This window comes from Ictalurus punctatus, chromosome 12 (assembly GCF_001660625.3).
Source record: "Ictalurus punctatus breed USDA103 chromosome 12, Coco_2.0, whole genome shotgun sequence".
In the NCBI taxonomy this organism is placed as follows: Eukaryota; Metazoa; Chordata; class Actinopteri; order Siluriformes; family Ictaluridae; genus Ictalurus; species Ictalurus punctatus.
Window position 1 is genome coordinate 7444580 of NC_030427.2, and position 119755 is coordinate 7564334.

The window sequence follows — 119755 nt, forward strand, 5'->3', positions numbered from 1 at the left end:
ACGGTCACCGACAGCAATGAACGCAACCAGCACAGTAATACAAGATTTATCAAAAACATATACGAGCTGGGATAAAATAAACAAGTGCTGCCTGCTGATACTGTTAGAGTATGATCTGTGTGATTCCATTCACAAAATGTCCACTGAATTGCTTTCCTATTCGCACTGTACATACAAATTTGGTCAGTTAAAGAGGTGTGTGTGTGTGTGTGTGGGGCACATACGAGTTATTGGTCCTTCTGCCAGTGCCTATTAGGTGGCATGAGTCTCAGGGCTTGTTCCCCTTCAGAATTAATCATTGGAGGTTAATTTGAGCCTTAGACAAGTTGCTGTTAATTTAGTGCGCAAGGGACACGAAGGAGTGAAAAGCTGAGGGCCTGGACGATCCCCCCGGGGCCCATTTATCTGTCAGGGACGACGGCTGGCCTTGATTACTATTTGCAAAAAAAAAAAAAATCATTAGAGTTAAGGCAATTGTCAGATCTCCCTCTCACTCACACTTTGGTCATCTTGTTTCTTTCCACACCTTTTTACCTCATATTTCTCATGATGAATTCAGTGCACATGCATTCAAGTCTTTGTAGTAGCCGACATATTTAGTGCACTTGATCCGTGTGTGTGTGTGTGTGTGTGTGTGTGTCAGTGATGTACTCATAAGAGCTTATCTAGCCCACTGAGGCTCGCTTATGCCCAGTAACTCTGCTCCTATAAATCTTTATTTTACTCTTCCCACTTGGGAGAAGTAGAGCGAGTGTGTGAGTTTAATAAAGAATATTTTGTTGGAGAAGTTCAAACTATGAATCACTGCAGAAATACAGACTGTATGTGCCTCTCTTTTGTACATTTTTTACAGTATTTATGGGTATATATATATATATATATATATATATATATATATATATATATATATATATATATATATATAAAATAAGTAGACTACACACTCAAACACATACAACAGCAATGTATTTATATAATTTATATATATATATATATATATATATATATATATATATATATATATATATATATATATATATATATATATATATAGTATGTGTTTGAGTTTGTAGTCTACTTATTAGAGTGTAGCTCATGGCTCTGGCTATTTATTCAGTGCCGTCCATGAAGTCTGAATCTGAACCAGTTTGATTGGAAAACATGAGTAAATAATTAAACACACCCTGGTTGATATTTTGCGACTTGCCTGAAATGAAATAAGCTGCGTTTCTTAACGGTTTGTGGCGCTTCTGAACCCCATCATTTACCCTCAGGCCAATGCAGATCCACAAATCATTTCATTTGTCATATTTTAGAAACTAAATTTTAAAAAAAATTAAATAAATAAATTAAAAATTCTAAAATGAAAAATTAAAATGACATTTATTTTGCATTTTTATAATTGTAATCATTTGGAACGGTCTGTTTTCATTTCCTTTTTATGCAAATATTCTTTTATTCTTTGTGTTTTATTTCATACAAAGCAGTAGTGCAGATAGGTCTAGTTTTTTTATTTTTTATTTTAATTTATTTTTTTTAATGAAATAAGTACAACATAAATTTATTTGTATAATGATTTGGTCTCTGATTTTGGCTGTGTGTGAAACGAGCTAGGCTTCACACACACACACACACACACACACACACACACACACGCACCGCCCCTCTTTATGAGATATGAATAAATAATACATATAAAATAAACAAAAGTGCATTGCATTTCTACTGCAGCGCGTCAGGAGTGTAACAGTGTATAATAATAATAATAATAATAATAATTATAATAAAAATAATAATAATAATAATAACAATAATAATCGTCATCATCTTCCCCATTATTATCATCATTATTATATATGTTATTATTATTATTGTTGTTGTTTTGTTGTTGTTGTTATTATTATTATTATTATTATTATTATTATTGTTATTATTGTATGGTCGTTTACACGGCAGTAAAACAAAAACCCACCACGTACAAGTATTTCACAATCACGGTCCACTTTAATTCACACAATCTCAACTCAATAAACTCTTCGCATGTTAGTAACTCTTTGCACAATATCAAATAAATTAGCAGCGTGCCCCCAGGAAGTAAACAACAACAAAAACAAACAAACAACAAAAAAACAAACTCAAAATGAAGAGAAGTGATTATTAATCAAGACAAATAAAAACACGTATTAACAGAACAGACCATCACCTCGAAGGCATGACTGTTGTTTAATTTTCTCAGTGCTTCAGCAGAGCCAGAAAAGTGCTCCGTTTAATAGATCACCTCATCTCTGTTAAAAAAAAAAAGAAAAGAAAAAGAACGCAAACACACACACACACACACACACACACACACACACACACACACACACACACTGAACACTACAGAAAAACAAAACGAAAGAGAACTTCACATTCTTTGAAATCTACAGGGAATTAGTTTATTCATCATTTGGTCCACAGCAGCTCTCTCTCTCTCTCTCTCTCTCTCTCACACTCTCTCTCTCTCTCACTCTCTCGGTGTGTGTGTTTGTGTGTGCGCGTGCCAGTTACCAGAACTTGGGCTGCGTCCCAAACCGCGTTACACTGTATGTCAAAACAGCACACTAGCTATAGTAATACTTCTGGAGACGCGCTGTCGCATTATTCAGCACAAAAGTCTGCAGTTTCCTGCGTAACCGGAAAGTCCGTTCAAACAAACCGACACTGCTTCCTCCTCGAGGATGAACGCAGATATCCGCGTGGAAATGTACTATATTCATATTTCACATGTGGCTTTTTTTTTTGTAAACGAGTCACTCGCGTTAAGTGAAGTTTGTGTTTTGGTCCAAAAGCCCAGCGCATATCAGGGTCTGGCTTGCTCCAGCTGCTGATGCTGGCTCCGGATGGCGAAGCGACTCACGTGCACGGGAATGGGAACCACTATTTTGGGGTTTCGGGACGGCTCGCCCGCCTTCGTGTTCACGTTCCCCGCCTTGACGCGCTTCCACTTCGCTCTGCGGTTCTGAAACCAGATTTTCACCTGCACCTCGCTGAGTTTCAAGGCGTGCGCGATCTGCGAGCGCTCTGTCAGAGACAGGTACTTCTTGCAGTGGAACTCTTTCTCCAGCTCCAGCAGCTGCTCGCTGGTGAACGCCGTCCGCCGCCTCCGGTTTTTCCCCCCCGAGGCGCCGCTCCCGGAGCGCGCGCTCTCCTCCAGGCCTGCACTCACCTCGCCGTCCTCTTTGGCACACAGCGGGTTGGACGCAGAGGGCATGTTGTCATCCGAGCTGTAGTCGAGGTCGCTGTCCATGGAGAAGCTCTCGTCCTTCCTCGTGCACTCGTCTTCCTTGGGATCGTCTTTGCCGTGACTTCGTACTGTGGGGGTGGGAAAATTCATCTGAATCGCACTTGCTCTTATACAGATTACGAGTTTTAATATCATAAAATCATTTAAAATCACGTAAACGTGCTCAAACTGTTTACATGCTGCTGCAGCGTGCTCACTGTTTAGTGTAGCCGCTTTTACGCACAATTACGCATGGAGTCGGTTTTTGGAGAGGCACTAAACACAGGGTAATCAGAGCTGACGCGCGCGATTAAAACTAAACGAGATTCCGTAGAAGAACCTTTTTTTCCCATCTGTTTGGTCCCTAAAAGAGTTCTTCTATTTGTGCCACTATGGGGGACTCATAACCACACCATGTAGAACAGAAGAGGCTTTGGGTAGACCTTTAAAAAAATATATTTATTATTATTATTATTATTATTATTATTATTATTATTATTATTATATTATTATTATTAATAATAATTATAATATTAATATATTAATAAATAAATTACTAACCTTGTATTATTATATTAATATTATAATAATAATAATTTAGAAGTCGGGAACCATTAGCCATGCATAGAAATGTGTTTGTTTGGATCCTAATGGAACCATTTAATTGATGGCGCTTTAAGGATTTTTGCTGTTGCCAAAAAATATGCACGTAATTATTTACACCGTGTGGAAGATTCTCGTTAATTAACTGTGGCACCAACAAAACAGTTAAAGAACCATTTACAAGGTTCTTAATGGACCTGCATTTTAAATGCGTTTTATGCACATACATTTAATAATTATAATAATAATAATAATAATAATAATAATAATAATAAACGAACGAATTACACCTTTCACATTAGTCCTGTACTGTGTGTATACCCGCTGTTGTAAATGTGTAGGCATTATATTGCCAGGAGTGGAGTGTCCTCTGAACTTTACCTACATGTTTAAATGATGCTTCCATCTTCACAGAAACCCTGAAACAGCACCGGCTCTTTCTCCATCCCTCAATTAAACTGGGCTAAATTAAGGAAGTCATGTGCGGTTCGCCTGCAGGCACTGCGCGCTGAAGGCCCTTAATCCACACCTGATAAGTGGCTTTCGTTCCAGCGCACTTTCCTGAGCCACGCACATATAACACTGTCTCTCCCGAGGCCGTTAAATCGTTATTTTTGTCATTAACAAATCGAGTGACATTTTACAAGACAGCAGTCCTTCTTTCATCTCTAGCGCACAAGCTCATCTCTCGGAATGAAGCACTCGCTCCTTTGATTCATTCCCACGCATTACTGTCATCCAGACAGCATCCACAGGAACATCACGCATTATCACTCCAGCGCCAAAGGAGTCATTTACAAAGTTTCCTAAATGCTTAGTCCAGGCGTCCTTCAATAAAATTAGGTGCATAACTATGCCTGGTATTTTCATAATAATAATAATAATAATAATAATAATAATAATAATAATAATAGTAATAATAATAATAATAATAATAATAATAATAATAATAATAATACGCGTACAGAAATACAGCTTGTGCTATGTTGTGCTTTTGCTTGTTGCTGACATCTTTCTAGTGTGTACCTTTATACCTTATAAAGACACTCACTAAAAAGACCTCATCTTAAACTTATCTGTGGACACAGTGCTAATTAAAGGTAGAAATGATGATGTGAGCTGGATAGTACTCACATCAGTGACCGTTTGGTTCCTGTATTTCTGAACACCAAACAGGCTTTCATAATTTAAACACTCAAACCTCGGAACGCTTCGTGCATGCGCATGGGATAAACATGATGCTAGGTTTGCCCGTACTAGGCTACAGAACAGTCTACAGCTCTCTCATGTACATTTCAGAGTTCTCAGTGCTAACCTGTAGCGGACTGCAGAGGCTCATCGTGGAAGGGCAGAAGCGCAGCGGCGTCTTTGGTCAGGAAACTTTTGCCGTCTTCTGCGTCCAGTCGGATCTCATGGGATTTGTCAAAGGCCGCGTGCAGCGCCTGCGTGCCGAACTTCCGGGCCGCTTCCGGGTGCTGGGGAAGGCTGGCCATGAGCGTGGAGGTGAGCGCCATGCCCTGCGCCAAACTGGAGCAGAAAGCGCCCGGTATTGCGGCCGGTAAAGCGGCGAGCTGATGATGAGGAGGCGCCTGATTCAGACCAGGAGGAGGTGGAGGAGGAGGAGGAGGAGGAAGCACCACAGAGCGGTAGGGCATGAACATGGGGTAGCCAGTGTACACGAAGTGTCCCGGACTGGGCTGCTGGGAGCCGCCGATGAGCGAGTCGATGCTGAAGGCAGTGGTGTTTCCCACCGGACGCTGCATCATCGCGAAGGACGACCCGAATGCCGCACTCATAAGCTCGTCTATCAGGGACACACTGCACAGTTAGAAAAGTTTACTCTGGCGCACAGTTAGAGGCTGTCCTCTCAACTTTCATTCGCGTCAAATCCAAAAACTTACAATCCCGACAAAATGCACGCGCGCGCGTGTGTATGTGTGTTTGTGTGTGCGTGTATGTGTGCGCGCGCGCGTGTGTGAAGCAGGTGAGAGCCAAAAAGCACAGAGGAAGAAGGTTCCTGTGTCCTCCGCAGTTGCTGAGATGAGCAGCGGCCACACACACACACCCACACACACACGCGCGCGCGCGCACACACACACACACACACACACACACGCCGCTGGTAATCCTGCGATACACACTGTCCTTTTCCTGAGTGAAATCACTGCGCCTGCGTTTAAGGTCGTTTCTCCACGCAAAGACCCGAACAGTAGCTAATATTAAAAAAGTCAGTTTGCGCAACAAACAAACAAACAAACAAACAAAACAAAAACATGCGTATCTTGGCATGCACCAGGATAGCGTTGGTCGTATGTTCGTTGTTGTGACTTCTTCCTCCACCTCACCTTCTGTAATCAGCTGCTGATGTGTGAGAGTTTTTGAATTGCGCTCCTTCGGTTAAAGCGCCCCGAACGCGCGCCAAGACCACGCCCATAAACTGACCTGCCATTCCTATTGGTCCATCTGAGCGCGTTGACACGGAGCTTCATTAACGCGTCGCCTCACGCCGGATTGAGTAGAGTATAAAAGTGTTCATGTAACCCATCAGCGCCGAGCACCACACCTGTGCAGTACTGCTTTAACCCCTCAGTCCAACTGCCAAATAATGACCTATACTGCAACCCTGCTCATGTTCTCTGATCCTTCCGTAATGACAGCTAGAGGAGCTCCTATAGATTTATGCATGCACACTGGAGTTTACTAATATGTAAGCTTCAATAAAACATCAAAAGTAAACATAAATAGCAAATATAGAATATTTTGCTGATCAGTTGCATATATCAGATTCTAGCAGATAGCTTTGAGTTCAGCTCTCAGTGAATCATCCTGCCCTATGCACACACACACACAAACACACACACACACACACACACACACACACACACACACAACCCTAATCAGTAAGCATAAGAAAACCCTTTTGGCTGTTTTTATTTATTTATATATATTTATAATTTTTAAAATAAAACTCAAATGTCCACCATAAGATACTCCTGTACCCATGGGGACATTTTATCCCAATCGAGATATAAAACATTAAAACTTTCAGAAAAAAAAATGACTAAACTTTGCCTTTCCTTGTTAGTGGGCTGGTGTTCTCACACTGTACACTATATAGTGTATCTTTAAAGCATTAGGTACAGTTTTGTACCCTTTTTTTCTGAGAGTACACACACACACACACACACACACTCACAGCAGCAGCAGCAGTGCGTGGCTCAATATGTCAAACTGAAACACAATGTTATGCTTGAGAAACTGTATGATTATGTGACATCCTTTTCAGTAAAAGACAGCGTAGCATGAATGTGAGATACATATTTGCTTCATCACCTCGTGGCTACAAGTCTACTTCAAATGCATCTAGACTAGGAAATATTCTGAAGACAATTCTACTTCACCGGAAAAGACCTATTGTACTCATACAGTATGTTTAATAGAAAATAGACTTAAATGACACAAAGTCACAAAATAACTTAATGCAGCAAATTTCTGTGTAAACTAAACCTAGGCCTAGAAATAATTGTTAATAAAAATGTTTGGTTATATTCTTCAGCATACGTGGAATACATAATCTTTTCATACAAAGCTAATATGTATGTACCGCTATATGTGTGTTATACAGTTTGGGGAATTTAATGACGCATTTGATCTCAAAGATCCGTGCCCCCCCGTATTTATTTATTTATTTATTTTTATTATAATCATCTGCTTCACTCAGATCATTAAAATCCATCTCAGCCTTTTTTTTTTTTTATTCATAGCTCAAATTATTCTTAATCTTTGGGGACCTTTTCTGCACCACCCTAAAACCATGACCTCTGCTCTGCCGCCCCTAAATCCCCCCCCCCCGCCCGATCCAAATCAAGGACTCAAGGACACCCCCTTCCCTGCACAGGGTCACAGGGACACGGTCTCATTAAAGCAAGCCTGAGCCACAACTGCAATGCAGACATTAAATAGCAGTATTTTTCAATTAGCACTGACAAATTCAATCAAAATTCCATAGATTAGAACGAAATGAGGCATGGGTCATTTACAAGGGTATTTAATTGCACAGCCATTAGACAAATAGTACAGCAGTCAGTGTCTCATTATCAATCATGTGGAGGCATCAATAGAAAAAGGAGAGAGAATTGCGGAGGGGGGGGTATGTATGAGCGTATGGGGTGGGGCGGTTGTGGGGGGTTACACTCTCTAATATGCTGCCATAGCGCCAGCACTGGAGACCAGTTAATAAATACCCCCCTTTGTACTTATAAATTATCCAGTTTAATTAACAACATGGATTATGATTGGAATATGATTTAATTAAACCTCTGCTGCATGGTGGTGTGTGGGGTCATCCATTATGTGGGAGTAAGGGAAGCGTTACCGCAGGCTAAATTAAGGAAGGGCCCTAGAGACACTGACTGGCCTTAAGACCTTCAGCACGGGGACAATAAAGTGCAACAGTGGTGATAATGGTTGCAGAATATCAACGCTCAAACTAGCACACCTTTATTCACGATGCATGAGCTGTAGTATATCACACGCTGGGACATATGGCACTTGTGCTGAAATGCCCCAGCATTTGGAAGTGGTTTACTCACTGGGCAAACCAATTAAAAGGCTCTTATTGCTGCTGGACGCAGTTTTGCTGGGAAATGGATTCGGAAACGTTGCCTGAAGCATTTGACCATTCAACATTATTTAGTTACCATGTCTCAGGCTCAACCTTTTCATCAAGACCCAAATGTCAGCTATAATTTATTCGGCACAGTTCGCCTCTCCCAACGAAAACATGACTCGCTGTTTCCTTCACTCCTGATTCAGACGTATTAGGAAAGGCCACAGGCGCGACCACTTTTCTGCAGTATACACGTTTAATCCTCTCCGATTGTTTCAGAGACAGCTATTAAAAATCCCTGGCCTTCTGGCCTTCGATTCTAGATCATCTGATCTAAATGAAATTGATTTATTAAGCTTTAAACTGTCCCAGGATACTGTGAGATCAAGCCTGGTGAATTTGTTCCTCCTAAGGTGCAGGAATAAGTAGAGGGCTTATTGATCCTCTTCTCCAGTCAAGTGGTGCTCATGATCTCTCATATAAGTCAATATTCACAGAGGCAGTGGAAACACTGCATTTTCACACCGGGTCTGTGGGCTAGGTTTATAGGGACTATATCTACTATATAGAGTTTATCTGGCAAAGCTAAAACACATCACTAAGCATATTATACTGTATCAGCTTTGACCGACTGCTGTCTCATCAAATAAGCTGTCACGTTCCAGCTTATCTGAGCTAACCGAATTCTTGCTTATATATATATATATATATATATATATATATATATATATATATATATATATATATATATATATATATATATATATATATATATAAAAGCTTCTGAAAGCTTCTTTTTCTGTTGTTCTGTTTAGCTTGGATTTACTACACATACTGTCCTCTGTATACACTTTGCTTTGCTCCCCCCCCCCTCATTTTTTTCTTGCCTATATTTGCTCTTTATTGTACAGATCTCATATAATCTATATAATCTTCCATATAATCTAACATATAATCTACTTTTGTTTGAATGCCCTTGCAGAAACATCACATACAGTACTACATGTTGTTCCCATGTGATTATTTGAGTAATATGTGATCACATGTGCAAGTGCATTTGAATATGTACATATGTGTGTTCATGTGAAAAATTAGGTCTTTTTTAAAAAAAAAAACCAAACAAACAAAAAAACAACAACCAATCCTCACATGTGTAAGTAAACGAATTACATGTCATATGTGAAAATAAGGAAATCATGGGGATACACATACACTATATGTGAAAAGTCAACATGTGAATGTTTAAAAAAAACAAAACAAAAAACATTACACGTGAGTGCGCGGTGGTTTAGTGGTTAGTACGTTTGCATCATACCTCCAGGGTTGGGGCTCGATTCCCGCTGCTGCCCTGTATGTGAGGAGTCTGTATGTTCTCCCCGTGCTGCGGGGGTTTCCTCCGGGTACTCCGGTTTCCTCCCCCAGTCCACAGACATACAGGGTAGGGTGATTGGCGTGTCCGAAGTGTCCGTAGTGTATGAATGGGTGTGTGTGAACATCTATGTGAGACTTTTCTCTAAGGGTGAGAATACAATGTAAAAAAAAAAAATCCACTTGCCTTCACTCCTGCTGTAAACCAAACTACCAGGATTTTTATTTAGAGAGCATGAAGTGGTTTGAGCATATGCTTTAAGGCTACTCTGCCACCCCCTCCATTAGGCCAATTGCCTTTTTGAGGCAGATATTTGTATCACTGGACGCATTTTCATCGGCAGTCACGCTTAGTAAAATAGTTCCTGAGCGCTGCAGTAATCATCGCATTTGCTGTTTCATTTGTAACGCGCCGCGCATTAAACGGTTCACACCATGACACGACGCCATGGCCCAATTCATCTTGCTTTATTAAAGAGAGGAAATGAGGTGAGGCATCAGTGAGTCGAGCCCCGGGGGCACATTTTCAAGACAGATGAACGACGGGGGGCAAACATGGCGCTGGCGCAAAATTTGTGCAGAGGAGTTAGTCGATGGAGCTCTGCAGCCACAACATGTCTGAAATATCACTGTTTCTGTCATTTATTATATTAAAAATGTAGATTGGCATTTATATGCATTAGACATAACATTTTTGTAACAGCGCAGGCATCCAAAGACAGAATTCGCCTAATTAAATACCAACTGAGTCTATCTATGTGGCATTCAGTAACAGTTTTTGTGGTTTGCAAGATGTCCAGCAGGACTGCATTGAGGTTCGGCTTCATTCACAAACTGACCACTTGTGACAGTTTCTTTGTTTCTTCTGAAAAGATTAAACCGGTGGTTTGGTGGAACTCTACATCAAAACATCATATACTGTCTATAGTTTATAGCACATTTTTGGTAGGTATTATTATTATTATTATTATTATTATTATTATTATTATTATGGATAAGTTTCAATCTGGCAGATTCAGAACCGGAGCAAACTGAGCGTCCTTTACATACGAGTCCAGTTGTCTAGTATAGAGCATATTTGTATTGTAAAAACTTGACGTGTTTTAAATTCCTCAGGTGTTCTCCACAAGGCAATTTCAGGACACATGCTTTAACTACAAGCCAGGTTAGGGTTCAAAAACAGGCTAAACAGATACAAATCATAATCTTTGAAAGCACCCGTCCACTTCAGACGCCAAATGTACATACAACTCAAACCTTAAAAAATCCAGCTGTCCTGCGCACACCTAATTAGAGGCTATAGTTATTTTAAACCGTCTAGCAGTCGCTCTGTAACACACCTCGATCCCAGCACTGCTCAAAGCACTTTCTGTAACCAGAGAACCCTTCCAGTGTGAAACGGCAGCCTCTATTTAACAAACTTAATCCAGTGATTCACATATTATAATGTACCGCATTATTTGTTCATTGGAACCATGTAGGGTTTAATTCCTGATCTTCTCACTCACAGAACCCAAATCTTCTTAACCGCATCTTTATTCGTTTTAATAGATAAATTGACAGTATTTATGTTTTTATGGGGGGGTTAAATTAAAACGTTTCAAATGAAATGACCAGTCATTTAAGCTCATAATTATAACTACAACTTTCATAGAGCTTGACGGTGATCTCAAACTCTGTAAGGTCATTTAAAATACAGAACGAAACAACAACGAAATGGATTGCATAGCTATGCTTTATGTTCCCCACCATGGCTCTTGAATATGGTCCAGTAGAAGAAAAAAAACAACTCCGCTGCTACTTGAATGAATTGGTTACTATTGGATGTTACGGAATTTCCACCATCGCAGCACCACTCAAACCCGGGGCCAGGTTTTGGTTATTGTCCGTCACGTCTCCCTTTGATCATTTTTTGGGCCTAACATGACAGAAATGAAGACAATTTAGCATGAGACACTCATGAGTTTAAAAGTCCAGACTATCAGCGTCGAGTCTGCCCTCATCGTGGTCTCACACATGGTGGCCATATTAGATTTGATGCAAATTCACCCCAGGCTACCCTCACATGTCTCAAAAGACAATTATTTAATAATTACATGCTTAATTACTGGTACAGGCGAGAGGACTAAAATAGAGTGGAAGTCTTATGATACTAAAATTGGGTTAGTTCCTTGTTCATTGCCCTGGTTTCCTCTGTGGAAACATCATGCTAACTACTTTGTTTGCCCAGACATTTTTCTATCTAATCTATAGGGAGACTTCTAAACACAAGTCAGATGAATGCTGGTACTCACGAAAGGTTACTGCATTAGCTATTATTAAAAAAAAAAAAAAAAAAAATCAGACCAAAGTGGAATAGGCTGGTAAAACCATGTAGACCTAGCCCTATTAGAAATTCCAAGAAGTGTTTTTTTTTTTAACTTGGTGTAATTTCGAAGACTTTGACACATTACTTATGGAGCCATTATTAGATAACAGAGCAACCTGAACTCTACCACTTAGTTCAGCCTCATCATGTCGCATCAGAGGTGATAATAAAGAATGAAAAACACCAGGTCAATTATGACCAGCTTGTCAACTGAAAGACTTAAAGAGTGAGAGAGACAGGTGAACAGGTAGACAGAGAATCAAAGGAAAGTAAAATGGAGGAGTGCGAGTGATTAGTGAGAGAGTGTCAGCAGCAGGGTTCATCCTGAAGAAGCAGACGTTTGATAAAGTGTTGTGTGTCTCGGCTTTGCAGTGGATTCAACATTATTACGGCGAGAGGGCGACAGTATGCTCAGCCTTCCCGAGGCCTAATGAGTTCTGTCTCCTCATTCTTCATACACTAATTAGTCCTACATGGGCCCGATACACTCCGCCTGCTCACCACAGCCACGCCAGCCTGCAGAGAGAGCAGATGCCTATACAGAACTGTGGCTGTAGCAAAGCTTTTATTTTAGCTCAGTGATGAGATGTGAAATGTGTTAGGTGGTGTTGGGTCCTAGTTCACCTTTATCGAGACCAAGTCCTTAACCAGTCGCGTCCAAACCGGGCCGGGTTGGACTCAAGTCCAAGTCCTTAACGGCCGAGTCCGAGTCGAGTCTGGCCGAGTCCAGAAAGAAATCAAATTGTAAAAAGATTTGAGATTGAGATTTTAAACTCAACACTGGGCTGGTAAATGAATATTTTAACCTTCACAAACCAGTGACAACATAAATGTAACAAAAAATACCACTATTACATCTTGCCATTGCCATTTAATATTTTTATCTCATGTCGTCAGCACCTCCACTAGATTCCTATCAAAAAATGGTTTCAAAGAAAAACAGGGATGTAGAGGTATATGTAAGACTTTTATTATATTACAAGTGTATGAAAGTACAAATGAACCTGTTTTGTTATTGTATCGCACTACATTGTGTCCTCCAGTTCGAGTTGACATTTCAGTGATTTGATGCCTCTCCCCCACAGTTATATAGACTGAGAGAGAGAGTACAGAGTAGAGTTACATTTAGCAGCAGGTCATAACAACAAGCTTCAACAAGCTTATTACTGCTTTTAATCCGTCTATGAATGACAACAAACTCATTTCTGAGCACTGTTCTTGTTTTAGGAATTAAAATGAAAAACAGAAATCCCTATCAGCAGGGATGATTTGATATTTATGATATTTACTACATTTCACATATTACGTGAAATTCAAGACTGGAGTCACCGAGTGCTAATGTTTAGGTCGGGGTGATACGACTGCAATCTTATTTCACGGTAACGATACGTTTACTCAGGTCGGTCTATCAGTAGTGTTCAAGTAAGAAATACTACAGAAATTGAATGAAGCAATTAAATGTGAAATAAAATAGACTTCACTGTGTGACATATACAGTGATTCTTAGTAAATTTACTGACGTTATTCAGTCAAATGAGTGAGTGAGTGAGTGATTTTCTCTGTTATTTGATGAACATTAATGACACAGACAGCAGCAGGTTTATTAGACTGTTGTCACTTTAAGACTCAATGCACAGATCTAATATACTGTATTGACACACCTCCGATTTTCCCCCAGATGTTTACATTTACTTAAGACACAACCGACTGTTGGCATGACTACTCGGCCAGACCTGCATTTTAAATTCGGTACTCGCTTTGTGTGCGCTCGCTTCAGGTGGTCAGGTAGAGAGACATGCAATAATTTCTTGCTATCTTAATTTTATGTTCTTATTTATTTTGTATCTTTCTTTTCAAGCTCGAGAACAAATTTACCCTAACGCGTGACAAGTCCGAGTTTGTTCATAATTCGACTCGAGTCCAAGTCCGTGATTGAGTACCCCGACTCTAGTCCAGCACAATGTCTATTGTAACTAAGACTAGTGATCTCACTTCTATAATGTCAAACTATTCTTCAGAGAGCTTAGGAGAATCTATGGTATTCTGTATTATTAGTCATCAAGCGATGGATCCTCCTAAATGATGTCACCTTTTACATTCTACTCGTGGCTGTGTCGGAGAGCAAAATTCAAAAAAGTAGTCCTTTGGAGTTCAATGGGAAGCTACATGTGTTCTCAAAGGGTTCTTCTTGGAACTTTGTTTTTTTTTTTTTTTTTTAAAAAAACCCCAGTGTCACATGGTTCTACATAGTGGCTTTAACAGCTTTAACAGAGTCCCCCAAGGTCATATGCACATGTGTTTATGTGTGTATGAAAGTGAGCTCAGAACTATGATGCTAGTCTATACTGGAGCATAAAATACCATTCACATTCCAAACAAACAGTAGATTTAAATTTTTTTTTTTTTATAGCAGTATGGTTCAGAACAAAACATTGTCAGACGCTTTTATCAAAAGCAGTCCTTTCATTTGTGAAAGGATTTGATGCAAGCACAGGGCTGAGCAGTTTTGCTCAAGGGCACAACAGTTGCTCTTTGGCAACCCTGGGATTTGAGTTCATAATTTGTCATAGCTTAGAACCCTAACCAATGAGGTATCACAGACCCTGTGGACCCTCTTTATGAATTAGGTGACCTTGAACAGTTTCAGACTGTAATGAGAACAGTTGTACATGTGGAAATATAGAAGTACTACCAGGAATACTTTATTAGTCTAAACATATAATTAAATTGGGAGGCTGGGTGGTGCACTGAGTAACGTTATTACCTCACAGCTTCAGGGTCTCTAGTTCGGTCCTGAGCTCAGGCTATGGTATGTCTGGAGTTTTACATGCTCTCTTGTGTCTGTCGGGGTTTCCTTCAGGTTCTCTGGTTTTAGCTCACCTCCCAAAAACATGGCAGTATGTGGATATGCTTAATGGCATGTAGGTAGAGTTGAGTGTGTGAGTGTGTTTGCGTATGACTTTGATGGAACACCATGTAAAACCCTATAACGGAGCAAAAAAAAAAAACATTTCCAAGTAGAATTTATTTAGAAAGCAAAGGAACCCTTAAGGAACCCTTTGTCTAGAAAATAATTCAAAAGACAAGATAGCTAACTTATATAAACTTCTACGCAGTACTAACCCAACAACCTGCGTCTTTCATCTCATTTTACTCTAATGATGAGGGCTTTTCCTGCTTGGACTGGTTCGAGGGGAACCCATGCTAAAATAAGAGCTATGTGGATGATCACTTGCACTTCTGGTTTTCAAGGGCCATAAAACATGCTCACTGAGGTTGTCCCTCCCCAGCCCTAAAAGTCAGCGCCAGTCTGTGATTTCCCAGATTCCCCTGCTGGAGTGACTGACCCGTGCAGGGTGTGTTTGGCAGTGGTGTAATCGAGAAGGAGCACACCTGGCCTTTAATGAACAGCTCACCTGGTTCGTCGTCCCAGCGTGTATATTAACTCTACCTGTCCCCTTCACTCTCACTGTAGGCACTTTTAGTGAGCTGTTCAAAGGAGCTATAAAGATGTAACAGGTTCGCACTCCTTCCCACATAACTTTTCTAAGGGTTGCTAATTATCGCCAGTGGCCACTCTGTAAGTACGCTGCGGTTCACTAACTTGTCCTACCATTCTTGACAAGATATTGTGCATTTTGCAAAGAGGTCCATAATGTCATGGAAATAAGGAATCCATTTCATTTTATATACCCAGTGCTGGATTGTTATTACTGGATTACTGTATGTGTAGCATTTCACAGGTTCTCTCTGTATCCGAGTGGGTTTCCTCTAAGTTCTCCAGCTGCCTCACACATTTTAAAAACACTGGCTATACTAGATTGCCCCTAGATGTGAACGAGTGTGCGAATATACACGCTGCCCTGGTGTCCATACGCCATCGACAGCATATTCAAGTCGAGTCAAGTCACGTGGGTTTTTATTCTCATTCCTCTATATAGCTCGTATACATTCCCACCTTGTGCTAAGTGTTCCTAGGATAAAATACAGACAGTGATTTGACGCTTCTTTCTGGTCAGTTATTTCGTGTATAACGAACGAGAAGGACTGAAAGTTACAGGGACATGGACACGGAGACTAATGTTGTATACGTTAGAGACATGCTGCTTACTTGTCGTTAGCTACCAGAGGAGGTTATTGCTATTTCCTGTGAATTTAGTTAACCAGACCCTCCTTCGGTCAAATTTCCACATTAGGCACAAAATGAGCACATGTTCACTATTACCCGTTTCCCAAATTTTCCTTCTTACAAGAGCCATACAAACTTCCAGCTATGAGTCATACTGCTGCAATGAATGACCTCTCCCTCTCACTCAATCACTTTCAGTAGCTACTTATCCCAGTCAGGGTTACGATGGCTCTGGAGCCTATCCCCGGGTGTGAGGCGGGAACGCACTTTTGACAGGATGCCAGTGCGATGAATGATGGAGCGTTCAATTTATTCTTGTTGACAAGTCACCAACTGATGTAACCTTGATATTCAGGTAGGTTTAAGAACACATTTTCAGCACATGGCTTATCGGAGAGCAAATGTGCCCAGTCTAAGATGACGTACACAAGAACGCAAAAACAAATAAGACGTTTTGAGGGAACACTCCGAGTCGTTAAACCCTGGTGTCACAGGACTGGATTCTGCCTCACTGGTACCTTTACCTTTGAATAAATGAATCAATGCAAACATGCTTTACTTCAAACCTTAACGACCAGTAACGACTGTTGTGTTATAAATTTATGATAAACGTGCTGTTCAGGTTGCCTGCAGGATCGAACCCATGCTGTGCAGTGATATGAAGATTCTTTCAGTTTGTTAAATACCAGAATCTGATTAATCACACGTAATTTTATGTGCTACAAAACTCAGACTAATTAATGAATAATTAGCAAATGATAGAGAATTTCTAGAAATCATGCGTATTAGCATAACATTAATTGCTTTGTTTTATAATACCCAGCTGGCTAATTGTTCGGTAATTGGAGCATTCAAAATGACATTTTTGGGAGCTAGAACGTGGCATTGCACAGAAGAGCGGAGGTCATCCACTGATATAACTGTTTCGAACAGTTGAGCAGTCTGTGTGCTCGTCCACACAGACAGATGTAGTCTGATGTGACAGGTCGTTTTTCCCAGGGACCTCCTGCCAAAGCTCACTTTTACGATCTCCATTAAATGAGAGAAAACATTTTAATTGGGCATGCCTCACTCCTCACCCTAAGGGTCAGTTTTAGGGACTGAGGTTTGGTAAGGTCACATGACAGAGAGGAGTGTGAAGATCTGGATGCATCACCATAAACAGTCGTGACTAGCTGCGGGGAAAGCACCGGCCCTGAAGCCTTGGAAAATAAACTAACCGAGACACGATGGTTAAAAAGCTCCTTGAAATGATGTTCTTTGTTTTAGCACCGCGTCATCCTCTCCATGAAAAGATGCACGTGACTAATCCGATTAGAATAATGTTTAATTAGAGTCACTCCTGAAGGGAAGATGTGTGCAGGGTTATGGAATTACCTACGAGAACAGTGAGCAGTCAAAAGGGGCGAGTTAATTAAAAATGAAGTGTGAAAAAATTCATTCTTATGACTGAGTAATGTCGGCAGCAGATACGGCCACTGTGCACTGGACTGCATGCTTCATTCCTGAAAGGTACACAATAGATGGCCTTTATAAGTGAGTGCACTTTAGCAGATGTGCTTTAACATTTGAATTAGAAAAGATGTAAAAAAAAAAATATTCTCACTTATCATAGCGTGATACTTAGCTTCAGGGCTTTCAGGACGAGAACACACACACACATCCACACACACCCTCCTGAATAATTCAATTAGATGTGAGTCGAAGCTGGAAGGAGCACAGAGTCTTGAGTGTGTTTGTCATGCTCTATAAACCCACCTGGCGCAGAAAAACGAGGGAAGCGGGTAACATGGAAGGATCAAGAGATGGATAAGAAAAAAAGACTGAGAGAAGAGAAGCGGATGAGTGGGTTTAATATGAGAACATTCAAATCTAGGCTGGAACGCCATTAGGAAGAGGAGAAGAGTGGAAGAGAGTAGGAAGAGGAAGTGGGTCAGCTGCACGGTGGAACAGACTGGCACATGAACACCGGGCACGGAATGATCCTGTCAGTTGGGCCGAGACGTTGCAGCACAGTCATGCTGGCACCCACGGGCATGGCGGCCCATTACACAGGCTAATTAGCAACTCCATGGCTGAGGAGCTAAATGAGACTGCTCAGGAGAGACACTGCCACAACACAACACATGTCTTTAATATGATCCGTCTCGCCATCATTATTTTCAGCTGCAAATGTAATAAAATTAAGATCTCCCGAATCTTTTAATCCGTCTTTAGACAAGCGAATCCCAAGACTATAATCTAGAGGGTCTTCAGGGGTGCTGGCAATATTACCTGTGCACATTATCAATACCACGTGCGTTGAAGACTGAAGTGGTGTGTCAAGCATATGACCCACGGGCCAGGGCCAGCCTGATAAAGGTTCTAATCCGGTTCACCGAATGAATTTATAATCTGTGTCTGAAATTAAAATTGTCCAGTGGACTGTAATTGAATTGAAAAGGGTGAGATGGGAAAAAATCAGTTCCAGGTCGTAACACTAGAAAATGTCGGAAAGATAAATGTAGATAAATGAACAGAATAGCAACAAGAGAAGAGTTGTTGATGTGTTATTTGTCACTTAACTGATTTGTTTTTTGATCTGGCCAGGGTGACACTGGATTTAGCAAACTAAAAGCTGAAGATTCCACTGTTAATGAGTAGAATGAGTACTTAACAGCAATTTCAGCGATACATTAGTCAACGTATTAGTGAGATCAAATTAAAATATTTATTCATGTGACATTAAGCTACAAGCACGGAAGTAAATGAAATAAACATTATCGGTGTGAAGGAAATAATACAGCAGAAAGAATGATGAGAAAGCCTGCTCCTGCCCTCCGGTGGCCAGAAGAGGACTTGCAGTTCCCCTCAAAGATTTTGTTCAAGTGTCTTCAGGTTTTTACATTAAATCATGAAATATAATAGTACAATATAAATAAATATACTAATAAAATGTAAAGTTGTTCTAAGAAAGGAACTGAAGACTTGTAATAAAATGTAAATTTTCTGATATCATGAAAAACAAAAACACCCCCCCCCCCCCCCACACACACAAAACTACAGTTCTTAGTGAAACAGCAAAACATTCACTTCTTTTTCTTTTTCCCCTTCGCCTCTGCTGCCATTTTTAAACCCTTTCCGTGTTTCTTCTTTCCTTTTTTCAGCTCTGCCGCTTCTTGAAATGCCTTTCCTGCCCGTGCTCGCCTCTTGCCCATTGGAGTCCTGCTGTACCAACTCTGCCAGCATACACATTCAACACATGGATTATTCAGTTTATTATTTATTTTTTCAACGCTTAATGTCAAAATTATTTACCTGTATTGTAATAGCTGGGTCTGGAGATCTAGAAACTGGGTTTATGTGCAATCTAATGCAATTCGGTATCAGAATATCTGATATATATATATATAAAGAAATAATCTCTCAAAAGTCAGGTTTGCATTATGTTGATCTGCAGGTTGAAATGGAACACGTCACGCGCCGTTACAGGAATATAATCAACATCAGGGGGGGTCTGATGCCTCTTTACCACTACAAAGTTGATTATTTTTCCATAACAGCACATATTAAAGTGTTTTATTCTGGTTACACCACAGCAATTTGCCAACAATTATTTTTGTTTAAGGAACAACAGATCAAAATGTTATCCTTTTATTGCTGCATTTTCCCTCTTGATTTTCTTCCTAATTTAGTCCAACTCCCTCCCACCAGCCTGCTCTCCCCTATCGAATGACAGCGACCAGCTGGGGAAGACGAAGGCTATCACATGCTTTCTCTGTGACATGTACAGCACATCATTTCGAAGTGATGCGCATTCTGCATCACAGGACTGCACGCATGACCTCACAGACGCCCACAATTAACGAGTGTCACTCTGATTGACAGGGGAGAGAGAGTGTGCCCCTCCCAGTCAGAGATCATGATCAGTTATTGTACTCTTGTACTGCTGGCCACGGATGGTTGTGGCATCGCTGGGATTCAAACTTGAGATCTCTGGATAATAGGATGAACTCTGTCCTGTTGTGCCACTTGGTAACCCCTACAGTTGCATTTAATATTGCGGAATGGCTGCAAAACAAATAGAATTAGTTTCTATTATCACTTACCTTTGTTATAATATATAAACCTGTGGATTGCCTTACTGCCAGAACTAGTGCCAGAGCTAGACAATTCATCAATATGCCTTGGGTTCGATAAATGCTGACTGTGTAGGCAAACTCCCCCTTAGTGAAAGACACTAGCCTTGGCTAAGTGATATACTTTATTTACTTGTATTTCTTGGACTTAAGACTTGTCTCAGCATGTCACACTGTTCGCCACTGACCTTAAAGGCCTCTTCCTCCTCTTTGTAGATGGGGTCTTGTCTGGCAAGAGGAGGAATAAACTCCATCGCAGTGAGGGGTTTCTTGGTTTGCCGACTGAGGCGTTGAGTGGTCAGGACACTCCGTATAGCCTGCAGGATGTGACCCTGAGTGTAGCCGTCTGTAACTTTAGCCAAAGAGCTGAGGTCCAGAGAGGGGTTGAGCTGAACACCTCGCACCATGAGCAGCTCTTTCCATAGAGCTACACACACACACACACACACACACACACACACACACACACACACACACACACACACACACTACAATCTAGTTAATCAGCCTACACTCAGGGAATGAACTAAATCCTCATGTATCCACTGTTCCACTGTTAACATTGACTCAGACTGTTGCTTTTTTCATACAGCAGTGAAATGTTCAATATTATTTTACAATACTTTATATACCTTCCCACTTTAATAGGAACACCTGTACACTGATCATTCATGCATTCCAGTTATCCAATCATGTGGCAGCAGCACAATGCATAAAATCATGCAGATTCAGGTCAAGAGCTTCAGTTAATCTTACATCAAACATCAAAAAAAAAAAAAAAAAAAAAAAAAAAAAAAAATTGATGTCATGACTCATAACCATAGCACGGTAGTTGGTGCCAGATGGGCCGGGCTGAGCATTTCAGAAACTGCTGATCTCTTAGGAATTTCACACACACAAAAGTCTGTAGAGTTTACATAGAATAGTGCAACAAGAACAAGAACAAGAACAATAACAACAACAACAACATCACAATGAATAGTGGCTCTGCTGAGAGGTCAGAGTAGAACAGCCAGACTGGTTCAAGCTGACAGGAAGGAAATAGTAATTCAAATAACCACTCTTAACAAACATGCTGAACAGAAAAGCATGTTAGAATGCACATCGTGTTGAACCATGATGGGGGTGGGGTATAACAGCAGAAGACTACACTAGATTCCACTCCTGCCAGCCAAGAACAGTGGGCACTCACCAAACAGGCTTACCAAAAGTGCACCAGGTGACATTCCTGCAAACTTTAACTGCTCTTAACTCACCAGATATTCTCGAAATGACATAAAAATAACCTCTGTAATAAGAGCATCAAAGATTTTTTGATCATGAGAAAAACTGAACCATACCCAGTGTTGGAAAAAAAGAAATGTCTGCTCTAATTTTAGTTCCGAAAAAATCCATATAAATCCCTGAACCATAAAAAGTGAGACTGCAGTAGATACATGTAAACACCATTTGTAAAAACAAACAAACAAACAAAACGTATTTATAAAGAACAAAAATGTCCTTTTCTACCATTATAATATAACACGGGTCATGATGAAAGTGTCTTTTTTCCTGTTGTCTCGCAAAGGTGTTTTCAGAAAAATATAAGTGAGTAATAAAGCTCATCCTTACTAATCAGGTTTTTACATTTTTAAAAATTAATTAATTAATTAATTAATCTTTGTGGCATTTTTTATTTTTTAAATTTTTTTTTAGTAAATGACAGGTTTTTAGAACAGAGACAATAGATAAGATAAACACACACACACACACACACACACACACACACACACACACACACACACACACACACACACTACTAGGGTAGGTTGTGATACTTACTCAGTCTTGAAGCATAGTCTGGTCTGGGAATCAGGATGATCTTTTTGTAAACTTTACACAGTGCTTTGAGATCTGCATCGAAAGGTCTGCGAGATGTCCCGACCAGCAGCACACGATCCTCTGCTTTAATGGACTTGACCACTTTTGGCAGATCTTTCTTCAGTCTTTTGGGTTCCATCTTCAGCAGTAAAATATAATCAATAGAGAAGTAGATGGAGAATCTGCGCAACGTATCATTTGACAGACACAAGAGGGCAGTATAGGCTAATTGACTCAGTCAGCGTGGGAAATCTTGATTGTTGACATGACTCCATAATGGATTACTGAAGTTATCTCACATCACTGGGACACCTGTTTTCTTTTGTTTTGTTCAGTTATTGTGTGCATGAATGTCTCTGCGGGTGTTTGTGCACTTGTAAAAATACAGCCCAGTTGGCAGGCATACCTCTTTCTCTAGATTTGGCACTTTTTTGTAGAATGTTTTCTCAGCATCTCCAATCCAAATGACAGAGGGCTGCAGCTGGCGAGCCACCTGGCAAAACATGATAATAAACACGCACACGCTCAGCAACCCGGATACCCAGAGCAGAGACAACAGCAACTTTAATCACCAGCGTTCTCACAAACACCATCACTAGGTAACTGCACTCATTGCATTTTGCTAATGACAATTACCCCACACATTAGATGTCCTGTGTTTTTACTCTGTGTGTGTGTGTGTGTGTGTGTGTGTGTGTGTGTGTGTGTGTGTGTGTGTATGTACAGATGCATCTTGAAGATAAGGCCTAAGTAGTGAGGATAGCATCTGATAGGAAGGTGGTCCATTCGTTTCATAATGGCAGAGTAAGCAGGAAATTGTGATAGGACACAATTCTCCTCCCAGCATGCATTAGGAGAGGTGCTGATAGAAATGTGTGCGCACAATGCAAACAGGTCCTTAATGTGGTTTATCTGCAAATCCAGCTGTACCTGACTCGAACTGCTCTAGCCGCACAAAGTTTGTCTTTCCTCCTGCTCCTTCTCAACACAACCCTCTAAACCCTTCATATAAAATACACTATTAAAGATCATTAAACATCTGCACAGTTTATGAGCAAGCACAAAAAGGCAACACGGGGACAGATTCTCTCAGCTTTCAGTTCCTCGTTAAAAACCCACGTCTGTTTATGTTTATATTTTTGGGGAAATGTCAAACGTGAAGACGTCAAGTACTGTAAGTTTGTGGCTTCTGTGACACAGTAAGCAACCTGTTTGGATGTGCGTGCCATGGTGGGCTTCAGAGGCGGAATAGAAAACAGAGCTAGCAAAGCCTGACCTTTCGGCTCACTATGACTTTGACTTGTTTGGCCAAATGCGTTTGAGAATGTAGCAGTCAATGAGGAAAAATAAAAACGCATGTTTAGGAGAGTTCAGAGTCACTAGAGATAACTGGTCAAACAAAATCACCTAAGCTTGACAGACTGCACATACAATCACATACAATTCTTTTCAGACGACATCATATGAGGACAAGAATAGAAATTTCAAGACAAGAAAAGCTCTTATGCAGTTGACCATTTCTGTGATTAAGCCTGCACAGGAGACTTTGAAAGGGTGAATCCCACAGCAGCCATTTTTGCTAAATAACAGTGACTTCAAAGGGCACGTTATTGAAAAAAAAAAAAAAAAAAAAGGCATGCAGGCCAAGTTCAATCCATCTCGAATCTGACTGATTAATCAGAAGGCGTTGATTATTTTTCTATAATAGTAGCTCTGATATATATGTATATATACATTTATATATATAATAGTAGCTCATTCTAATATATTATCATTTCTATAGCAACCGCTCTTCAGCGGGACATAAGCACGTAAGCAGACACTCCACATGAACGGAACCCGATAATACGCAGATTTAGAAATGTGCTGTTAACTAAAAAAAAAAAAAAAAAAAGGTTTAGATCTGGTGACGCTTTGTGTGAGGAGACTTTTATTTAACTTTTATGGAAGGAGACTCCAGTGTCAGTGCTTTGTAACAGTCAGAGGTAAAGCTGTTCCTTGTTTTGCACCGTGGGAAAGTCTGCAGCACAGCGGGCGTTGCACTTTCGCTCTACAAGCTGAGAAGCTGTGATTTTTCTGTCTCGTTAACTATTGCATTTGGAGGGAATCAGGCTTAGTGATGGTCACTTCAGAATTTATTTTAATCATCATGTATGAACTTGATATGACTTGACATGAGAAGTTTTAATCTAAGTAGTACATTCCATGAAGTGCTTTGGAAACAGCAGTCTCTCCTCACCTTCAAGACCATGTGCAGGAGGTACTGGAGGCCGCTCCTGCCTGGGTATTTGCCTGTCAGGTTTGCAGGGGAGAGGTTGAACAGATTGGCCCCAGTCTCTGTGCACAGGGCGTGGAGCAGCATCCTTTTACCCACACCTGAGGGACCGGCCAGCAGCACTGAGCGGATTAGAGGTCCTCTCTCATGTACACACTGAGAGCCTGAAAAGAGCACCACAGCATAGTAATTTATACCATGATGTTGTAATTGAACTGTATAGTTCAAATATACTAATGGGGCTGAAAACGAATGTAAGAGAACAGTCAGTGATTACCTGAGTGACTTTTAAAGTGGGCTTTTTATTAATTATTACCCACATTAACATGTCTGATTGAGCTATTCCTTCCTTTTAGTGTTACAAGCTCTCACTTCAATGGCTTCTTTGACCTTCATTTGCCTTGAACTCTCATGTACTCTGCTTGCCTGTTCATCAGTTCCCTCTCATTATTGACACATGTAATAAAATTCGCTTAAAATTTAAAGCTTGTTAGATTGGGAAGTGAGATGTCAGGACAGATGTCGATCGCTGTACCTGCTGATGCTCTGTAATAAAAGAACAATAGTTTCATGGGCCTCTGGGGCGAAAGCAAAGGCAAACATGATTAAGGATTCCGGCTGGGACCAGGAAGTGGTGTGTAGGTGCGTGACACAAACAAACATCCGGCTACACGTATACATCCACCAAGCTTTGCTTTGTGAGTGCAGTAAGTGCTGGGCTATCACACGGCTCCTTCCACTTCCTCCTGAATTGCCCAATACCGAGCAGACTTACAACTCAGGCCTTTTGATTGTTGTGTGGTGTGTTTTGAAGTGTGTTTGGTGTGGTAGACCAGCCAGCATAGATTATTAAATATTTTTTTAAAGAAAAAACAAAACAAAACAAATCCAGAACGACTTGCAGATCTATGTTTATATACTTACATAATCAGTATCTGATCTCCGAATTCGTAAAAGATTTACTTTATGATTACTAATTTCACTTTGGCCATAGGTTTCCTACCCAGAATGCTGAAGGCTTGCTGATAGTGGCACCAATGGGAATTCATCTCTACCTAAAGAGACCTATGCAGCGCTTCAGTCTTTTAGTTTGTCCAGCTCTCACCTCCTCATCTGTACAAACTGATCATGTTCCAAAGCTTCATCTTTGAACATGCTAATTCCACTGACCTCAATCAACACCATTATGCTTATCAACTAACTAGTGGAATCCAGTCTCTGCCATAACTCTAGCTCTCGCAACTGGGTCGTAAATCTGCATTGTATTAAGGAAATTTGACTCCAACGCTTGCTACACTGGATTTTTTATGAATATGAATCGAATGTCCACAGAAAACCGTGAATGAGAAAAGAAACTCTTGCTCTTTTATTTTTGCAAAGTAGCACTAAAACCTATATGATATCTTTTTTAAATGATCACTCATGTTGTTTGAGATTATTAACATTTTTCCTGCTATTAAACACCATTATAACAGTGCATTAGCAGTGTCCCCTCCCACAGCACACAATCCCTATCTTCACAGGAATAACAAAGATGCAGCACCAATAAACAAATTAGCACCAGGATCTCTAAACACATCGCAAACATTTCAGCATAAACATACTCAGTGTTCTTCAGGGTGGAGTTTATCTTTAACACCAATACTAGGCTGAAAATGAATAGCATCTGGCAACTAATCCGGTTCCAAGCTGTTCAGTTTATTCTCGAACAACCTTCTTTTAATCGCTCTGAAAACCACAAGGTTGCACAACATGACATTTGATAACAATTCTCTGAGCTTTCCTGGTTAACTAGAGGCTCGGAGTGTGTAATTATTACCATCGCTGAGAAAAAAACCCCCTCAATTCCAACGTTTTCATGTCATTTCATGTCATCAACATAGATACAGTGTAGAAAAACCAATGTGAGCAAATCTGGTAGAGGGGAATGGAGCAGAATTTGTGCTCAAGGATCTGTGCAGCAGGGGGCGATATAAACGGTAAACTCTCCACAGCATGAGACGTGTGTGTGTGCATGTATGTGCCTGACTGGATGTACTCACTTCCCTATACCCAGAATTAGGAACTAGTTATACACACTTTTTGCCTGTAACCCTGTGATCTGTTTAAGGAGCATTGTGTTGAAAAAGAAGTTTTACAAATGTGGAAATCTACACACAAGTTCGATGACGTCTAGACTCTCATCTTCACCAGTATGGTTTAGTTCCATTGTACTGTAGCATGCTATTCTGAATATCTACCCTAATCCATTTCCACACATCATAACCTAGATGAAATGATGTTACACTACAAATAGCAGATGTTTCCCTGGCTCCTCTTTGTGTGGGAATGTCGCTGAAGGGAATGACAGACACGAATACACCCGAGCAATCGAAACTAATGGAGTGAGCGCAGTGCAACATCAGCGAAGAGGCCTAAACACTGCACTAACGGCAGAGTAAACCTGCCTTAGGGCTGCTTCTGAACAGGCCTCAATCCAAACAGTCTCCCAGCAGGAACAGTGATCATAAACATATGATTTGCTTCATTGTGGAAGACACCATGGACAGGTTTGTGACAGGAGAATGGTGCAGAAAAGCCTCTTTGTTCGTTTTTCCATTAAACTTTCTACTGTCCTACTGTTTTTGGAAACATATGTCACAATGCTGATCTATTAGGATTATTAGAAATATCAGCCTCCAAACCTCAATGCCTTTTCTTCTAGTCTTTCCTTCTCTCACTTTTTTTTTTTTTTTGCTGCCTATAGAGTTTCTATCCTGCCTGTTTTCTCTCTCCCCTGGCACGGAGGTGATGAAAGACCCTGGAGGTCTCCATCACTCTCCCTTGCCGAGTCCTGATCACAGGCCACGAGCCCTCCAGTGTGTGATTATTTTTAAGCTGCTGACTGATCTCTCATTGTTTTAGTGCCGTTGAGGCTGTTTATGTGGTAACACAGTGCTATCTGGGACTCTGGGCTGCTGAGCGTCGTTAGGGGTTATAGAGCACGAGGGCTCTGAACACGTGTGCGGGTGTGAAAGATCTTCTGACGGGTTATTAAAACGGGGGATGGAGGAGAGAAAGGGCTGTGGGAGAGGACGGTGTGATACCAGACACCGGTGCACTTTCCTCTATTCGCTTGCTCACTGCAGAGAAAGTGACAAAAGAGGCCGGGCTGCGCAATAAGCCACAATAGGGTCAGATACAGTTCAGAAGGGCATGCACCGTATGACACACAACACACACACATACAAAGCTTTAACAGTAAGGCTCCTGAAACATTCATGGGAGCCACTCTAGTTCCCAGGGTGTTCATTAGTGTCCCCTTGGACATTTTTCTATACACAATAGATTCAATCCATCATATTGTGTCACTCTGAAGCTGTGCAATACAAAACCTCTTTGTGATCTGAAATGAGTATCATTTTGTCCTTATACTTTTGCTTATGGTTCCATATATGACTTTAAATTGACTCCTTTTTCCAGGTGCTCTCTGGCTTGACTTCTGACTTGGATTAGAGGAAGCAAAGCATCCTGGGACAGAGTCGAGCAGACATGGGAACACTTACTCACCCAGAGGCAGCACGCCGTACAGAGCAATGAGCTGTCTGACGTCTGAAAGGGATGGCATGGGCTCAATGTCTGCCTGCCTCAGGCTCGTACCCAGGTAACTGTATTCCCCTGTAGAGACAGGGATACAATTTACACAAGCAGGATTAAAACAAACGCACTTGGAGCATGTAAAAGCATGATGTAAGTCAGTGACTAATATTAAAAGTCTGTTTATGGTACATCACTCAGGTACGTGTACAGAATTTTACTGGTATGAGCAATTGCGCTCACCTGGACAGAGAAACATATATAAAGAGAGACGCATAGAGATCATTGACTCATTTCTTCCTTATAACATCAAGATTAACAGATAAAGGTGAATCTCTGGCTGTTTGCCCACATAACATCATGTTGCTTTGGCAACACTGCGTACTCCACCAAACAGCATCAAAATGGAATATTTTACATGTCAGAACTGATGGGGTTTCTATTTACAGAGCCACACCCAGGCCTGGAAAGTTTAAACATGAACTGAAACTTTATGAACTTCAATGTCCTTTTTTTTTTTTTTTTTTTTACAGTCGATTAATAAGACGACCGAACACATCTGGAAGTAGATCTTACAAATACTGTCAGGAACAAAAAAAAAAGGTCCAAAGGAAATGTTAAGTACGCTTTGAATGGTTTCTGATAAAAAATATACTGTGATTTCTCTAACTATATTTCTCTGACCTGAAAGAGGCCATGCATGTGTGCATGTGTATTACTACAGACAGCACGTAATCAAGACCAACTGAGGAAGCAACAAGCTAGAATAGCTCTCATGTTAAATTCTGTTTTTACTTTACTGGGAATTGTATCAATGAGGCACATGGAAATGATTGACTCATCCGTCCTATTGGGGAAGAGAAAATACTCTGTCATGCTGGGATCCACACGTACGCACACGGATTATGATTCAGTCTGTGGTGGTGACAGTATAGCATCAGATGTTACTGTGAAGCCCAGAGCTATTGATCTGTCTTACTGGGGCCTGATTTACAGATGCAATAGTTTAGAGAAGTGGGCAAAAGTTTAGCATTGAGCACAAAAGACCTTATGCTATTAAGTACACACTTGGCAAACTCTAGCCATATTGGACAGTCAGTACACACTTCAAAAGAAATTCAGGCTTGAACCTCTCCCAGAAAGGATTTAAGATATATCGCATATGAACTAGAAAGAGAGTCATGAGTGTATGTGCCTGTTTAATACCGAGGTAATCACATAATTTTACGGTCATTGGCTGAATCAGGATGCCTTCCAGCACGAGCTCCTCGTATATTGATTCGACAGTCCTGCAGAGACAGGGAGGGAGGGAGATGGAAAAATGGAAAACAAGAGCAAAGGAGAAGTTCAGTAAAAAGCAGATGAATCATTCATGTAGCATCTGAAATATTAGCCATTACGTCATTACACAACCCACCCATCTAAGACCTCATGTTTGCCACATTTTACTAAATCTGAAGTGTGTCTGGCTCTTCATCGTCACAGTCCTTTTACTGCTAAATCTTCCAGGCTTCAACTGGACATTTTTACAGACAGTAACCTGACAAAATTCCAGATTAGGACTTCTGATAAATAGGCTAAGGGCAAATGAGAGGGAATTGAGCCAAGATCCATCCTCCTCTGGGCAGCACTGTATAAATTATAGCCATGGATAAAAGAAAGATAAAAAAAAGAAGCACACAGCTCATACAGAACCATGAGATAAATCAGAGACCCAAGCTTAAGCCTTAAAAACTTTGTTCTTGACACATGGTCTACAAAATATACACTGTACTGTATGGCCAAAGGTTTGATGACGATCATACCCATTATTCTTACCCAAAACTGTTGCCACAAAGTTTGGAGCACACAATTGTATAGAATGTCTTTGTATGCCGTAGCATTACAATTTCCCTTCACTGGAACTATGGGGCTCAAACATATTCCAGTATGACAATATGAAAGAAGCAAGCTCCATATAGGCTCGGTGTGCCAACGTTTTGCATGGAAGAACTTGAGTGGCCTGACGTCAACCCTAATGAACACTTTTTAGATGAACTGGAATACCGACTGCACCCCATCTCCCACCCCCACCCCCCTGACCTTACTAATGCTCTTGTGTCTAAAAGGGCAACTCCTCACAAAACAAGACTAGTGGAAAGCCTTCCCAGAAATATTATAACAGCAAATAGGCGGATAAAACTTGGAATGGGATGTTGAAAAGGCACATATGGGTGTGAAGGATGGATTATTATATTTTTAGTCATACATCATACTTGTGTGAGTATGAAGTCTGCGGGACAAAGACACAGTTCATAAGAAATAGGACGCATGCTATAAATTATTTTTGTCCAACATCAGCGGTTCCAGTAGCATGACATAATCACCGCTTCACCGACTTCCAAAAATAAAACCATCTTTCTACCATATTTCTATACAAACTCCCCCAGAATTCACAAAAGAAATATGCTTGTATTTATAGAGCTGCCTCTCCATATAGCCCACACAGACCACATGCTGTATATCTCTGCTGGGTCTCTAAAAATAATAATTTCATTAATATTAAAAACATTCCCTTTTACATTCATTGCACATGTTTGTCACCGTTTAAAAAATGTCCTCTATCATTATTACAAAAAAAATCTTCCTGGAAAATCATACAGGCATTATAACGAAATGCAGGAGCACCGCATACTGGCTTCATAGCAGCTTCGCATTGCACGACCAGTGAATTTTTCTGATCTTTCTGACATGTAAGAAACACAAAAACTAAAGTAAATCTGAGCAGTTATTTTTAGGTGGTTATTGATCTTATCTAATGTACTCACAGTTATGAATCACTTAGACCAGTTATGAACTTCATGCAGTTATCTACTCAATAGCACAATTAATAAAGTCATGCAGGTACAGGCCAAGAGCTTCAGTTAATGTTCACATTAAAAATCAGAATAAAGGAAAGGTGTGATCTCTGTGACGTTGATGGTCTGAAAGTTTCAGGAACTGCTGATCTCCTGGGAATTTCACACACAGCAGGCTCTCGAGTTTACACAGACGGATGCAAAAAACGCCTTGTTGATAATGATGGGTGGAAACGCCTTGTTGATAAGAGAGGTCAGAAGAAAATGACCAGATCGGTTTGAGCTGCCAGATAAAATATAGCAACTTCCTTAATCACTCTTTATAACTGTGGTGAGCAGAAAGTCATCTCTGCGTGAACAAAACATTGAGCTTGAGGTGGATGGGCTATAACAGCAGAAGACCACATAATCATCAGGTTTCAATCCTAGTCAGCCAAGAACAGGAATCTGAGGCTATCACGGGCAGAGGCTCACTCAAACTGGACAAGATGAAGATTAGAGGAAAAAAAATCAACAGTCATCAACTGTCCAATTTTGGTGAGTCTGTGCCCATGATAGCATCCGATTCTTATTCTTGGCTGTCAGGAGTCTAATCTGATGTGGTCTTCTGCTGTTGTGGTCCATCCACCTCAAGGTTTGATGTGTAATGCTTTCCTGCTCACCATGTTTGAAAAGAGTGCTTATGTGAGTTACTATAGATTTCCTATTAGCTCAAACCTGTCTGGTCATTCTCCTCTGATCTCCTTCATCAACAATGTGTTTCAACCTGCAGACCCTCTGCACACAGGATTATTATTATTATTTTTGTCGTTTTTCACACCAAACTCTTGAGACTGTTGTGTGTGAAAATCCCAGGAGATCAGCAGTTTCTGAAATACGTCTATTACCAACAGCCATGCCATGATTAAAGCCACAGAGATCACAGTCTCCGCCCATTCTGATGTTTGATTTGAACATGAAGCTCTTGACCTGTATCTGCATGATTGTGTGCATTGTATCGCTGCCACATGATTGGTTGATTAGATAACTGCGTAAATGTACAGTCGTACGGGTGTTCCTAATGAAGTGGATGGTGACTACAAAATTATCTACAAAATTATTTGTCAGTCACATGAAAGATTTAAACGGAATTGAATGCATAAAGGTTCTTTAATAGGGCTTCTTTTCATTTTATAGATGGTTGAAAGTCTGACAGATAGCGCTGTTAAAGCTGTTAGAGATAATAAACATGTGTAAGATGTTTAAATGTAGCAGATCACTGTAGGAACAATTAAGAAGCCTGACCACATAAAACACTAAACACGTTTCAAGTCTCAAAACAGCACACGATCATGTCCTTGAGTGGTTCTTTTATAGGCGTATAAAATTCATAATGCCTGTAAACATGTTTTCCCACACACATATATTTTAAAGTTCTGTTTTATTACCAACCTGTCTGCTGTAAGATCTTTCTCTTTCTTCTTCTTCTTCTTCTTCTTTCCACTCTTTTTTGCTTTCTTTTTCTTCTAAATTGAGAAACAGCAGATATAAATATGTCAAACTAGGGCAATGACAGTCATCAAATATCAATTCGTAATAGAGTCAAAGCTTTTGAAGCTGCTGTTATGGCTTAAATCTGTCAGTGCGCTGACTGGTAAATATGCTCGAACCAGGAACACCAATGCATTGTTGCAAACCAATGTTTGCAAAAATGACACTTGACAAAACATCTGGACCTTGGTGAGCGATGCACTCGTGCAAATGCTTATAAACACAGTTTCCAAGTTTCTCTGATAGGAGCAATGGGCCATACATGAGTGTTTTTGTTTAGCACTCTGATTAGTGATGCACTGACTTCAGGCCTGAATGCGGTCACTGGAAAACTGGAGCCATTGGTTACAAGGAATTTCCCTGGAATATTCACTGAATGTGTGACTCATCGCAGTTTAAACTCGGTAATGAGCAGAGATTTTGGTGTGGCTCCGTGCACTACACTGCCCACGGTGCTTGCACGTCATGGAGGTTAAGAGCATAGTAAGTGAAAATATTATGAAAATGCAATATGTGTGATATACATGGTACAAAACTGCCAATTCTTAATAATAAGACGTTTGAAATGACAGCAATGAATTGTCTGATGATTTATTACTATGATGGTATACTGTGATAAGGAAATCTGTCATATTTAATATAAATAATATGTACACTTTATTAAAGGAATAAAACACAATTAGGCATGTTGTTATAGGAAAATAATCAATCGCTCAGTGGTGTGATTGGCAGCTTCAAGCTTTTATTCCTTATTTATCGCTCAGTGGTATATAAGTTATATATCACCCAGTGGTATATAAGTTAATACCAACATTAACATTTTATTTATTAAAGAATGACACGTCATACTTTTTATCCATTTACAGTTACTGTGTGGTGTGAAACAACAGCTGAATTACTGAATAATACGCTGGGATTTATATAGTAGTTAAAAACAGGACACAGACCAAACATGCCAAGTGTTAATCAGAGAAAAGTGCACTTATGAACAACTCTGTGCTATCAGCAAACATCCTTAACCTTTTAAATAATTTAAAAGACAAATATATTGGAACAGTTCCAACATTTTTTTTAACGCGTGCCATGTGGCTGCAGTGTTTGTCCATTCCAATATGGGACAAAAATATTTTGTACAATGTCAGCCAAGGACTGGTTTCTTATAACGAAGTACGTACTCAGGGTGAGAGGAAGGTCAACACTGAATTTAAACCCAAGAACAGAGTATATTTCTCAGAAACAAAGAAATCTTGTATGTCATCTTTTGGCTGTTTTCATCAGTCAGAAAGAAAGGGCGGGTGGGTGGGTGGGGGGGCGCATTCTGTGGTGAGAAAGTGAACATGTAATCTCTAGCACACACTTAAGATGTCAACACTATTTGGCAGGCCTGGGTGTGTTGCCTGTTTATACTGGGCAAGTTGGGTACATGGGCAATTCTGATGTATTCATACAATTATCATGATCCAGCCAGAAGACTGTGCATTTTCCTGTGTTCCTTGCTTTTCCCTTCCCCATGTTTCCAGTGTTTTCTCTCCTCGTGTTTCTGTTAGTGTGTGTGTGTCTGTGTGTGGAAGCTGTGTTGTGGTGTATCTCAATGGATAACTCCTCCACCTGGAGCTCCCAGTTACCCTGGGTGGAGTATGCCCACAACTCCTTGACCAGCACTGCCACCGTCAAGTCCCCCTTTGAGTGTTCCCTGGGTTACTAGCCTCCTGTAATCCCTGTCCACGATAATTATATTGCGGTTCACTCCGTGCAAGCCCACCTCAGCCGTTGCCACACGGTATGGAGAGAGACCCATCCCGCAATCGACGCCTGGCTCACCGCTGTCGGGTTCCCTCACCCAACTACCGACCAGGTCAGAAGGTATGACTTTCTGCCAAGGACATCACACTGAACGCAGGAGCCAGAAAACTCTCACCCTGGTACTTATGCCCATTCACCATTGACAGCATTATCAATCCTTCTGCAGTTAAGCTCAAGCTCTCCAGGTCTCTACGCATCCACCCCAGCTTTCACGTCTTCCAGCTCAAACCAGTTCATGTCAGCCCCCTGAGCCCTCCATCTGACCCCCTCCACCCACCGGGTTATAGATGATCACCCTGTGTACACGGTCAGGAGACTGCTGGATGTGCGCTGTAGAGAATGGGGCGTGCAATATCTGGTGGACTGGGAGGGTTATGGACCAGAAGAGCGGAAATGTATACAACAGTCCTTTATCTTGGACCAGGCCCACCATGACAAGCCTGGCAGGTCACCTGGAGGCTCCCATTAAGAGGGGTTACTGTCATGATCCAGCCAGAAGCCTGTGCATTTTCCTGTGTTCCCTGTCCCCGTCCCCCCCCCCCCCCCCCTTGTTTCTGTTAGTGTGTGTGTGTGTGTGTGTGTCTGGGCATGGCGCTCCACCTCTGATTGAATCACTGACTCACATGTTCTTCATCAGTTCATCAATCAGCAGTGGATATAAACCCCGGTGCTTCAGCCATTCGTCGCCAGATCATTCCGGCTTCAGTATGGTACACTTCCGGTCTTCCTCAAGTTCGTCTTTCCCTGTGCTAATCCGCTCCCCATTTCCCAGTGGCACTTTGACTGTGCGCTCGTCTCTCATGTGGCGGACAGGAGTCGATTCCCGTCCCCGACAACTCTCTCCATTCTCATTCCACCCAAGCTTTTACCATAAATCCTGTTAACCTTCAGCCTGTGTCTGTATTCTGCGTTTGGGTCCTCTTGTCTCTGGGTTTAATTCTAACAACAACTCTTAATACATATCAGCGTTTCTATGTTATTCTTTATAATAATTCAATTTAAGTTGACACCTGCACCAAGAGAAAATCTTTAAACCAAACATTTTGTTGCTAGGAATATATTTTACAGATCCACTCAGCACAGGCTTGTTTTATGAATATAATCCAGCTGTTTGGCTTAGTGTCTGAGTGTGAACAAAGGCATTTGGGGAGGGGGTGTCAAATCACTAGCCCAGACACCCAGGACAGACAATTGACATATCTCAGATATCAGTTTTTCATTTTACAGTTGCCTAGGGGACAAGCTAGTTCATCAGGGTGTTGATAACTGTCACCAACATTTTAATTTTAATTTTTACTCATCCAACAACTGAAGAAAGAAAACACAACATCAACAAAAAACCTCTACTCCCTATTGGCCTTCCAAAAAAAAAACATTTCATTTGATATGTTTATTTAAATGTAATACACTCCAGTTGGTTCTGTATTTCTCTGTTCCAAAAAGCAGCTCAATACTTTGATGCACTTCACTTTTCCAAATCCCGCCACCTGCTGAACTTCTCACACGCACCGAGGACGTGACCTGGCTGTTTGTAGTATATATTTTTCATGGCATGTTACTTATCTTGAAAGGATGCTAGACGATCCGAATAAGGAAAGGATGTAAAAACAGCGATTATACTGCATCAAAAAAGGCTATATAACTCTAATGCTCTAAAACGCAACGCCGTCAGCTCACATTTAAACACATCAAGTGAAAATGAAGACGCTAGCCAGACTCAAATAATGTTTTTATGAGCACATCATTTGGTGAAAGCCAAAAACTTTTTGTCAAGGGTGCAAACATGATACTTCATCACCACTGACATTATCAGGAAAAGATGAAGACCATGGCTACATAAAGTCTCTCCTTTCAGAGACTCAAGTACTTTTTTTTTCTTTTTTTCCGTAGTCTGTATTAATACACATCAGTCATACTGTCATATTGTCATATTTTGATAAAAAGTATGTTTTTATATTTCTGGCTCTACAACTGGGCAGCGCACTGCATTTACTTGCTTGGTCGGCTAGCTGATGAATTTATGATTCGTTCACCTCTGACAATAATATTCTGGCTATATATTGCGTCCATACAGCTTTTTATTCCTGATTTATTTATTTATGTTTTTCCCCCACTGACAGAACACATTAGGTTCACTGTTTATAGGCGTACTTATTTTTGAGTTATTGAGGTTTGGATTAATCCCATTCAGTTAAAGTAACCAGTCAAATAGGCAAATAAATCTAATAATTAACAAATATAATAATAATCACAATATGGGGTTGTGCTGTCAAACCATCTGGCTATGCATCATGGACCGTTTTCTGAATATCACTGCTTCAAACATAAGAGACATGTTCAAGGTTTCAGAAGAAGGCAGAGTTACTATCTAAATTAATTCATCCCAGAAATATGAGTTTAATTAAACACTGCCACGAGCAGATTTGTACTCATTTTGTCAGAAGATTAATATCTACCTCTTTGCATACATACATTCCACATGTGAGCTAGAAAGTGATAGGTTGATTTGTCTGTCAAAAAATGATGAGTGTGAAATACCACTGGATTAACGCGCCAAGTATGTTGTAGAAATATTCGCTTGTGCAGACATGCCGTAAGCACTTGTGCAGATGCAAAGTATTTGTAAGAAGAAACAACAAAATTCACTTTAAGAAGTGCAGAAACACAATTGGCTTGAATACATATATACAATGGAAAAACAGACATGCACGACATCCGATATGTATGTATACACATGCTTAAGTATGTACGCATATACTGTATAAGTAGGGTATTTACAAATCCGGTCCAATTTCGAAGTCTTAAACGTGAAAGCCTGGGCGAGCATTCCTCTTTGGATGTTTACTACGGCATACAATTGTTTGTGAAGAAACAACAACTTCAACATCCTGCTTCATATCCACCAACACAGCCCACATCTGGACCGTCCTGTAATGTGTGTGTGTGTGTGTGTGTGTGTGTGTGTGTGTGTGTGTGTTGTGCGCATGTGTGTGCCAAAGGTGGTGGGAAAGCATTCCCATCAAAACACAAACTGACAAGAGAACTGTGTTCTTCTAACATTCCTAGTGATCAGTGTGTGATCAGTCCCAACTGGCTTCCATCACTATAACAGCAATAAGCCCATCAAATTCTGTATGCATTCACACTGCAGGCTGTGTGGGGAAGAACTGCAGATGAAATGGAGCAAAGAACTTGAAACACACCAGTTCATATTAGGTGATGAGTAACATCAAGGTGCTGACGCCTGCATTTTTAAAAAAAACAAAAAAAAAACAAAACATAGCCTTTATCTCACATTAATCCAAGTGAGAGCAGTGCACTGTGGGGGTTTCACCTTTTTATTAGCCTTTTTCCCTGTTTTCTTCTTTTTGCCCTTGTCCCGGTCCACTACCAATTTGAGATTCTTGAGTTCCTGCCTCATCAGCTCATCTACCTGTGGAAAAACAAATGTCACCTGAGTTAAAAGGAGGTGTTTAATCTAAATATGTCGTAAAAAAAAAAAATAAAAAAAAAAAAAAATATATATATATATATATATATATATATATATATATATATATATATATATATATATATATATATATACACTCCTTATAGCAGAGTCCACTACAAAGAACATCGGTTAACATACACAAATTCATACCAAATTTTATTGGTATGATGATATTTACTTTTTTCATCATACTACCGGGCTGTTGAATACTCGATTCTGATTGGTCAGAAGGTGTTGATTAATTTTCTATAACAAGTGTGACTCAGACAGTGCTTCCCACTGCAAGCAATTTCTTACATTTATGCTTACACAGGGCCTTACATGGTGAACGCTCCACATGAACTGATTTAAAAGACTGCTGATAATTGTAACCATTGTGATAATTGTGTACTTGTTGATAGGATGAAGCTTTTTGTGAGGAGTTTGTTTATTAGCGTTTTTGGAAGTCTCCAGTGTCAGCACTTTGTAACAGTCAGAGGTAAAGCTGTAACTTTTCCTCGACAGGAAGATAGAAGGAAGGAGGACTGTGCAGAAAGTTTGTTTTCTGACATAGGAATGTTTACAGGATGGAGGGCTTTGCAGTTTCTCTGTAACAAAACACACTGCATTTTCTTTTTGTCTGAGTAATAAAAAAAAACGCGGCAATAAGAAGTTTTAAAGTAATAACAGGAAATACCGCGTTTCGTGGATGCTCCACAGCATTAAATGCGTCTATAAATGGCTAAAAACTATGACATCTTTTGCTGATTAAAAAAAAAGTTAGCACTGGCAAATTGCTGTAGTATAAGACGAATAAAACTTTTCAGGAACCCTCATGTTCTATTCCTTATATAATTCATTGTTTAAAACCGTGGCACTTATTTCTTTAGCTGCTTGAGTAATACTTGTATAACATTGAAATTTTAATATTGTGTCCATATTGTATTTCATTAAAAACCTGAGGTCCATTTATTTATTTATTTAATTAATTAATTTAATGACACCTGATATTGACGCATTGACTGTGTTTGGAAGGACATACTATGAAGGACATACTATGCATGCTACTATATTAAACCCTGCTCAAAAGCAGTATCCAGTAAACCGTATGTGGGCAACATTAATGCCACATTTTCAGTACATCAAGGACAGTACATGGATGATATATGTATATATAGATGATATACCATTCAGGCTGAATTTCACAGCATATGGCCATAGTTGTTAATGAGATGGACTGCATCATACAATTCAACATCATTCCATTTTAGAAACAAACAAACAAACAAACGCATTTTATTATATTATATTACTGTATAAATAAACCTATTTCTAGAAATCTACTATTTGTACTTTAGTATTATTAAATTATTGGTAATTTAGTACTTACCTCATTTGTTTTTAAAGCTGAGACGTTCAGTCTGAAAATGAACTCTTTAGCTATTTATGCTAATCACCTAATTACTCTGCATTGCACGTTGCACTCCTGTTCGAAAATTAAAATTGCCTGCCTTAAAGCTTGCCTCCACCACATCATTACATAATTTCTGCCTTTAACCACTAAAGTGAACACATACGTGAAAATGAAGCATTACAACGTAATTCTGAGGGAACTACGTACACGAGTCTGGGAGTCTGGGAGCTAACCATATCATATTATTTTTGCAACACTATATACTACTATGAGGAACAGTGTGTAATATACAGTCGATGTTTTCTGAGGACTTTGTCAGCTGTATAAGTTTTTTTTTTCTTATTTAGTTTTTCTAGTTTTTGTGAAATTGTCCATGGTAGTTTGGACTTATTAATTAAAATGGTCTAATTAAAATGTTAATGTTTGGAATGTGGTGTATTGTGTAGTTTTAGAAGAAGTGCCTAACTCTTACCTGAACTCTGACCTCCACTTCCACCTCCATTCGCTTCTCCTCTCGCACCAGCTCAGGGTCAAAATGCTGGTGGAAGTTCTGGTCCTCGGCTCGGGTCTGCCAAAACTCTGCAATACACACACACACACACACACACACACACATACACACACACACACACACACACACGCACACACACACACACACACACACACACACACACACACACATCACATCACTGAAAATAAGGTCATGCTGCAGAAGACAAAACAAACTAACAGAATGAATGACAAGACTGAACACATTTATAACAAGCAATTGAACACCATTTAGTGAAACAATAGAACACAAAGCTTATGACTTTAATCATGGCACAACTGGTCAGTTCCATTTTTTTGGTAATGCTCCTGTTGGGACGCTGATCTTTGAGCCTCTAACAGAGGAAGCACAGGTGCTGTTGCCCGGGTGAGAATGTTGAAGGTGATTGTGCTCAGTGTCGCACTCTCATGCGCCATATCCTGACAGGAAATGAACTTCCGCGCACTTCCTGTTCCAGGACAGGACAAAGTGCCAGGCAGATACGGGCAGAGACTGACTGACTCACGGCTTCTGAGGACAGCTGACACTTAAGCCTGTTATGGAGGCTCAGATTTCTGACATTGAACTAAGGGATAAAACACGATGGGGAAAATAATCAGCGATGTGTTGGTGGAGGTTTACCACCATTACCACCATGAAACTGCAGTATATCCTGAAGTGTCTTATTCTTCTTATATCACAGTGATGTGCCAATGATTACAATATTCCATGAATTAAAGAATGACAAATCATATTTTTTAGCCATTTGTAGTTACGTTTCATGTCACGGAACATCTGCTAAACAAGTTCGTATTATCACTTACTTTAGCAAGACAAAAATAATGCAGCTTTGATGTTACTGAGAAACTGCAAAGCCCCCTGTCCTGAAGACCTTCCGTTGTAAGTTACTGCTTTACCTCTGATTGATACAAGGTGCTGACACTGAAGACTCCTCTCAATGCTAATTATACCACAGGGCTGTTGCATTATTGAATTTGATTGAGCTAAAGGTGTGGACAACACCTCCAGGGTCGGGGGTTCGACTCCCGCCGTGGCCCCGTGCTGCGGGGGTTTCCTCCGGGTACTCCGGTTTCCTCCCCCAGTCCAAAGACATGCACGGTAGTCTGATTGGCGTGTCCAAAGTGTCCGTAGTGTATGAATGGGTGTGTGAGTGTGTATGTGATCGTGCCCTGTGATGGATTGGCACCCTGTCCAGGGTGTACCCCGCCTTGCTCCCTGGGATAGGCTCCAGGTTTCCCCGTGACCCTGAAAAGGATTAAGCGGTATAGAAGATGGATGGATGGAAAGGTGTGTACAATAGTGCCTTTAATATAAACCACGTTTATTTTAATGCACTCGTTCTCAACCGTGTTGTTCTAAGAAAGCCATATTGTTATAGAAAATTAATCACAACCTTCTGACCAATCACAACTGAGAATTCAACAGCTCTGTGGTATAAAACCCAGCTGGCTGCCAGTGAAACTGTTGCAAACATGATCATATTGGTATATTCATCCATGTAATTCACCCATTCGCTGACTAAAGTAGTTCCAGACCTTTTCTCATAATTGAGTGGAACTGTGTTAGTCCTTAATTAGTGTATAACTGGACTAGCTAGTTAATGTGTTCATGTGGTCAAATGGCTCAATGTTGCACTTTCTAAACCTGTAACAGGAAGAGGATTTAAGAATCACTGGACTTCAAAGAGATAATCACAAACTGTAACAGTCTATATGGAAGTCTACACCTAGTGCTATAATACTGTAAATAAGTTGCTGGTTAATTAGCCTGAACCTTAATTATTAACCATCACTTGTTAAGTTAGGTTCAAGGACAGGTCAAAAGGAAACCAGGGTATCTTCTAAGCAACTAAATGCCTCTCGGGACTAAACAACAGATGTGTACAAAATGTGTAGTTACAGTTATTGCCGCACAAGGGGGTCACACCAGATACTGAAAGCAAAGGTTCACATACTTTTGCCGCTCACAGATATGTAATATTGGATCATTTTCCTCAATAAGTATAATATTTTTGTCTCATTTGTTTAATTGGGTTCTTTTGATCTACTTTTAGAATTTGTGTGAAATTCTGATGATGTTTTAGGTCATATTTATGCAGAAATATAGGAAATTCGAAAGGGTTCACAAACTTTCAAGCACCACTGTAAATTTACATCTTATCTTTATATTACCGATACCGAATTACCGAATAGGAAAATCCCCTGTACAAGCTTGGGGATCTTTCCGATGGCAGGTGTGCATGCACAGCTAGGAGTGAAAATATTCAATCAAGGTCATGTTTCAGGGACGACAATCATATATTTCCCCCGAGTGTAACCTAAATATTTTTTATTTCACCTTATCACCTTCAGGTCAAAATGACCTGCGCATCATTTTCCCACTGAAGGCTTGACCATCGGTGCATCAGTGAGTATGATGTTCTTTAAAATCTGGTATCGGCTCAAAAGCACAAAACTTGTTTAAGAAACACGAACCCTACCTTCATGACTGACAACTTTGTCTCATGAGTTGTTTTACCAGATTTAGCAGAGAGTTGAAGGGCACCACTGAGGCTTGTGCCAGTGACCTAAAAATAAGCATTAGACTTTTGAAATGGGATCTCCTGCCGAGGTCAGAGGTCAACCTGTCCTCCACAAGGCCTGCTTTTTAAGGTCATAATTTCCAAACATCCCCAGGCAATCCGATCTATATAATTACTTTAGCGCGTCAGTGGGGCGCATTCATGCAGACCAGCCTATTTGTTTAAAAAAGAAATCTAACTCGGGATACCGAAAACAGGCAGCTTTTTGAGGGGGAAAAAGAAAGATTTCCTGCCCTCAGTCCAAAACTGTGTAGGGATACAGAGAGAGAGGGAGAGGGAGCACCACAGCTGATGGTGATCCAAAATATGACACCATCTGTGAATTTCATGCTAGCTGGACATTTGACAAACCGGTGCTACATACAGTGATGAGTTGGCACATAGAAGGCCACACGCATATGTGCAAACTGGACACGGAGTGTGTCGAGCTCATCCACCACCTACCACATGGGGACAGGCTGAAAGATGCTCAAGGGCTGGAGTGTGCTTGGTTTTACCACTCTTCCTCTGATCTGTAGTGTCCTGCCATGCTCATCATTTGGCTTTTCATTAATGTGCCATTAGTATGCCAGGGAGCATGTGGTGAGAGAACGCCACTCTTTCAGCTCTTTTGATGAACGATGCACCCGGTTTGTTTTTGAGTCATTCAGCGGGCAGGAAAGACGCTTCTGAGTTAGAGATGCTTCCTAAGGAACAGGCCGTTCCGGCCTGATTTAAAATCAGCGCTGACATCCAGCCAGAGCAAAGTGATACCACTGGGAAGGAAGGGAGTTCTCCATGTTGCGTATTACCTGGAAAGATAAAGAGTGAGACAAAGAGGACAAAGGGAAAAGAGATAATCGGAATGTCATCCGCTTATTTTTAGGAAAATTTTGATGCCAGGAATTTGACCAAATATTGGCAGGAAGTGTATGCGTGTACTCCAGTTTCTCCATGACTCTGTATGTTTGGTTGCAGCTCGTTTGCTACTTACTGTTGTGTAAAATATTATGTAAGACAGTTGATAATGGAAATTCCCTTAAAATTTGATATACATCCATGTAGAAATGAGAGACTGAGTGAGAAATAAGAAAGACAGAAAGGAGTGAGAGAGAGAGAGAGAGAGAGAGAGAGAGAGAGAGAAAAGAGACATGGAAAAACATCCAACAAGCCCAGACAAGTGTCCTCCTTCTCATCGTATGTCCTAATGGCTTCCTCATCCTCAGTGCCAGTGATCCATAACCAAAGTGTCAGACGGTATCCCAGTGAACACTGTGTCTCAGGGGACAAGGCAGCCCTCTGTCTGATGTTGTGTATCTGGATAAATAAAGAGTTCACCTTTCTGCTCCATTACAACTAAACAAACCTGTCAAATAATAACATCCCAATTACTGACAGCTGATAAAACAGAGCTGAGGTTCTAGAGCTGGTGAGTCCTCAAAGCCATGCTTCTTAATCCTAATCACTACTCAGACAGACCAGATGATGACCAGCACTGCTCTAAATGCTGCTTTCCTTTTTTGTACAAATGAATAATCCTGTCTTTAATAACGGAACACCTTAAGGTTAGTCCCCCAATTAACCAAATAAGTAAATTACACAATTCGTTTTTGGCATCACTCGTATCTGAGAAACTGGCAACCCTGGCAATAGTTTTTTCCCCATCCTGTCTAGACGTTTTACGGCTTGAGCAATGTCAATGTCTTTTTAGTGTACGTAGAGTCACTTCATCTATTCGACCTCTGACGAAAACCTTAAGGAGGGCAGCAGAGTTAATGAGCATTGAGGATTGCAGTTTTAAGTCAGGAGTCGAGAGCTGGAGCTCATTGTGGCCATACCGTGATTAACGTTTGGGAGGTGAGCTCAATAGTCTGCTTTTCATTATAACTCTTAACTTCATTCTCTAAGAATGTACCCCTGTGCTCCTGGGGTTGAGTCAGGTGACATGTGAAGGGAAATTGTAATGGAAACAAATGAAGTGACTTTGACTAGGAAGATAATTGCTTCCGACAAAACACAGAGCTGCTGCCCAACTGTTTTTTTTTTTTTTTTTGGACACTCGCATGCACATACATAGTCCCATCCTTTCCAGTACTCGCAGTCACAGGTAAACACACCTATACACACTCCTACACCAGAGTGTGCTGTATGGTCAGGGGAGGGGGATAACTTGTGAAGCTATCACACACGTTAATGTTTTCAATTTGATCTTTTTTCTGTTAGCGCAACTGTTGTGAGACCAACTAACTTTCTGAGTGATTGCAGCCATAAAAGATTTGGCAAAAAAATACACAAAGCATCTTAGTTATAAACGAGAGGAAGTTCAAACATGCTAGTAGCTAACTAAGTTAACCATCTAATGTTAATGGATAGCTAGCATCATATATTTAATGACTGGTGAAGTAAAAAAAAAATAAATACATAGTGCAGTCAACACATTAAACACTAGAGTAGATAAGTAATTAAAAAAATAGTTGGCATATTATATTTGCTTATATTTTTGCTTCACGTTGAATGACAGAGTTAAGCTTCATGCAGTGTCAGTGTCAAGACCTGGCATGACCTGTTGTAGGGGTGTTCAAAACTGTAATGTATACTGGACATGCTAGGAAAATATATTTTGTGTATATTTATTTTAGCGTGGTAATGATGGTTTGAATTCTTAATCAGGGGCGTTCAATTTAAAAGTCCTAAAGAAAAATGAGTCAAGATTCTTTGTATAGGTAGATACAGAGGTAGCCCTAGTCAATGACAGTCACCATTCAGGTTGTTGATAGATGTTTTCTTGACTGGACTGTCTGCAGAGTGTCTACATTGGACTATCCAAATGAAGTGTTCCTGATACCACCAAGTATGCTCACCGACTGTGGTTAGGACAGAGGTCTGTACACACTGCCATTAACCAACAAAATAAATAGGAAGTGACAGTGGAATCAATCAATCACGCATTGATTTCCATTAGGTGGGACCAATTCATGTGAAAAATGTCAATCAAGGCTTTCTGAAAGGCCAATATACACCACTCACTGCAAGTAGAAGCACTTTTATGCAATTCCATCCATCCATCCATCCATCTTCTATACCACTTATCCTTCCTTCAGGGTCACGGGGAAACCTGGAGCCTATCCTAGGGAGCATCGGGCACAAGGCGGGGTACACCCTGGACAGGGTGACTTCTATGCAATTCTGTAACCTAATATGTATTGAAAGTGAGCACAGGTAATTCTGACTGTAACATGAATCCTAATCTTAATGCACTTGTTCTAATATGATATTGCTTCTATAGTAATAACTCCTAGACAGTGATTTGAACAGCAGATACCACACATAATCTAAGACTAATAATACAAAATGGATTTAAAAAATTGTGTTGTTGTTGTTTAGTAATTCTTTTGTTCGGAGACGGTTATTCAACATTTATGAAATACTTCATAAATTGCAAGGACTCCTGGTCTCTGTACTGCTTTTCATTTCTTCCGCTTTCTTTGTAAAATACCAGGCTAAGTTTTGTGTGTGTGTGTGTGTGTGTGTGTGTGTATGTGTGTGTGTGTGTGTGTGTGTGTGTGTGTGTGTGTGTGTGTGTGTGTGTGTGAGTGTATGAGAGAGAGAGAGAGAGAGAGAGAGAGAGAGAGAGAGAGAGAGAGAGAGAGAGAGAGAGAGACAGACAGACAGACAGACAGACAGACAGACGGGGTGGTGGTAGGGGAATGATTGTTTATCACAGCTATATCATTCAGTACCCTCTGAAATTACTGGAAAGGCAAGGCCAATTCTTTTGTTTTGCTATACAGTGAAAACATTCAGGATAGGTCAGAATTTCAGCTTTCATTTCCCAATATTTACATCTAGATGTGTTAAGCAGCTTGTTTCTTATTACCCAGGTGTTCCCTGTTAGATTGATCTTATAAACAATTAATAGCTCTTGGTTTGAACCCTGGATTTCACCTGCGAAGACTGCATTTGTTGTTGAAAAGGATAAACCAACATGAAGACCAAAGAGCTGTCTATGGGAGAAAAGCAAGCCATTTTGAAGCATTGGACATAGCCAATACAACACCTTGGAATGTCCAGAAAATGAAAGAAACCACTGGTGTACTAACAACCAGACATCAAAACAGTCAGCCAAGGAAAACAACAGCAATTGATATTGATATTGATAATATTGTGAGAGCTGTGAAGAAAACCCCTAAATCAACAGTCAGCGACATCACCAATAACCTCCACAGGGCAGGAGTGAAGGTTTCACAATCTACTGTTTGAAGAAGACTTTGAGTGCAGAAATATAGAGGACATACCACAAGATGCAAACCACTCATCAGCAGTAAGAATCAGAAAGCCAGATTGGAATTCATAAAGAAACACAGAGATGAGCCACAACAGTTCTGGAACCAAGATGAACCTCTACCAAAGTGATGGAAAGGCCAAAGTGTGGAGAAAGAAAGGATCTGCTCATGATTCAAAACATATGAGCTCATCGGTCAAGCACAGTGGACGTAGTGTCACGGCTTGGGCTTGCATGGCTGCTTCTGGACAAGGATCACTAATCTTTATTGATGATGTAACTCATGATGGTAGCAGCAGAATGAATCCAGAAGTCTACATTTGACCAAATGACCAAAAACATACTGCCAACCCAACAAAGGACTTCATCAGGTGAAAAGTGGAAGGTTTTTAGACTTGCCAAATCAATCACCAGACTTTAACCCGATTGAGCAGCATTTGACCTCATGAAGAAGAGACTGAAAGGAGAAACCCCCAAAACAAACAACAACTGAAAGAAGCTGTGGTACAAGTCTGGAAAAGCATCACCAAAAAAAGAATGCAACAGATCGGTGATATCAGTGGGTCACAGGCTTGATGCAGTTATTGTGAGCAAAGGATATGCAACCAAATATTAAGTGTTATTTACTTTAAGACTGTCTGTTCCTATACTTTTGCTAACCTAAAAATTGGGTGGTCTGCCACAAAAGGCACCATGTTCTAAACTGTTTAACACATCTAGGTGTAAATATAACTAAACTAAACCCAAAATTCTGATCTGTCATCTCATATTCATCGTTTGATCTCAAACCCAATACTTTTGGTCTGTAGGTGAGAACAGCAACTAACTTGTCTCATGGGCATTCCACAACATTAAACCTAACTATAAACTTTAAAAATGCGCAATGTGTCATTCGTTAATAAATTAAACATTGTAATTCTTGGCAAATCACTGTGGTATAAGCAGAACACATAACACACTCAAGACTGTGCTGTTATACAAAAATAATGCACTTGGCTTCTGCCTTGTGCAACATCAACACAGAAACCATCCTGTTTCACAGCTGTTCCACAACATTAAAGGTAATTATACATGGTTAAAAATCATGATGTTTATTAAAAAATTTAATGAGTGGCAAAGTACTGTAGTATAAAAGGAATTAAACAATTCTGAATGTGCTTTTATAACGGTGGCTTAGTGGTCAGTACGTGCGCCTCACACCTCCAGGGTCGGGGGTTCCCACCGTGGCCCTGTGTGTGCGGAGTTTGCATGTTCTCCCCGTGCTGCGGGGGTTTCCTCCGGGTACTCCGGTTTCCTCCCCCAGTCCAAACACATGCATGGTAGTCTGATTGCCGTGTCTAAAGTGTCCGTAGTGTATGAATGGGTGTGTGAGTGTGTATGTGATTGTGCCCTGTGATGGATTGGCACCCTGTCCAGGGTGTACCCCGCCTTGTACCCCATGCTCCCTGGGATAGGCTCCAGGTTCCCCCGTGACCCTGAAGGAAGGATAAGCGATATAGAAGATGGATGGATGGATGTACTATTATAGAAAAAGAATGAAGTTTGGGGTGGTAATGTTCCCTCGCTTTACCCCATCCTGTTTTATTCCTTAGACATTGAAGAATGACTAAGAGGAGAATTGTGCAAACACTGCCAAAGTGGATCTAAAGCATTATGGTTACAGTATCTGTTCTAAATTGGGATTTAAGAGGTTGTAATAAGGCTCTTGAACTTTTTATTAGTGTTTATGTTTGGTTGCTGAATGCCAGAGACCATTTTATTTTATGAAGGGTTTGTGTTAAAACGGCATAATTTAAGATATTCACACCATGACATATTGGATTTAAATTTGTTTTTGCTAATAATAGTATAGAATGCACAGAATGCTTAGAGCAAAAATGACCTGTTCACCACTGATACACACGCTCGTTTCACCATTCTTATGTGCGTTTTTCATTGTATCTAACTGCTCCTATGCCTACCCTACATACACAAACATACAGCCACAAATGAAGACGAAGCATCAATGACCACATCAAAGAATGTTTCATCTGTTATTACCAGAGCTGTTGAAACCCCTTACCCTAGCACACTCAGCTATATAAGTGCACATCTAAATCTCCATTAGCTTAGCCAACAGTGATGACAGCGAAAGGGGCAGATGCTATGCAGCTGTGCCTCATGGCATCGTTTTTGATTTTCAGATTCACCGACATGCATGTATTCATGCACAAAAAGTGTAACCTAACCCCACGAACAGACTAATAAGACTCTCTTATAAAGTGAGCCTGTGTGATTTTTAAAATTTATTTATTTTTTAAAACGTTGACTGATTTCAATCTGTGATTCCTAAGGTTCTTGTGGGACGAGCTGTTCTAAAAGTGTAAATCAGCAAAATGCAGAAACATGTTGTGTCAATTATGTCTGTGTCATAGGTCTGTTCTGTCCAGGCCTACAGGTCTACAGGTGAGTGGTGGTGTTAAAGCAAGAGGAGATAGATTGCAGTTCTGAGGAAGGAATTTAGGAGAGGAAAGGAAAAGGAGGAGGTGATGGTTGACCCAAAACAGGTTCTCACCCTAACCCTCATTCTTCTGATAGACAGGCCAGGAGAAGATGGATGAGCTGTGCTACGATAAGAGAGCTTGAACCTAGAACTTTTCACATTCTAACAATGATAACGCCTGACGGGATGAACTCTAGTTATGGATATATTTGGATTAACAGCAACCTTTCTTGGTTTTTGTATCAGAAAGGTATGGGCTGTATGCAGAGCCCGGGGATCAGGAAGAAAGGTTTACTTTTCAGAAATGCTCCAGTGAAAAATCCAGGAGATGGGACACTTATTGGATTTTGACTTGGTCTTGATTAAACTCTGACTTCCCTCTCACTGCTGCACCAATTGCTCCCCATTGACACATTCATGTATACACACACTTGCACATGAGATTTGTGGAGGTCCAGCTTTCCCTCCTGTCAGCACGGATCATTGGGTTACAGAAGCACGACCTTGGATACTCACTTCCTGCTAAAGTCAAACAGAAAGTAGAGCTTCATTACAGAAACACGTTCATGCTGTCGAGGGGTTAGGAGGTAGTTATATTGATTTTGCATTCACCGTACCATAGAAAGTCTCTGGCTGTCTGACAAAAACACACAAAGATATGGATCTTAGAAGAAGAACCCTGGGGCCCAGGCATTTTAATTAGACTTTTGGCCAGACAGCATGAAGTTTATGCAGCTGATGGATTGTTGATGGATCAGCAGGGAACTACAGATTTTTCTGAGCTAAAACAGTTAGACATATAGTAACACTTCTCATTAACATTAACCTGTGGTGCTGTAGATACTTCACCCACAGACACTATTGTGCATGACTTATTTCTGTGACTTTAAGTTTAAAAAAATTAAATATGCTATAACTTGTGGGTGAGTTTAGTAAGCAGGTGTTTTCTGATAAATGACTGCACTCTGTATCAGTGCGAGGAGATACAGACTCCAGTCGCGGTGTCCAAGTGTTATGCCTAGTGTTTTATCTCTGGAAGACAGAAAAGAGAGAATGAGAGAATAAGAGATGCTTTATGTAGGTGAGAGAATGCTCAAGATTGCTCCTTTTCCCCATCTCTGAATAGAGCCATATAATCAGGCTGTACTGTACTGTATTTTAAACACACCTGCCCTCAGAAATGATAGACACACTCGCCTAGTGACCCCGTGCACATATAATTCTGACTTGTTACTGAATACTGACTTTATGTATGAATGAAACTGGCCACACATTCGTTCATTTATTCATTCATTCATCTTCAGTAACTGCTGTATCTGGTTCAGGTTCACATCAGATCCATAGTCTCTGGGGAAAGGTGGGAATAAACCCTGGTTGGGACACAAGTCCATCATAGGTCACCATGCAGACACATATTCGTACACTCATTCGCACCTATGGGCAATTTAGCTTAGCCCAAAACTGTGGACTCTGGTGCTGTCTTCATTCATAAACCACAAATAAATTATTTAAAAAAACAACAACATTCAATCAAATCTAATATAGTACATAACTTACATAATAATGGCTTGAGATGTGCAGTTTTAACCAGTGTAGTAAGTAATTGGGAAGTAACCCAAGTTTAGTTGTTTTCTGTCTGTGTTCTAAGACAGAAAGTGCTGAACAGCGATTACCCCCGAATTACCCCTGAATTTGATTGACTAATTCCAAAGAAGGCAGTGATTCCTACATTATTTCTAATATATTGTATACTCAATGGCCACTTGATTAAGTAAACCTATAATATTGGTTCATATTGCTGGTACGCAGTTTATTGACTGTGGCCCATCTGCTGATACTTACAATGTGTCAGCCCCCCCTCACCCCTGTTGATCAATGGACAGCTGACCAGTTATTTTGGAAGTGGGCCATTCTCAGCACAATAGTGACACTGATATGGAAGTGTTTTTCACTGGCATGAGTGTATCAGACATAACAGTGTTGCTGCTATTTTGGATAGCTTAATGATAACTTACAGGCTTGTGGTGAGAAACTGGCACGGACACACCTGTTAGGCCTAGATGATTAGCACACACTGTGTATGGAAAGAATGAACTGTAGAAAACAAGGTAGATGTGTCTAATAAAGTGGGTAGTCAATCCCAACAACACTACAACACTGCTGTCACTATGAAAAATCCAACTAGGTCTGTCCAGCTGCCAAAATACAGGCTGAGCTGGTCAAAATGGTAGACCAATCCCTATTACTAAACTGATCAGTAAATGGTTGAGATTTTCAAATCGCCTTACTGTTAAGTCTACTGTGTAGATTTTGTAGCAGTAATTCAGAAACTGTTTCCTTTCTATTGGCTTGGCCAAGTCAGTCTGTGTTTTGGCAGCTGGTAGTTTCTCACACCAAGCTGGATTTTTCAACAGGATCCCCGAAGCAATATCCATGCCACATAGACTACCACTTTCATATAATATTTTGTCCCCTTTTGTCTTTCGGTGTTTCTTCTGCTTTGATGGATGAGGTATAGGACTAATATTCATACTTGTACTGTATATAACACTTACTATATATGTAGGTAGGTAGACCTCATAAAATGACCAATGAGTGTAGGTATTACTAAAAAAAAGTGTCCATTTGTCTAAAGTAAAAATACAGTGGAACATTGGTACATTAACTGAAAACTGTACACCCCATTTCCATCACTTACCTCTGTATATCTTAGCTCCTTCAACCACAGTTGGCAGGAAGTTACTGGGGCTCATCTTCCATCCCTCCTCCTCCTCCTCCTGCAAAACACACAAGCACTCTCTGTATTTCGGCAATTTCATCCATTACCACATTCATGGTGTGCTGAAACCTAACATTAGAAATAGAGAAGGCCTTTGAGAGTTATTGGGGACATTTGAAGGCGAGTTATGGATACTTCTGCTGAAAGGAGCAGAGATCAAAGCCGGGGTGCGATATGCTGGTGCGCTGTGATACACAGAGTCACTGGGTTAATGATTTCGATCACTAGTAGGGGAGCAGGGCGTAATACTGTGAGTGTGATTTACAACTGCCCATGTTTTCCTTCCCCCAGTTGGGGGTCGCACATTAAAACTAATCACTGTCCCCATACACTCGGACAAATGTTTGTTTTGCAGGTTACCCGGAGCCGGGTTGTGGAGCGTGTCTCCGTTCAGGAGCAGCATTGTGTTTTCACAAGGTATAAGGCATCCTGACACACTTTGTTTTATGACTGCTCTGCTTTTAAACACATTTCTCCATTAGCAGTTAATGGGTCCCAATAGAGGCAAAAATCTCTCTGGAAATATAGAAGAATCTTAAGTGCTCTTTAATACATCCCTGTGATGCATGGATGTGGTCATGGCATGAGGCAGGGCATTTCCTTATGGATCTAGCAGGCTTTACTGTAGAGCTTGGTTAGCAAGAAAACAAATTACTGTCTTAAGTTTAATTAAATTGAAACAGCTGGTTAAGGGTTCTATATAACGATACTGTAAAACCCAGTCTAGACAAACTGTTATATTCCCTCTTGATGCTGTTTTTACTAGACACGATGGCTCTCATTTGAGCACTGGAGCTGTAACTATCAGTAATACATTACAACACTTCGGTTCTACACAGTCGCAGGCACTAAAAACCGAAGCTAACTTCATGGAGTAACTATGAGAGCTTTGACGAAAATTCCCTCTAATGACCCACTCAGCTTTCAGCAGGAAGCGCTGATTTTTGAAGAGGCTCAAATTTGACCTTTCACATCAGTCCGCTGCAGGTATCAGTAGCTCAGTTCCGTAATGAGAATAACAGGTGCTCTTATTAACCAAAGCCCGGAACAAAGGCTCTATTCTATAACTGCACACAGCAATCACTTTGAGTGGGTATTTGTAATGCTCGACTGCTTTGCAGTTAGCCACGATCGGTATTAGTACAACAGTCCAGATTCGGTGCTCCAAGAATGAACGCTTGTAGATATACTAGGAAGGATTTAGAGCACTTAAAATGTTTAGATTGCATGATATGTGGCAGCTTCCTGGAAAAAAAATAAAAAATCCAAATTGGAAAAAGAATTTGCAGATGAATTGTATCTGTGGGCTGCTACATTGTGAAACCATTTAACTAAAAAAATTTTGATAAATCAATTTCTGTAAGCCAAATACACTTAAATATAACCAAAATTTACCTAAAACTTTGTCATTTAAAATGAATTTTTGTTATATTTAAGTGTATTTGGCTTAAAAAATTTGATTTCAATTTTTTTTTTTTTTTAGGTAAATGAACTATCCGGTTTTACAGTGTAGTGGAAGCTGTTCAGATTCTGCATTAGCATATATGTTTGTCTGTGTGGACCAATTATACTGGAATTTTTGGATCTGTTAGGAGAAAAAATAATAAGACGACACAGCTGCAAAACAAAAAACATAAACAGTGTGCACTGCAAATATGAGCTATAAGAACAAGAACTGTAACTTTATATAAAATATAACTATAGTTCTCTTTGGGTTTAGCATGGAACATGTATTAAGCACTTTGTATTTGCTGTAATTTCTCTAAACCACAATTTTAAGTAATTTCTAAAAAATCATACTGTATTCTATTACAGGGATTTTGTACAGGATCTTTGTTCTGAAAAAACAAAATTGGAATTCAAAATAAAAAAAAATTCCAAACAAACAAAGACTATTCTTTGTTAATATGGAGAGTGTGTTTTATTTTAAACACAGTTTAAATCTGACTACTGTGTGGAATAGACTTTGTGTACTCCGACATTGGTCCTCTAAAAAAAACCCCCAAAACATAGTAGTCTCTAAATATTCACTGTCCCCTAAATGCACTGTTTTCATTACATCTGTGTGCGCAGTTGAAATCAATGAGCTAAAGTGCTATGTAAAAGTATTTGCCCCCAACCTGATTTCTTCTGTTTTTGTGTACTGTATATCTTATATCTTCGAATGAAATACAACATAAAACAAAGGCAACAATGAGTAAACACACAATAATTTTTTTTTTTTTATTGAAGCAAAAAAATTTGCTATCAACTATCATCCATGTGAAAAACTTATTGCCCTCTTAAACTTAAAATCTGGTTGTGCCAACTTCAGCAGTAATAACTGCAGCCAAACGCTTCCGATAACTAGAGATCAGTCTTTCACTTACTTCTAGGATTAGCATTTACTCCTATGCTTTGGATCGTTGTTTTACTGCATAATCCAGTTAAGCTTGAGTTTCAATTTATGGACTGAATACCGGACATTCTCCTTTAGGATTTTCTGGTAGAGGGTAGAATTCATGCTTCCCTCAGTTACTGCAAGTTGCCCAGGCTCTGAAGCAGCAAACCATCCCCACACCATCACACCTCCACCACCATGCTTGACCGTAGGTATAATGTTCTTTTTGTGGAATTCTTTCAATCAACTTCATGCTGTTGAAAAGGTTTTATTTAAGTGTTGATTTGATTGAACAGGGTTTGCAGTAATCAGGCCTGGTTGCCTGCTGGTTGCCAGCTGAACCCCATTATAAATGCAGTTTCATAGATTTGGGGAATTAGCAGGCTGTATACTAATTGTAGGTTTGGCGGTTCGATTCCTGGCCCACATGACCCCACATGCAGAAGTATCCTTGGGCAAGACACTGAACCCCAAGTTGCTCTTGATTCCAAGTTAGCGCCTTGCATGGCGGCTTTGCTACCATTGGTGTATGAGAGTGTGTTAATGAGACACAGTGTAAAGAGTTTTGGAACCGCTAAGGTTAAAAAAGCGCTATAAAAGTGCAGACCATTTACCATTCAATAAAATTTTCTATGTTTATTTTTTGTGTTTACTAAGGTTGCCTTTGTTTTATCTTAGATTTTGTTTTAATTTCTGAAACAATTTAGTTTGAGATATACACAAAAACAGAAGAAATCAGGATGGGGGGCTAATATTTTTCACAGTACTGCATGTCCTTGGTCAGTAGGAAGGAGTTAAGAATGAACAGGGTAACAGGTTATCAGGAGTGAGACTGGAGACACGCCTTGTTGGGGTCAGAAATATTTCCTGAGACAGCCGAGTGAAGCTTCAAGAATAAACATCCTCGACATCCTGGCCTCAGGCTAAAGAATTAACATTCTTTCCTTCAAGATTGGTATTTTATATGCCTCTAGCTGTGCGTGAGAGCACAGCATAATATTTCTGTTCCGTTTTGTACACAGCTGCAATTGTACTACTGGAAACCTACGGCAACAATCCATCATACCTGAGCACACTGCGATAAAAGTAACGACTGGAAAGTCATGCCTTTGTTATCTTCGAACTTGTAGTTGCCACTGAGAAGTGTACTGCACGGTCAGTTGTACACTACAGATCCTAATAAAAATGATGACGCATAAACCGTTCCCACAATAAGTTCACGTCACTTAAATACACATTAAACTTTCTGTGTGAAAAGCAGAAGTAAAAGTTCACTTGAATTCAAATCATTCAAGCCAGTGAGGTTACTAGGGAGACTTAAGAAGACTTTGGGAAAAGCATTCTAAAAAGGGGAAGAGTAAATGTTCTCCCACTGAGCATGTGAATGCCAGCTGTGTGATTTGGCCTTTGCGATTCCTGAAGGCTCAATTTGTCACCACCACTAAAGACATTCGACATTAATGCATGCTCTAAATCAGCATCATCTAACTCTTAGATATGGATCCATAATCAGGGGTTCTGTTATATATTCTTTTCATTTTTATCAGTTCACGACCTTACCGCTGTATCAGCGTTCCCGCCTTTGCCTTTACTCTTCCCCTTCTTGTCTTTCTTCTTGTCTTTTACAGCATTTGGACCTTTCTTCCCCTTAGACTTCTTCTCCTTCTCTTGTTGTTTAGTGGCTAGTTCAGCAGCAACCTGCACAGTAAGTAATGCACTTAAATAAACTTGTATTACACCCATACTAGGAAATGTCAGATTAAATCACCTCAGTCAGTCATATTTCATGGAGATCTGTGAATGTCCCTAATCTTATATTATTTTTTAACATTACATAGATCAGAATAGCATTAATGGGTAGCTTTTCATGTCCTATACTGAGTCCTGTTGTTACAGATATGGTAATTGCATGTGTGTGTGTGTGTGTGTGTGTGTGTGTGTGTGTGTGTGTGTGTCTGAGACCTCCTCCGGTGTCTTCTGAGCAAATATGGAAGCTGATCCGCCATCCTCACTGCTTGGGAAATCAGGAAACTTTCCCGTGGCATCTCTGTAGCACAAAACAGAGATTACATTTTACTGTGTTCTCTAGTTACAAAGCACTAAGCAAAAGCCTTTACCATGAAGCGAGACATTCATCAGCACTGACGGAGGTTTTTTTTTGTTTTCTTCTTGTTTTCTATCCATTTCACTAAAACCATCGGAGCAAAGTCTCGTTCCTTACATACACAATAAACTCTAACCTCCAAGTGACCATGCTAATTACAAAAATAAGAAAGGCCTCTTCTAATAAGCCTCCATTAAATCCAAGAACTCCCAGGAAATCCCAGGAAAAAGAAAATCGTAGAGCTCATTCTCAGTAGTGCATTCTTTCTGGCTTCTTTCTGCACATTCTTTCTGGCTTTTTTCAGAAAGCCAAAAATGTACCCAAAAGACAGCAAAAATTTTTTTTTTGTCTCGGAGAAAATGTCCATGTTCAATATCAACATCATCTGCAATATCCTGCAACTGGCCATTTTAATTACTCATTCCCATTTGTAAAGAGAGGTCTCATCTGATTAACCTCCCATTATGGGGAGAAAAAAAAAATTCTAACTCAGAGCCTGTAATAGAATTAACCCAAAGATTTTTCTGAATGAAAAATACTAGCTTCCTTTATTTACTTTCAAATGAATCAATTAAACATCTCTCAAGAACTAGGAACAAGGGCAAAATGGTCATACTGGAACTGTAAACCTCTCACATGATGAGGTTACATTAGCCAGATCTAACTTTGGTTCTCAGGGGATCTCCGTCAGGTTTAGAGTAGCAAGCTAAAAACGTCAGTCTCGGCTCTCACTTCTGCTTAAATTAATCAGAAGCAGACTGGCTGCACCTCACGTCACATACTGAGAGCAGGGTCACAGCTGGAGGACGTATAAATGAGCTCTACTGGATTTACTCTGCAGTGGCTGGATCAATAACTGGATTCATTTTACAAAAAGTAAAGTGATCGCAATCTATTTGTGGTTTATTGATTCGATTCCTGGTGAGGCTTTCAAGCAGAACAAGAACAACACAGTTTAATTAAATGTACAGTACCAGATAGCTAAGTTGAGCATGAACTACATCTGGTATATTTAAAACGGAAGTGAAATGTATTTACAGTAACAGTGCTAGAATGCTGAATAGTCAAATCACTATTCATTCTGAAAGCATTCCAAACTGAAATATACTGTAACAAACCCTCATTATTTTGTTAAATGACCTCAGCAGAAAATTTAACAGCTTTAAATAATCATGAGTATGATGCTCAAGCATGACATACCTGTATTTTTCCCCATTAATCTTTTCAGAACTACTTCACCACTCTCAGCTAGAACAGGGAGCACAATTGTACGACCTATTTTTCAGGTCTTATTCAGTTATTCAGTTGGGTTCAAGTCTGGACAATATAACGTCTGCGTTATATCGGCTGTGTGTTTCAGGTCATTGTCATGTTTGGAGGTAAGCCTTCACCCCATTCTCAGGTCCTGAGTGCTCTTGAACAGGATTTCCTCAATAACGTCTCTGGTATTTGATCTGTTTATCTTTCTCTCTAACCCGACAAACTTCCCAGTACCTACTGCTGAGAAACATTTCCACAGCATAAGGCTACCACCACAGTGCTGTAATGTAGGGCTGGAATTGTCCAGGTGACAAGCAGCGCCTAATTTCCTATATAAGACATGTAAAACGATGCATTCAGGCCAAAGTTTTCAATCTTGGTTTTGTCAAACAATGGAATCTTGTTTCTCTTTTAAGTGCCCTTTTGAACTCCAATTAAGTAGTCATGTGCCTTGACTAATGTCTTGCTGCTCTAACTTAAAGGCCTAAGTAGAATAGTACAGTGCTGCAGAGATGATTGTCCTTCTGGAAGGTTCTCCCATCTCCATACACGGCCCACCATATACATCTCTTCTCCCTGTTTGCTGAGTTTGGCTGGGTGGCTAGTTATAGGAAGCATCAGGAACCTTCAAGGCTGTAGAAAAATCTCAGTACATTTCACTGATCACCCCATCCAGGGTGTCCCCCACCATGGACCCCAAGTCCCCTGGGATAAGTGGTACAGAAAATGGACACAATATTGTCTCGGAGGTCCATGGAGAATTCCTTTGACCTTGTTGGTTGTTTTGTTGCTCATATATACAGTCAGCTGTAGAGCATTATATTGACAAAGGAATGCTTTCCCAAATCATGTCTAATCAACTGAATGTACCACAGGTGAACTTTAATCAAGTTGTAGAAACATCTCAAGGATGATAAATAGAAATGGGATCGCAATTTTGCACAAGACAGGGACTGAGGTTCTGAATATGTACTGTATGCAAACGTGATATTTCAGAATACTTTCTGAATGCACTGTACAGTAAGTTTACTGGTTATGAGTTCTCTAGCTTGTTACTCATGTTAACAATTTTCTAGCAATTATGGCTGAAAATGCACTTGAGTACAGCTATGAACAAACAACTACTGGCCTTGCAGGTGTTAACTGCATTATTAGGTATTAACCGTTCAGAGAAAAATGTTCAAGAGCTCCTACAGGCTGATAGGAAACAACTCCATGCTAAATATCTCTGAAACTCATATCACCACTGGATAAATATATTTTTTCTAACCAAAGTGCTCTTGAATGCTTGAATCTGACTGGTCAGAAAGTGTTGATTAATTTTCTATAGCAACAGCTCTATTGCTCACTATAATTTAAATCACGAGTTCATATCAATGCACTCGTTCTAATAATTTAATTCTAATATCATTTCTATAGTAACGGCTAATTTACAGGGACTTGTATAGTGGAAGATCCACATAATTTAATCGAATAACAAATGTGTGAATAATATTCGCCATTGATATTTAAAAAAGCATGTAATCGCGGATATGCCGCCGTTTTCTGTAAGGAGATATATATTTAGCATTTAAAGAAGGCGTCTTCAGTGTCAACGTTTTGTAACAGTCAGAGGTAAAGCTATAGTTTTACCTCCAGGACAGAGAAGATTGTACTTTCCAGTTTCTCAATAACACGATAAGCTGCAATTTTTCAAGAGAGAGTGCAGAGAGATAATGGTAAGGGAATTACTGTTTATAGTTGCTATAACGTAAGTGATAATAAGTGAGGTAATAAGTGAATCTTGTACGGTAGCACTACTTGTATTGTTCTCTGCTTGATATATCGCTTTGCTTGTATTTCCTCATTTGTAAGTCACTTTGGATAAAAGAAATGTAATGTCACATTTTACAGTAACGCAAATATTTAACTGTCACTGCTCTTCAATGAAGCCAACAGCTCAGCTAAGACGTGCCTCTAACCACTTTGATTTCTGGCACTATGAGAGATAAGATCTTGTAGACGGGTGACAATTGTTCATGCTTTAAACTTTTCCACAGTTTGCCCGTGCGTTCCTCGGCAGCCATGTTTTCAGTAATCCTCCATCTGTCAAACAGTTTTACTTTGTCTCCCTTCATCAGTGCCTGAAAACCAATACCAAACCTACACGCTTCACCTGACCCAACGTCACACATACATTGCTTGTATAAGCACTTCAAGTCCAGAAAGGTCATGGTGGATGGGTGCTGCTAAAGGCCCACAGAGACAACACTTCCCTGTGAGGTCCAATGGAGATGACTTATGACCTTAGTCTCTACACTAAAGGGCAACAACATTCAGTGGCTGGTCGTAAATCAGCTAGGAATGTGCTAATCAGCTTGGCACAACACTGAATTGCCTACACGAGCTGACCAAGCATAAGCCTTAGCCTAGCATAAAAGCTAAATGAGACTGCCGCCACTATGGATTACATTCCAGCCTCCAAGCAAAAGAAGCAAAGACAAAACAAATGAGGAATGCACAACACAATTGGAGCAAGATAATGCATGGCCTGAGCAGAGACGCAATGCAAATCCCTAGTGAATGAAGAGCACTGGAGCATGCGAACAAATTAGTGGATTAGCTAAAGGAGACAAGGCCTAATAGTGTATGAGAAAAGACTATTTGATATGTACAGCTACAGAACTACTGAAACAGGCATTGTTGAGCACTAACAATTAACAATAAAAAATTAACCCACATATACTGTAGTATTATCTTTTTACAGTAATGTTTACCTTTTACAGTAATGCTTTTCTCACTAATGATCAATTAGGGGATTAACAGGATTGATATTTTAATCTAAAAGGCATGGATTGAAATGAATTGTGGCAACAATTATAAATCAGTTATATTTAAATGATAAATTATAATTGATAATGGATTATAAATCAACTATCATCGAAAAGGTAATAGGTGATGTGTAAATAGGCTCACAAGATGATTTGTCCGTAACTCTGATACTTAAAATAGTCCTTCTCTATATCAACCGCAGTCGCAAATTGACACTAGGCCTATCCCAGATTCTGAACAAAGTTGGTCACATTGATCAGTGGTTACTTACAGTGGGGGAAATAAGTATTGAATGCTTCAACATTTTTTTTCAGTGAATATATTTCCAATGAGGTTATTCAAGGTGTTAGAATGGCCCAGTCAATCACCTGAGTTGAATCCAATCGAACAAGATTTAAAGACAATATGTTTAGTAGAAGGAGCCAAAATCACACCTGAATACTGCGGATAATTAATTTCTTCATACAGGAAGCGTCTTGAAGCGTCATTACAAACAAAGGCTTCTCCACTAAGTGTTAAATACGTTTCAGTTAGCGTGTTCAGTACTTTTTTCCCGTGTCATTCCGCTTTATTACACATAACTTCATTTATGGACTTTAATGTTGGAATTCTTTATATGTGTGGATCTCTTGAGTTAATACCAAAGTCTGGTGAAAATTTCATGTGAATAACCTCATTGGAAATATATTTACTGAAAACATTTTCAATACTTAGTTCCCCCATTGTATCATCAAATGTTGAATCAAAATGACATCATACCAGATTCATTCCATCCATCCATTTTCTTTACCACTTATCCTACACAGGGTCATGGGGAGCCTAGAGCTTATCTCAGGGGACTTGGGGCACGAGGCAGAGGACACCCTGGACGGGGTAACAACCCATCATAGGGCACAATCACACACACACACACTACGGACAATTTGGAAATACCAATGAACCTACAACGCATGTCTTTGGACTGGGGGAGGAAACCGGAGTACCTGGAGGAAACTAAGCATGGGGAGAACATGCAAACTCTGCACACACAAGACGGAGGCTGGAATCAAACCCCCAACCCCAGAACTACAAGGCAAACGTGCTGTACCAGTTTCAGTATAATCAAATATAAAATTGTTGCTGTAAGAATTGAAGTCATATCGTATTGTGTGGACGTCTGTAGTTTATACTCTATTCATTCATCTTCAGTAACCGCTTTATCGCGATCAGGGTCAGGTGGATAGACTCTATCCTGGGAACAATGGGTGCAAAGTATGAATACATCCTGGATCCTGAAGGTATCATATTTCTTCATAAGGCACCACATACACACGCACACACACACACACACACGCTATCTTTTACTATCTTTGTGAGGACCTTCCATTGACATAATTATTATCGCAGCTAATTAATTCAATGTCTACAACTAAATCCAAACCTAACATTAAACTCTGTGACCAAAAGTTGGAGGAAACTGGAGAATCCGGAGGAAATCCACACAGACTTTGAACCCAGAACCCAAGAGCTGTGAGATGGAAACACTACCTGCTGCTCAGTGTACAGTTCTGCCCAACAATATAACTGTAAATTACTAAACACTGGGGGGCCCGGTGGTACAGTGGGTAGCATTGCCAGCATTATAGCTCCATGGTCCCTGCTTCAGTCCTGAGCTTGAATTACTGTCTGTGTGGAGTTTTAGATGTTCTTCCTTTGTTTATGAGATTTTCCTCCCAGTTCATCACTTTCCTCTCATTTCCCAAAAACATGACTATGCTAAATTTCCTCTAGGTGTGAATGAGTGTGTGAATATGTTTGTGCGTATGATTTCCCGTGATGGACTGGCATCCTGTCCAGGGTGTATTCCCAGGTCCTTGATCAACAACCACCCTAACCAGGATGACGTTGTTACTGAAGAAGAATGATTTTTTTTTTTTACTAAACAGGATATAAATTTCAATGAAGTGTTGCTTCACCTAAAATCATCAGTATATTTGAGCTTACTCTGTAGGTGTTACTCAGTTCTTTGATTGATTTTACCGGCATTCAAGGAACCATTGGCGTATCTGGTCCTGGAGTGTTTCCTTTATGTCCGGTCCATCTACCAAGCGAACAGACTCCTTGATGGTGATCAGGGCCTGCTGGTACTCTGCTTCATGCTGCTCCTGCATCTGATGCCTGCTGCTTTCCACATGCTTTGCTTGCTGCTGAGCGGGACTGGGTGTTGGGAGTCGGGGGTCTATCTGGGAATTTTCATTAAACAGTTGAAATACATACATTGGCTTGCCATGTCTAGTGGTACTTAAATGGTTTCACCACATGTAAGTTCTGCTACTGGTTCTCAATAAATGATAAGGCCCATCAGATGAGTGAAAACTGCTTTTGCCTTGGCTTCTAACTACTAGCCATTCAAAATGACCTGAATGAAGAAAAGTAAAAAAAAAGCTTCAGTCTGTCAGACAAAGGAAATGTTTCTCATAAACAGTACATTGGCAGTGCTTCCTGTTACCAACCATTCCCAAAAATATCATTTCCTCCAGACGTTCTTTCTCGGTCCTCTTCCTCTGCCAGTAACCCCGCCATGTCTACAGAGGAGCACAGTCACAATACACACTTATTAGATTACTAGAGTACCTGAATGAGAAAGAGCCAGGGGCTCTGGAGACAAACGCCAACACGACAAAATTTTTGGAACAAAAGACAAGTCAGCATTTGTGTTCCATTATCGAGTAATGCTCAACAGCATCCAGTTTTAGTGGAAAGGAATGTAATAGGTCATGTTTATTGCGTAATCGAAAGTGGAAAATTCCGTTTTATTCTGTACAAAATGCTAGGAATTAGATCAGCACCATTCTTTGTGTATTCAGCATCAAGACATATAATCCCAAGATTCAGCTGTTGGCTCATAGGCAGAGGCAAGGAATTTAATTTATCCTGAAGAGTTTCCTGCTTCTGCGTGAGGGCAACGATGATGCCAACCCAATAATTAAGGCTGGCTGGATAAAAGAGATTACGTATCCAGGATTGAAGAGCCCAAATAGAAGAGAATGAGAAAGCAAACTGTGTGGAGATTAGGCTTTCTAAAGCCAGTAAATCACTTTGCATATACTAATAGCACTGAAGCAAATACCTACAACGCTGACTAAGGTGGCTCAAACCTGAAATATGTAGTAACCGCCATGAGAGATAAAAGAAAGCCATGGTGTTTTGTTGAAAAGGCTGTTTTGTCACATATTGCTTTGTAGGCTTCTCACGCAACTGCACGAATGCTTAGACCTCTTCAATCATATCTCTTATCTCTTTATGATTATCAGTTTAACATTATGTTCATCGTCTGAAGGACATGTGTTTTGAGAAATACGTCAAGGCACCTTACTCAGATTACACGATTAGAGCAATGAAAAAGTATGCCTAAAATAGAGGAACACTTTCTTTCTGTCTTCGCTCAGGTGCTAGTCCGCTCCGGGGTAACAAAAGAGCCGTAAGCACATTATCCTCACACATGATTTGCGTATGTATCTTTCATGCTACGGGAGTGATTGCATGACATCCATAATCCCTGGTGAGCAGATTTGCAGAGCCAGTGAGGAGTGATGACAGGACAGATGGACATCATGTGAGTTCATGGTCAGGTTGAGCTACAGTCATATTCTCTCTCTGGGCCTGAAAGTGGCCTTCATGTCTAGCTTGAGTCACACTTTTATGAGTATTATGATTTTTATGAGTGCACAGGGAACATAATAAAATATATATTATTTCTGCAGTGAGAGGACAATTTGCTTAGCCATTATAAATCCTCAAAGAAATTGTTATTTTATTCTGATTGGAAGACAGCATAAAATACATGAACATGTATTAATTTGTGCAGAAAAACAAAGTTATGACAGTTATGTGTATGGAATGGTAACAATAAATCGTTGCCTATCATTGCCTTTAACCCACAGATGCATAGGGGTTTCTCGACCATTTGTAAAGACCTTGGTCTTTAGTAAATCAGCACTTATATCTAACACAAGACAAGTTTCTTTCTTAAAAGTATAAAACCGTCAAAACATTTTATCGGCTATATATAAAGACATTTTACCAGGCATTAATCAGGAGCTTATCTAGTACATAATGAGTTACAGATTACAGACTATTGTTTCTTGATATTTCTTATTTTGTCCATCTCATCTAACAGAGATGAGAAATATACTGTATGTATTGTTTAATTTGGGGATTTCTGTATTGCTAAATTGTTGAAAATAGAACGTTCAAAGAATATTAGAGAAGTGGGAGCCTAAAACAAATACCAGGATTATATTAATGCACTCTAATCCAACTGTTTGTACAGTAACAATTTATAAAGGGAAATGTACTGTGGACACGCCACATAGTATACAGGACCAAGCTTGTCTCGAAGATATTCTACAACATTAAATGTAACCATAAAGCATTAATTTTTATTTTAAATGGATGTAACAGGCTTCCTATTTAAAAATCCTACTCAACCCTTTTTCAAAAATATCCTATATTTCATGTGTGGTAACAAGGCATAATCCATCCATCCATACCACTTATCCTTCCTTCAGGATCACAGGGAAACCTGGAGATTATCCCAGGGAGCTTGGGGCACAAGGCGGGGTATACCCTGGACAGAGTGCCAATCCATCACAGGGCACAATCACACACACACCCATTCATACACTACGGACACTTTAGATATGCCAATCAGCCTACCATGCATGTCTTTGGACTGGGGGAGGAAACCGGAGTACCGGGGGAGAACATGCAAACTCCGCACACACAGGGCCACAGTGTGAATCAAGGCTCCGACCCTGGAGGTGTGAAGCGAACGTGCTAACCACTAACCCACTAGTTGCGTAACCCTAGTTGCTTAGTACCTTCTGTATGAGAGTAGCTGAGAGATGGGGATCCAGTGTGCTGTTGATCACTTGACGCTGGTTTTTCCTCTCTTCATCTCGGATCTCCTTCATAAAACGAGCTCTGAGGCGTCCCTGCCGTGCACGTTCACTCATCTGCAGCAATCGCACTGCCTTCTCCACAGTCATACGGTGTACTGTAACCTACAATACCAAGCACACATAATATAACATTGTAGAAAGTGAGGTCTGGATATTAGGGTTGTTGTTACTAATCACTGTTTTTGCTACCAAAAAGTACTAATTTATCTGTGCCCAGTTTGAGCTCTTATATTCTCTTTAATACTTATCAATGTCAAATTGATGCTATCTTTTTATTTATAACAATGCAGAATAAATACATCCAATATATCTAACACCCAATCTTCATCTAAGTAACTGTGAAAAAGTATTTGTAGTATCCTGATTTCTTCTCTTTTTGCATAATTTGACAAATGTAATTGTTTGTAATTGTTTCAGATCTTCAAATATCCAAAATACAGTTTTTAAATGCGTGAAAAAGTATTTTCCTCCTTAGTTACTCAAACAACAAACTAACTAAACTTATATTTGGGTTCAATTAGAGTAGACACACCCAGCAATGTGAAGAACATTTCCAGCAATGAACCTTACCAAGAAGCACACTGAGCTGTGATCAAAAGAAAATCCTGAAGATATGAGAAAGAAGGTTATTGGAATTGATCAGTCTGGAAGGGGTTACAAAGAGATGTCTAAGCCTCTGGGACTCCAGCAAACGACAGTGAGAGCCATTGTCTTTAAATGCAGAAAATGCAGAACAGTGGTGAATCTTCCCAAAAGTGCCCGGCCTACCAAGATTCTTCCAAGAACACATCGACAACTCATCCAGGAAGTCACGAAAGAACACAAAAAGGAAGACTTTTTGGAAGACATGTTTTCATTACATCTGGCATAAAGCTAACACAGCATTCCACAATAAGAACATCATACCAACAGTCAAACATGATGATGTTAGTTTGCTAGTGTTGAGTTGCCTTTCTGCTTCAGGGCCTGGGTGACTTGTTACAATTGATGGAACCATGAATTCTCTCTCAACCAGAAAATCCTAAAGGCGAATGCTCACGCATCAGTCCCAGTTCAAATGCATTTGGGCTATGCAGCAAGACAATGATCTGAAAAACAGGAGCAAGTCCAGAGCTGATTGGCTCATAAGAAGCAAAATTCCACTCTGCCTAGTCAGTGTCCTAATTTGAACCTTATTGAGATGATGTGGCAGGACCTTAAATGAGCAGTTCATATCTAAAGCCCTTCTATGTGGATGAATGAAAGCAATTCTACAAAGAAGCGTGGGCCACAATTCCTCCACAGTGATGTAAAAGACTGATCTCCACTTATCGGAAGTGTTTGGTTGCAGTTGTTGCCTCTAAAGGTCGCACAATCAGTTTAAGGGGAATAATTCAATCCATCTCCTATACCACTGTATCCTTCTTCAGGGTCACGGGGAACCTGGAGCCTATCCCAGGGAGCATGGGGCACAAGGCGGGGTACACCCTGGACAGGGTGCCAATCCATCACAGGGCACAATCACATACACACTCACACACCCATTCATACACTACGGACACTATAGACACGCCAATCAGACTACCATGCATGTCTTTGGACTGGGGGAGGAAACCGGAGTACCCGGAGGAAACCCCTGCAGCACGGGGAGAACATGCAAACTCCGCACACACAGGGCCACGGTGGGAATCGAACCCCCGACCCTGGAGTCGTGAGGCGAACGTGCTAACCACTATATTTATTTATTTTTTATATGGGTGATATAGTTGTTGCATAACCTTTTTCCTTTAATAAATGAAATAATCACTGTGATAAACACTGTGGATTGTATTTCCTCATGTTCTCCTCGTCTTTTCATTTTGTATGAGGATCTGACTCCATTTAGTATTAGAAATATGCAAAAATTAAGGTTATAAGGAGGTGGAAAATACTTTTTCACAATGAATTAATGGTGTTGTGGAATTTTTACCAGTTAATACCATGGTGCTGTGGAATTCTCAATAATGACTGGTCAGAAAATGTAGATTAGTATTCTATAACAGCTGATGTTGATTCTTTTGCTACACCAGCACATCCCATTGTACTTCCATAATTCCTTACTACTTATACAATACTTATGTTAACATCCAGACAGAATTCTAGAGTCCATATAAGACAAAGAGGAAATGTCTGTAATAAAAAAATAAATAATTTGAAAGCATTTTAGCATCATGCCTCTATTATAAAAAAAAAAAAAAAAAAAAAAAAAGGTCATTTTGACCTGAAAGAATATAACGGCTGTAATTTTATTAGGTGTGATAAATTGTTTAATACGCACATGTTCCTGTTCTATGTTCCCCTTTTCAGCCAGAATATAAGCCAGCATTTTCTCTCTTTCTTTCAGTGCTTTCATCCTTTCCCTCACAAAATAGCGTGGGATGGGAACCTCCAGGTCCTCCTGTGAAAAGCACAAAAGATTTAATTTAGATTAAATCAAAGCTCTAAAGGGGAACTGGCCCAGTCAGTGGAAATCTGAAGAGTATTGCTTGTGTAGGTCATGTGACCCCACTTACCTTTCTGCTAAATTCAAATCCGTTTAAAAGGATTGGGTTAGCAAAGTAGTACTTTCCGACGACAAAGAGGGAAGGTTTCTGGACAAAGCTGTAAACTAAAATATCTGAGTAGATATTACATTGTAGCCTGATGAAACTGATCTCAAACATGAACCATGTCTAGAGCGCTAGAGGGTTACTCTATAAGCATTAAAATAAATGTATGTAATACAGTCTAGTCTAGGTGTTTTTTTCAGAAGCTATGACATCTTGGACTAGTTTTGAGATTTAAGATTTAAATTGGAATAGTGTTTAGATTTAGACTGGACAGTGTTCATTCAGGAGTTATACAGTGAAACGTATTTAATGTGAGGTAAATAGGGAAATGCTGGTTAATTCATATGCAAATTTGTCCATGGACTAATTGCAGTTATGACTTATTAAAAACACCCTCTGTATAGGGAAAGTGGTGTCGCAAAAAAGTGCAAAAATCTTTTATGATGTTCAAGTTTATGCGCAATATGCACTCACAGGCGTCATCTTCAGGTCCTGTAGCACGTCATCAAAGTAGTGAAACTCAGAGAACTCTAACTCTACCATCTCGTTCTTCAGCTCCACCAATCTTCCCATGACTCCTTCCAGGACGTGGCACACCACACGTCTCTTCTGGGGATGAACGATCTGGTCATAGGCTGCCTCCAGCCCCCGGAAGATCTGGAGGTAGCGCAGGTAGAAAGTGGCCAGCGTCTGAAAGACTTGAAAACGATCCTTCTGAGGACGGGGCAGCAATGGGGGCATCTCGTCTTGCAGTAGATCCTGCAAGGCCCCCTGGGCATCTGCCCACATTCTGCCATAAGAGCTGAACACAAAAGAGCAACAGACTTTGATATGTTAATCCACATCAATCTGAACAATCTGCTATTTCAGCTTTTCTCTTTAATTAAAGAGATTTAAATTCTCAGTTTACAATGAAACAGATCGATATCTCTTTAAAAAAAATAAATAATTTAACCTATAGATAATGAAGTTAGCAGAACAGCATCAGTGCTAGGAATCAAATGCATTTAACTTTACAGACCAAATTTTAAATCCCCTTAAGGGCTCTTGTACAGTCATCTTGATTTTTATTTATTTATTTATTATTATTTTTTTTTATAGATATATAGCCAAATATACATGCACCAAAAAACTATATATGAATTGAGTTGTTGTATATTAGTTACTGGATTAGTACAGGCCTACCTAATGAAACCAATACCTAGTAAACTCAGTGTGTACACCGTAACCGAATGGTTATTAATAAACTGAAATAAAAATCCTCAGGGGTGTCTCTGGAAATGTGAAACACTTCATGGTTCCTTTCGTTATTTCCCTACACCTTGCGCACGATGTTCACAGCCCTTTCCAGAGAAGCAGGTTAGAGTTTATTACCTATTTACGTCTCTAACAACACCTCTCTAAAAAGCCTGCCCTGCTGTGGGAGCTTATTGTTGGACTGCAGTGTTAGTACCCTCAGGCTGTATTTTTCCCAATATAGTCCTGATTAACCAAGAGAACATAACACGGAGGGCTAGCAAATAAGAGTGTAAGCTGATAAGTAAATCATGGGATTTTTTTTTTTTTTTTACTACGGGACTATTAAATTAAATAAATCCTGATATGTTACTTTTCAGCCTCTTAAATAGAATACACAATGCTCCAATAGATGCCCCCTTTGCGCTCTTTTAATCCTCCTGTGTGTCGGAGTTCCTTTTGTGCGCCTCTGAAAGGGTTCAGACCGAGGGTGAAACTACCTTCTTTTCGTATTCTGATGGGGCCATACAGTGGGATCTCAGTGTGGGCAAAACCACTGTCAAGCGCCTTTGGTTGAAGGGGTGACCAAATCAAAGGAGACACAGCATTGAGTGGGAGTGTGTGGGGGGTTGGGAAGCAGCTGTAGGTAAAGGCTGGGAGGACGCTTCTAAAGCAACATTTACAACATTTTTCTAGAAATACCCTAACTTGCAGGCAACAAAACAGATGGACAGAATAGCCTACTGCAGCAACGATAGAAGATATGCTGACAGCAGTGCTAGGGATGGAAGGAATATAGCTTTTCTGATGGAGTGATCCGTGAGATGTTGTTCGAGGACATTCACACTTGCACAGGTGTCTCAATGTGTGTGCTGATGTGTGGTTTAGAATTGGTTCAGCCAGAGTTCTTAGCTGGCCATCAGCTCAATTCAACCCACTATAGCCTACTGTGAGAAAGGCATAGGAGCCATAATTTGTTATTTGCCATAGGGACTGGAATACAATGTAGCCCCACTCCCCCACATCTCATTCATTCTCAGGGTTGCAGAGTGCACTTTAGTTTGCATGCATGTTTCATTCACACAGAACTTTCCTTCTTGCACTTAGCTATAGTATAGGTTATATTGCATGGATGGATTTTAAGTAATTTATATACACTATATACAATATCCATGTTAGTATTATTTATTTATTTATTTATTTATTTATTTATTTATTTATTTTTAACATTCCACAGAGCTATACTTTATGTGAAAGCAATGCATTAATACGGTATCATATATATAGGTCAGGAAGTTACTGTCATACCTGTCTGACATCCTTCAATGCGATCCCTTCACTTTTCCACAAGTCAGTGCGCGTGAGTATCAGAGCCTGAGCGAATAATCTCACGCGCTGTGTATGTTTCCACCCTGAACTGCAGGAAACAGGAAATGTTCAACCACCAAATTAAGCACGAGTTCCTGTCAGAAGGCGCATGATTTAATTAAAGCAAATACATATATTAAACCATCCGCCATGACTAATCAAACTGCTGACTTTCTCGTTCCTCGCGCCCCAGGGGTAGCTTGCTCGACGCCTCGCGCCGCTGCCATGGCGACGAGATCAAAGTCTGTTGAATGTGAGCGCGCGCTCAGCTGGAGACGCGCTTAGCACAGAATGCGCTCAGCTAAACAGAGCAGTTTGAAAACAGAAGACAATACTCGTTGAATTATGTAATGCAATGGCGTCGTAACCAAAGGTGTTATCTTTTAAGACATTTTTTCGGATCATCTTATCTTATCGAGGGATAAAAAAAAGAAAAGAAAAGAAACGCGAAGTGAAGTTAAAGTGGCAAATCTTCTGTTAGCAAGCCAAGCTCGAGCTGTAAGCTCGCGCAGATGGTTTGTTCTTTGTATTCAAATGAACTGCTAAGTTCACAAGCTAACGAAAAAGAAATGGTATTCCACATTTTACAGAAAAGACACACGTGTTTCTTAGACATTATACATGTTTTGCACATTTTTTTTTCTCTCCAAATTTTATTTTCACCTGATTCCCTAAACTCCCTGTAACCCCATGCATAAATCTTTTTCAACATCAAATGATCACATATTTTTCACACAATGTCATGTGTTTACTTGAGTGTGCATGTACAATTTCAGGGCATGACATGATGAATTGCACCTTCACTTGTTTCTCACCTTGACACATTGCTCACATCATCACATGGGAAAACACATGATCACTTGTTAAGGCATGTGAAAAGGGCAGTCTGGCTGTAACACATTTAACATTGCTTGTCAAAATGAGACTTATTCCTGGGGCCTCTGCATGGAAATATGTTTTAGGTTTTTTTTTTTTTTTATATGGATTAAGTCTATTAAAACACTTTCATGAGTGGTACATGATCTGTCATGCTTTCTCGTAATGTCGTTCACTCCCTAAGAAAACAATGTCACAGGTATCCTCTGAGCACAATATTAGATTAAAATCGAGAGAATCAAATTGAGTGGAAGAACTTAAATATTTAGCTCGGACACATTTCTACTTGAATAGATCGTTCAAAATATAGGGCTTGGGTACAATAGACCCAACCTTCATTGATGTCAGGAATGCAAACCTAACTGGGGCGTGATAAATGGCTTAATAACATGAAAAAAGTTTTTCCTCCCTCTACAATCTTTCATTTGGACATTTTTTGACCATACAGGACCCCTAACAGAAACCAAATGTGCTTCAAACATGTGTTCACCGGCCTGCTGTCCCAGTTACTTCCTTAGGCCAAAGTTTTCATCCCCATGCTTTTTAATAATGCACAGCAATCATTGTTGTTCTGTACCTACTTAATGTCACCTGTTGTATTAAATAATCTGTGGGAACTGTTATACTGGAAATTCCCTGTAGCAGGTCCTGAATCTTTCCACATGTGCATTTCCCCTGTTCGGCTACAGTTTGCTTCAAATACACAGGAAATATGTGTGTATTGTTTGGTCAGGTGTTGCTTAATGCCTTGTTGCATTTATTTGCGTACTCAAGGCCTATTGATCCACCTCCTTCCTCATTAAAGAAAATGCTGGCACTGACTGAATGCATTTACATCCATCCTGGTTGCTGAATGAAAACAATTTTTTGGTCAAAGCCCAATATTTGGACTTGATTTACAATAGGGCATGAACTCAAAGGGATAATTGGAGCGTTCTGTAATAAGCGGTGGAATGTGAAACAGATTTTGTGTTGTGTCTGGGCGAAACTTAAAGAAATATGAAATAATTTTATATGTGCTATCATGCAAAACTTTGCTGTTTCTGGGCTGGAGCTCACTTGGAAACAGACAGTGTACCTAATCAAGAATTCACTGATTTTGGTTTTCTATTTTGATACTTCACTTTTCTGTGCCTAGCACACAATACGCAGTGGCTCCGAGCCAGCATGCAAACTTAAATCAATAGACTTGGGTCAGCTGAACACTTGTTCAACAGCAACAGGTGAATCCCTCTTGTGCCTATATTAAGCCTTTTCTCTGGAAGCCTATGAGCCATTGCCAAGAGGATATATGGTAAATTAAACTCGGAACAGGAAAAACAACAACAACAACTGCAAAAAGCAAAACAAAACAAAACAAAATAACCTGCTATTAGTCATAACACATAGTGTGGATGAAATATTTTTCATACAGCAAAAATCTGTTGGAGGGGTTGTAATACATTGCTAAGGGTTGGATAAATTAGTTAGTTATATAATGTAGATAATGTACCAATAATAATAATAATAATAATAATAATAATAATAATAATAATAATAATAATAAAACAAATAATTAATAATTAATAATTAATAAATGATAATAATAATAATAATAATAATAATAATAATAATAATAATAATAATAAAAACTTTAACCAATAAAATAAACTATAGTAAAAAAAAAATGTAAACTGGTAAAATAAATAAATAAATGGTTCAAAAATAGAAAAAACATTTAAAAAAAAACTGTAGGGATACAAGAACTTTGAGGGGATAGAGTAACCATAATAGAGACAGAGAATATTCTCCTAAAGGAGGAAGAAGGAGAGTTAGTTTTATAACCAAATACAATAGCGTGCAAGCAGTAAAAAAAAAAGAAAAAAAAAGGAAAATCTAAATAACAAAATATAAAAATTGTAAAACAAACATGCAAAACTGAAAAAAAGTAAATAAAAAAAGGTATTTTATAAAAGTGAAACCTATTTTTATTGATTTATTTATTTATTTACTGTGCAGGGTTACTGACAGCCTTTGTGTGTGTGTGTGTGCGTGTGTGTGTGTGTGTGTGTGTGTTTGTCTGCGTGGGAGGGGGGGGGGGGGCTGTTCATTAATCATACTCCTTATGAAGAAGATGTAAATTTAGACCTACACTCTGAAATGGCTAACGTACAAAGAATTATTTATTTATTTATTTATTTTTGGAGCTTTTAAACCATCCTCCTTGAGAAGGTAGAAAAGTTTTTAAGGATCCAAAAGAATAGCTTTAGTCTCAAGTGTTGGCTCCTTTTTTTTTTTTTTTTTTTTCTTCCAATTTCACATCTCTCAAATGTCCTTATGCACTTTTCTCTTTGAACTGTATGATGTGTTTGTATTGGTGTGTAGGGAAATCCGACGTGTCGCACGTCCGTTCTCATGATTGTTTTATTGGGGCAGAAACTCCAGTTTCTAGTTCAGTTCCTCAGTGCTGCTGGTGGGAGGCGTTCCTGCTCTCCTCCGCATATATTAACGAGCGCCAGTAGCGCACAGCGAGACCACATCTCTCTCTGTCCCTCTCTCTCTCTCTCTCTCTCTCTCTCTTTCCCCCAAACTCTCCTCTGTGCTTAAGCCAGACCTGTGACTGTGCAGGATTACGACACGACCAGATCTGCGGAATCCCGGGGATCGATACCAATAACGTAAGGATTGTGCTCAGATTTTCTTTTCATCCAATGCGACTTGAAACGCTTCTTGTTTGCTTGTAACATTAAACTTTGGCTGAAGAAACTTTGAGATCACAAACAGAGTTGATTTGGTCCTGGGGCGGGTATGTAGTGCTTTAACAGTTTAAAGCTCTCACATAATCTGATTAACATTCTACCCATTCGGATTACCTCCACAGTGTGGAAAAGTGTCACATGTAGCCTAGTGATTTCACTGTCAGAGCAACGAGTAGAGCTTATTAGGAATGATGCATTTGTAAACTCATGATGAAGTGTTTATAGTCTACATTTAGGTTAAAGGTGTGGTAGGCTTGTAACTTTTTAAGCTTTTAAGATCTTTTTTTTTTTAAAAACAAAAAACAAAACATAAAGTCTTTTTAAAGCAATGTTCTTAGAAAGTGAATTAACCCTGCTACATCTGCTCTCACATGAATGCTGTGCAAGGTTTTGATATGTGGGATGTTGTGACTTTTCACCGTGACACCTTTTAGTGATAATCTTATACGTGCTCCTTTGCTAATGTTTCTTCTCCCTCCATTTCTGCTTCCGAATGTAAGTACTCAGGCTAATTTGTTCTGGAGTGCAAACTTGTTCTCGGATGTTTTGCATTTTTCTCGGGCGCTATTGCTTTTATGCTTCTGTTAGTCATTCATTTCATTAATACTGATTGAACACTTTGGGTATATTTTTAGGCTCTGAGTGCCTGTAAGGACCACTGACCATTCCTAGCCTATGTAGGGCCGAATGCTTTAGCTTGTTAAAGAGAAACAATGCAGAGTTTCAGGCGGCTTAAGGAGAGAGAGAGACAGAGAGAAAGAGAGAGACAGAGACGAGGGTGAGGAGGGGGATTGAGGCGAGAGTTGCCGTGTCCACACAGGGAGCTCTTTGTGCCTTCAGGCATGGGGGTTCAGGTAAGGGCACCCGCTGTATTTGAGAAATGTAAACACAACAGTTTTACAGCAAGGTGGGTGGGGGAGCACTCATAGACCACCATGTTTTATTGCACCTGATGAGCCAGGTCAGAGCTTGACACGGCTCACATCGTCTCCCTCCACCAATAATTACAGAAGAGAGCTGTGAAGATGACTGGCTCCGCTGCTGCTGTGGATTTGTAGGATCAGTAATCTTGTAGCGGTGCATTAAGAGCAGCTGCAGCTCCTCTCACATTTCTCTCAATGCCATTATGGTTAGGTGCTAACGCTGTTTCTTGCTCAAAACAGCCGGCCGGTATGGAATGAACCTATACAAGCTTAAACAGATTATATCAGTCGATGGCTCTTCAGCTGTGCGCTGCACACGAGCACAAGTCGTCCATTTGGAAGCTGACACTTTGTGTTCAATTCTTTGTAAACAACAGATGTAAGATGTGGCCCTGGATAGGTTTAAGATGCTTGTTCTGCTTGCACATAATAACGGTATTTGTAAAACGCTCATTGATCTGCTTCTCTGCTCAGTCGTAGGCTGTTGTTTGTGAAATACTCCATGCACTTGGCTGTCTTAAAGACAGTGGAGTGGGTTTTTATATATAGTAAGGTGTGTCATATATATTTCAGGATGCTGCGTTCCTCTGTTCTCTGTCTGTCCTAATTCCAGTGCAGATCTCTTGCTGTCCATGCCCATTTGTAATGCAAGCTTTCACCTCCTGAGCAATATTATTTCTTTGCCTCTTTCTTCCCCTCACCCTCAATCACTCTGATGCTTTTCGGAAGTGGAGCCCTCTGTTTTCTGTCACTGTGCTCCTTTATGATCTTGCACAAATACAAAAAAATACAAAAATGCGCAGCTCTCATTTGTTATGGATATCTGAAGCGTTTTCACAATATCACAGCGGTTCTGGTGTAAGGGTTTTATGTCTTTCTTAGCTCCAGAGCACTAGGAGTAAAGAATTCGTACGCTGTAGATTTTAGCTATAAAGCTGTCATGGTAGGCTTAGTTATAATCCAGTTAGTATCTACTGTTTGCATGGGTTTTGATCCTGTATTATTTGTGGAGCTAAGCTGTTATCAGTTCTTTCTGTTTTTCTTAATGGACTGCGTGTGAGTGCTGTTGATAGTACTGTTGAGTACTGATAACATTCTTAAAGAAGAGAGATCTCGTATGCATTCTTTCTGTCAGTTGCATTTCAGATGACGATTGCTTTCAGGTGCGTTAGGCTATAACTATCAGCCTTGATAATACCCCTTTTTGATCCTTTTTTGAGTGGCCAGCATTGCTATTGATGGATTACAAGCAACCCAGTAACCCTGAAAAATGGTTCCCTGTTATGTATGAGGCTGAAAAAATTCCTTCAAAACCACATGAGGTCCTGCCCTCTGACATGGGACCCTGGCGTGTTTGAGATGTTTTAGATTATGAATGTTGTTTTTAAAAATAAACATTCTTTGTTGCACATTTTTCTGTCTTCCCAGTACTTAATTGGAACCTGTGTACATTTCTCACCAGCACCTCATAATTCACCAGTTGATGTTTTACGTTGCAGGAGCAAGAGTTCCGGTGTGGAAAATCACCATGAATGTGAACATGAACGAACTGACGGACCTGCTGGACATGTTGAGGGAGCAGAACTTCTCCTTCCTGGAGGAGAACGGCTCCCGAGTGGAGACCATAGTGTGCCAAACTGCCTTCAGTCAGAACGCCATGCTCTATTCGCTCTCCATCCTCTATGTGTTCATCTTCATCATCGGCCTGGCCGCTAACACACTGGTGGTATGGGTGAACATTCGGTCCAGCCGTGAGCGCCACGAGACCCACTTGTATATCCTCAACCTGGCCATTGCTGACCTGTGTGTAGTGGCGACACTGCCAATATCCATCAGCTCGCTTCTCCAGCATGGCCACTGGCCATTCGGTGATGCCATGTGTAAGATCACACATCTCATCTTCAGTGTCAACCTCTTCAGCAGCATCTTCTTTCTCACCTGCATGAGTGTGGACCGCTATATCTCTGTGGCTCGTTGTGGTGATTCCCCGGGACACAGCAAGAGAAGATGGATAAGGCAGGTCATCTGTGTGGGAATATGGGTGTTGGCACTGCTCGCTGCCCTGCCTGATACTTACTTTCTCCAGGCGGTCAAGTCCACACACTCAGATATAACTGTATGCAAATCCATGTACCCAGCCGAGAAGTTATACGAGTGGACTGTAGGTGTCCAACTGAGCTTCATTGTCCTTGGTTTTGCCATTCCCTTCCCTGTTATTGCTGTTTTCTATGCCCTCCTAGCCAGGTTGATCAGCTCCTCGGCCGACCAGGAGCGCTGTGCCAGCCGTCACCTCGTCTTCACCTACATAGTGGTATTTTTGGTGTGCTGGCTGCCCTACCATGGCACGCTACTTCTGGACACTCTGGCACTGGTCAACGCACTGCCACTGAGCTGCACACTGGAGAATACGCTGTACGTGGCACTGCATGTAACACAGTGCCTCTCTTTGTTACACTGCTGTGTCAACCCGGTCGTGTACAACTTCATCAACCGCAACTACCGCTATGACCTCATGAAGGCCTTCATCTTTAAGTACTCCACCAAAAGTGGCCTGGCCAAGCTAATCGACGTGACACGTGCCTCTGAGACTGAGTACTCTGCTGTTGAGAGCCAGGGCCCTCTGTGAGGAAATTTCCTGTGAAGAAACTGCTAACTGACTTTGCTGTAAACTCTGCTGGCCCTCTGTATTGGGTTGAGAAACACATATGGGACAGTTACAAAGAGAAAGCTCTCTTTAACCGCATCTCCTGAAACAGCATATGCATTTGTAAGGGACTATAGAATATTGTATTTGTTCAGGATATACCGTACATCTCTATATACAAATAGAATTGTATTTTTTTTTTTGTAAAATCAATTGATTTTGAGAGATGTATTGACAGAAGCACTTGTACTGAGTTGAAGGGTAAGCCAGTAAGCTTCGTGGTTGACTGGTCAAGCGTATAAGGTCATAGGGGTCAGCCGAAATCCGCTCCCCCAGAGGAGACGCTCAGAGAACTCACAAAGCCTCAGGGCCCTGCTTGACCTCCGGGCTGACCCTGTCTCCGTTTATCTCTACCTTTCGGCCACCTTTAGGCTGACTGTCGTGGCATCACAAGTGTTTAGCCAATGGACCAAGACAGAGTTAATAAGGAGGGACACAAAAGAGCCAAAGCATGGTGAGCGGAAGGGGACAAGTCCAAAATCTCATTAAGAGACATTGTCAAGGAATGACTGAATTGCTTGCATGTGTTATTGTATAAATCCCGCTGTAGAAACCAGATATACTTTTTTTTTAGATAGATGTATGCTTTGTAAATATTAAGGAATATTTATATATTCATCAGTGTGTATGTTCAGTGTTTTGACAAGTTAAAATGTACTATTGAAATAAAAAAAAAGGTATACCTGAATTTTTTTTTGTTTATTTTTCCACACCAGAACAAACAAACAAACAAACACACAAAGATAAATAAATAAATAAGTAAGTAAGTAAATAGATAAATAAACAAAATGTAGATATATTGATTGATTAAAAATCTGCTAAGGAGATCATGTCTTACGTAATATATCAATCATTTGGAGAAGAGACTCAGTTTAAATCGCATCTTGTCTCGAGGATCCGTGGCTTAAATGGAAACCAAAAATCACCATTGCAAATCCATTTGTAACTTCACAGTTTAGCCGTAAAAATGTTTCTGTTTTGTTTTGTTATTATGTTTGGAATATAAACCAGCACCAGCATTTACTCACTGGCCCATTGTAGTTAGTTATACTTTAAACAGCAAACCCACAACTTCCAAACAAAATTCAGCAACACATTTGTGTGCACCATCAACCTGTCTGTACCGAACACCACATAACTATTTAAATTAGGAATATTTATTACTATTGAATGTGAAAAGATGTCCAAAAAAAAAATGTATAGACTACTGAGCGTTAAGAATACAAGAAGAAATCCCATGTGACTTGCTATAAAAAAAACAACAACCAAGAAGCCATATTGACACCACTTAGACGCTGTAGTTTGGTACTTAACTGGTAGTTTGTATGAACTATTACTTATAATAGTTACTTGTACTTTTAAGGTATTGTAAAACTATAACGCGAATACGGATACAGTACTGTAAGTGTGTTCAATATTCACAAGCTGTTTCCATTGTAAAGTCAATCCATATGGTGGCCCTCAAGGTTAGAAGACATCTCTACTGATCTAGTGGAGATAATTCATGTGCTTGCATGTGTGTGTGTGTGTGTGTGTGTGTGTGTGTGTGTGTGTGTGTGTGTGGGTGTGTGTGTGTGTGTGTGTGTGTGTGTCTTTTGCTCTTTGTACATTCGCCTTTGGTGGCAGAGGGAAGGAGGGGTGGCTGGTTAATCAGTACCAGGGCTTCTTTTTCTGTCTTTCTGCTTTGTAGTTCCGAAAAGGATCCAGGTGTTCCTGGAGTCAGCACCGAGTTTCAAAGAGACCCTCTTTCTCCCTCTTCATAACCGTGCACAGCAAATTACACTGTCTGTGTGAGGCATGATTACCATCACCTCCCAATTGGAAACTCCCCAAAAGAGAACAAGGTCTTAGTTTGTCTATAAACATATAATATGATGCACCATTATATTTCTAACCCTACACTCATATGTATAGGGAATAACCATCTGGCAATCCCCTTTTGCTCAAATTATAGCTGAAAATGGAGCACACACACACACACACACACACACACACACACACACACACACACACACACACCCACACCCACACACACACACACACACTAAAAACAGAACAAAGCATTTTTACTGTGCTGTTTCAACCTGCAAAAACCTGTACTACAACTCCAGTAGTGCTACAACCCAGTGCATTAATTAAAACAGAGTAGGGCTTACATTTAAATGGATTAGCAGTTTGTTCTTTCTTTCTTTTTTTTTTTTTTCTTTTTTCAGGGTTCGAGTATAGGACCACTAAGAATGTCCTAGTATATTCACCAACTAAAAATACTGAACATAAACATATCATTCCAAACCATGAATATTTTGACAAGTTAAAAAGTACTATTGAAATAAATAAAAAAAAAGGTATTCCTGCAACCACCAATTTCTGTTTATTTGTACACACACACACACACACACACACACACACACACACACACACACACACACATCATATATAGATATATTGCTTGATTAAAAATCTGCTATGGTCAGCATGTCTTACATATTGCTTAATAATTTATTAATAATTTGGAGTAGAGACTCGGTCTATTTGGTAATCTTGTCACAGAGATTAAATGGAGAAAAATCATGATTGCAAATCCACTTGTAGCTTCACAGTTTAGCAGTAACAATAACACAACAAGCAAGGTCTGCCAATTAGCACACAAGATTTCCAGGGCTTCCTATGCGGTATTTTTTAATTAATATATATATATATTTTAAAAACCACTGCAAACAATAAATTGTCTTCACAAAGACGACTATAGCCGAGTCCTGGAGGCAAACTGACCGTCTGCTATGGCTTTGAAAGGACGGATCTTCAGAGTGTTATGAGATGTGTGTGTGTGTGTGTGTGTGTGTGTGTGTGTGTGTGGGTAAGTGAAAGGCATTGGGGTGGTGTTGGGGTGAAACAGCAGGACAGAACATCCTTTCACAGTGTCATCATTTATTTGGATGAGGGAGAGACTTGCTCCTTTTCTCACGGTTGTGTGTGTGTGTGTGTGCACTAACGATTCAGAATGATTTAGCAATAATTCTGTCACAAAACTACAGGATGTCCTTTTCTCAGGCTTAAAGCAATCCTGCTGTCATGTTTTGTGAAGTTAGGGAAGTGTTAATCTCAACAAGATGAAGTCATTGGTGACTTGAACCACAGTTAGAAAGTACTTGTGTGTATGAATACAGTGATTTATTACCTTGGTCATGACCTTATCTCCTGACCATTGGCCCGGGTTCACCAAGGAGACCCAAAAGTATGCCCAAAACACTGAGAAACAGGTCACATCAAAGACAGACAGCAATAATTGGCCTGACCTAAATCCTTTCTTTTTTATGTTGTGTGTTGTTAAAGACAGAAGACAGTCCCCTCTGAAACTACTGGAACGGCAAGGACGATTCATTGTTTGTGCTATACAGCAAAGACATTTGGGTTTGAAGTCAACAAACGGATATGAGACAAGAGTTGAAGAGTTTAAGATTTCAGTTTTTATTTCCTGGTATTTATGTCTAGATGTGTTAAACAACATAAAACATTATGAAGTATAGGAACAGATAAATCTTGCTGTAAATTAAAGTAAACAACACGTAATATTTGGCTGCATATCCCTGCTTGCATCCGAAATCGTGTACCACCCTACTACGCAACAGGCGAAAAGCAGTATTGCTTCAGGCGAGATTTTGCAGCGTGCAACCGATAGACACTACGCGAGTCAAAAATCCCGTAATGTAACGGGACTGGTCACAAAAAAGAAATGGCGGAAGACAGTGTCAGCTCTATTTAACTATTAAACCTTGGTTAAACAGGACTTGTTTAACAATACCCACAGAGTTTGACACCTTTTTTACGAGCTCCATCATGCCTTAGCCGGCCAAGCTAATGGCAACAAATTTACCTCAGCCTGTTAACACTGCCCACATTAAATGACTAATTCAGTTAACTTTCCTGATGTGCATTTTGCTGTTAGTGTGTTTGCATTAATCTGGTGGTCCCTTTAAGATTTTTGTGTTTACGTTGATATTGAAGGTCACATGACAATGCCAGCATGGCAGATGTAGTATGACTGGGTGAGTTACCTTGCAGTAGGTACTGCATCGAATGCCGTATGTACTGTCACAGTACGTGATTTTGGATGAAACTCATTGACATCAGTAAATTGTTGGTTTCTTCTTTTGTGATGCTTTTCCAGGCGTCAGTCTCCTCTTCAGGAGGTGAAATGCTGCTCAACTGGATTAAGGTCTGGTGACTGACATGGCCAGTCTAAACCCTTCCACTTTTCCCCTTGATAAAGTCCTTTGCTGTGTTGGCAGTGTGTTTGGGATAATTGTCTTACTGCATGATAAAGTTTAGCATGATGCTGCATGATAAAGGATGACATTTTTTGGATGCATTTCAGAATTGAAAAGCATCCAAATAGACATTGTCGGAGAGAATGTTTCTATAAACTTCTAAATTTATTCTGCTGCTACAATCATGAGCTACATAATCAATAAAGGTTAGTGAGCCCGTTCCGGAAGCACTCATGCAAGCCCAAGCCATGACACTACCTCCACCATGTTTCACAGATGAGCTTGTATGTTTCGGATCATGCGCAGATCCCTTCTTTCTCCACAATTTGGCCTTTCCATCACTTTGGTAAAGGTTAATATCGGTTCCAGAAATAATGTGTCTCATCTCTGTATTTAATTAATGAATTTTTTGTTGCAGATTCCAATCTGGCCTTCTGATTCTTATTGCTCATGAGCGGTTTGCGCCTTCCGGTATGGCCTGTATATCTCTGCGCTCAAAGTCTTCTTCGTACAGTGGATTGTGGTACCTTCACCCCTGCCCCTGCTAAAAATGAGAACAGCTATAACAAATATCATTTGGCATTTTTATTTATTTATCTGTTTTTCAATAATACTGTAAAACAAAGCTGAGGAACTACTTAACTATTAACATCTTGGTACTCTACTGAGTTTGCTCTAGGCCTGATCTAATGATTATTCCCTGTTACAATAGCAATAACCAAGCTAAATTGCACATAAGGAATTTGATAAGTAGTTTATTTTAAATGAAAGCACACAATACTTTAAAATGATGGTTTTATACGGATCTTTCTCTACGTCTTTAGCTAAATCACATAGACTTTCAATGTTCATTTTAACAACCCAAAATTAAACAGACTAACCTTAACCATGAAACTGCTTCACATATTTTACTACGAAAAACTGCTAAAATGTTTTTTAAAATCCCCTAGTATAAACTGTAATATGAAGCATTAACGTCAACTGTTGAATATATTTAATTCACCGAGCAGGAGACTTCATTATACCATGCACCATGATAGTTTCTTGAGAGAAACTATCAGTGTTTTGCTTTCTTGGACTCCACTTTTGTTGTTTTTCATGGCTTGTTAAAACTGCCTTGAGAGAACTGGATGTGAAAACAGTTTTGCGCATGGAGTGATGTGGAGCAATAGTATCAGCACTGCTTCTTCCCCCAGGGGCTTCACGACAGTATTGTAAGCAGAGGGCATGCGTGCTCTTACAGTACAACATGATTCTGTTGTTGAATATAAAAATTCATGTTGATCATTTTTCATAACAGACATCATTGATTATTTTTGACTAATTGTTGCAGCCCTATCGACTGTATTGAGCATTGATTATTAGATATGAATGAACATTAAATATATTTCCTGGAGTACAACTTTTTTTCCCTTTTTTTTTTTATTGAGGGCAGAGGCATTGAGGTACTGTTTGAACAAATGTTGTAGAAAGTGTTACAAAGATGATGCCAGATGGATGACGTTTCAGATTCCTGTATTTACAGCAGGGTTGGGTCACATGTAGAAAGTTTAAGTAGGCCAGAGAGGGAGGGGTCCATCATAACATTAGCATCACACACTGGGCGTCACCCTGCGAGTATACAGCACCTTCAGTGAGAGTGACAATGGCCCATTCAGAGTTCCACTCCCTGTGTTTGGCCTCAGTATTTGGCAGCCTCTCGCTAACTCTTATTGTTTGGTAATGAGGCTAGATCATTTTTCATTTCACCTTTATTTAACAAAGACGTCTGCTTATCTGCTTTACAATGCAGGCCTGACCAAAGCTTGAAACCATAGAAGGGAGAGGGAGAGTGGTTGAAGCGCTCGATGTAATTCGACACACATACATGAAAAAGGCAGTACAATTACTACACTACTGTCAGAATGATATGCATACATGTCATAAAAAGAATTATTTGTGGCTACACTCTCAGAAAGAAATAGCACCAAAACTGCACCTTTCCTTTCCTACTGTACTCTCAAAGGTACACATTCGGTATGTTTCATATGTACCTTTCACATTGAAATGTGGATATAATGTACCTTTAAAATGATTTAAGCACCCCAATTAGTTTTTTGAGAAACGCTTTAAAGGTACTGTACTGTACACCTTCCTAGGTAAAAGAACAGTCTACACACTTTGAAGGTACAACCCCAGCAACAAGGAAAGGTACACTTTACAGATCCATCCATTAAGGACATTTTCTGAGAATGTACTTAGTGCTCAAACAAAGATTCCTTACTAATCAATTTAGAGCATGTGGTGTAGAGGCGGTGGACGATACAGAGTGCTCTGGCTTGAATGTGGCAAAAGAACAATTTTGAGAAGATTATTTTGACAAGAGTGCTACATCCTCATGGTCTGACCACCAGAATTATACTAATGTGTGCAGAGCGGACACTTACTGTCTTGCTTATTTAAACAAGTGTGCTGGCGTCGTCCAGATTAGGCCACGGCAATAGCTGCGTGTGCACTTTCAATGTGTTTAGGCTCTACAAATAAGGGCTGAAGCCATGGTATGTAGAAGAAAGGCTTGAGGAGAGAGAAATACCAGTTTTTCCAGCATGTGATATTTAAGCAGAGGAAGCCTAACAAATGAGAGTCATTACTCTTGCCCATCACATCCAATAATAGTCTGGCACTACTGATTGATTTTTCTACTTAAACACATGCTATTAAGCTGCCATTACAATAAGCTGACTGGAATTGACTCTACAAAAGAGAAATATTTGGAATTCTTTCCCAGTGAATTGTTGTCAGCTAATCACACACAATATTTATTTAAGAAATCCAACAAGCAGAAATGAAATAAATCACGAGACGTCGCGACTGCTAGTCTGCTATCCGTTCTGACATCCCTCTAACTTTAGTGTGTTTTTAAAAAAAAATTATTATGTAGCATAGTGCTGATTCTGATCAAACGCAGACGCTTGCCAACATCTTTTCTGATCTCCTACTACAGGTGCTATAGTTCAGCCTGCTTTGTCAGGTGTCCTGAAAGAAAAATGTGCTAGTGTCTGCAGTAAACCATTTCTTTTTGAACCAAGGCTGCACAGTGCTAATGCATATGAATGTGAGGCCTGGCTATAAGCTCAGAGCCTGGGGCTCCTGCTTTCTGCTATTCTCGGGACATAATAAACAGGGCCCATGCGGATGATTGAGGTGCAGGGGTGCTGCTCTTGTCAGGAAGAGAAAAGAGGGTTGAGTTGAGCCCCTACTGCCCCAGGGCCCACTACTTTCACACGCAAGGAACTTAAGATAAGCAGAAAGACCCTGAGACATGGCATGTTTGTGGGTGACAGGAGGACATTGAAAGGGGTGTCATTTTTTCTATTCTTCCATGTTCTATTACGGTTCAGATAGAGCTTTTACTTTCATGCAGAATAGAATAGACACCCAATGCATTTGAACACAGCATGTACACAGACTTAACACATGTACACACACTTACTATCTTTGTAGGGAAATATAAAGTGTATACTTTTGCAGAGTAAAAAAATTGTTTAAAAAATTAAAAATATGTCATTTTTCCCCCTTTTCCTTCTGTTCAATGGAAAAAGTAAGTGCGTGCAGTAAAGAACATGTAATGAATGCTGAAAAGTTCAAGTTAGGCACGCAAGTGCAAATACTGAATACCTTGAATAATGTTTTTGCCAGGAACAATTGCGTAGGCAGAACACAAACAAATGCATGATCAGAAACGGTAAGACATAAACAAAGGAAAGAAAGGTTCTGGTATAAGGAAACACAGAATAAACACAGAGACCAGATGAACAGGGTTAGCAATCTTCGACAAAAACAGGACAAACAGGGCAGTGTATACAAGTATACACAAGTTCTACTGAGTAAATTAACAGAGAATATGTGCCGGAAACAAAGAACCAATGATGGTACCAGAGCCGGTATTGACCAATCAGTATTCAGCATTCCATGTCAATAAGAAAAGATTCGTCCCAGGCTAAAACCACATATACAGCACTACTCTAATACTCAGCATATCAAAACAGCACATTACTCATATTGGCAAACTATTTTGTCACACACTTTAAACCCAGAGATGGAATAAACTTTTTAGATATCAATCAGCGCTTTTGACCCCCTTTCAAACAATGTATTTCTGCAGAAGAGTAACACAAGGAAACCGTAATACAATTTGTCATGAAACATTACACAGGTTTCTGCCCTTCCTGTAATGAAACATCCATGGACACAATGATATCTCACACGTAATGATGCAAAGTTTTCAGCAGAAACAATGATTTGATTGAGGGATCAAATGTCCTAACAACGTGTTCTTTTGTGCATTATTGCACAGTCTGTGTGAAGTTTTCACTGCTGTATATGGCAGATAGAGCTCTGTTTAAAATAAAATTCAGAATAATTAAAACAAGATTTCAGCATGTATAATGTTTGGGCCTTTACTCTTTTTTCCAGAGTAACTCTAAGCTATTTCTTTATTTCTTTCTTTATTTATTGTCAAAGTGCAAAAACTAACTGCTGTGGTTTTGTCTTTTGTTTTAAGAGCCAATGAGAGTAAAAAAAAAAAAAAAAAAACTCTGGAAAATCTGAGTTAGTTTTGAACTCATGACAAGAAAGTGTTATTGAAACCAAATATATAAATACAGGCCATACAAATGAGAAGAAAGTGTATATAATCTTTAGAAGAGAGCTAAATAGAAAGCTGACGTTACCAAAGTTACAGATTACATGTGCTCATTTATGAGTCCAACATCTTAAGTCTCTCGAATCTGCCAGAAAAGCTAGAGTTATGGCATGTTTCAATCAGTCAATCACTGATCAGTCATTGTTCCCAACATCCAATCATTACTTGCCATTGTTCCCAACATCCAACCACTGATCGCCATTGTTCCCAACATCCAATCACTGATCGCCATTGTTCCCAACAACTGATCGCCATTGTTCCCAACATCCAATCACTGATTGCCATTGTTCCCAACAACTAATCACTGATTGCCATTGTTGCCAACAACCAATCACTGATTGCCATTGTTCCCAACGACCATCCACTGATCGCCATTGTTCCCAACAACCAATCACTGATCGCCATTGTTCCCAACATCCAATCACTGATCGCCATTGTTCCCATCAACCAATCACTGAACATCATTGTTCCCAACATCCAATCACTGATTGCCATTGTTCCCAACAACTAATCACAGATCGCCATTGTTCCCAACAACCAATGACTGATCGCCATTGTTTCCATCAACCAATCACTGATTGCCATTGTTCCCAACAACCAATCACTGATCGCCATTGGTCCCAATGACCAGTCACTAATAATGAATGTTCCCAACAACCAATGACTGATCACCACTGTTCCCAATGAACAATCACTAATCATCAATGTTCCCAACAACCAATCACTGATCACCATTGTTCCAAAGGATCGATCACTGATCACTGATGTTCTCAACAACCAATCACTAATTACCACTGTTGGTTGCTGTGGAAGAAGTAAAGTAGTTTGCACAGAGCCCTGACCTCAACCCTACTGATCACTATTGGGATCAAATTGAAAGCTAACTGCATGCCAGACCTTCTTGTCGAATATCAGTGCCTGACTTCACTAATGCTCTTGTGCCTGAATGAGCAAATCCACACACAGAATATTGAGGAAAGCCTTCCCAGAAGAGTGGAGGTTATTATAACAGCAAAGGAGGGACTATATCTGGAACGGATTGCTCAACAAGCCCATAAGGGTGGGATGGTCATGTGTCCACAAACCTTTCGCAATATGATAAAACAAATATATGATAAAATAAAAAAAATACCGACCCAAGTGACTCTTTCCCAGAGAAGCAGGAGTGACTGGCTTCATGCTACTGCTTTTGCTTCCTTCTGTCTCCTTTCTGTCAATCCTGCCAGAAAAGCAGCACTACACTACAGGGCATTGGAACTTGACTGTGTCTCGCTATCAGTTCCAACACTTAAGCACTGTGAGTGGTGGCTAGATATGATGAGTGGAGAGAGGGATGAAAAGATTAATGAGGATGACATGTGGACACTAAATTCAAAACAGACCCATACATGGAGAGCTCTCTACAATCCCCCAAATGTTATTTTATAGCTCGTGGGACATTTATGCTGATTACTACTGTTCTGACCTCCGGTTGCTTTTATGGCTGTCGCAGAATAAAAAAAATGATTGTTACACAAGTCCATTACTGAAAATTGAATGTGTACAAAGTTATTTCTTCTAAAAGTCCCCCCAACCCAATTTACATTACTGTGTTTTGTTTAATAAATGACAGTGTGATGCTGATATGTCTTTCTAAAGTATTCCAAGCTGAATCTATCAAGTTTCCAAGCTGAATCTATCATCTTTTCCACATAAAGCTTAAAAGGGTTTGACACATTTTTGCATGGCATAACCTGTACTCAGCACAGTGGCTCAGCAGCTAGCGTTGTTGTCCCAAAGCTCCAGGTCCCAGTTTTGATCCTAAGCTCAGGTTACTGTTTGTCTGGAGTTTCACATGTTCTTACTGTGTCTGCATTTCAGTGTTAGGTTTCCTCACGGTTTCTCCAGTTTCCTTCTATTTCCCCAAAAGCCTTAGGTGTAAATGCGTGCACATGGTGCCCTGCAGTGGACTGGCAATGGACTATGAATATATCCGCTGTCTCCATGACCTGTGTTCCCAGGACAGGCTTTGGAGCCAACGTAAGCAAGAGCAGGATACGCCAGTTACTGAAGCTGAATGAATAACTAGTACAGGTTTTTTTTTTAATTTTATACACACAGTATAAACACAGCATTGTTGAATTCTCAATTCTGATTGGTCAGAAAGTGTTGAGTCATTTTCTATAGCAGCAGCTCTGACAATAGATCCAGCGGTGAGACAAATCCCATGTTTAAATGAATGTGTTCATTCCAATACTTTATTGTTTCTGTGGTAGCAGCTTACACAGGGAGTCATATGGCATAATATAATGCTAATAATAAATTGGTTTAAAATGTGTAGTTATTCAACAAAAAAAGAAGCTTTCTGTATAGAAACATTTATGGAAGGAGGAGTCAGCCAGTGTCAGTGATGAATAGGAATGAATAGGAATCATGTTTCTTGGACATTCCACAACAACACACATAACTACAAACTTACAATAAGTATGACTTGTCATTCATTAATTAATAAAAAAAAAAATTGATGGCAAATTTCTGTGGTATAAGAGAATACAAACACTTTTGTGAGTGCTGTTATATTTCGTACATATTGATCACTCAGATCATTATTTTAGTTTACATTTTGTACATGTACAAGGGGAACTAATCTATTTGAGATTGTTTGTGGTAGCGGTAGAGGTTGAGGTTGTTTGTGTCATATAACTACAATTTTCAATGTATTTTGTTACTCTATAAAACCAAAAAGTGGACATAAAAATAACTAGTTGCATAGCAGCTACCTACAGTGTCAGTAAAAGGAATATGATATTCGCGTTTGACTAGACCAAGAACAGGACTGGTCTAGTCACTGAAACCAACGCTGACTATAATGACAGTTGTGGTATGCAGATTAATGCAGGTATTGATGGAGCTCTGGACTTGAGCTTGTGTGACCTTGCACTAGAGACTGGGCTTGTGCCGGTCTTCTATTCACTGTCCACAGTGAGGACAGATCAGGTGCTGAAACTGCAATAAAAAGCCTGAGTGCCTCCAAGCAGTTAGTGGACACCTAACACCAAACTCCCACACCTGCCAATGGATCATATCCTGAGCAACCCCCCTCCCCCTACTCCATTTCTCAAGATTTTTTGCTAACAGTGACACAGTACACAACATTTTCTCAAACATTTCTAATGCCTTCTTGCTTCCATGGTATTATTCTACTGCCAAAATACAGAAGCATTATATGTTCCTTTCATTAAAAAAACCCCCATGAAAATCTATCTTGTTCATGCCCAATATTATAGAACCTGTACAATATTGTAAGAGTGCACTATAACTCTCAATTTAAGTGCAACAACCCTGCCAAATGTCATCAACCAATCAGACTAGGTTACAGGTTTGCACCAGTGAAAATGTCACTAACACTTACATTCTGATTGGTGGAGAAGACAAGAGATTTAAATGTTTTGTGGGTATGACTTGCATCATTCATATGTGTAATGGCTGTTTGGCATGTAAAGTAATTGAAATAACTAGGAGTGCTTCACAAATATGTCAGCCCTGTACAAAAGCAGTCTCTATGACCCCTGTTTTCAGCTGTCATTGAGTTTTCACACTTGGCCCAAATAACTGAGACCCACACTCTGGGAAGATTTTGGTCTCCTTTGGGGAAGGGGCTAATAATCACAGATTATTGAAGAACTCATTCTGAACCATGGAAAAGTTAATTCAGTGATCCATTCCTATGAAAGTTTGGTTTCATCTATCATTAACCAACACAACCCTGTCCCTGGTGTCTCAAAAGTAGATAGAAGAAGCAAGAAGACAAGTTAAACTAATCAAGTTGCTCAGCATGTGGCCCCGAGCATGACTAGCTTCCACACACGATGTGGACTGCCCCATGGAAGCAAACCTCAAACCACATAAGAGAGTCAGGGATCAATTCTGTGGACTGCCCCCAGGCTCGAAAGTAGTTTCAGCAAACATGCCTAGACCAGGGCCCTAGGTAGAGCGCCCTGAGTACAGAGAACATTGCAAGTGTGAAAGTTTGAGGTCCCTTGAGGACCCATCTGCCTAGAACGTCTGGACAGTCAATCTGCTATTCCCCTTCAACATGATGTAATCACACCGACACTCAGGGCCGGCGCTACCTATAGGCAAAGTAAGCAATTGCGTACAGCCTCAGGCTTGGAGGCAGGGCCTCCATAACCGTAACGTCCCTATACGCTGGTCCACCAAACAAGACGGGCAGCAAAAGTCTAGGCTCTTAGATGATTTGTCACTCACCTGTAGTGAAACCAATTAATGGCACTGTTTCAAAGTGGGTCCCAGCCTCTGAGTGTATGAAGAGATAGGGTAGGATGAACAAAACGCAAAAATGCTACTTTTCTGGAGCTGAATGACTTTAAGTCAGTAACTAATGGTGGTGCAGAAACAAACACATCCTTTGAGCGCTAAAGAGGTACGCAAAGAAAGTACAGCTTGTGATGCAGGTATGTGAGTTGTCATCACCCTTTTTGAAGTGACTGTAATGTATTCTAAAAAATAAACTAGGCCTTGTTCTGTCCATCAGTGTCATTTCGGGATAGATCATTTGCCGAGCTCAAAAGAGCGCGAGTGCCGTGGACGCGTCAAGACTGTCAGAAAAAGTAAAGAAGTTTGTATTCAAAGTCAAAGAGAAAATACACTAGAGCACTGTCTAACGTTGAAAAAAAAAGTACCTCTACTGTCTGTAATGTTTACGTTCCTGCTCTAGTGTAATACTTCATTTTAGTTTTCAAATCATAAATACTGTTATATTTACTGAAAAATAAGCATACAATTTTATAAAGAAATGAACTATTCTTTCTGCTTAGTAGTTTGTGTCTTTCACTTCCACTAGCAGTTGATTTGTGTATGTCGTGCATAATTAAGGTTTTGCACTGCAAAACATAATATTACCTCTCAAAGTCCTGGTTATATTAAAGCAATTACTTATGAGATCGTATTTACCCTTACCTTACAGAGAAACAGGGATGTTTATGAAACTGCCTCAGTCTAGTTCTCATTGAGCTCAGTGTGAATAGAAAGATAGTGCAGCTCTTAACACAGTGTAACAGCCAAATTCCTGTATGTATTACTAAATGTTATTAAATAAAGTAATACGCATCCACCACCTGCTGTTGCTGTCAGACAAAGTAAGATAAAAATGGGTGACATGACTCCGGACATTTATAGTCTATATTGGTTCAATAGGAGGGGGAAATCCTGTCCATAGCCAGTTAGGGAAAAAAACGATAAAGGCACTGTTGTTCATTTACTGAAGTGGTGTCCAGGAAGTGATCATCTGAAATTATTTGTTGGCAATGTAATGTTGTCTTGTCGATGTAATGTTTTCCCATTTTACTGTAAAGAGTAGGCAAAACTGTTTATCTCAGAATGACCCCAAATCGTGAGTACTATACTACTACTGTACTATAAATAAATTACTGAACAAATTCCTGTACAAATAAATAAATAAATAATTTACAAAAAAAAAACAACAAACAAACCCTGGCTGCCTTAAAATTTTAGTCAGTGTGGTTCTATTTCGCCTAGGGCCTACAGATATCTAGAACTGGCCCTGCCTGCACTTTATAAAAGGGTATCGTATTTTGACCTATACTAAGGCCTTTACTTGTGCGATTTGTGTTTACTCCTATATTACTGTTTATAATGTTACATTTATACACGCTGCACTTCTGCTCAAATTATATTCCACCCTGTACTTCCTTACTATTTGTTTACGTTGTTGTGCACAGTTAGTGATGTGTATTGTCGTAATGCCTTTCCTCAGTCTTCAGGTTCGACAGGATTATGGGAGCTGAATTACTTTTTTTTCAGCAGGGTACTGTGAGCAGGATAGGACTTTTTTTTTTTTTTTTTTTTTTTGGCAGTGTTCACATATTACTTGTTTATTTGCTACAGGCGTACAAGCCAATGTTCTTACACAAGCTTTGTAATTAGTCTCAGTGCAGTTACACAGTCCGGAGTCATGTCACCCATTTTTATCTTACTTTGTCTGACAGCAACAGCAGGTGGTGGATGCGTATTACTTTATTTAATAACATTTAGTAATACATACAGGAATTTGGCTGTTACACTGTGTTAAGAGCTGCACTATCTTTCTATTCACACTGAGCTCAATGAGAACTAGACTGAGGCAGTTTCATAAACATCCCTGTTTCTCTGTAAGGTAAGGGTAAATACGATCTCATAAGTAATTGCTTTAATATAACCAGGACTTTGAGAGGTAAACCAAAAACTCAGCACGAGATGAAAAGCCGTACAAATGAGATGTTAATCATCGCTGCACATAACTCAGAATAATGAATGCACTTATGATTTAAGTCCACAAATATTAGCTGGGATAACATTTGGTTAAACTTTTTTTCAAAGGTAATTCAAACAGTTCTTGCTGTTCACTTCAGACTTTAAAGGACCCGAAAAAGCTGCCAGGGGACACAGCGGGTATTGAGCTAATGCCACACTCCAAAGCTGCTCCAAAGCAGCGGAAACAAGAGCTCAGAGTAGAAATATGTTACAAAAACAGCCATTATAGATGAAGTAAAACACATGGTATGTGATATGTTTTGCTTGAATTTGGAATTCTTTTAGAACCCATACTTATAATAAATTACATTAATAGATGACTGATATGTTGTAATCCTTAAAGCAAAACATCCTGTTCTTTATTTTAAAATATACTGGGATTTCACCAACCAGCTGTACATACTTTGTTGTATTATTATCTTAACACCTTATATCTCACATAGATTGATCTACAAACTGCTAAGGTGATATAAACATGATTATACAATTGGGGTACATATGGTGTGAATTAAACATTAATAACTACATCACTTAGAAAACAGTATTTGTGAAATATTTGGAATGTTCCACAAGTCACATGTTCAACAGGAAGTTGCATTTGAATTTTCTTTATTATCAGTGATACTGTGATGTTGACTGATGAGATCACTGAAAGTTCAAACCTGTTACCCGAACAGATAACTTGTATTATATCTTTACTATTTAACAATTTCTAAGAGGGTAAAATATAACATTCACAAAATAACATTCCTATAATGTTCCAAAACCATAATTTTTTGGTTCCACAATGTTATGGGTATTTTTGCTGACACTATTTTCTCAGTTAGACAAAAATGAACATTATAATAAAGCCAGTATTTACATTCCTATAAGTACAAAATGTCACAAACACCAGCAACAGTTGTTAGCATCCTGAAAAAGTTAATCCCTTGGTATGCCAAAGCAGAAAGTGCACACAGAGGTAATATTTATCTGTCCCTCAGTGGGTTTAAGAGAAGCTTAAGAGCTAACCTGAGGGTTAGGATTGACTCTAGAGTGCTGTGGTCAGACTCAGACTGTGTTTAGTGAAAGCAGGTGTAGAACCCACGCTGTGAATGCAGGCATCCGTCCAGCCGGAATGAGCCCATGATTTATCAGGCTCCATTCTCCTTCAGACTAAACGTCTCCATGAAGTGGGTTTTAAGATGTCTGCCTCACTACCTCATGGACAGAAACAACTACAGCATCAATGAATATTGTCTTTCTGTCCTCTCGTAAATTCTCGGCTGTCCTTCCAGCTCTTGCTCATTGCCACTGCCTCACTGCTCAAACATACAGTGCAAAGAATGCTTCCTGTTTCTTTTATTGTATGCCATGGCAAACCCTCTATCAGTCACGACAAGTTTAATACCTCTAAAGAAAGCTTAATAGCGTACAGGTGGGAGAGTAATTGTGTTATATTTTGCGTAACAACACATTATCTCACCATTAATTGAATGTAAAGCTTTGCCAGCCTTTACCTTAAGCCTAATTCCACATGAAATATCATTAGAGTGAAAAGGAAAAGCCCATGTTATGTAGGCAGAGGTATGAGTCAACCATGATGGATGATGGAATTGGGGGAGTGAGAGTGTGTCTAACACACTGCAGGCAAACACACACCCTGCAGCAGTGTGACGGCTACACAAAAGAGGTGGCCAGAGGTGACGATGTGGCTCGCCGCTTCCCTTTTAGTCCGTTTCCCCTCGAGTGTGGGGCTCCAGTGCAGCCCGAGCTCATCTATCATGATAGAAGTACAAGAGGAAAAGAGTGAATTATCTTGTGGGGCTCCAACTCTGCGACAGAGTGTGAAAAAACCTTTGTGAGAGAATCTGCATGAATGCCAGATACCTGCTTCCTCATTGCAGTTATCACAGGAATGTATTACGGGTGAATGGTTTTTACACCAAAACAGTGCATTAAATGTGCTATTAGTCAATAGCTTGCACATGAGGTATTTGAGTTTGGATAAAGGTCACACCAAGCATTGGAGCTGAATGAGACTATTCTGCTTTATTTTCTTTACATGTCAAGCAGAAAAACAGGTTTTTGCACTTCTGAGTGATAAATATAATGTTTTCATTGTCTCGGTGTTGTGTTTAAATCTTATTTGTACTAAAAGTGAAACAAGAAAATTTCTCAAATTGGCATTAAAAAAACAAAAACAACATGTATAAAGCAGAAAATACAGTGGATAGAAAAATTCTACACACCCCTGTTAATACAGTAGATATAAAAGGTCTACACATCCCTGTTAATACAGTAGACATAAAACGTCTACACACCCCTATAAATACCGTAGATATAAAAAGTCTACACACCCCTGTTAATACCGTAGATATAAAAAGTCTACACACCCCTGTTAATACAGTAGATATAAAAAGTCTACACACCCCTGTTAATACAGTAGATATAAAAGGTCTAAACATCCCTGTTAATACAGTAGATATAAAACGTCTACACACCCCTATAAATACCGTAGATATAAAAAGTCTACATACCCCTGTTAATACAGTAGATATAAAAAGTCTACACACCCCTCTTAATACAGTAGATATAAAAAGTCTACACACCCCTGTTAATACAGTAGATATAAAAAGTCTACACACCCCTGTTAATACAGTAGATATAAAACGTCTGCACACTGCTGTTAATACAGTGGATATAAAAAGTCTACACACCCCTGTTAATACAGTGGATATAATAAGTCTACACACCGCTCTTAATACAGTGGATATAAGTCTACCCATCCCTGTTAATACAGTGGATATAAAAAGTCTACACACCCCTGTTAATACAGTGGATATAAAAGGTCTACACACTCCTATTAATACAGTAGATATAAAAAGTCTACACACCCCTGTTAATACAGTAGATATAAAAAGTCTACACACCCCTGCTAATACCGTAGATATAAAAAGTCTACCCACCCCTGTTAATACAATGGATATAAAAAGTCTACACATCCCCTGTTAATACAGTGGATATAAAACGTCTACACACTGCTGTTAATACAGTGGATGTAATAAGTCATTGTCTTGGTGTTGTGTTTAAATCTTATTTGTACTGAAAGTGAAACAAGAAAATTTCTCAAATGGGCATTAAAAAAAAACAACATGTATAAAGCAGAAAATACAGTGGATAGAAAAATTCTACACACCCCTGTTGATACAGTGGATATATAAAGTCTACACACCCCTGTTAATACAGTAGATATAAAAAGTCTACACACCCCTGTTAATACCATAGATATAAAAAGTCTACACACCCCTGTTAATACAGTAGATATAAAAGGTCTACACATCCCTGTTAATACAGTAGATACAAAAAGTCTACACACCCCTGTTAATACAGTCGATATAATAAGTCTACACACCGCTGTTAATACAGTGGATATAAAAGGTCTACCCACCCCTGTTAATACAGTGGATATAAAACGTCTACACACCCCTGTTAATACCGTGGATATAAAAAGTCTACACACCCCTGTTAATACCGTGGATATAAAAAGTCTACACACCCCTGTTAATACAGTGGATATAAAAAGTCTACACACACCTGTTAATACAGTGGATGTAATAAGTCTACACACCCCTGATATAAAAAGTCTACACACCCTGTTAATATAGTAGATACAAAAAGTCTACACACCTCTGTTAATACTGTAGATATAAAAAGTCTACACACCCCTGTTAATACAGTAGATATAAAAAGCCTACACACCCCTGTTAATACCGTAGATATAAAAAAGTCTACACACCCCTGTTAATACAGTAGATATAAAAAGCCTACACACCCCTGTTAATGCAGTGGATATAAAAAGTCTACACACCCCTGTTAATACGGTGGATGTAATAAGTCTACACACCCCTGTTAATACAGTAGATATAAAAAGTCTACACACCCCTGTTAACACAGTGGATATAAAAAGTCTACACACCCCTGTTAATACAGTAGATATAAAGAGTCTACACACCCCTGTTAATACCGTAGATATAAAAAGTCTACACACCCCTGTTAATACCGTAGATATAAAAAGTCTACACACCCCTGTTGAAATGGCAGGTTTTTGCAAAGTAAAATATGAAACCAAGATCAGATCTTTTTGAACATTTAATGTGATATAACAATCAAGAAAATGCAAGTGAAAAACTAATAGAAACATTTTAGGGAAAAAGAAACTTTTTATAATACTAAAACACCTCTATAAAATGGTGCATGTGATTTATATATCATATTAAAAGTTGAAAAAGATCTGCAATGCTTTATCTTGGTTTGATTTTTTTTCCATCGCAAAAACCTGCCATATTAACAGGGGTGTGTAGACTTTTTATATCTACTGTATGCTGAGATTATTTGACCTTGCAGCAACAAAATGTTTTTTTTTTTTTTTTTAATATACATTTGAAAAAAATGCATTGTAAATATAAAACACAAGTGATTTTTAGTCTTGAGACATTACCTCCATTTCTTACGTGCACATCTATTATCACGAGAGAGTTGCACAAGTGTTGGAAAAGCTGCATGTGGAACAGAAGTGCCACTATCTAAAAGCTTTATAATGTGTGACATATAGCTTTTCTGCCTAAAGTCAGAGAAAAGTCTTGACACGTTGTTGCATGTCTAACATTACAGCTGGACGAGTCGGACTACGCTACAATATTACACAAAATGATTCCATCAAGTGCCTAAGCATTCTTTAGTTTGTCAATCTGAGGATGCAGTTCAACAGAGAGTTTACCCATCAGATAGGTTTCCAAGTTGAACTCCTTTGGCAAGCTAAAAGCCATTAACTATTCAATGAACCTTTAGAGACTGTTCCTTTGTGTAAATAAATGTGTATAAAGCGGACTTCCCAAAGACTCCCCACATTATTGTCTTTTCTGTCCATTTTCCATCAAATGGAGGCTTAGCCTGTCGTTTGTGCAGCAGGGTCTCTGAAGTTGGTCACAGATGGCAGACTGATGGTCTCTGAGGCCAACAGTTTCATCAGCTGCCATCATCCTGGTCATTTCTCTCAGTGTGTGTGCTTGCGAACAGCTACTTCTGGGAGACACAAGGCTGCAGACGGGCCGCTGAACACGCACACACACACACACACACACACACACACACACACACACACACACACACACACACACACACACACACACACACACACACACACACAGCTGACAGACAGAGAAAGAGAAGAAAGGAAGAATATAAGAAGTTAGAAAGAAAGAGATCAACATAGAATGAGAGGGTAATAAGTTTGTGTGTGTGTGTGTATGTGTGTGTGTGTGTGTGTGTGTGTGTGTGCGTGTGTTCAGACATCAGTGTGGCGAGAGAAAGAGATTGATGTATGGGAGGTCTGAAACTTGTCACTCTTCACTCCTCTCTAACAGGAATCTGTATGCTGGGACTTAACCCCAGGCCTTCCGCTTTGAGCTGCTGTCACACAGACAAATGTGTAAACGTGACATGCGATTACAGACGCCACCGGCAAACAGAATGTGTGTTTACTAAGCCGACTCAGTGTTGTCATGCACCTTTAGGATCTGCAGTTTTCTTATATGAATGAAAACAAGTGTGTGGCCACACTGCATTCCAGAGGAGAGGTATTCAGACTTGTCAAACAAACGACAACAGGAAGCCTTGCTAACCCACACACACACACACACACACACACACACACACACACACACACACACACACACACACTCACACACACACACACACACAGAGCGAGAGAGCTGTACACTCTCCTCTTTACACTCACACATTTAGACATGCTGTATTTTTTACTTTGTGTTAGAAATATGCTTTGGAGACACTTTATATGAAGCCCATATTCACAAATCCTTATAACTGTGCCTATAAATTATTTATAAGTTTATAATGATTCCTTGTAAACACTTGAATAATCTCTAACGACGCCTTATAAAGCGCTAATGCTGTGTTATGAGTAACTACGTAATAACTCGTACTCGTAATCGTGTTGTAACACAAGTGTCGCTGTAACGTCATGTGCTGTAGTGCACACTCTTAATAACTACCAATGACCTGTAATTACAAAGCGACTGATTTTAAAAAGCATCACTGACTGCTTTAAGTAAAGTGAATACGTTCAATCATTCTTCAGTATTTGTATGTTGTAATAAAAAGCTTTTATGATTTTTTTTTATGTAATGCAATATGAAAACACTTAATTATTTGCAAAAATGATAAGCATGGACATATGTAGCACTTATGTAACTTTGGAAGGACAGGAAGGTTGGTGCTATGTACAATATAATGTATGTGTGTCCATTTCATTAAAAAAAATTTTTTTCACACAATTTTTGCAATGTACCTTTTTAAGTAACGTGTCTCTACACAACTACAACAGTGTTATAATTTAATGTTTAAAAAAAATGTTAATATATTATCATGGTTTTCTAATTTTAAAATATGAAGGTTGTGTAGTACAGCACATGCCATTTTAATTAAGCAATATGGTACGAGCAAGAGTGCGGTTATACTGAATCTTTGCATGGCTTTGATTCACCACAGGCACAAGCCCACTGGGAAATTAATATCGAGTATGTGAAATTTCGGACACAGTATGGCCAAAAGTTCTGTTTATTTTTCATTCGGATGAAGCCACACTCACTATGCAGCCCGCCGACTAGCTCACATTGAATTATACATTCCCGTTAAAGGTGCTTCCTATAAAATTTCTGGGCGTACGGTGGCTTAGTGGTTAGCATGTTCGCCGCACACCTCCAGGGTCAGGGGTTCGATTCCCACCATCGATTCCCACCATGGATTCCCACCATGGCCCTGCGGAGTTTGCATGTTCTCCCCGTACTGCGGGGGTTTCCTCCGGGTACTCCGGTTTCCTCCCCCAGTCCAAACACATGCATGGTAGGCTGATTGGCGTGTCCAAAGTGTCCGTAGTGTATGAATGTGTGTGTGAGTGTGTATGTGATCGTGCCCTGCGATGTATTGGCTCCCTGTCCAGGATGTACCCCGCCTTGTGCCCCATGCTCCCTGGGATAGGCTCCAGGTTTCCCCGTGACCCTGAAAAGGATAAGCGGTATAGAAAATGTATGGATGGACAATTATGATGATTTATGAATAGACAGTGTTAAAAAAAATTTTTTTCATGGGAATCACAATTTCTGTACATCAGGAATTTTCCTATGTCATTTTTCTCCACAGAGAGTAAAAGAATAGGCACACATGCACGCACGCATACACGTGTACACACACACACACACACACACACACACCTAACAAAGAATGTTTTTGCCAGCTACGCCCTGCCACAACATCAAATGCTTCATTAGCTCTCTGCCTTGCTGTTCCTTCATGCCCCCAAGCGCTAATCCATTACTGCCTTTCACGGTCTAAATATATTACTCCATTTAGATAGGCCAGATTAAATGTGATTAGAATAGCCTCCCACATGCTCCTATTCTGGCTAGAGCCTTTAGACACTCTGAGATCAAAGCTATGAAGGATACAGAGAGCCAAGAAAGTGCCAAAGTGAGATGAGAACAAGCCCCACGTCTGCACTAAGTGAAAGATTGAGAGTGACCTGCCTTCAGTCTCCGTCTGAACCCTGAATGCACGGAGAGATGGGAGCGTCATGGCGTGATCGGTGAAAAACAGGAGCAGTCTTTATCTAGCATCAAAAATCAATTCACTTTCTTTTGCTCTGACTAAGAAGGGCTGGAGATGCACTGAGCTTTATTTTCCAACCGATTACTGCAGCTGATTCTGTGTCATTCCTCCTGCAGTACATCTACTGTTTTCATATGCTCACAAAATGCTTTAAAGTATTTAAGCCTTCAACATGTGGGTTACACTTGGCTCATAAATATTGGTTTATAAAACAACCTGATTTTCCAAAATATCCTCATGTGGATAATGGATTAAACTGTGTTATGAATTCAAATTACTCAGATGAAGGAAAACTCCTTTTTCTTAGACACTCGACACAACACTAATCTCATACACCATTTCTGGTGCTGGCAACCGAGATGTAAAAATGGGATTTGAAGTAAAGCTCTGTTTGCGGTGTAACCAAACACCACAGTAGATATTGTCCCAGTCTTACAGTTGTAAATTAATCAGCATGAATAGTTCAACCATCACTGCAACTTTAATTTCAGTTCATTTCAATTAAACTTAATTGTCATTTTATAAACCTGCATGAATGTGCAAACCGTGTATTGTTTATTTTTATTATTTATTGTATTTATATCATTTTTGAATGTATATTCACTTTACAGAATTCTTTTGCATGTGCCTGACACTTTTGCACACTAGTGAGTGAAGAAATTAAGGTACACCACCAGAGCAGACCACCAGTACAAGCAACAGTACAATATGATAATAAACCTCCATCCATCCGTCTTCTATACCGCTTTATCCTTTTCAGGGTCACGGGGAACCTGGAGCCTATCCCAGGGAGCATCGGGCACAAGGCGGGGTACACCCTGGACAGGGTGCCAGTCCATCACAGGGCAATGATAATAAACCTCTCTAGTAGAATTCACAATGTACAGAAATAATGTGTAACACGCTTGATTTATATTGTTATTGAATTGGGTATAAAGTGACAGTGCTCATGTCTAGTTAAAACCACAGAACTTTATACCCAATATAAATATAGTGTGGTGTAATAGCTAGGGCGGCGCAGTGTTGCCGCCTCACAGCTCCAGGGTCCTTGGTCCCACCCAAAACATGCCAGGAGGTGAACTGGCGACTCTAAATTGCCCGTAGGTGAGAACATGTTTGTGCATGGTGTCTTGTGATAGATTGCCATCCCGTCCAAAGTGTTTTCCTGCCTCAGTGTCTCAGTAGATGGGCTCCAGATCCACCACAACCATGACCAGAATGTATGTATAATATACTGTGAACATCAGTTGGTTACACATGTGAAGTAAATGTGAAAAAGGTACTTTATATACTGTATTTAGATGTGAATATGATGAAGATGTATTTCTGTACATTCATATACATTTACATTTAGAGCCTTTAAATCAGATCGACTAACAAAAGTGCTTTGTAATCTCCATCCAAAACATATCCGTATGGTATTACAGTACAAATAGGTCAGGGTGCAAGAGCAGTATCAAGCTAAAACCCTGTTAAAGAGGAGTTGTTAGTGTATCATCGAAAAAAGTACAAGTTGAGTTATTTTTTTAAAATTAAAGATCACTTAGGTGGTTGGTGAGGTTGTAGGGTTTCAGTTTTTTGTTTGAAGACAGCCAGTGATTCAGCTTTTCCGACAGCCAGGGGAAGATCAGTCCATCACCCAAGTGCCAGTGGAGTCTTGATGCATGTTTTCCTGGAGTTTTGAGGGACAGCGAGTCTGTGAATAACCAGGTGTGTGCAGGCTAAGTAAAAACAAAAGCCTCTGTTCATAAGTCTAGTAGACGAGTGATGAATACCCTTGCTCCATCTTCCAGATGGTTTGAGAGCGTATACTGCTCGCAATTCCTACACATATGTCTCTGAAGCAAATAAGTGCACAAAAATAAGGAATATGGACCAGTAAAAAGGCTCAGTATTGCGCTTAAGTCGAGCTGTAATACATACCTTCTTGAATATTATTTCGTGGTGATTATATAGGCTGTGAAGTCCAGATGTGCAATCATAATTCAACCACTGTGAATTATTGCAGTGATTTATTAATTCATCCTCATGTTTGTGGAAAGAGAAAGAGAGCAAAGACAACATCTGAGTGGTGAGTGGTGTAATTGTGTACATATCAGCCATCCCACTAAATCATTCACCAAGAACTTTCCCAAATCCCTAAACATGAGAAACTCAAGCTTCTGGTATGCAGGGGAGAAACACCAGAATTAATACTGTAAATAGAATTTGCCTCAGTGTGAAAGAGAGGGGAAATATTGATTTAATCTTTGTTTTAGAGGCTCGGTGTCTTTATTTTATTGATTTTGTCTTTAATTGATTGTGACGTCACAGGGAGCATGTGAATCGAATTACAGTCTTATCAGAGACTGATGAGATCCTAATGCAGTACATGCCTCAGTGACAACTTCAGTTGGGTTTTTATTAAATTTTTGCAATCTGTCAGTCAGACTGGAGAAAAGCATAATAAGAGATCACGTGGTAATGAATCAGAAAGTCACTTCACTTTTTCAAGTTCAGCTTCTATCTCTTCATGTTTAGTCCATTCATCCATCTTCTATACCGCTTATCCTTTTCAGGGTCACGGGGAACCTGGAGCTTATCCCAGGAAGCATCGGGCACAAGGCGGGGTACACCCTGGACAGGGTGCCAATCCATCACAGGGCACAATCACATACACACTCACACACCCATTCATTCACTACGGACACTTTAGACACGCCAATCAGACTACCATGCATGTGTTTGGACTGGGGGAGGAAACCGGAGTACCCGGAGGAAACCCCCGCAGCACGGGGAGAACATGCAAACCCCACACACACAGGGCCACGGTGGGAATCGAACCCCCGACCCGGGAGGTGTGAGGCGAACGTGCTAACCGCTAAGCGCCTTCATGTTTAGTATCATCCACAAACTCTTCTCTTGTGCCTAGTCCTTTCACAATTTCAAATTAATATGTACTCTACATGGTGTCCCAAAAGTCTCCAAACAAAGGGGAAGTGAACCCTTTTTACCAACATGTTTTCCAACATTTTCCAAACTTAGGCAAACATAGTCCCATATGTATGGAGACTTTTGGGACAACCTGTATTTACACTTTTAATGTATTTTATATGCAGGAAAACCCAATTTTGGCCTAAACCAGATTTTCTCCCCCATTTTTTGGCTGTTCAACCACACTGACATTTAATATGTTTTCCCAGACCACCATACAAATTTTCCCTAACTGTATTGTTTGTTATCATGCTGTTAGACTTTTGGACCCAACAAAAACATATCTGACAAGCTGTGTCGATTTATACATAATCGTTCGCTGCCTAACCTGTGGCTTAAAACACAATTTCTTTTCGAGAAGAAGAGGAAACATGGTTATTTTTCTCCAGCTCTATGCTAAATGAGCCATACTCATCTGTTATCGTTGAACATAATGGATAACATGACTCTAATAGGGTCTTGCTCATCTTCATTCATAACTGTCGTGCCACATGGCACCTATTAAAAGCCCCCAACTTTGGGCCATGCAAACTCCATTAATCTTTGCACCCACCTACACACAGATCCCTCATTACTCCAACCCTCACACTATGAAATAAACCGGATACTGTGATGCTAATCCTTTGCTGACATACTCTCCAAGCCTGAGAGCTCTGTTCATTCCATGAGGCCTAACCACACTCTTATTCAGGTATCAGGGCTTTTTTTTTTTTTTTTTTTTGTCATCTTAATGCAAAACCCACATTTTTCACACACAGCAATCCATCAGTTTCAGGAAGAACCTGTTCAGTGTGTGTATTTGATTTGAATTTGGTTTTGGGAACAAAATGTAGTGCATTTTATTTGAATATCATTATTATAATAGCATTGCATGCCTTTTGTATATACTGAACTAAAACATTTTCCTCTGGTTTCTGACCTTAAGATTAGTATCCAAAGCTTTAAATCTACTACCAAGAACTGTTTTAACTTAATCAAAATGACTCAAAAATACTATTTTACTCAGTTAAATATTCATTTTGTTCTTTTTTTCTTTTTAATAATGGAATTACGCTACACCACTCCTCAACGCTCGAATCAAATTGGTCAGAACATGTTGATTAAATGTCTATAGAAGCAGCTCCGTCAGTTCTGGCTGCAAGATTTGCATTTATGTGCTCAACATTGGATACATGATCATTTAAGGACTTACACAGGGACTTGTATGGCAGAGCTAAAGCTGTAACTTGAAGGTTTCGGACACAGGAGAGTGTTCAGGACGGAGGGGTTTGCATTTTACGCTTTCTTGGTAACATGACAAGCTGTGTTTTCTGTCTTATTCATTTCATGTGAGAGTTTCAAAACATTAAATATAACAGTAAAACCTATTTAAAGAGTATGGTGTGTTGTTCATTAATGGATAAATTGTTAGAGCTGACAAATTGTTGCGGTATAAGAAGAATAAACCCCTTTTTTGACCTGCTGTCATAGGAAAATAATCAACTTTGTAGTGAGCTATTTATTCCTTACTTGAAATATTCAATTAAAACAGAAATTTCTATTTGTCAAATCTTGTTATCTCTTAATGACAAACGTAAGTACACAAGTCAAGTAGTGAATCAACACCAACGGAGGCTTTCTTGGTGCCTCGTGCTTTCCTTGCGCTGTTTTCTGGAGGTCTTTTTCTTCTCATAGAGACCGTGTCTGGCCAGTCTGTATTTGGGCTCATTCTTTTTGGAGTAGTCCAGCGAATCGTATAGTTCTCTAGATATTATTTTTTATTCCTACCTCTGGTTTTTCTAGTGAAGAACAATGAAATGTTTAAAATATATCTATTTTTTTTGGACTGTGTGGCATCCCCAGAAAAATACTAATATAAGAACGGTATGTGAGCGTGTTTGTATTTCAGTTCAGAAAATGGTCATGCCATTTATGGAGCCTGCAATGCCTCCAAAGTAACTTTTATTTGAGCCCCTTCTTTGTCTTTTGTTCAGAAAGGCTGGGTAAATATTAGATTGCTGGGATAAGGTAGGCCAGGGGCCATAGGCCTGCACAAAGAGAGAAACCACAGCTGTCAGTCTACTGTATTTAATCCGGACCAGACCTCAGGCAGCATGTCGATAGAGGAGTCTGTTTCAATGCTGCTCTCTAGGTGCTCTCTTATATCAAACAGACCGGAGACACTAAACTGTCGATCAAATGTCAGTCTCTGTTTTACTTTGAGTCCTGTTAAAGACCATGTTCACACTGGCCAACCTTTAAGATTCTCACAGGAGCTTCCTGATTTTCATTGCCTTCACCAGTGTTTCTCAGAGGGACATTAGACCATCTAGAAGAACTTGATCAAGAAAGGAAACCTGCTTTATGTTTGATGTCAATATACTATATTTTCTCTGTTTGGGTGAGGGCTTTATCTTTGACTATGACGAAGACAGTAAAGCCAACTGAGAGCCTTTTAGACTGGCTGAAATTATAGTTTGATGAAACTTGCTCAATAACAAATAAGTGTTGAACACAAAACCAATTTGCTTGTGGTTTATTATTGGGTGATTTTACTATGAATGTGGGATTTGGAAGTGGACAAATCACTAGCTTGGGTGGCCAGGACAAGCAGATTTTGTGTCCTAGTTATTATTTTTTTATTTGCAGACAAGTGGGTTTGACAACCAGAAAAAAAGACTTTTGCAAAATAAAAGTTTACAATTTGCTAAACGCTTCCCTGTGGTGCGATACACTTCAATGCTGTAACTATAACGACATACTTCAGTGCTGTAACTCATACTGACACACTTCTATGATGTAACTATAGCGGGGTACTTCAATGCTGTAACCATGTGGTCCACTACTCAAAATAACTACTTTTACTCGGCGATTAATTAATTAGCGTGTATGGATTTTTTTCAGACTCGGGACCAGGAAGGTCTGTGGAAACACTGACATAACCAAGCAAAATAAATTGTACTGCAAAGATGTTGTGTAAACCTACTACTAGCACAACATACAATTACCTCACAGTTAAACATATATGGAGAAAATAAGAACTAGAATAAATCTTCTCAACCAGAATGAGGAGAGTTTACCACTTCTCAAAGCTGAAATGTTAGTTAACGACTTGCTCAATTTTTTGAGTATTCTCTATGATCATTCATTTCCTTTCATCTGGATGCATGCACTTAACTAACTAGCTTAGCTACCATTTGTCATTAGGATTCCAGGTAACCTTTTAACCCATACTGACGGGCTAGCTAACAAATGTATGATTTGTCCACCCCTGTTTAAATGAATACATTTATGATTCTGTAGGATCCCAAAGCTTCCCACCTGGGTTTTGAACATATCTCGATTTCTGTGCTCTCAAGTTTGGCAAGGATTGTCATGTTCAGGTTCAGCTGCAGAGCGTCAACATTAGCTAAGGCACAGAAGATACACACACGGTCTGTTTATTTTCTTCTTGTCTTTAAGCCAAGACATGATCTGACTCGATCCAAATCCGAAATATTTCTACAGGTAAGCATCTGTCGAGCACAACCCCAAAACACACCCAGATGAATTCGGACATGGAGAAAATTGTTTGTTATAGAGCCCGTCATTTTTTATTTTTTTTTCTGACAAATTCAAACCATGTGAGAGTAGAGTAAATTCTGGGACAACTCTGTTGCAATTTCAACAGTCCATGAAAAGACACAATAGTTTTACCTATGGCAGAACACAATAACCCGATTAAAGTAAAACAGCAAATATTGATTTTGTAAATGATTACAGAAATATTCTTCAGTATTGATTTGGTAAACAAATATTCTATTGCAAGTCAGACAGGAATGGTGTAAATAGACAGACCCAGTTCTGCAATGTTCATTATCTCAGCTGCTATCTGTATTATTCAACTTCAGGGGATAAAATATCAATGTCAAGTGCTTTTAAGGCCAAATCTGGCATTGTGGCTAAAACCTAGAAATTGACCGTGACAAATTTCGACACAAAGAGAACAATTCACATCTTTTTAAAAAAAAAAAATATTTAACCCAATCTGTCATTACATGTTATTTATTAGCAACCTATCATTGAGCTCAGTGAAATTAGAGCTGTGCACTGATGAGGCGCGATGAGAACCATAACACATGACATTCACCGATCCGTATTTCTACATCCTTTACATCCCTTTTGATTTGGAGTAAAGTCGTGATTTAATCCATGAGGACTATTGGCCAGGATACAGAGCACTATATTCCATATTTATAATACTTGATTGTATCTTGGCTTTAAGCCTAAGGAGGATTAAATGCAAGCTAGAATGTACTCCAGAGAGCATTAAAGATGTATGAATGTTGTATGCACACCAGGTTTCATACACCAGATCCTCCCATGGATTAAACTTGAATTCATGACAAATTACTAATCATAAGGTAATTCACAGGCATTATTCTTATATTTCTCTCAATTATGATACTCCTAATTGAGTATAAACTAAATGTTGCATTCCTATATTGTAGAAACATGTTGCCTGGTGACTAGATTGTGCTTGAGGGCTCAACAAATGCAAAGAAGGTCACCGCTCTCATTTCCTCCAATTCATTAATCGCTTGATTGCGTGCTAACTTACGTGACCGCAGCCTGCACTTAAAATTAACACTAACTGACCTGGCTTTGTTTTAATCCCAGCGTGAATCCCTCACCAGGCAATAAATTCCTCACATTTAGCTGCTGTTTTGTTTGTCCAAGATCATTATCCATGTTACCCATATCCATAATTTAGATGTAATTAGCTGGATGACTGAAACTGTGTCAGCGTATGTCTCCAGAATTTCCGTGCCATATTAAGGAAATAACCAGAGATTTGCGGAATAGAAATAACACTACACTACAGTGTTGTTGAGTTCTTGAAACTTGAAGTATGGATTAATCTTCTGTAACAGCATGACTCTGACAGCGGGGCTTTAATCAAATGATAGAATTAAAACATGCACTCTTTTCTATCATTTTGTTTCTACGGTTTCGATAGTAGCAACTGATTTACAAGGACTTGCATTGCGGACAAGTCTAATAATAAACATATTTAGAATAATAAACATAGTTGGAAGGTGAAACACATAAAAAAAGACCAAGGAAAACATTCCTTTCTCAGAACAAAAAAATGGTGTCCAGTGTCTCTGCAGTCCCTTAAACGATAATGCCCTGAATAAATATCAGTGCAACTTGAATACCACCAGTGCTATAAACCAGCAGCAAAACTAAAACATCGAATATAAAATATCGCATTTAACAATGTTATTTTTTGATGTTTGAACAGAAACAATGTAAGTTATATCCCTTTGGAAAGAAATGTTATACACAGACGGTTTCAAATCTGTTTTTGTGGTATGGAAAACTACCAAAAGACCCAAAAAGCTAAATCAGATGTGACAGTAAAATTGCATTGAGAAAATCTTGAAGTGTTTGGGATTCAATCTAATGCTCAGGAATCATTAGAGGAAACCCTGGATCCTCATCCTCTGTTGTGTACACTGAGCCAAGCTGTACGCCTCAAAGCCCAGGAAGCAAGAGGACAGTGAAAACACACGCCTGTCTTGCTCCCCTGCCGCCCAGACAACCTGGCCTGGATTGTGGAGCAGATTGCAATCAGCAAACACACAACCACCAAGTCAATCAGAGACAATAAAGCTCTTCCTTGCTATTCTATTAGATTTTTGCCTTCATCTCTAGTACACTTCAAAGCAAGGATCACAAATTACAAGTAAAGGCTTTTAAGAAAAGTGTTTTTGAGGAACACAGCAGCAACGTATCCTTAATGTATGTTTTTTCAACCATTTCCAATATGCTGCTCGACTAAACGGTTTAATTGCAGTGATGTTGACCCAGCATTGACCTACAATCGCACACAGGCTGAAACAGACCCCAATTAAAAGCACTTCAGGTCGGAACTAATCTGGGGTACTGGCTAAGAACCAAATTTGTAGTAAATCTGCTTCTTACTCAAAAAGGCACCAATAATGTTTTGCTTTCTTTCTTCTTTTTTTTTTCTCATGACTTCATACAAGAATTTCCTAGTAATGGTGTTTTATTCTTATAAGCAGTACATTAACTTAAACGAGGATTTTAGCCGTAAAGAGTAATATTCGGTTTCTCCGTAGACAGAGCGTGTTTTCATTGTTCTGAATTTTCCTATCAATTTTGGGGAGCTTTTCCCCTCAGATCATTTTCCATACGCCATCAATAAACACAGCCCAGGTCACAGAAATGCTGCAGATATTTTTAGACACTCATTCAGGCAGTAAGTCTGGTGGCCTTCCACTCGTGCACTTTGATCTCTTGACTTTGCTAATGAAAATTCTTTGTGAACGGCTCGATGAACACAAGCCAACCAAGCTGGTAGATCTTATCTTCCCAGTGAGGTCATCCTTGGCACAGACATTCCATAAAACAATATCTTGCCGACATGAGATTGGAGACAGGAGTCCTGGAAAAGCAAAGCAGGCAAGCATGAAGAAACATAAAGCAAATAGATATGGAGATAAGAAGCAGGAATAACGAAGGAATAGCCATTGAATGCATGTTTGGACCTGCATTGTAGTGAGCTGGACACGTTCCAGATTCAATTAGGAAGCTGCTGGGACCTCCAGTTCTCTGTCTGAGAGAGAGAAGACCAGGGTAAAGCAACACAAGGAGTTGGGTACTGCTTGGGGTAATTTCATGGGTATTTCCAGAATTCCCGTTCCGTCCTTCGGTCCTTGCGCAGTCTGAGCGTGACACTTGAACAGCCAGGGGAAATAAGCGCAACGGCTAATCTGAATCACACAAAATGTGTGCATTGCATTTGGCTCACAATAAGGTCTCAAAAGAAAAGAAAAGGAGCTCTGGGACATCCTACTGCAGAACACTTTTGGAACAGAAATACTATCTGATTATATGCATGCTTAAAATGATACCAGCCCCCGCTAATGTGTTACCCATATGGTTATATCCACATGAGTGTTAGACATGTAGTAATATCCTCACAGGTACATGTTAAACAACAGGAGGGGTGAGGAGGGGGATTTCATTGTGTTTGGTTTCAAATTTACCAACCTTGAAATGACAAAATAATGCATACACTCACAATTCACATGATGCTTAGGACCTTAGGGTACAGGATTCAGTAATGACAGCATACATGATGTATGCAGCATACATACTCTGACAGCCCATGGTGACTGACATAGTTCCAACTTCTCAAGCAAGCTGACATGCACATTAACGCTCCTAGTTAATATTACATGAGGTTAATAAGTGGCTAAAAGCACTAGCTAATAGCACTAGTAGCTGTCTGAAACCAGCATATTACATATATTACTGTAGTGTATTATGTTTTTTTAATTAATTTATATAAAATTAAGATTATACTGTGTGGGGCCTATGTAAGTGAACTTATTTTGGATAAATGCAGGTGCTGCATAGATAGGGGAATGTCTTTGTCTGTGGGTTGCTATGGAAGTTATCTCTGTAGACTATAGACCTTGGACCTCTATGTGAAGGGAGAGTTTTTACAGTGGTTGTGAGAAGTTAGAGACTGAGAGCTTTAATAAAACCCATACATTTTCCTGTATCTCTTTTCTAAAGATCTAAAGTGGAGACAATCTAACAGTAATGTAGACCGTCTTGTAAGGATATTATCTTAGTCATTTTACATTCATTCTTCTTCAATAACTATTGTATCCTGCTGAATCCACAGCCTGTTCCATGAACGCTAAGTGCGTTGTGCCGTATGTATAAATAATGTACAAATGCCATGTATAAAACTGTAAGTACATCCACATTGATAGAGCATCCTCTCTCTGTAGCATGCCCGTCATTATAGTGAGTGTTAAATATGACATGAGGTATCATTCCAGCTTCATTCATTTACAGGTAGGCAAATTTATATAACACGCTTGAATACACATCTGGGCAAACTTAATATCATCTGTTTAGATTAGATTAGAATTGTTTACTTATTTTGAGTATATGGGAAACCCTAATATCAAATATTTATTGTAAGTTAAGAGACCCAAGAGAGCAAGAAGTTATGTTTCATTATGAGTATTTATAATGATTCATGCTGCATTTTTATTTTTTGCCACAAATCTGAAGACCTGTAAATAGAATATGGAAACTGATCTGAGATCTGTGGTCATATTTTGAGATGTCTCATGACCACAGGTTGTGGAATACCCCAACCCCGGAGAGAACAAAGGTAAAGACCTCACAGTCATTCTGTGATGACCCCGAGCCACTTTTAAAGTGACACCATCCATAAAACAACCATGGTAGCTGTCACCTTTAGTTACTATGCTGGCTTAACAATAGACCTAAACATGCAAAAGAAAAAAAACATAAATAACTATGAGGCACCAGCACCATAAATGTCATCGGGAACTTCTGCAAGGTTTCAGTAATCCTCTCAACAAATAAATCTCGAAAGACAATACTTAAACTCAAAAAGCCAAGCAGATACTGTCAAAGCTCCCTCTCTCCAACCCTGAGAAATCACATTAGGCCTAACACAGGCAAAGAGCACTATTATTCACAGGTCTATCATGTTGAGTGACTAAAATCCACAAACCAGAATCCGGCTTGGACAATCTTCTGTTTACACTACTCCAGAAGTCTTTAGATGCGGGGAGTGCAGAGATTTTGGTAATCTCCTTTTAATCTGCCAGACTTTAATCTCCTGTTTGTTCCCGTTACTATGAGTGAATAAGATACTGATGGATATGATTTCTTTCCCTCGGTGTGAGCCCCACTCCCTAGGTTTGAAGCCACCATGTGAGTTTATTTTCCTCCAGAACTCAAAGCAATGTTTGGGACATGGTCTGTGAGGACATTATTCAGATGAAAATTCCAGGACCACCCCAGAAAGATACCCATCCATATTTTCTCAAGCATTCAGCACTTTTCAGTTAACCATCATTACAATGTTAGAAAACCCGGAATATTTGTAGACTGTAGACCATCACTATTTAGACAGTGATATAGTTGTTAGAATGTGAGCTTTGGATATTTAAAAAAGTGTTCTGTAAATACTAATGAGTTCTACATTTTTTTAACAATAATTTTTTCAAGAATAATTTTGTGAAGTCCGTCCTCTCCTTGCAATAGTTCTAAGTGTTGTTTCATGCTGATTGTTTATTCTACAGTATGTTTGAGTTGCCTTTGCTTACTGCCCTGTTTTTTCTCTGAAGAGTTATTATTTCACCTAGTGATCAAAAATAGGAACTGCAACAAATGTTATTGGAGTCCCATTGGAGCAGGAACCATGCTGCCCCATGCTTGGAGGTGGAGCAGCAGCAAGACAAGTACTAAGAGATGTGCCCAATTCAGATGGCTTAAAAATACTCTGCAGCTGCCATGATCTTATTTTACAGCAGATAATAAGAATGAAATATAATTCATTTCGGCAATCATGGTAGCGATTAAGGGACGCTGAACTACATATCCCATCAGCCCTGGCATGTCACATGTCCTAACCATAATCACCTGTGTCTCATTTCACCTTGATTAGCATCTCAATATATGTTCTAGTTGGTAAGCATCTCACTGTCAAGCTTTTATTGTTGTCGTGCTCATGTGTTGCCATTTGTACTGCACCACAGTCTCGTGCATAGTCTGCATGTTTTGCCTTGCATCTCTTGTTCAAGTTTTTTGGTTCTTGTTTTCGCTGTTTTTTTGTTTGCTTGCAATTTTTACAATAAAACCCTGCACTTGCATCCTCCGCCTCTACAAATCCCTGACAGAAAGCTTGAATTAACGCGGATGCAGCAGATTTTTTCACCATCCAGGAAGCCCTTCTGGAGTGGAACCACCTGCTGGGGGAGCAATAGAGGAAGGCAAGTTGTGTCAGAGCCACTCGGGAGTGTCTTGATGCTATGCACCTACTCAAGAAATTTTTTTAGGAGGGGGCTACTGACCTAACAAAAACCATCTCCCACTCTCCATGCCCCACTTTGGACCCTCTGCTGTGGATATTGCTCTGCCTCCTTGCACCACTGAGGATGCCATTATGGTTCATGGCCTCATCATGGGCATTACTCCATCTCGCTGCTCTGCCTCGGACATCCCTACACCATCTGACACTGCTGATGTCGTCACTTTGCCTCCTTACGCTGCTGAGGTCATCGCTCTTCCTCCTTGCATCGCTGAGGTCGTCACTCTGCCTCTGTCTCTCCTAGCGATAGTTCTAAGTGATTGTTTATTCTGTTTGAGTTGCCTTTGCTTACTGCCCTGTTTTTTCTCTGTATAGTTATTATTCACCAAGTGATCAAAAATGGGAACTGCAACAAGTGTTAGTTAGAGTCCCATTGTAGTAGGAATCATGCTTTGAGGTGGAGCAGCAACAAGACAAGTACAGATGTGCCCAATTCAGATACTGCAAAAAAAAAAAAAAAAAAAAAAAAAAAACCTGTGCAGCTACCAAGATCTTGTTTTACAGCAAATAATCAGAATTAAATCTAATACATTTCTTACAAGGCAAAGTGAAAGTGCAGACGTTGGGTCTGTGATGAACAGAACCATTCCTATTGCATGATATTGGATTGGGAGAAGGAAACAAATATTCACGGTGATAGTTAGGGGCAATGAGAAAACAATGGCATATTACACATGAACTCACAAGCTTATTCCAAAGTATTAATTACAACCTTCTTAAGTAATTAAGTGGATAGGGCTAAAGTGAAAAAGACACTTGAAGCATTTGACATATAATTTAAGTAGAGTATTATCATATTAATCATATATATTATTTTTTCCCAAGAGCATCCTGCCCCACCAAAACCTATGGTCACAAGCCACTGCTAGACAGTTTTATAATAAAAGTGCCTCATGGATCCTAAAAAAATGCACATGGATCCTAACTCTTTGGTTGAGTCTGGTTTGCTACAGTAACTCTCTTATATGGAAACACTTTGTGTAGGGTTTTACATAGCCTTAAGGGTTGTAAATGTAACCCGTTTAAAAAAAAAAAAAAAAGATTTTATGTATGGTTGGAGAAGAATAATAAAATAATATGCCACTAAATAGACACCCTTGAATTACAGCTAACATTCCATCTTTTAACCTCAGTCTTTTTCCACATTTACAGATGGGTGACAAATTTAAAACTGGTGGTTCTGTTGTGTTATGGGGAGCATTTTAGTTTCATGTCTTGAGTCCATTTGTCCCCTTAGAGCGATGAGTCATTTCTATACAAAGTTCTTCTGACTGTTCACCTTTATGCTATCATGAAAACATTTCTATCTTGATAGGAATGGTCCCTTTCAGGATAACTTCCACCAATTTTGGAGCGACGTGTTAGGCAGTGCTCCCTACCTCCATCATCAAAACAACAACAAGGCATATGGAAGCTATTCTGCCAGCTTGTGGTGGCCCAGCACCTTAGTATAGTTTCCCCCCTTAATTTGTCACCCATCTGTATATGTCCAGAAGATCAATCATTAAAAAAAAAAACATAACAACAAGAACATTAGTCACCCAAAAACTTCTTTCTGTATGTTAATAAAACAAAGATTCACTGTTTAATTAAACCACAGTAACCTCTGACTTCAGTCAAGTGGCTATTTGTGCTGGATGCCGGATCTGTTCACAAAGGCTTACGACATTTGTACTGATGCCAGTCTGTATTCAAACCCATGGGTGCAACCCGTCTGCCCTTTGTGGGCAATGCCATGGCTGAGGGGGCGTTGGGAGTTTCAAAAGCGGAGGTGAAGGATCAAACGCCGAGAGCCTTGGGAGTGAACAATACCATACAACTCCCACATTTTCTCACACATTCAACTATGTCACGCAATGGCTCAAGTTGCCAGATTCCTACCTCATTGTCCCTGGTGATCCATTCAGCCTAGAGACCTATCATATAAATAAACACATAAGCTCTTTCCTTATTCTATGAAAAGAAATGTATTCAAAATGGTACCAAGGGTTTTGCTATTTTCTTCCCTCTGTGATGTTGTCTGTAAGCCAGTCATTTGCATTTGTTAACTGTCATAACCACAATGTTCTGATACAGCTCATTTAATTGTTCGCTTGCTTCACACGCCAGAGATTCCCTGTTATATACTACGGTTGTCAAATAATTGTAGATAGCATGGCTCCACTGGGATAGCTTTTTTTTTGTGTGTTAAATAATATGATGAGAGGAAAGTGGATAACATATTCAGTTTTAACATGATTCATCCTGACAGAGATAATGCTGATTTGACAGTCTTCTGAAGGTCTTGCAGAGGAGGAAAAAAATAGTTTTTTTTTTTGCGTGGTTATTTTCGAATGTTATGACAAGCTCACTCATAGCATCAAATGTGTTTTCACCATGCTGTCTGCAAGGTCACTTTGGATTTTGCTAACTGTCATAACCATGGGCTTCTGATAAGACTGTTGTGTTTTGAATGCAAATCTTATATGCCTTTTATATTGTGTCTTTGTTCAGATAAATTCCAATAGCGTGGCTGTCTGACAAAGCAAGTATCACTGTGAAAGAATAAGAATTTATCCAGTGATGGTGACTCCATGATAAAGTTTGGGTTATGAGCGATTGAGAGCCTCTAGAAATGCCTTAGAATGAAATTGCAGTGGCATGGTGCCTCATACAGAGGTGAACCAAATATGAATCCATAACATATTCCATGAATGTTTTGTTGTTGTATTCCATTGTGTCTTTCATTAGGTACAGAGAAATTCAGACAACACAGTGTCACTGGGACTGATTTATTTCATGGCCATGTGATAGATGAGATGAGAGTAGAAAGTACATCTTCATTTTGCCTCATGGGGCCCTAGAAACAATGATTTACCCTGACAGAGATGTATATAATATGAGGCCATGGTTATTTTTAAAAGTCTCCCCTTATACATTTTTCGTCTGCTGGATGTATCTTATGTTGAACTTATGTGAAAAGGAGAGACTCTTTCATTAATTTTTTGACACATTCATCATTTCTCAGGTAGAGGAAAGCTGGAGACTGTGGCAAGTTGTCTGACTGTGCAGCTTGACACTGGGTGTAAATTACCCACCACTTAACAGTGGAGGAACCACTTCAATTTCTGAAAGCTTTGTGATGACTTTTATCTCAGAGAATTTGTAGTCTCTACTGACCTCTACGTCAAATGTACAATGTACCTCATTTTCACAGGTACCCTGACATTTAAAATATGTTTAATAAAAAGAAATAGGCTTCATTCAGTCATGAATGTTGACAATACTGCTAATAATGTAGTATGAGGTAATCCTCAGCACCTTCATCTAATTTCAAGGATTATTTTATTTGTGCTTTGGGATGATTTGTCACAGATGACATGGTTTAGGGGGCTGGGTATTTCTCAGTAAGGTAGATGTGCATGGTAGACCTTCCATGTGCTAGCTAACTGGTCTAAGCCTTTAACTACATTTGTCATCCAGAGTCCCATCCATCCATCCATCCATTTTCCATACTGCTTATCCTACACAGGGTCGCGAGGCAGAGGACACCCTGGCCAGAGTGCCAACAGAATCCCATCCACTTAAATCTAATGAATATTTTCAGTTTAAAAGTAAGGACTGCAATCTTAACAGAAAAGTCACAGCAATATATCAATAATTCTTGTAACCATCATGTTTGATCAAATTCTTGGTGAGTTAGCACCAAGGCCGCTATTAGTTTAGCTTTCCTAGCTAGTAGTAGGCTATGTCCTATGTTAACTGGAGGTAGCTAATCTAGTTATATCGTTTATAAGCACTGTTAGTACAACAAGAATCTTTAGCTTTGTTTCTTTAGCTTTGGTACTGGGGGTGGCTAACCTAGCTAACTACCTTATAAGCACGATTAGCTCATTTAGCTAGCAATACAACCTTTATTAGTTTTGCTGCCAAGTTTAACTAAACCAGCTATCTATGATGCAAACATTGGAAATCCATTTTACACCTGTTGTGGTTCTCACAAAGATTTTCAATGACTTTTGAATTAGCATTACATATGACTTACAGGTAGTGTCACTAAAAATTCCCTTGTGTATATTTTGCTGGTGGTTTCTAGCCCAAAATCCTCTCATTGGACTGAAAGAATTCATCTGATTGAATAGAGAAGTAATGTATGTTATTGGCTATTTTTTCTGCCGTCATTTAGCATTACATACAACCTACGAAGGTGGTTTATTCACAGTCATGATGTTGAAGCCAGAGATACCAGCATCTACAGTTTAGCCATAGCATTAAAAAATAATTCGCCTCTTTATAGAGTGATATAGGATCTGGAAAACTACACTTTCCTGCTTTTTCAGCTAAACCAGAAGTCAGATCAAACGTGAATAAAATTTGTTTGGTGCAAAAAGACAATTCACTGAAGGAGATGCATGACATAAAAGGCACATCCCCCCCCAGTAGTTCATTTTAATTAATGCTGACTTTAGGATATGTTGTGTATCACCATCTATTAATTTTCTTACAATACTGTACATACATAGGTTATCACATTAGGTCCTATTTGGGCAGATAAGTGTTTGATATTTTCGTAGTGTATGAATGGGTGTGTGAGTGTGTGTGTGATTGTGCCCTGCGATGGATTAGCACCCTGTCCAGGGTGTACCCCGCCTTGTGCCCCATGCTCCCTGGGATAGGCTCCAGGTTCCCCGTGACCCTGAAAAGGATAAAGCGGTATAGAGGATGCATGGATGGATGGATGGATGGATGGATGCTGTTAGCATGGAGCCATTTTCTCCACCAACATATACTAGTTTATTTATTTATTTATTTTTAAAGAAAAATCGTTTTTCTCTCTGCCTGTGAGGATTTTCTCGTTGGCACCAATGTGTAGCTGTATCAACTGAACTTTATTCAATGATCCCAACAGTTAAAAAATTTGTAGCTACAGGAATGTAGCTAAATTGGCAGCCAGCTTCATTCACTTGACAGGGTTTTTTTTTTTTCCATCTTGAAAAAATAAGTTCCAAAATATGCTCTTTTCTTGAGTCATTACATTCTTTTGCAGAAGACATTTGCCAGCAGCAAAAGTGTCTGGTGGCATTGTATGTTTAGCAATGGATTACACCGTGTTTGTTCTTCGGAGCACTAAATATAGGATGGTGTGAAGGGAGGCTGCCTGAGGGAGTGTGCATAGGAAGACTAACAGAGGGACATAGAAAAACACAACCAAGGGGTCTGTCACAAATCTTTTTCCCAACTGTTTTCCTCAGGCATGTGACACTTGCTCCATATATTTTCACACTATTTGAAATAATAAAACAAAAGAAAAAAAAATTAACTGTTGCAAATTTATCTAGCAACTACAGTCGCCTTGAACTTTTCCACATGTTACAACCTGGAACTGAAATAGTCTAAACTGGGATTACACACTCTCCAGCCCCACTAATAGGACCACCTGTACCCAAGTTCATTCATGCACTTATCCAATCAGCCATTCACCAAACATGAGGACAGGTTCACTGAAGAGTTAAAGATTAGAAAAAGACCAGGCAATGTTTCAGTTTAGGTGAGTCTGTTCCCAATGTAACCTCGGATTCCTGTTCTTGGCCGAAAGGAGTGGTACCCGGTGTGGTCTTCTGCTGTTGTAGCCCATCCACCTCAATGTTGTGCACTGTGAGATGCTTTTCTGCTCACCAGAGTTATAAAGCGTGGTTATAAAGAGTGGTTATTGTTGACTTCCAGTCAGTTCAACCTAATCTGGCCATTCTTTTCTGACCTATTTCATCTGCAAGGCATTTCCACCCACAGATCTACAGCTTACTAGATGTTATTTTGCACCATTAGATGAAAAAGAGACTGTTGTGTGTGAAAATCCCAGGAGATCAGCAGTTTCTGAAATCTCAAACTAGCTTAGAAACCAAAAAAAAAAATCATGCCACGGTTAAAGTCACATCGATCACACACACCCCCCCCCCCCCCCCCCCCCCCGTACTGGTGTTTGATGTGAACATCAACTGAAGGTCTTAAATGTGATACTTTTCTGCATTGAGCTGCTGCCACATGATTGTATGATTGGATAATTGCATGACTTAAAGCAATTTAAGCAGTGAATATATATTGTGAATTGGCAATTTTGTGTAGATTCATGACATACAATCCCAAGTAAGTCCATTTCAAATCCAGGTT

The 119755-nt window shown here is 39.7% G+C and overlaps 3 protein-coding genes across 5 annotated transcripts; 1 reads left to right on the top strand and 2 right to left on the bottom strand.

Moving 5' to 3' along the window:
- Positions 1-1967: 1967 nt before the first annotated feature.
- On the bottom strand, positions 1968-5735 carry gbx2 (gastrulation brain homeobox 2). Its single transcript, XM_017481074.3, has 2 exons — positions 5181-5735; positions 1968-3351 (listed from the first exon to the last, which is right to left on the bottom strand). Exons 1-2 carry the CDS (start codon positions 5659-5661, stop codon positions 2840-2842), a joined length of 993 nt encoding a protein of 330 aa, XP_017336563.1. The 5' UTR covers positions 5662-5735; the 3' UTR covers positions 1968-2839.
- A 13295-nt stretch (positions 5736-19030) lies between these two features.
- iqca1 (IQ motif containing with AAA domain 1) lies at positions 19031-71009 on the bottom strand. 3 transcript variants are annotated; one of them, XM_017481864.3, is made up of 20 exons: positions 70718-70793; positions 70487-70595; positions 68417-68744; positions 67672-67791; positions 65295-65477; positions 62925-62996; positions 62452-62654; positions 56220-56304; positions 55818-55955; positions 51797-51875; positions 39697-39803; positions 37673-37771; positions 32437-32510; positions 29375-29457; positions 28142-28249; positions 24557-24756; positions 22724-22810; positions 22279-22456; positions 20646-20884; positions 19031-19557 (listed from the first exon to the last, which is right to left on the bottom strand). In XM_017481864.3, exons 2-20 carry the CDS (start codon positions 70495-70497, stop codon positions 19408-19410), a joined length of 2544 nt encoding a protein of 847 aa, XP_017337353.1. In that variant the 5' UTR covers positions 70498-70595; positions 70718-70793; the 3' UTR covers positions 19031-19407. The 3 variants fall into 3 exon arrangements, with proteins under 3 accessions (XP_017337353.1, XP_053540306.1, XP_047014957.1); XM_053684331.1 differs by having other exon boundaries at positions 70487-71009; XM_047159001.2 differs by lacking the exons at positions 67672-67791; positions 68417-68744; positions 70487-70595; positions 70718-70793 and adding an exon at positions 65946-66045.
- A 2864-nt stretch (positions 71010-73873) lies between these two features.
- ackr3b (atypical chemokine receptor 3b) lies at positions 73874-78475 on the top strand. Its single transcript, XM_017481866.3, has 2 exons — positions 73874-74079; positions 76583-78475. The coding sequence occupies exon 2, from the start codon at positions 76612-76614 to the stop codon at positions 77707-77709; it is 1098 nt and encodes a 365-aa protein (XP_017337355.1). The 5' UTR covers positions 73874-74079; positions 76583-76611; the 3' UTR covers positions 77710-78475.
- Positions 78476-119755: the final 41280 nt, after the last annotated feature.

Bases quoted from the DNA above. Each gene is read 5' to 3' on its own strand.
- iqca1 (XM_053684331.1), bottom strand. The intron at 37,772-39,696 runs GTAAGAGTTAGG...GTTTTTCCACAG, and splicing joins AAGTGGAGGTCAGAGTTCAG to GTAGATGAGCTGATGAGGCA. The intron at 19,558-20,645 runs GTCAGTGGCGAA...GTATGCTGGCAG, and splicing joins AGGAGGAAGAGGCCTTTAAG to AGTTGGTACAGCAGGACTCC.
- ackr3b (XM_017481866.3), top strand. From the start codon at position 76,612: ATGAATGTGAACATGAACGAACTGACGGACCTGCTGGACATGTTGAGG.
- gbx2 (XM_017481074.3), bottom strand. From the start codon at position 5,661: ATGAGTGCGGCATTCGGGTCGTCCTTCGCGATGATGCAGCGTCCGGTG. The intron at 3,352-5,180 runs GTTAGCACTGAG...CCACCCCCACAG, and splicing joins GCCTCTGCAGTCCGCTACAG to TACGAAGTCACGGCAAAGAC.